This window comes from Prionailurus viverrinus, chromosome A1, assembly GCF_022837055.1.
Source record: "Prionailurus viverrinus isolate Anna chromosome A1, UM_Priviv_1.0, whole genome shotgun sequence".
Taxonomy (NCBI): Eukaryota; Metazoa; Chordata; class Mammalia; order Carnivora; family Felidae; genus Prionailurus; species Prionailurus viverrinus.
Genome location: NC_062561.1, coordinates 211,340,682 through 211,484,860, shown reverse-complemented (window position 1 = coordinate 211,484,860; position 144,179 = coordinate 211,340,682). Strand labels below are relative to the sequence as shown.

Sequence of the window (144,179 nt, the reverse complement as noted above, 5' to 3'; positions counted from 1 at the left end):
GGGACAGCAGGGGAAGGAAGGAGGCATGTGTAACAGATGGCTTTGGTACAAGAATCATACCCTTGGTCCACCTCTGATTTCACCTATAGCTGCAGAGGACAGTTCTGGAAGACTCAGACTTACCTTGAACTGGTGGTACCCCACCTCATGCCTACTGCATAGCCTTTCTGGATTTGAGTCCCTCTGCATTCTGCCCAGAGCTTCATAGGACAAGCCAGTGCAGTCTGTGAGAGCAGGAATTTGATGCCCCCAAGGGCAACCTTTAGCCAATTTGGCACAAGGTACAGCGGGCTGGGTGAATGTTCTAGACTCTCCATCTTCGGGCAGACAGTCTGACAAGCATTCTCTATGCTCCTCAGCGGAGCTGCTCCCAGCAGAATCAAGCACTGCCATCCACAGAAGCAACTGTGATGATACACATTTTTATTGGTTTTTCCTCCTTCCCTGTCTCACTATCCCCACCTCCCTCCATCCTGCTCCCTAAGCAAGAGGTATACTCAAGGATACAGAAAGTGCTGTGTCAGGCTCTGCCTTAGGGGGAACCCAAAATAACAGAGCCTACTTCAGGAATTCAATCCATCAACCAAGAGTTCTGTCACAGGCTTTACCAGCACCAAGTCCCAGAGGGGTAGAAAAAGGATGCCAGAACTGCCCTGAGAAGTGTGAGCCAAAGTCCAATACCAGGGGAATGGCAGAGGACTAAGAGATAGCAATGTGGAAACTAAGCTCTTGCTCTTAGCTCTTGCAGACAGAAGGTACCTGAGCTGGGCTGGATCAGTGAAGTGGATAGGACTATGACCTTACATGTGGCCAATGAAGGTGCTGCCCCCCGTGGACAGGGGACCCAAGTATTTGCTGAAAAAAGAAGACAGTCTCCTGCAGGCTAACATGACCTCAACTCTCAAGAACAAGACAGCTAGTGCAGGACAAGGGGGGCAGATCATGAGATAGTTAACAAGATGGAGCAAACCAGGTGTAAGACAGGACAGACCTGGCCATAAATGGTTGGTATAAGAGATAGCCAAGGATAAAGGAATGCAGAGCCAACAGGAAAGGGGCAAAGATGAAAAAGCAGAGAAAGCATCACGAGAAGATAACATAGACACTGGAAAATCCTCGTGTGCATCACTTTCTGGGTGACTTTTAACAACCAATTGAAATGTATCTCAGTCACTTTTGATTGCTCCCTCTTGGTAGAGCTCTGTTAAATAAACTTTCCCTATGAATGACAAGTTTGATTCCCACAAAGACAGGCTCCTACATTTAGCTCCCAACCCATATCTTTGCATGAGAGAAGAGGCTTGTCTCCCAGTCTGGCTGTGGTCTCCAGTGGCACACCCATGCCCCCAAAGGTGCTAAGCCCAACTTGGTCCCCAAACTCTAGGCTCTCTTCTCCCTCCAACTGAAGTCTGATAGCCTCCACCTGCATACCCATCCTGCTCTGGGTTGGACCACTTCTGGCCTTAGACAGAAAGATTTTAAAGAGATTTAGCTTAGCAAATTGCATTGTCCCACCTAAGCCCATAAGCAGACTCTTGTTTTTGTGGGGACTTGAAGCAGATGCAATCACAGGAGTTGTCTTTATGAAAAATAATACAAAATAATGAATTAAAAATTAGGTATAGGACCCGTGCAGGTGAAGATACCTGACACTTAGCCTTCATTAACTTCATGAGAAGTCTACCCCTAGTTTCAATTTCTATTTTCTTCACCCCCCTATAGCAAATCCTGTCTCTATATCCCATGTATACCTGCAATCCCACATTTCCATTGCTACTGCGTAGTTCAAACTGCATGAATTCCTCTCCCTGGTCCTCTGCCCACCAGTTTTGTTTTACATACAGACAATTATGTTTAAAACATAAATTTGGTATGTCACTCATTTAGTTAAAACCCTCCAAAGTTTTTCAATTGCTCTTAAAATGAGATCCAAATCTATTATGACAGCCAACAAGGTCCTATATGACTGGCCCTTACTTATCTCTCCAAACTCATTTTTACCATTCCCTTTCTTCCTTTTCTGGTTCCACTCCTTGGTCTCTTTTCTATTCCTCTTTTCTCATGCTGTTCCATCTATCTGCAATGCTATGACCCACAGCTGATAGTTTCTTGTCCCCCAGGTGTCAACTTCAATGATGTCTCTTATTTTAGTTTTCCATTGCTGCTGTAACAAACGACCACAAATGTAGTGGTTTAAACAATACAAATACAGTTCAAGTATTAAGGTATTAGAGTTCTGGAGGACAGAAGTCCAAAATGGATCTCACTGAGCTAAAATCAGGTGCTAGCAGGGCTGTATGCTTCTGGAGACTCCTTCCTCTGTCTTCAAAGACAGCAATGGTGAGCCAACTCCTTTTTGTATGGTACCACTCTGACCTCTTCTGCCTTCCTCTTTCCCTTTTAAGAACCTTTATGATTACAGGGGGTCCCTCTCCCCACCTCCCCACAGCCCCCTGACAATCTAGTCTCCCTATCTTAATGTCATCTGTAGTCTTAATCCCTCTTTGCCATTTAACATAATATATTCACAGGTTCTGCGTATTAGGACAGGGACATCTTGGAGAATCCTTATTCTGCTTATGACATGTCCTCAGGCTCTAAATCACCTGATGTAATGAAGCCAAAAATCTTCACCACCATTCTAGTCACTCTTGATTCTTTTTTTTTTTTTTTTTTTTCAACGTTTATTTATTTTTGGGACAGAGAGAGACAGAGCATGAACGGGGGAGGGGCAGAGAGAGAGGGAGACACAGAATCGGAAATAGGCTCCAGGCTCTGAGCCATCAGCCCAGAGCCTGACGCGGGGCTCGAACTCACGGACCGTGAGTCGTGACCTGGCTGAAGTCGGACGCTTAACCGACTGCGCCACCCAGGCGCCCCCCTTGATTCTCTTTAGATCACTGATCACTTTCTGAAATAATTGAATCCAATTTTTTGCTTGCCTCCTCTTAAGAGGTGAGCAGGGGTCTTTTCTGGTTCATGGCTGCCGTGTCAGAGAGCTTAGCTCAGCACATAAGAGGGACTCCATGAGTACAGAATGAATGAACAAATGAGAGAAAGAGATATGAGATTTGTCTTCAGTAATAATACAGTGATAATAGCTAGCAAATAAGCATTTCACATATACTTTCTTACATAATATTTGTAACCACTGTATGACTTAGGTTTTAGCATCAGAACTAGATCAGAAGCCAAACTCCTTGACTCACAAGTTGTGTAAACTTCAGCAAGGCACTTAACTTCCCTAAGCTTCAATTTCCTCATCAACAAAATAAATATAATAAAGCACTTACCTCATAATTTTTATGAAGATTAAATGAGATGCTTAAAGTGCTTGCCATAGTGCCTGACATAGCTAGCCATTTTTTATCATCATTCCCTTTTTGTAGTTGCAAGCCTAACTATTAAATGGTAGAGCTGGGGATCTCATTCTGATCTGTTATCCAAAGTCATTTCCGCTGCTGTTTGTCCACTCTGTCCTGCTGGACTCATAGTCCACAGTTTGACTCATAAAAGTGGGCAGAGTTTACCTTCATGGTGTTAGGGATGATTCAACTAAAATCTGAAATAGCGTCCTAGGTTTGGAATAGTTGGTGAAAAAACATCACATGCATAGGGACCCAAAAGAAAGATAAAGGGTCAGCAACCTTGCTGCAACAATCCCAAGAAGACAAATTCGAGAAGACAAATCTGAGACAAGTGTGGAAAGAGTCCTGGATATATCAATGTATAGGAGGAAGGATTTTATAGGAACACTATGACTTTACCCAAGTGTGGGAAGGAAGCTGAGAACGGCACTCTGAAACCCAGACTATACTGGTCCCATCAACCCACCATCTGGATTCACCATGCCCTAGAAGTCACACTGTACCCTCCAGACTGAACTTCCTCCCAGCATATGTGATTCAATCTGATACCTCAGTGTTTGTCTCATCCTAGGGGTCAGGGCCTTCCAGCCCTCCATTCTTGTACCAGAATCTGGACCACTGTTAATGACAACTCTAATACTATAACTATTCCTCGACTAATCTTTTAATTTCTTGGGTCATGGGGTCAGTGCACGGATAAGTACAGAAACAGGATTCTAAGACAGGCTATTTTGCCACTTACTGGTAGTGAAGTGTCTCCTATTGTCTCTTCTTTTTCTGAAAATTATTATCTCTCAGGAAAACATCGGACAACAACATAAAGGAGGGAAGGGTGGAGTTGTATAGGAGCAAAATTTCTACATGGTATTGAAGTTAAGGTCGTATCAACTGAAATAGACTGTTACAAATTTAGGATACTAAATGGTAATCATAAAGAAATGGAATCATAAAGAAAATATCTAAAAAAGATACACAAAAAGAAATGAGAAAAAAATCAAAGCAGTTCACTACAAAACACAAACTAAACAGAAAATAGATAGTAATGGAGGAAATGGAGGACAAAAAAAGGTGTTAAGATATAGAAAACAAGTAGCAAAATGGCAGAAGTAGATTCTTCCTTATCAGTAATCACATTAAATATAACTAAGTTAAACCCTGTAATCATAAGGCATAGATTGGACAAAATAACATGAGACAGCTATATGCTGCCTATAAGAGAGTCGTTTTAGATCCAAAGATACAAAGAGATTGAAAGAAAAAGGTGGAAACAAATATGCTGTGTAAACAGTACCCAAAAAAGATCTGGGGTGGCTATTCCAATATCAGACAAAACAGGCAAGTCAAAATTGCTATAAGAAACAAGGAAAGACATATATACCGATAAAAGAGTCAATCCAGCAAAAACATATAATAATTATAAACAGATGCACCAAACAACAGAAGCCCAAAATACATGAAGCAAACATCAACAGAATTAAAGGAAGAAATAGACAGTTCTACAATAATAGTTGGAAACTTCAATACACCACTTTCAAATATGTATAATACATCTAGACCAAATGTCACCAAAGAAATAAAAAACTTAACAGTGTAAGCCAACTAGACCTAACAAACAAAAACAGAAGATCACCCATTCTTTTTAGGTGCTCATGGAACATTCTCCAGGATAGAACACTATTAAGCCACAAAATAAGACTCAATACATTTTTAAAAGATTGAAATCATACAAACTATTATCTCTCTTACCACAATGGAATGAAGCTAGAAATAAATAATGGGAGGGAAACTAAAAACAATTTAAATATATGGAATTTAAGCAACGTATTCTCAACAACCAAAAGTCAAAGAAGAAATCACAAAAGAAATTTAAAAATATCTTGAGGTGAATGAAAACAAAAACAAAACAGTAAGACTTAGAGAATGCAGTAAAAGTAGTGTTCAGAAGGAAATTTTTACCATATATGCCTACATTAAAAAGAAGAAAAATCTCAAATTAGTAACCTAATTTTTATACCCTGAGGAGCTATAAAAATAAAAAATAAAAATAAAAAGCAAAAGAGCAAACCAAACTAAACCAAAAGCTACCAGAGAAAGGAAATAATAAAGTTTGCAGAAGAAATAAATGAAATAGAAACAGGAAAAACAACACACACACAAAAAATCAATGAAAGCAAAATTGGATTCTCTGAAAAGATCAACAAAATTGACAAACTGTTAGTTAGACTGGCCAATAAAAAGAGAGAAGACTCTCACTCTTCCCTTCGGAGCCCACAGCAACATAGATTAAAAGTAGTATCCAAGAATCAAAGTGCAGCTTGGAGGAAAACCACAAACTTGTCTCAGATAAGAGATGCTCTAGTTTGGATTTTCCCCAAAAACAGACTATGGAACAAGTAATTGTATACAGGTGGTTTAACTAGAAAATGATCCCAGGAAGCACAAGGGAGATGACTGGGAATTGAGAAAAGGGAAAGAAGAAGGCCCAATAAAGAAGTAATGGTATTGATCAGGTTACTGCTTTAGGCAATTGAAGCTTAAACATCTGGGACTTCCTGAGACATAGTGTTGAATGCACCTCAGAATTGTCCCACTGGAGGACAAGACTAGGGCATCAAGAGTATCAACTCCCCCCCCCCCCCCCCACAGTAGTAGGTGAACCCAGGTGGGTCAAGGGATACAGGGAATGCTATTAGCAGTATCTGCCAGTCACCATCCTTAGCAGTTCCCAGACCTGCTTGTGCCCCACCCTGATTCCACTCTTTTAATGATGCTTAGGGGTAAAAGCTGAAATCCCTGCTGCTGTAGCTAAGAGGGTTAATGGGGAAACCTGAAGTTCTTTTGGCTTCAGCTAGGCCCAAAGCAACTGGTTTTATTTCCTCCTTCCCCTTGCATCCATTCTAGTTTCATCTAACAGTCAGAACTTTTGCCATCCTAGCTTGTTTTCCTTGAGACAATGCAGACTTTGGTCTTTGAGATGTCTGAATCCCTGGTATCCTTGACCTTGTCAATCCTTTTTTTTTTTTTTTTCAACGTTTATTTATTTTTGGGACAGAGAGAGACAGAGCATGAACGGGGGAGGGGCAGAGAGAGAGGGAGACACAGAATCGGAAACAGGCTCCAGTCTCTGAGCCATCAGCCCAGAGCCTGACCGGGGGCTCGAACTCCCGGACTGAGAGATCGTGACCTGGCTGAAGTCGGACGCTTAACCAACTGCCCCACCCAGGCGCCCCGACCTTGTCAATCCTTAATTGATGAAACTGCCCTTCCTTCAGGCACAGAATTATCAGAGGTTCCCTGAAGGATCTACTGACTTTCAGACCATGCCCACTGTTACAACGAAAACATTAGATTCTCATGATTATCTTATCGATTACCACCACCAGCATGGTAACATTTTTTAGCCTGATGGTGTTTGACATGAGAGCAACAGTCATAACTTTAGATTCCGTGGAACCCTAATTGTGTCCCCTGGTAGAAGGATTACTTCCTTGAAGATCAGGACCTTTAATTCTGTAGACCCTAAAGTTGTAGGAATAGAAAATAAAAACTCCCTAGTTGGGACAGTGATGGTGAGAGTGAGGGGAGTCACTTCAACTTCCACCCCTTGGTTCCACCCTTGTATTTTAGCTACCAAAGACAAAGCACCATATGATAGCCTATTGGGGACAAAGTACCATGTAACATACTTTAACCTTTAAAGGTGTTATTCTCCAAGCTGGAACCTCATCTGTGTCTTTAAGAAGACATTCTAATTTTTTATCATGCCAGCAGCTTCTAGGTGATGCAGTATATGGTAGGACCAATGGATTCCGTGGTCATTGCCCACTGTCGCACCTCTTTATGGTAAAGTAAATGTCTTGGTCCCTTGATCCAAGGCAATATAGGCAGGATCCTATACTTTACTTATATAGTAAATCAGAAATTCTACCTTCAGTTAGTGGTGCTGGCCAAGATATTGTGGGCAGAGATGGCAAAACTGTGCCTGGAATACTTATCAATCTCAAGTAGAAAGAATTACTTTTCCTCTAGGGTGGAAGGGGTCCGATGTAAGCAACTTGCCACCAACTAGTTAGTTAGTGTCCTTGAAGGATAGTATCAGATCAAGTGCTCAACATTATTTTCTGTGCTAATGTGTTGGACACTGAGCAATGGCAATTACTAGATGAGCCTTAGTGAGAAAGAGCCCAACAACAGTTGGACCCATAGAGAATATCTATACTTGACACCCTTGCTAAATTCTTCATGGGCCCATTGTGTATGCAGTATGGTGGCAGAGGACAAACTCGCTGATCTCTAATGACTGAGTTATCATGTCCACTTGTTCAGTATATGTTTTTGTGGTTGATACTCCCTGAGGACCATTTATTCATTGACTCCCATACCCTATCAGTTAAGTTTCCCCTAGAAGTAGTATTCTACCCATACTTTTGGACTGTGCTTGTACACAATCAAGCCAACTCCCATGTTATCAAAGAAGGGCTCCAGGCAGTAAAGAGGAGATGTGTAGGTGCTTGAGAAGGGAAGAGGTCAGCATGCCAGGAACTGTCTGCAGCTGCTGGTAACTCAGATGAGAGGAGGGGACATGGGGTGGGGTATTAAAATTACTTCTATAAATGGAATATGTGTCAAGTCTCATGCTATATTATAGAAAACAGACATTTGGACAAAAGCTTTCCAGGCATAAGCAAGATTAAAAGAAACACAATAGAAACTATATAGAGATACAACAAAAAGAAGATAAAGAAATATACAAAAAGAGAAAGAAATGTGCAAAAAAACACAAATGAATTACTAAAAGTGGAATAGAGTTCAATAAACAGAAGCAGATTCTTTTAGAATGTATACTATAGAAGAATTTAATAAGAGTATTGCTTCAATAAAATAGGAGTGCAAAGACAAGATGATATAACAACATGGCATGGAAAAGGAGGCAGAATGATTAAAGCATACTAAAAATACTCAAAAAAACCCTCACCGTTTATATCAGATAAGTAACCTAGATCTAGCAAAGGATGAAATAGATATACCTGAATTTTAAATTAACAGTAGGAAGGAACACCTTAAGATAAAAAGAGTGAATATATAAGAAAAAGAAAAGAAATGAAATGGATTAAGACAATATGATAGAAAGGAAAAAGACAATTCAACCTAAAAATGTTTGTGTCCTTGAAGAAGAAAGAAACAATAGTAGGAAAAAAATGTGTTTGGAGATGTATAATCATATAAAATTTTCCTAAAATGAAGAACAGAATATGTAAACTTGAAAGAGCATACTACATACCAGGTAAAATTGATACTATATGACGTCATTACATATTCAGGAATAAACGTATCTCTGAAAGTGTATACCATATTTCATAATAAAATACGTAAATTAAAAAATAAATAAAGGAAGACTACCAGACAGGAACAAAATGTCACAATAAGGACAAAAATTCAGGATGACCTCAGACTTGTACCTAGAAAACTTAATTCCAGAAGACATTGGAATAATGTGCACCAAGTTCACAGATATACTCAGACAAAAAACACAGAAATTTTCAAACATGTAAAATCTTAGGCTTATTTAAAACATATCTTCCAAAAACCTACTTAATGATGAAATCTAGTCATGCAAGTAAGAGATCAAAACAGTTCAGAATTTAGGAATCTGAAATGGTAAAAGTAAATGTAAAAAAGATTAGTGATACACTCCAAATCTATTTAAAGTAGCTCTAAGCAATCAGATAAATACTTTTGTTTCAGAGAAAAACATAAATATTGATTGAACAATTAAACAAAAGTCAGTAAGGACAAAATGGAGCTGAAAACACTACAAACCAACTTGACCTAATATATATAGAAGGTTATATCCTATAATTTCAGAATATGTACTCTTTTCAGCCCATGTGGAATGTTTATGAAGAAAGACCATATACTAGGCTATAAAATAAAGCTCAATAAAATGAAATGTACTAAGATCATACAGAGTAATATCTGTGACCATAATGGACATAATTAGATACCATTAAAAGAAGATATATGAAAAATACCCAAATGTTTAGAATTAACAATACATTTCTAAACTCTTAGGTAAAAGAATAAATCACAAAAGAAATTGGAAAATATTTTTACTTCAATGAAAATGAAAAAAATAATACCACAAAATTTGTTGGTTGAAGCTAAAACAGTCTTACAAGATAATTTAAACAATATTAATTGTTTAAATAATTATTTTAAAAAAACTTCTAAAGTCAATGAGCAAAGCTTTAAGTAAAGCAAGGAAAAGAAGAAGAAATTAAATCCAAAGTAGAAGAAAAGGAATATTAAAGTTAAAAGCAGAAATTAGTGACATTACCAATAGAAAAATAACAGGGAAAAATCAATAAAAACAAAGTCTGATTCTTTGAAAGAGTAAAATTGATAACCCTGTGGCTAGAAACATTATAGCTATTAAAAAGCTAAGAAGGCAATATTACAAATAATTTGGATCCCATAAATTTGACAGATTAAATGAACAAATTCATTGAAATACACAAATTACTAAGACTTAGTCAAGAAAAAGTACAGGAATGCAAATTGGTATAGCCACTATGACAAATAGTATAGAGGTTCCTCAAAAAATTTAAAATAGAACTACCTTATGATCCAGCAATTTAATTTCTGGGTATTTATCTGAAGGAAATGAAAACACCAACTTGAAAAGATATCTGAACCTCCATGTTTATTGCAGCATCATTTACAATAGCCAAGCCATTGAAACAACCTAAGTGTCCAACAATAGATGAATAAAGGAAATGTGGCATATACATACACACATATACACAATGGAATATTATCTAGTAATCTAAAAAAAGGAAATCTTGTCCTTTGTGACTACATGGGTGTACCTTGAGGGCATTATGCTAAGTGAAATAAATCAGAAGAGAAAGACAAATGCCATATGATCTTTATATGTGGGATCTAAAAAAACAAAACAACTCATAGACACAGAGAATGATTGTTGGTTGCCAGAGGCAGAGGATAGGGGGGTGGACAAAATGGGTAAAGGTGGTCAAAAGCTACAAATTTCCAGCTATAAAATAAATAAGTCCTCAGGATGTGATGTACAGCATTACATAATAGTACTGTGTTGTATATTTGAAAGTTGCTGTATTGTATTATATATTTGAAAGAGTCAGTCTTAAAAATCTCATCACAAGAAAAAAAATTCATAAGTACGTGTGGTGATGGATATTAATGAGACTTACAGGGGGTGATTATTTCTCAAGATGTACAAATATCAAATCATCGTGTTGTACAATTGAAGCAAGTAAAACGTTATACCTCAGTTATATCTTGATATTAAATACAAAGATAGATATCATACAAGGTATCTTCTCTGACTACAATAGGATGAAGTCAGGCATAAATGAATAACAGAAGAAAAACTGGCAAGTTCACAAATTTGTGAAAATTAAAGAGCACTCTCTTAAACAGCCAATGGATCACAGAAGACTTCACAAGAGAAATTAGGAAGTGCTTAGAAATGAATGAAAACAAATACACAATACACCAAAATGTATGAGACACAGCAAGAGCACTGTTAAGGGGACTTGTATAGCTATAACTACTTACATTAAAAAACAAGAAAGATTTCAAATCAACAACCTAACTTTATAATTCAAGGAACTAGAAAAATAACAAATGTAGAGCAAAAGCTTCACAACATTGGATCTGACAATACCAAGGCACAGGTAACAGAAGAAAAAAATAAACACACTGGATTTCATGAAAATTTTTAAAATTTGTACCCTAAAAGATATCAACACAGTAAAAAGACAACCCACAGAATGGAAGAAAATGTTTGCAAATCAAATCTAATAAAGGTAATATCCAGAATAAATAGAGAACTTCTAAAACTTAACAACACAAAACAAGCATCTCAATTCAAAGACGGGCAAAGGAGTTGAATAGTTCTCCCAAGATGATATACAAATGGCTAATAAGCACATGATAGGATATTGGAGATCACTAATCATTAGGGAAAGGCAAATCAAAACTACACCGAGATATCACCTCACACCAATGGGTGGCTACTATCAAAAACCCTGAAAAATAAGTGTTGAGAAAGTTGTAGAGTAATTGGAACCATTTTGCACTATTGGTGTGATGTAAAATGGTACAGTGCTATGGAAAACAGGATAGAAGTTCCTCAAAAAATTAAAAATAGGGGCACCTGGGTGGCTCAGTCAGTTGAGCATCCAACTTCGGCTCAGGTCATGATCTCACAGCTTGTGAGTTCAAGCCCCACGTCGAGCTCTGTGCTGACAGCTCGGAGCCTGGAGCCTACTTCTAGATTCTGCATCTCCCCCTCTCTCTACCTCTCCCCTGCTCACACTCTGTGTCTCTCAATAATAAATAAACATTAAAAAATTTTTAAATAAAAAACAAATTAAAAGTAGTATTACTGTATGATCCAGCAATTCCACTTGTGGATATATACCGAAAGGAACTGAAAGCAAGATCATAAATAGATATTTGCATACCCATGTTCATAGCAGCATTATTCACAATAGCTAAAACGTGTTAGCAACCTGAATGGCCATCAAAAGATAAATAGATAAAAGGCAACCTACTGAATTGAAGAAGATATTCACAAATGACTTATCTAATAAAGGGTTAGTATTCAAAATATATGAAGAACTTATACAACTCAACACCCAAAAAAAAAATAATCCAATTAAAACCTGGGCAGAAGACATGAATAGACATTTCTCCAAAGAAGATACACAGATGGCCAACAGACACACGAAAAGATGCTCAACATCACTCATCATCAGGGAAATGCAAATCAAAACCACAATGAGATATCACCTTACACCTGTCAGAATGACTAGAATCAAAAAGACAAGAAACAACAAGTGCTGATGAGGATGTAGAGGAAAAGGAATCCTCATGCACTGTTGGTAGGAATGCACACTGGTGCAGCCACTGTGGAAAACAGTATGGAGGTTCCTCAAAAAGTTAAAAATAGGGGCGCCTGGGTGGCGCAGTCGGTTAAGCGTCCGACTTCAGCCAGGTCACGATCTCGCGGTCAGGGAGTTCGAGCCCCGCGTCAGGCTCTGGGCTGATGGCTCAGAGCCTGGAGCCTGTTTCCGATTCTGTGTCTCCCTCTCTCTCTGCCCCTCCCCCGTTCATGCTCTGTCTCTCTCTGTCCCAAAAATAAATAAACGTTGAAAAAAAAAATTTATAAAAAAAAAGTTAAAACTACCCTGCGATCCAGTAATCACACTGCTGGGCAATACAAAAACACTAATTCAAAGGGATACATGCACCTCTGTGTTTACTGCAGCATTATTTACAATAGCCAAATTATAGAAGCAGCCCAAGTGTCCATCAATAGATGAATGGATAAAGAAGATATCATCTATATACAATGGAATATTACTCAGCCATAAAAACAAATGAAATCTTGCCATTTGCAACAACATGGATGGAGCTAGACGGTATAATGCTAGGTGAAATGAGTCGTTCAGAGAAAGACAAATACCACATGATTTCCCTCATATGTGGAATTTAAGAAGCAAAACAAATGAACAAAGGAAAAAAAAGAAACGAACTAAAAAACAGACTCTCAACTATAGAGAACAAATAGATGGTTATCAGAAGGGAGGTGGTTGGGGAGATGGGTGAAATAGGTGAAGGGGATTAAGAATGCACTTGTCTTGATGAGCACCGAATAATGTACAGAATTGGTGAATGACTATGTTGTACACCTGAAACTAATATAACACTGGTTTTTAAAATTTTAATCTTTATTTTTATTTTTGAGAGAGATACAGAGTGTGAGTGGAGGATGAACAGAGAGAGAGGGAGACACAGAATCTGAAGCAGGCTCCAGGCTCTGAGCTGTCAGCACAAAGCCCAATGCAGGGCTTGAACTCACGAACTGTGAGATCATGACCTGAGCTGAAGTTGGGTGCTTAACCGGCTGAGCTCCACAGGCACCCAACAGTGTATGTTAACTCTACAAGAAAAGAAAGAAAGAAAGAAAGAAAGAAAGAAAGAAAGAAAGAAAGAAAGAAAGAAAGAGAAAAAAAGAAAGAGAGGAAGAAAGAGAGAAAGAAAGAAAGAAAGAGAAAGAGAAAGAGAGAGAGAAAGAGAGAGAGGAAGAAAGAGTTAAAGAATTCATCTTTCCTTTTTCATTCTTTTCACCTTTTTCTTCAAGCCCTTTTCCAATAACAACTTGGATGTAACTACTTCTAAATATTTCACATGACAGTGTTAGTGCTTGGCATGTATTTTCCTCCAGGTGTTAAATGAGTGGCATCCTGCAAGCTAGACAACCTGGTGCCTGCTTAGAATAAGCACAGACCAAAAGAAACCCATGTGTGCCCTCAAAAATTAAATTGTGGAATGAGGACACCTTTTTTATGGCTTGAGTCATGCAATTTTTTCTCCTTACCTAGAAATCTGAAGCAACTATTGTTCAATGTGGCATGAACATAAAAAAGTTTTTGGAAGAATTACAGCTTCTGTTGGCAAATACCTGAAACTCCATTATCTGATTAAAAGCTCCTCAGTTTCTTCCAGGTTTCACCTCTCTGTCTTTCTCTCCTGTGAAATCACTAGAAGTTTCTATTCCTTTATTTGTTGTGTCAAAATAAGAACTGTACTTTTTAGCATCTCTGTACCCTGAGTATAGATAGCTTCTTGTCATAGTTTTCTTCTCTCGACTTTTTCTTTTTCTTTTTTTAATGTTTATTCATTTTTAAGAGAGAATGAGAGAGAGAGCATGAGCAGAGAAGGGGCAGAGAGAGGGGGACAGATGATCTGAAGTGGGCCCTGCACTGACAGCAGAGAGCCCAACACATCGGGCTTGAACTCACAAACTGTGAAATCATGACCTGAACCGAAGTTGGACACTTAACCGAATGAGCCACCCAGGTGCTCCTCTTGACTTTTTCTTCTTTGTTTTTGATTGAAAGAAACTTCCAATATAGATGTGCATAAAGACTTTTTTTTTCATGTTAACTTTGAGAGAGAGAGAGAGAGAGAGCGTGCGCACAAGCAGGGGAGGGGCAGAGAGAGAGGAAGACACAGAATCAGAATCAGGCTCCAGGCTCTGAGCTGTCAGCACAGAGCATGATGTGGGGCTCGAACCCACGGATTGTGAGATCATGACCTGAGCCAAAGTCAGACACTCGACCGACTAAGCCACCCAGGTGCCCCAAAATGTTCATAAAGACTCTAACAAGGTACAAGATTCTCCTCCTCACAAGCCTGGGCCAACCTTTGGCCATTGAGGACCGTCTTCTATTTTGTGAGGTAGAAACAGAATAGGACACAATTCTTATTACTCTTGTCGAAGAAAAGTGGTGGAATTTCTACAGGATTCGAAGAAATAAAATGAACATGCCACAACATGCTAATACTTCAGTGGCTCAGCACCATTTGGAAATAAACTAGTTCACGTAAGTACACTTCCCAGATAACTGAACATCGCCACTTTCCGGTGCAATTATTACATTTTGGTAAAATGTAAAGATGATCTCCACGCTCGTGAAGGTTGTGGGGTGAGAGTCACCTTCAACCAGTAGCTTCATGCTCCACTGTTCCCTCCTTTCCTATTAGAGTCACCTCTCTCTAGCAGCACCCTACCTCCCTGTTCCAATTTGCTTCTATTTCTACTGTAGCATAGAAACCAGATGACCACACTTGTTGAATTGTGACCCCAAAAAAAGCCTAGTGAAATTCTGGGACATGTTCCTTAGTTGTCCCCCTGTTATTGCTTTATGAGGTCTAAGGCCTCTTAAAATCTTTTTATCCTGGGTAGGGCTGCATAGGCAAAACACATCAATGTTTCATTCATTCATTCAACAAACAATTGTCATATGCCTCCATGCTCCATTTACTATTCCAGCTACTGGACATACAGTAGCATACAGAGCAGACTCCAGTCCTTGGGTACATAGAGTTTAAAATCTAGTCAGGTAAAGGGATACCGTGAAGAGAGCTTCAAAAAACACTGTGAGACCATGGCACAGGGGAATTAATCCACCACACATAACTCAGAATTCAAATTTCAAAAAGAAAAAAACCCTACATTTCGAAAGGACAACTTTGCAGCCAGGAAACCATAATAGTCCTATTAGAGGCATGAGTCAGAGGCTCTTCAGGGAATGAGTTGTTTCTGGCAGCAGGGGCCTGTTCTGGAAGCAGGTCTGGTCCCATGCACAGCTTTGCTCTCTGGGGCCCTAACAAGAGACCTGCCCCCTGCCCCTCCCCCACCTTCCCAGCCTCCCCCTCAGCTGTTAGTCAAACACTCTGCACAAGCCATGGAGTTATGGGGTCAGGATGTGAATAGTTGAGACATTTGGATTTGTATCCACAGCTGGCAGGAGAAAGACGCTCTGACGGGTAGCTTCTCCTCCAAGGAGTTACGGGAGTCGACCAGGAGCCTTGCTTTCAAGAATAAATAAAATGGGGGAATATGGAGCCCCCTTGGAACAGTTTCAAATTTGAAGAGACATTTAAGAAAGAGAAATATGGGCATTTCCATGAGATACGTATTATGGTCGCTGGTAGAAACATCAAGTTCGCAATTTAGTTTAGGAAAATCTGAACCAGTACTTTTATTCTTCTTCCTCTACAGTTCCAAATTTTGTGCCAGCAAAGTGAAAAGCCCCATTCTCCCCACCCTGCACCTCCCCAAACCTCCCACTTTGTGTTTGTGAAAAGAATATAAGCAGTTGGCTGTCTTTAATGATTCTTGACAATAAACAGGGCAATGGGCTAGATTATTTAAAAATGAAAAAAAAAATCTGTAAAAACATTTAACTGGTGGTTTCTGATGTGTTCCAAAATGAGAGGCACTAAAAAGAAAGGCCTCTCTGCTTCCCATTCAAGCAGGAACTGGAGATATCAAGTCCCAAACAAGGGCCCCTGGAGCAGTAAGATGAGGTCACAACTGACCACATGAGTGGACTTTATCCAAGAAAACTCTTTGAAGGTATCCCTTCTGGTGACTGAATAGATTGTCCCCTGAGACTGAAGCAAACACAGATTAAAAAAAAACAAAAAACACTTGGGAAAAGCCATTGCACATGGCACAGGGCTGATAAATGCCTGCTGGTTTCAGCTACTGACTGCAGGCTTCGGGCTATTTTTCCTCAACTCAGTCCTATACTTATCCAAAACTCCAGAACCTTCCATTGTGAAGAAGAGTCTGATGGTGTCAAATGAGTTTGCTTATCAGGAAAATGATATGAAGGCTTCCCTCCACTTCATAAGAACCCAGGAATTGAAAATGTACATATAATCAGAGACTCCCAGCTCTCCATCCATCAGAATCATCTCCCCAAGAGGTCGTGTTCACTACCCAATGATAAAAAGCCTGCAGTGTCTCCCTACCCCTCACATCAGATATAAGTACTTTATAAAGAGCCTCACTGACATGAGACTTGTCCTGGACATAATACCCATGTTCACTGGAGGCCAATTTCACACACTCCTTCAGCGTGTATCTTGTTGACCTCCACAGACTATCTACTCTGCTGGGTGGACCTGCTCATCCTATTTCCACCTCAAGGTGAACTTGAGCCCTGTATTTTTCACACAGCCCTCTCTCCCAGAATTGGTAAACATTTGATTTCTACCCAGTTTTTCATAGATATCTTTACCGCAGGGAGCAAAGAACCTCTGAATCCCAAATCCCTTGGTGTTAACCAAGGTCATGGTGTCTGACCTAACGACCTGTAGAAAACTACTTGCCTGAAACCTTGCCCATGTTTCAAGGTAAAGAGAAGGGGAGAGTATTCTCCACCAAACTTTTCACTCATGGCCAATCTTCTCACCCCTCCTAGAACCTCTGGACATAAGAGATTATTTAAAAATCTAGATCACAGTGTCAGCAATCCAGCTGATTCTTCTACTAAAAGAGGTGGTGAGTCCCCTCCCTCACCTATCCCCCCAGCCTGCCTTTGAAAAGTTTCCACCGCATGGTGATAATATGGCCACCTTTCCACATGGATGTGCCTCTATGAGGGGCTCTACCCTAGGTAATACCTTTGACCCAACCTATATCCACCCCCATACACTGTTACACTTCCCAGGTTTTGCCCTTGTTCTTCCTGGTACTTAGAACTCCCTTGTCCTCCTTTCCAATCCTGTAGACATCTCTCCAGCCTTTTCAAACTTTGGCTCAAATATAACTTCTTTCTTCATTTTCCTTTTCCTGAACTCTTAGACAATATTAACTACTCTCTCTTCCCTTATTCCCAAGGTAGATGATTTTTTGCTCTACTTTAGAACTTAGCAGTTGTATATAGTCAACTGTTTATACATATGTCACTCTTAGCCCATGGAGGGGAAGGAATGCCTTATTTAATTGTTATACCCTCAGTTCCTAACCTTGTGCCAACCACATAGTAGATGTTCCATTAATATGTGAGATCAAATGCAAATGTCTAGAGGTTCTTTTTTTTTTTAACGTTTTATTTTTGAGAGACAGCACAAGCAGGGGAGGAGCAGAGAGAGAGAGGGAGACACAGAATCTGAAGCAGGCTCCAGGCTCTGAGCTGTCAGCACAGAACCCGATGCGGGGCTTGAACCCAGGAACCACAAGATCATGACCTGAGCTTAACCTACTGAGACACCCAGACACCCAGAAGCCCAGCCTAGAGCATTCTGCTGATTCGAATGCTGGCTAGTGACCCCTCCAATTTTCTCATATCAGCAAATTATTTCTTCTTATTGCAGCTCTGACCCTCACTTCTGGTTATTCTTCTTCTGCAGACCTACAGCAGGCCCACTTCTCCAGCTTTATTTTTGTGAACTCTCTGCACAAGCCAGGTGCTTGCCTGACACCTCTAAATCTCAGTTTCCTTATCTGATAAACCTACTTGTAGCGCTGTTGCATAGAGGAAAATAAAATGTATATGTAAAAAGTGTTTTGGGGGCTCCTGGGTGGCTCAATTGGCTAAGCATTCAACTTCAGCTCAAGTTATGATCTCAGGGTTTGTAGGTTTGAGCCCTGCATCAGGCTCTGATGCTGACAGCTTGGAGCTTACTTGGGATTCTGTGTCTCCCTCTCTCTCTCTGCTCCTCCCCTGCTTGCTCTCTGTCTCTCTCTCAAAAATAAATAAAAATCATTAAAAAAAAGTGTTTTGAACTGAGATATCGAACAATAATGCAAACAAAATATGGAATGCATATTTCACAGTAAAATATATTTCTAATAAAAAATAGTAATGATACAAAAATAACTCACAGAAGATTAATGCAAGGGAGCCAGGAATATATCTATGAGTGGCCAAAAAAAAAGAATCAAGAAAATTATAACAATACAAGTATGACTGAAAAAAATACACTGGACTGAAAAGTTACTGAGAATTACCAATTGTCAGAAGAAAAAACAAAAACCTTTCTCCTTTATTCGATGCTTAGAAATCTATTATTATCTCCCCATAAACATAATCCAATGTGTTCCCCATAATCCAATGTGTTCAAAACTAAACTAGAATCTCTAACCTAAACACCTCCCCCCACTGTCCCTCGCTGACTAACTTGTTTCTATTCTTATATTCCTTCTCTTGGCCAGTGCCACCACTATCCAGCAGTCTTTCAAGCCTGGGAGACCTCATCCTAACTCCTCCTGAGCCCTATTCCATCTGCCCACCCTCCATCCAAGCCAGTCCCAAGTCCTATGGAGTCCAAGTTCTAAAATAGCTTGTGTATTTCTCTCCTCTTATACAAATTCATTGCCCCCACTTTCAGGCCTTTACAATTTGTCACCTGTTCTTCTTCAGTTGTGTCTCATTAGATCTTCTGTCTACAGTTCATCCTCCGTAATGCCACTAGAGAGAGCTTTCAAAGACACGAACCTTACATGGCACTTACAAATATTCTGTGGCTCCTCATAATTCACACTAAAGATTGAATTCCTTAACGTGTCATTCAAATTCTTTTATGACTTAGCCCCTATTTGTCTTTCAAATTATATTTCTGTGCTCTCTTACATATCTTCTAATATAGAAAATCTTCTCAGACCTTCTCCAGGCAAGCTTCCTCCCAGACGCACCACAAGAGTGTGCACTCACCTTAATTAGAGCATCGGGCTCACACATTGTCATCTCGAATTAGGTACCTTCCCTGTCAGACTGTACACTCTTTGCTTGTCACCGAAAATTTTTACAAGAAGGTAGTGGAATTCTTCCATTGCCTCCTAATCCAGACAGGCAGTCCATGAGTGGAGTGTTAAAAAATAGAAGAGAACGGGGCGCCTGGGTGGCGCAGTCGGTTAAGCGTCCGACTTCAGCCAGGTCACGATCTCGCGGTCCGTGAGTTCGAGCCCCCAGTCAGGCTCTGGGCTGATGGCTCAGAGACTGGAGCCTGTTTCCGATTCTGTGTCTCCCTCTCTCTCTGCCCCTCGCCTGTTCATGCTCTGTCTCTCTCTGTCCCAAAAATAAATAAACGTTGAAAAAAAATTAAAGATAGAAGAGAACAAGAATGGGGGTGGAGGAATGAAGAAGAGGTTAGTCCTGACTTTGGAGGGAGAAAAGGAGAGAGCCTTGCAGCCGCTGTTAGTGGGTGAAGAATGTAAAATACCGTATCCAGCATAAGCTTGACAACATGACCCCGGCAAGGATCAAGGAGTTTAACCCTTGATATGAGTCATTATAAAACAATACAGACACCAAGTCTCCCTGCCAGGACTTTTGGGAAAGATGACTGACCAAATAAGCTTTTGCCTGATGGATATGGACTAATCCCACAACACAAATGTTTTCCTGTGAATTATGTCTTGACCACATGCCAACAGGTGATTGCATTTAATGAACTACAGAATTTTTCAGAGTTCTTAAAATGTTCTCATCACTGAAATCTCCAAGGGCAGATAAACATTTCAGAATCAACACAATGGCCCAAACAGAGTAAAAACAGATCACAAAAATAATACTTGGTAAATTAAACTAGTTAAATTTAGTTCTCTGTGTTCTTCTCTCCACACAAACATCTTCATCACTGGTCTCAATATCTAACCAAGCCCAAATTTATAGCAAAAAAATAGGACATTCTAAATTCTACTTCTTTGGGAAAAAGACTTACACAAATTAAATGAGGATTTTGTCCACTTAGTCAATGCATTCTCAACCAAACTTTCTGCCCTAAAAGTATCAGTATTTATAAAGAACATAACACAGATAGTTAGTTCTAGTGTTATCGTTGACTTTGTTGTCTGCAGTTTAGGATGTACCTCTTTGGATATATCTGTTTTGGTGACTTATATGTCCATTTTTCCTAATATGGGGTACAAAATAAAACTGTCTTTTTTTAATATTCAACTTAAATAACTGTGCATGCCACTCCTCTATTGTGAAAAAGTATGCATACCTCTTTAGGTTGTCTCACCTCCCATGCCAAGAGAAAAAACCCAAGGAATCTTACTCAGTCCACTCATTACCATCTTCATGATGGAAGAAAACTGAAAACCATGAAGAGTCCATCCACTGACAGGTGCCAGGATCTGCCACAGTTGGTGATGATGAAGTGCCTGTAGAAAGCAGGTGGTTTGATAGTGAGATACAATACTTGGTTATTCCTGCAAAAACAGTGGTAGGTCACGGTATCTGTGTTGGCCACCAATCCTCTGAAGAAAGAGACCTTGGTCCCCAATGCACAACTATGCCACTGGTCTGGCAAGAGTTTGTCAAAGGTAGAATATAGACAAATAGATGGATTAAGGTCTGCAGTACTCACTACACAACAAGGATACACTTAACTCATTACCTAGCTCATTCTGAACAATCATGCACAGCTGTTTCTCAGAGGTGCATCCACAGTTCCGGAAGAATGACATGTATATCAGCATTGCTCATCATGCATTTTGCAGACTTATGCCAATCTGTGAATATTTGTGGCTGAGCCACCATGAGACAAGGACATATTGGAGTATGCATTTAGAAACCTTGAGAGCAATTTGATGCAGCCATAACACTCAAGTACATAATTGTAGACTCAGTTCATTAGAGAGCAAATGGAGCGGTGCAGGAGCTGTTGATCCAGGTGAATTGCAAGTGGCATGAGCTACATTCTAGTGATGATTTAATAGGCTCAGGTTAACACATGAGATATTTTAAGGTTAAGTTTGCCAAGTGTAACCCAAATATTTATACAAGCCTTTTTAAATCTTTAAAACATTTTATTTTTATAATGTATTGTTCTATTTCAATTGTTAATGATATTTATATAACATATTTTTCCTTTATTGGGTGAATTAGGGAATAGTATTTGTATTCCTACTCCCATATCTAATATTGACAAGGTAGCTTGTGTTTTCTACAGATAGTTATGAAAAAAAAAATTTAAACAACCATTTAAAGGCCCTGGAGAGCAATCAAAAGCAGTAGAAACTGGATGGTAGTCAATCTCTGAGAGAGAACTGAATTCAATAAAATCTGTGTTTATATAGTTTTTGCCTGAGACTTCTCCCCAGTCCACACAAGCCTAAAGCAATCACAGCATAAGCAGAAAGTCCCAGTCTTACTGGTTTGAGGAATCAGAGTATGGAGTTTGAAGAAAGGTTTAATGAATTTAACAATGGGTCAATAGGGGCGCCTGGGTGGCGCAGTCGGTTAAGCGTCCGACTTCAGCCAGGTCACGATCTCGCGGTCCGTGAGTTCGAGCCCCGCGTCAGGCTCTGGGCTGATGGCTCAGAGCCTGGAGCCTGTTTCCGATTCTGTGTCTCCCTCTCTCTCTGCCCCTCCCCTGTTCATGCTCTGTCTCTCTCTGTCCCAAAAATAAATAAACGTTGAAAAAAAAAATTAAAAAAAAAAAAAAAAAAAAAAACAATGGGTCAATAGAAATTATCCAACATAAAAAGAGAAAAATAAATAAATAAAAGATTTAAAGAAGATGAACAAAACATCAGGGACCTAGAAGACAACGTCAGCCAGACTAATATACTTGTAATTAGAGCCCCCAGAAGAAAATAAAAGAATGATATAAAAGAAAAAAGACTGTTTGAAGAAATAATAGCCAAAGGTTTACCAAATTTTTTGAAAAACAGCATACAGATGCAAAAAGATTAGCAACTCCCCAAGGAAAAACACGGACACACTCAGGCACATCCTAATCAAACAACTGAAAAACCAAAGATAAAAAGAAAATCTTGAAAGCATTAAGATAAAAGAGACATATGACTAAAAGGAGAACAATGATATTGATAATTGTAGACTACTCATCAGAAACAAGAGGTAATAATATCAATCTTACACAAATTCGATAAAAAACTATGTCATCATCTAGCCACTGCAATACAGCCAGTAAAAGGGGAAAAAAGACAAAAGGATTCAAAAAGAAGAAGTAAAACTCTTCCCAATCACAGACATCACAAATGTTAAGTTGAAAGCTGTTAGGAAGCTACAAAACTATAAAACTTGTATGTGATTTTATCAAAATCACAGGATAAAAAGTCAATATTTAAAAATCTATTGTGTAGGATTTCTACTCTTAGCAGCAAACAATTGAAAAATAAAGTTTAAGAAAACTCAATTTACAATTGCATCAAAAAAGCATAAAATACTTAGGAATACATTTAGCAAGAATGTGCAAAACCGCTACACTCATAACCACAAAATACTCTGAGATAAAAATTAAAGACCTACATAAATGGAGAGATATGCTATGTTCATGGATGGGAAAACTCAATATTGTTAAAATGTCAGTTCTCTACAAATTGATCTACAGACTCACAGCAATCCCAATTACAATTCCTGCAGCTATTTTTAGAGACATTGACAAGATAATGCTAACTGTATATGGCAAATGAGAAAAAAAAAAAAAAACTAGTGTAACCAAACTAATCTTAAACAAAAAAAAGCACAAAGTTGGAGCACTTACACTGCCTTATTTTAAGACTTAAATATCAGCTACAATAATCAAGACAGTGTGATAATAGCATATAGACAAATTTCAGTGGGAAAAAGAGTCCAGAAATACACTTAAACAATTACTTGATTATCAACACGGACGCCAAAGCAATGCAATGAGGACAAAAGGAAAGCCTTTTCAACATATGTACTAAAACAACTAGATTCATGTATGAGGGAGAAATGGCACTCAACTCCTTCCTATTTTATCATCTGCAAAACTTAATTTGATATAGATCATAGACCTGACAATAAAAGTTAAAACTATAAAGCTTCTAGGAGAATCTAGGAGAGTATCTTCATGACCTTGTGTATGAAGTTCTAAAGCAGGTAAAACTAAATTCAGGTGGTTTTTAAAAATCAGAAAGGAAAAAAAATCACCTTTGAGTATGTGTATTACAGGAAGAACTGAAATGCTATGAAGGGGCAAGAAGAAACTCACTGGAGTGATAGAAATGCTCTTTATCTTGGTAAGGATTGTGTTTCACATGTATATCCATTTGAAAAATTCCATCACATTGTACACTTGAGATCCTACACTTCAGTGGACATATTTTTACCTAATAAAACTATAAATATATATTAAATTCTAGCTAGTCAGTTTGCTTTTCACAGTAGTATGGTTGAGCAATTGTGAAGCTACGTTCTGTATATTCCAGGCATGAACAAATGAGTACTTGTATATTATATAGAGAAGGGAGAAAATTAGAATGTATCCTGTGGTGTTGGGTTGAATTGGATATGAGCATAAATTCATGGCTCTATACCCGTACATACAGAGAGAGAGAGAGAAGTTCATATATGTACATGCTTGTGTATACGTGTGTGTGTGTGTGTGTGTGTGTGTGTGTATCAGCACTACCATTATAAGCATTGATTCACATGTAACAGGAAGCACAACTAGTTGTCAGATCTTGGTTTTAAATACCACTCTTTACTAAAAAGCCATGGATGTTTGGAGAAAAGGCTGATTCCAAACCTGAAGCAGTAAGGCTTCCTGTAATACCTCATGCTGAAAATTAAGGAAATGTTTGAAGAATAAGAGATCATCCCGAAAGAATAAGGAGCCATCTAGCTTGAAGGAATCCCATTGCTCCAATCTAGGACAATTAATAGAATCAACTGACACTAAATATAGCGGGTAAAAATTTGATTTGTATGACCTCCAATTACTTCTTAGAAAATATATCTATGCCTTCAGGGGAGACATCTGCTGGACACCAACTTATCCAAATGATCTAAGTCAGTATCACTAATATTGGGACAAACTGACACCATGTGCCTTCAGATGTGATGCACTGAGGACATATCACATTATCCCTGCCAAAAATGCATTGTCTGAAATTAATCATACCCAAACTGAGGGACAAAACAGCTAGCTTGTTCTTTTAAAAAATGTCAAGTTTAATTAAGTAGGGCAAAGAAAAACTGAGGAACTATTTCAGATTGAAGGGTACCAAAGAGACCTGACAACTGCTGCTATATGTGTTAACTACGTTGGGTCCTGGATGGGAAGAAAATAGCTACAAGGGACATTACTGAGATAAGAGGTGAACTTTGGATATGAACTATAGATTACAGTGTTATAGTAATGTTGAGTTTCCTGAATTCAATATCCTTACTTTCAGTAAAAACCACATGAAATGATTTTGTAGAAAAAGGGCAAGGGTGTCTTAAGCCCTCAAATGGTTCAGGAAAAAAAAAAAAAAGATTTTATGTACACACACTGATAAAGGAGAGAGAAAGAGAAAAGGGAAAATGTTAAAGTAAATGGAACAAAATGGAAACGTGAAGGAATGGACCTCCTTGTAATATTCTTGTAACTTTTCTGTAAGTTTGAAGTTATATCCAAATAAAAACTTAAGACAAATAACTAAAATTATATAACATTTTGGAATATTAAGTGACCAACAAACTGGTATTCTTTTATTGGAGAACTTACAAATTATTTTATTAAAATTTCTTCTCAGGGCACCTGGGTGACTCAGTTGGTTGAGTGTCTGACTTCAGCTCAGGTCATGGTCTTGGAGTTCGTGAGTTCAAGCCAGGTGTTGGGCTCTGTGCTGACAGCTTGGAGCCTGGAACCTGCTTCAGATTCTGTGTCTCCCTTTCTCCCTGCCCCTCCCCTGCTCGTGCTCTGTCTGTCTCTCTCCCTCTCAAAAATAAACATTAAAAAAAATTATTATCAAAAATAAAATTATTTCTTAAAAAGTTAACATTAATGTACCTGAGTATATTAGGATAAACTTTAAGTCTGAATGTAAATTATCTGAACATTAAAACTAATAAATGTGAAATAATTATCCTCAGTACACTTTCATGTCTTTAATAAATTTTTTAGCTTGATCTGTCTATAAGACCCTATCACTAGTATTTTTGTAAAGATTTTTTTATATGTAATTATTATTTTTAATTTTCTCATAAATTTGCCTTCAGTATTATTCATAGTCAAATTTTATGATTAATATATTTGAAATTCATGACAGCTTCAATTGACCCCTTTCTTCTGACCATATTTTTATCTAAGAGATCTAGATCAATCTCTGTACAGGTGCTGGGCACTCTCTAGGCAACTCTGAGCAAAGTCTGCTAAACAGAGCCTATTCTCAGATTTTAATTTTTGAACATCTGTTTTTTTCAAGTTTATTTATTTATTTTGAGAGAGACAGACGCAGAGCGAGTGGGGGAGGGGCAGAGAGAGAGGGAGAGAGAGAGAATCCCAAGCAGGCTCTGCACAGTCAGCACGGAGCCTGATGTGGAGCTCAGACTCATCAACCATGAGATCATGACCTGAGCCAAAACCAAGAGTCAGATGCTTAAGTGACTGAGCCACCCAGGTGCCCCGCAGATTTTAATTTTTAAATTAAGATCTGTTCATATTTCAACTTAAATATTTTTACAGGTACTTTTTTTTCCCCAGAGTATCTTCTTTAACAAATATTTTTTATAAGATAAAGTTCATTTTAAAAGGTGGTTTTTAATGATTTTTCTAAATAGTTCATCAAACATAGATTATACAGAATCACAGGTCCTCTCAGTTTCAATCCATTCCAGAATAGAATATAAACTTACCAAATTAAAAACCAAATCTTTATCAAAAGATTTTATTCTGCATGTGGAGCTCTTTCCCCATTGGAGTTTTCTTTAATTAATGTGTTTGCTTCTTCCCTTGCTTTTGTATGGATAAACATCAATATCTCCCTGTTTGCAAGCTTTGATTTTAATAATTACAGCTTGCTATAAACTTTAAGAACTAAAGATCTTGGTTTTTCCTTTATTGAATAATTTGATTAAATATTTCCAACTGATTTTGGATAGAATGCAATCAAAATTTAGAGAAATTCTTCCCCATGGTTGATACTTAAGTTGATTTTGCAAGTAATTTTTCAAAAAGCTCAAATATTCATAAGATTCAATTGATGATGCGTGACTAAGAGAAAATACACACTGCTATGGTGAAGTTCTTGCAGCTTTACTGCACATACACACAAAAATTGTAATCCATTACTTTGTGTATGTATATATTTGTAAAATGTAACCATTATCAGTTTCTATTTCAATTGGTAAAATATTAAAGTTGGTTTCAATGCAATTAGGATTTGTGCATGGACCAAAATCCATTCCAATTATATTTCTGCTCCCCAGATATCATAATTAGAACACAGTTTTTATCATGTTGATATGCTCTGCAAAAACATATATTCATTAATATCTCCACAGCAAAAAGAATTTAATCTTCAATGTTAACTTTTTTACTAAATTTATCACAGTATTCACCATTATATCAGATGTTTTGCCTTCAACAGAAAATCTTCTGGAAGCTTTACTTTGACTTCATGAGTTGTCAGGTGGAAAAAGAATTGAATCATTAATGGGAATTTAACTGGTCTGATTTCCTATTTTGAAGTATCTGATGACCCTGACAGAAAACTGAAATTATTTTAACTGGTTGCAAAATTCTTCTATTACTAATAGAGCAACACTTTAACATTGTCTTATAAATACACAAGAGATCTTGAAATTGAAAATGATTGAAATTAATTTAGAAGAACAGACATTTGATCTAAATGAAAAGTCACACTTCAAAGAGTGATGTGTAAACATACCTTTCCGCAACTGCACATGTTAAGTTGTTTTCTTTGGACACAATCCTCTTAAAATAACTTCTAACTTTGAAGTAGGTGCTGTTGCTTCTTCAGCAGATGTGTGTCTTTGCTTTTCATGTGTTTAATGATATCACTAAGCCACTGAGGTCAACAAACACTTTGTGCAAGTTTTATATTCATCATCAACAAACTTGAGAAATGAACATTCAGGACCTTATTTTTCCTTAAATATACTCTTTCAGGTTTGGGGGTTTTGTTCTGTTTTACTGTTGTTTTTGTTTTTAGCTTGTTTCTGCTGAAAGTATTTACTGCAAAATTTTTAAATAGAGTTATCAAGTAACAAATGGCAAAATCATGATAGCAAGAGAGTTTATACTACTTTCTGTATATCTGTCTGTGTCAGGACTGTTCAACCTTTACATCCAGCAAGATTTTGCATATCCCTAACTTGTAATTTCCTATGTTTCCCACTCATGGACAATTTCATGGCTGTGTGAATCTCGCTGGCCATGGCACACATCTGAAGACACCTGGCTGGTAGACCCTGGCCAGCAGAGGCAACAGCTTGTCAGAGAGTAAAAGGAGTTAGCTCACATGTGGAACTGTTTCCTTTTAACAGCTAGCCCCTCGCATGCTATTCTTGAAAAGGAGGGATTCATTACATCACATCTGGAAACAGTTGGGAAAGGAGATACAGGTTTTCATTAGTCCTCTGTCAGCTTTGGCCACATACTAAAGTAAAAACTCTGTCACTGCACTTACATCTTACATGTGACCATGGCAGAAGCTAAAAACACGAGTCAGGAGGAAAAGAAAAAGCTCAAGGTGGTGGCTGGGGAGGGGCAGGGCAGAGGGAAGCACAAGGTAGAGAATTCCTCTGTTAGTTTTCTGTGCTGCATAACAAATTTTCCTCATCCATAAAAGTGAAATGATAATAGATCTACTCATAACACTGTTGTAAGGTATAAAAGAGTTAATACATAAATAAGCCTGAGTCAAGGAAACTGTTTTATCAGAATTAGGTATTATTATAATAACCATCATTGCTTTCTAGAAAACAATACCACTATGGTTCCTTCAGCAATTCCTTGTTGTTGAAATCGTTAGAAACGTATTTTCCAGACCCTTCACTGACACAAATTCTTAGTGTTCTATTCGTCTGTTCCTCCCTGTTATGGTTGCGTTTCTGCAGATTGCTGCAACCACAGCAATTAGCTTTTATGGGCAGCCATGTTATATATTTGTTGGCTCATATTAAAATTAAATCTAAAAATGAAAAGAAAGAGGTGCACCTGGGTGGCTTAGTTGGTTAAGCATTCGACTCTCGATTTCAGCTCAGGTCATGATCTCATGGTTCGTGGGCCCGAGTCCCACATTGGGCTCTGCGCTGACAGTGTGGAGCCTGCTTGGGATTCTCTCTCTTTCTCTCTCTCTCTCTCTGTCTCTCCCTCTCTCCCTCTCTCTCTCCCTGCCTCTCCTCCACTCCCTCTCTCTTCCTGCCTCTCCTCCACTCCCTCTCTCTCAAAATAAACTAAAAAAAAAAAAAAAAGGAAAAAGAAAAAAAGAAAAAGAAAAAGAAAGAAAACCTAAGCATATATCACATGATCTGTTATTAAGCCATATTTTGTCCATTTCAAACTCAAACAGCTGGTTTTATGAAGGTACATTCAGAATTTTCCATCTATCCCTATTTTATCTACTCCTGTTAGTTTTAGTCCACAGCTCTATTTCTTTTGAATCTTTTTGATAATTTAAATTATTACCTTTGGATTCTTTGTCATTTAGAATATAGATTTGAATTCAAATGGTTCTAGGTTCTAGGTTTAAATACCAGCTGTACCCTTCATTAACTATGTGGACTTGAGCAATTTCAACCTTCTCATCTGTCAAATGGGAATAATAATAAATATTTTGTATCACAGGATCCTTGAGATAACTAAATGACATCATAGCTGGTATTCTCTCAACATTTTATTATAAAAATAAAATATTGCTATAAATATGATATTTATTATAACATATAACTTTAACATTAAATATTTTATAATTTATTATAAGAATAAGCTATTATTATGGAAAACGATTCACCAGGATAAGAATGATTTCTGTGATATCCCAATAGAGACCTCCTTACATGTAGGCATATGACTATTTAACAGCTGCAAATTGACATATCAACCTATTTTATTTTATTTTATTTTTATTTTATTTGTGAGAGAAAGGGTGCAAGTGAGTGAGAGGCAGAGAGAAAGAGAGAGAAAGAAGTGGGGCTCGAGCTCACCTGATGCAGGACTTGAACTCACAAACCATGACATCATGACCTGAGCCAAAGTAAGATGCTTAACCAACTGAGCCACACAGGCACCACGACTTATCAACCAATCTTAAAACCCTACCAATAAGAAATGAGATTGCTCTGTTAAGATAGTAAGCACAAATTTTGGTTGGCTTTTTATGCTCACATCTTTTTTTTTATTTAATTTTATTGATTGATTGATTGATTGATTGGGTGGGGGGTAGGGGAAGAAGAGAAGAGGAGAGAAAATCCCAAGCAGGCTTCATACTATCAGCAGGGAGCCTGATGGGGGGCTCAATTCCATGAACCATGAGATCATAACTTGAGCCAAAATCAAGTCAAACACAACTGACTGAGCCACCTGGGTGACCCACACCTTTATTTTTTGATGCATTATTTTTTGTGCCTGATTTCTCATTTTATTCTTCAATTCTTTGTGTCCAAATCAGTGCATCCACCCCAGAAAGTAAGTTACCAGGCGAAAAACATGTCTTCAGTTGAGCACCATAAATAAGCATAAAACGTAGCATAATGGATACATAGGGATTCAGGAACTTTTGATACGATGATTTTTCTGACAGCACTTAACATTGTCCGAATGCCTTCTAAGCACCAGGTATTTTATAATAATGATGGCCAACACTTCATAGTTCTTACCACGTGCCAAGCAGTCTCCTCAGTGCCTCACATGTGTAACCTGTCTAACCCTCTAACAGTCCACAGCTGATACTACTGTTATCCCATTTTACAAATGAGGAAACTGAGTCCCAGGAAGGTTAAGTTCTCGCCCAAATGGTAGAACTGGATTACAAATCCAGAGAGTGTAGCACCAGAGTCCATGTTTTTAACTGCTAGCTATGTTGTGATTGTGCTTGCATGAGAGATAGTGCATGCCTTACCCAGTGATCTAACCAGGCACCTTCACTACGCTGGACAGAGCATGCTGGGAGACAAGGGAGCAGGCATAGGAAACACATTCTGAGATAACACATCCCAAATCCGGCAAATGCTATTCTGTTAAAAAAAAAAAGCCGCCGATTTCTACTGCAGGCACAGAGCGGGCATTCCGTACATATGGAGATAACAGTCACCGCACTGCTTTGTGGATTCTCTCTCCTGTCCTGGTGCCTTGTGAAAGTGCCCTAGGATATCCTACATTTTCCCTTCTCTGAGCTCACTTCCATTCCCTTCTGGATTGCTTTCAGATCTCTCTACATCAAAATAAATCTCCCGCCTCTCTATCTCTCCCCCTCTCTGTCTGGGTGGACTTTGGGGGGGGGGGGGGAGGTGGGATGGAGGGGGGTTGGTGGAGAGGATCTCATTGGCCTTTGCCATTATGTCTGAATTCTGAAACAAAGCCCAGCACTTCTCAGGGCATTTCTCCTTCACTGCACAACCCCAAACACTCAACCCAGATGTCTGTTCACTATTGTCCTGGCAACCCCTGCTTGGTTTATCTTTCCCTTGCCCTGCCCCCCCCCCTTTTTTTTTAAGTCCTTTCATCGTAGCTTTCCCCTTTGGAACACAACAAGGAGGCACAGAGATGGAGGGGTGCTAACCACTATTGGTCACATTCCCCATAGTGCTAGATGACTAGCACTTCAGAAGAAGTCACCCCACCCCCAGACCCTACCCTGCCTAAGTACCCCTTCCCTACTGGCACTTTGGCCAAGTCGGACTGATGTGGTCAGCTGGCCCTGTCCTCCTTCCCCTTTGCTCCATTTCCCTCTCCTGTGAGAGCTTTCACCACTGCCACACAGCATTAGGCCCCGTGCCAGCAACTGCTCCTGGATGGTGCCCTTCTGCCGATGAGCACAACTCCCTGGTGAATGCCAAAATCTTCCTTAAAAAATCTACTGGATAAGTCCGTTCTTCAAGACTCTAGTTCATATCCTCCTTCCAGAACCACAGTAATGCTCTAACATGTGCCAAATGCCCTCATACTCACTACTTCATCAATATTCCTTCAGGGGAAAATACTATTCACACCTTTAAGATATGTAAACAAAGACTAAAAGATTGGTGACCAGAGGAAGGGAGAAAGGAGCATCTTCTTCAGTATCTGATACATACCCCAGCTCTAGGGGCATTATCTCCAGGTAAGTGTTCCTGGGTCTGTTTACTGATACAGCTATCAGGCAACCTATCCTAGATCCTGAAGCTACCTGTCCACTCTAACTCCAAAGCCAACATTGTTTTCAACAAGCCAGAAAGAACACCCCAGATCTCTCAGGAATAAAATTGCTCTGTCAATAACTTATTATTATTATTTCCATACTTAACTTTCCATACTGACCACTTCCATAGCCGCCTTTTCCCATCCCTATTTAGGAGGTAAAGACAATGTCTTGTTCATTTTTGTGGTCAACTTCCCTTCTCTCATCTTGGAATTTCTTGGCAATATTCGCTTTATGGAGATGTTTTAAGATAATAATCTCATATCAAGAGAGCTTTCACTGATACTCAGAATCAGGCTCATACATAAAAGAGATTGGAGACAGCTTGCCTGTTTTCCTGGGTGATTCACTCCTAATCTGACCCACACACTCAGCACCATTAAAAACATAACAGATATCTCCTCCTTCTGTCCTTCCATGGGATTCAGCAATAGCCTCTATTATAGAACTTGTCGTGGTGTGTCAATATAATTGTCCTATTTCCCTACTAGATTGGGAGTTCCTCGAAGACTGGAGACCATTCACCTCTGTGATGGATGAATGGTAGATGTGGGATAAATGCTTCTGGAAAACACGTATTAACCAAAGATTGCACGAACTAAATTCTCCACTTGAAGTAAGAAGTGGAGTCTGTTGATATTAGATATGAGGTTGTCAGAGTCTTAGATTGAAGGATGCTAGCATTTAAAGGAACTTTAGAAGTGGAGTCCAATTCCTCATTTTATCCAAGAGGAAGCCCAGGAAAATTGAGTGACTTTCCCAATGTCACATACTTGGCCAGTGAGCTGTGGACATAGACCTCAGGTCTTCCCAGTTCAGTGAGTCCCAACCCTCTGAGAATTTGAAACAAAAAGGAGGGAAGGCATAAATGTCCCAAAGGGTCTTCCTCTCTCCTTTAGCCCAAGCTCCTCTAGAAGCCAGCTCCAAGCTGCTTCTCTCCTTTCTCAGAGGCCTTATGTGAGGAGTCTGAGCTGAGATCGATGAAGGAAACTCTACCTCCACTAATGTTCCGTTCCTTTTCCCCATCTATTCCTTCCACTTCCAGGGATTTACCTTCACATGAAAGGGAGACAGGTTTATATTCAAGGGACTTTCATCACAAAATTACTTATAACGCAAAAATCTTACCAAGTATGAATGTCCAAAATAGGGCAACAGTTGAATAAGTCACGATACAGTTATACAATGACATAATACACACTCATTGAAAAGTCATACTTTGATGATATAATGAACTCATTCATGACGTGAAAAAGTATTAGCTAACAGCTAATGAGTGCTTACCATAAGTCAGGCACTAGCTAAGAGTGGGATGTATACTATCTTATTTAGTCCTGACAGCAATCTTGTGAAGGAGGTACTACTATTATCTCCATTTTACAGATGAGGATACTGAGGTTTACCGAGACTAAGTAACTATCCAAGCTAACACAACAAGTAAAAGCAGAGCTAAAATTTTTAGAAAAATGTTCATAATACTAGGCTTTAAAAATTGGACACACAACTTGATGCATTATATTATTCCAGCTATTCCAACTACCTATTTCATTAAAAGGAAATACCATCTAAGATAGTTTTCTAAGGATACTCAGTAATTTTTAGGTGTTCAACAATGAATAAATATTTCTCTTGTTTGTCTTGTTTATTTTATGACACAATAAAAGTTATTTTAAAGTAGTGCTCTTCAGAAAATAGCAACCACAACACCAGAATTTGGTGGGGGTAGGGGGTAAGAAAAGGAAAAGAGGGGATACCTTAGAAAAAGCGAAAGCCAGAGAGGCTGAGCCACCTTGGTGCCTGCACCCTGCTCCCACCTCCTCCAAGCCTGTTCCCCAAGCTCTAGCTCAGTTCTTGCCTTTATCAGGGAGAGTTTTCCAACTTAGGAAGGACCTAAAGGAGGGAGACAGGAGCTATTTGCCTCATGTTACCAACCTCCCGAACACCTACCTTAGTGAGTTCATAAAGAATTTCCCCAGAAGCGCTCTGAACGAGAAATGCTGAAGTCTCCTTATTCTAAGCTGCATTTTTAATCTGAGAGTAGGAACCCAGCACACATTTCAGATCTCTTAACTCCGTGAACTCATCCAGCCCCTGTACTCAGAATTTCACATGATTGCACAAGGGGTATTATGGAAGAGGCCAGCAAGGTCAGAGGTAGACACAAGAGTGCCTTGCTCATTTTCTTCTCTGAGAAATAGGCATGAAACAATTGTTTTTAGACCGTGGACAACTAGCATCAGAAAACTGTAACTCTTGGGGCACCTGGGTGGCTCACTCGGTTGAGTGTCCAACTTCAGCTCAGGTCATGATCTCACGGTAGCTAACCTTAAAGGTATAAGACCAAAGACGTTGAACCTATATTAAATGTATACATACAGGGATGCCTGGGTGGCTCAGTTGGTTGAGCATCTGACTTCAGCTCTGGTCATGACCTCATGGTTCGTGAGTTCGAGCCCTGAATAGGGCTCCGTGCTGACAGCTCAGAGACTGGAGCCTGCTTCGGAATCTGTGTCTCCCTCTCTCTCTCTGCCCCTCCCCTGCTCATGCTCTCTCTCTCAAAAAATAAATAATCATTAAAAAATAATAATAAACAAGAAAACTGTAACTCCCCAGAGAAGGGAAACAAATGAAATTATTCTGATAATGACCCCTATAACATTTTTCTCTGAAGGCATTTACCAGACTCCAGGCCATGAAAGCAGAAAGCAAGCAGAGCACAGTGGTCTCACTGAGTGGAAGAGATCTTCAATGAAGTTTACATAAGATAAGGTGGCTGAAATTTGCAGGGCAATGAAGACAGAACTGTGCAGAGATAGAGCTTTAGAAATCTATGTAGGGGTCTCTTTGAGTATTTGGCTGAATACCAACCTTGTGCATGCACAGGGTAATACTGCATGAGACCAATCAAAGAAAAACAGAAACTTTACTGAATACCTGAGTTTGTTTTTGTTTGTTTGTTTGTTTCTTTGTTTTTCCCCACTGAAGACCCAATAAAGGGCAGGGCATAGAATTAGGGCCAAACTAATCCTAGAAAAAAAAAAAAAAAAGTTACTCTATACTTGTCCCTAACAAAAGCTTAAAAACTAGCCTCAGAATGATGAAACTACTCTGTAAGTTAACTGCATGACAGAGCAAATCCATCCACTCTTCCAGTAAAGAAAGATAAAAAGATCCAGACACTTAAATGCACTATCCAGCATCCAGTTAAAAACACTAGGGGTGCCTGGGTGGCTCAGTAGGTTAAGCATCTGACTGCTGGTTTCAGCTGGGTGGCTCAAGTCATGATCTCACCATTCATGGGTTTGTGCCCCACATAGGGCTCCACACTGACAGCAGACAGCACAGCATGGAGTCTGTTTGGGATTCTCTCTCTCTCCCTCTCTCTCTGTCCTTCCACTGCTTGTGTGCACACACATGTGATCTCTCTCTCTCTCAAATTAAATAAATAAACTAAAAAAAACCCACTAAATATTTAAAGAAACAAGGAAATGTGACCCATAATTAGGAGAAAAATTACCCATAGAAATATACCCCCCAAAATGACAGAAATTATGGAATTCATGGATGATGGATTTAAAACAACTGCTTAAAATATCACAAATATGCTCAAGGATTTAGAGAAAAGCATGAACATAATGATTAGAGAAATGGAAGATATAAAAAAGAAACAAATGGAACTTCTACAGATGAAAACTACAATATCCAAAATGAAAAATTTACTGGAAGAGATCAGTAACTGATGAACACTACAGAAGAAAAGACCAGCAAACTTGAAAACAGAGCAATAGAAACTACCCAAACTAAAGCACAAGTTAAGAGGGGCTTAAAAATATTATTAGAGCATCAGGGATATGCAGCACAATATCAATAATAGTCTAATATATGTGTAACTTGAGTCCTGGAGAGAATATGGAAGAAATATTTAAAGACATAATGATCAAAATGTTGAAAAATATAAACTCACACAATTTTGATGAAAAATATTTTGATGAAATATATAAATTTTGATGAAATTATATTTTGATGAAATTATGATGAATTTTGATAAAAAATATAAACTCACACATCCCAGACACCCAACACATCCCAAAAGAATAAACAAAAAGAAAACCATGCCAAGGCACATCTAATAAAACTGCTAAAAATCAATGGAGAGAAAGATTATAGAAGCAGCAGCAGAAGAGGAAATCCCCATTATACACAAGGAAATAAAAATTATCACTTATTGGGGCGCCTGGGTGGCGCAGTCGGTTGAGCGTCTGACTTCAGCCAGGTCACGATCTCGCGGTCCGGGAGTTCGAGCCCCGCGTCGGGCTCTGGGCTGATGACTCAGAGCCTGGAGCCTGTTTCCGATTCTGTGTCTCCCTCTCTCTCTGCCCCTCCCCCGTTCATGCTCTGTCTCTCTCTGTCCCAAAAATAAACATTGAAAAAAAAAATTAAAAAAAAAAAATTATCACTTATTTCTCATCAAAAATTATCACTTATCTCTCATTTCACAGAACAAAATGGACCAACATTTTTGAAGGTTTAAAGAGGGTGGTGGGTGGGATGGGGGAACCAGTCTAGAATTCTATATTTTTTTAAAAAATCCTTCAGGGGTGCCTGGGTGGCTCAGTTGGTTAAGCGTCCGACTCCAGCTCAAGTCATGATCTCGCAGTTTGTGAGTTTGAGCCCTACTTCGGGCTCTGTGCTGACAGCTCAGAGCCTGGAGCCTGCTTCACATTCTGGGTCTCCCTCTCTCTCTGCCCCACCCCCACTCATACTCTGTCTGTCTCCCTCTCCCTCAAAAAAAACATTAAAAGAAATTTTTAAAAAAGATTTTTAAAAAATCCTTCAGAAATGAGGTTGAAATAAAGATACTTTCAGACAACAAAAACTGAGAGAATTCATTGCCATAAGCTATGTTTAAAAGTGCTTCAAGGTGAAAGACAATAATATATCGAAATTTAAACCTACATAAAATAATGACTAGTACCATAAATGTAAATATACAGATAACTATAAAAGACACTTATTTTTCATTTGTTAAAGTGTTTAAATGATTATTGACCTTTAATACAAACACACAAACAAAAAAGTACTGTGAGGATTATACCTTACTGAGAAGTAAAACCTATTACAATAATAGACCAAAGAAAGGAGTGGGGGGAAGGAAGTATATCGCCATAAAAATTTTAAATTACATGGGAAGTAGCATAAAATCAACTTTTTACCTCATCCTCTTACACTCTCTGATTGCATCAAATCCGAACGCACCTAATCTTCGTCCTCATCATGATTTCTAATCTCTATTCTTCATCTGTACTAGCATTATTTCCTTGTCTTCTCTCTCACTCAGCAGGACCCTGTGGCCACAACATAGAATCCAGATGCTACAGTACCGACAGTTGGACGTTATCCACTGCACAACCCACACCTTACAGATAAGGAGAATTCAGACCTCCAGCTTCTTTTCCTGGAACAGTGCTCCTACCTTGATCCTTCACTTCCATGATCAATGCCGTTCGCCTTGCCAATCCTCATACTATGCAAACATCGCCATTCAATTTCTCCAGCTTCATCTTTTTATACTCATTGCTGCAGCTGATTGCTTAAGAAACTAATTAAGAACATCAAGGGCCTCGATTGCCGTTTTCTGCACCCAGCCAACTTCAGCCAGGCTTTCAACACTGCTCCTCACTCCTTTGTCCATTTGTAGTTCCTCAGTAGAATTGATAACTTCAATCTCAGATGCTTACCTTTCAGTTTTCCTATATCTTCATTTGTCCTCTTTCTTCCTGTGGTAAACATTTGCATCATTTTTTATTTCCAATACTGGAACTGTCTGTATACCTTCCTATATTTGGGGAATTTCCCATTGTGTTAGCAGACTTCTAAAATAGCCTCCAAGATTCCTAGCCCCTGCTGTACACATACCTCCCAGTTATTCAGACACTAATACTGTGAACTCCTAGTTATTCGAATATTAATTTCAGATGTAATGAAGTCCCCAAATCAATTGACCTTAAAATGGGAGATTATCCAGGTGAGCCTGACCTAATTACACTAGCCCTTTAAATCTGGATCTAGAGATCAGAGACAGAATGTGAGAGAGATTTGAAGCCTAAGAGAGGGATTCAATGAGAGAGAAATTCTCCATTGCTGGCTTTGAAGATGGAGGGGGTTACATGGCAAGAAATGCAGTCTCATCTCTGAAAGTGACCCTTAGCTGACGGCCAGCAAGGAAACAGACCACAATATTATAACCACAAGGAGATGGATTTTTCCATGACCACATGAGTTTGAAGGAGGACCCTAAGCTCTAGATGAGAATGAAGTCTGACCAACACCTTGATTTGAGATTTACAAGACCCTAAGCAGAGCACCCAAGACTTCTTGCCTATAGAACTATGAGCTAACAAATGAGTGTTGTTTTAAGCCACTAAATTTGTGGTAATTTGTTAATGCATCAGGAAAAAAAAAAAACTGTTACACTCACCTTTTATGTTTGGGTAAAAGCAGAAAATAGTTCCTTGCAGGATGTAGGCATTTGGTTCAGGTATTGTCTCTGTTAAAAACAAGACAATAGGCCCAAAGTGGAATAGCTTATGCTAAGCCCCATGTCACCAAACTGAGACTTAACTTGATTACAGCTTGGGCTCTCCCAGAATGCAATTTAACTCAATCAGGAATCACCTGACCAGCACCAGTTAGGTAATCTGCCTGACAGAACCCTGCTGTTCCCTAAAGGAAAATAACTTTGCAATAACCAACCCGCTTTTTGCCTCAGGTAACTCCCTTGTTCCTGCTCCCTTCTGCCTATAAGAGTTTTTCATTTTGTACTGCTCCTTGAAGTTCCTTTCTATTTGATGGATTGGATGCTGCCCAATTCAAATCAATTTTTGCTCAACCTCTTAAAATTTTTAATATGCCTCAGTTTATCTTCTAACAGTTTTGGTATCAGAAGAGGGAACCGAGGAGACCCTAATGGTCCTCTGGAGCAGCAGAGCAACCAAACCTAGGTACCGGTGGAGCCCCTTGGGTTGGCTGCTTCCTCACTACCTCTGGAGGTGGGCTAGGTGGGAAACTGGCCGGAGTCAGACTGGATCCGACTTAGAAACTGGTCTGAGTCAAGCGGGGTCCAACTTAGGAACCAGAGCGGGTTTAGGGTGAGACCGGGTCTGACTTAGAAACCAGACTGGAGTAGCTTACACTAAGCCCCATGTCACCAAACTGAGAATTACAGTTTGAGCTCTCTGAGAAGTAGAATCTTAACTCAGTCAGGAATCACCTGATGAGCCACCAGGTAGGTAATCTGCCTGAAGGCACCCTGCTGAACCCTAAAGGAAAGTCACTTTGCAATAAACAACCCGCTTTTGTGCTTCATATAACTTCTTTCTTCCTGCTCCCTTCTGCCCTTAAAAGTCTTTCATTTTGTACAGCTCCTTGGAACTCCTTTCTATCTGCCAGATTGGATGTTGCCCATTCAAGCAGATTTTTGCAGAGTTTTAAGATAAACTCTTAAAATTATTAATATGCCTCAGTTTATCTTTTAACAGCTCTCAGATCCACTTGTGCCATACTCAGGAGCCAATAGCCCTATAAGAAGGGGATTGTAATGTCCTCACTCCCCCAGTAGTGTTAGTAACGGCCGCTGAAAATTGAGTTGCCCACATAGACATGGTGGCCATACAGGTGGCCAGCTAGTAACAAACAATAAAAGTCAATATTCCCTAGTCTTTATCATGAATAATCTGTGGTACTGAAACATGTTGATTTTTCTCTTCATTCACTTGTTCAACAAACTTTCACTGACCACACCACACACTACTTTTTCCTAAGCATTAGTGATACAGTGGTTTAAAAAATGGCAGGATTAAGGCCCTGTCCTCACAGAATGTGGTAGCTTAAAACATGTCCACAAATTTTTGCACATTCCTCCCATCAAGCCCTGAAATATGATTAGCCTTAGTAACTCACTTCTTTTTTAAAAAATTTTTTTAACATTTATTTATTTTTCAGAGAGCAAGACAGAGCACAAGTGAGGGAGGGACAGAGAGAGAGGGAGACACAGAATCCAAAGCAGGCTCTAGGCTCTGAGCTGTTAGCACAGAGCCTGATGTGGGGCTCGAAATCATGGACTGCGAGATCGTGACCTAAGCCGAAGTCAGCCGCCCAATCGACTGAGCCACCCAGGTGCCCCCTTAGTAACTCACTTCTAATGAACTGAATACAGTAGAAATGTTCTGAGTGACTCAGTGATAAACAGTAATACAGCTTCTCCTTGGCTTTCTCTAGGACATGTGTTCTTAGACCCCATTCACTGTGCTGTGAAGAAACCCAGGCCAATAGTCCCAGCTGAAGTCTCAGCTGATAGCCACTATCTAATACCAAACATGTGAGTGTTTGAGATGATTCCACCTCCTCCCCTTGTCTGGCTTCAACTGAATGAGAGATCCTGAGTGATAATCACCTAGCTAAGTCTAGTCAACCCTCAGACCCATGAAAGATAGTAATAAATGACCTTTTTTGCTTGTTTCATGCCACAAAGTTTGAGATGGTTTGTTATGCAGCTATAGATGAGTTTACAGTCTAGTGGAGGTGAGCAGACATTAAAGAATTATCCAAAAAAATAAAAAATAAATTTAAATATATGGGTACCATGTTCTCTCTCCTTCACTGGCTCACAAGACATTACCCTGTCCTAGCTTTTCTCTCCCCTCTTCCTGGCTTTCCTGTCCTTTTTTTTTTTTTTTTTTTAATGTTTATTTATTTATTTTTAGGAGGGGAGGGACAGAGAGGGGGAGAAAGAGAATCCCAAGCAGGCTCTGCACAGTCAGCACAAAGCCGGATGTGGGGCTCAAACTTATGAACCGTGAGATCATGACCTAAGCTGAAATCCAGAGTCAGACACTCAATTGACTGAGCCACCAAGGCACCCCTTCCCTGTCCTTTTTAATGGCATCACTGTCCTGACAAAAACAAAGGCTGAGAACTTGGGGTCATTCTTGACCCATTTTCTTCACACCCATATTCAGTGGGTTCCCATATCCTGTCAATTCTATTTCCAAAGGTGCCTCCCATCTGACTCTTTTAGCAATCTCACCACCACTTTAGCCCGGTTCAGGCCCTCAAAATCTTATCCCTGGTTTATTTAAATGACTTCTCCAATTGGTCATTCACCTCCTGCCTATTCATTGCTGTCACATACGTTCTTAAAGTACATTGCCTAATTTTCCCTCCCTTACTAAGGAAATCTGTACTATCTCTTCCCTGACTGGAAAAATACAGTACAAATGTCTCAGGCCCTTCATGAGCTACTGCTAACCTATGCTCTGGCCTTGCTTCCCACACAGCTCTGTTATTGCACACTACACCCCAGATAATCCAGACTTCTCAATATACTGTAAACAAATCCCCTCTTTGATGTCTCTGAGCTCTCTATCCCTCCATTGGAATGGTTTTTTTTCTTCTTCTTCTTCTTACCCCTGTGTCCAGGAGTCTACCTCCCATGATCTTCCAAGGCTCCTCCAGCAGTGACTGTCATGAGCCCTGTGAGTAGGTCATAATGATAGCTGTGGCTGGGATGGTTTGTGGCCCACCATCTCACACAACAGAAGTTATGAGTTTTAGCTAAACACATGGCCAGCTAGACACCACAGTTCCCACCCTTCTAATGCAGCTTGACACAATCACATGACTAAGTTCTGGCAAATGGAATGTAACAAAAAATAGTATGTGCCACTTCTGGGTTATACCTTTAAAAGCAATAAGCATACTCTCCTCTGACCTTCTCCTTCTCTTGCTGGCAGGGATGTGGTAAGAGCCAGAGCAACCATCTTGGTCTTGGAGATGAAGCTACATGTTGAAAGTGATAGAAATACCCTTACAGCCCTGCACCTCCCAGCTCTGGACAGAGAAATAACCTCTACCATGCTGTGCTACTGAATTTGGGGTGGGTTTTGTTTTCTGCATCGGCTTAATTGATGCCCTATAAGGCAGCTGATCTTTACACTGGAAGTTTGCTATGTGGCAGACTCTGTGCAGCACATGAGGAAACAAATGTTAGAGGTGAAGAACCTGAAGTTCAGAAAGGGTTTGCAACTTGCCCTAGGCCACACAGCTAGTAGGGAATGTTGACTTCATTCTGAAGACAGTTGACTTCAGAAACTGTACTTTCAATCACTACTTATCCCTTTGCTCTGATCCACATGCCTAAAGGCACAGACAGACCTCCCTGAGGTTTTCCAAGTGATCCCATAAACACTTAGAAACATGCTTTGTATGTAGTAGATACTCGATAAATGTTTGCTGGACGGATGATTGATAGGTGTTAGGAAAACAGGCTTTTTGAAGGTTCCTAACTAGTGTAAGAGGATTCAGTTAACTGTTTCTGGTTACCCAGCAGCCCAGCAGCCCTATTTTATACAGGGTGCTTAATACCACTTTCCTCCCTGAAGAATATCATATATTGCAGCACTATTGGCCCATGTCTTTATCCATCTACACAATCAGCTGAGAGCCTATATGAGCTTAGCAGGCAGTTGGGGGAAAGCATTCAGCTCATTGCAGTTATCTGTATTTATTTACACAGCTGTTCTCCCCCTTGTTCAAGCAGAAGACTCTGGCCCAGAAATCAGAGATGGAAATAAAATTAGGGGGCTTTTTGAAGACTGCTGTGTAGCATCCTGCGTCCTGGGTTCTCAGCAGGGATGTGGGGTCCAGTGACTTTCAAAGTCTTCCTTTGTGCTGGGTCAAGGGTACTAGTACAAAGTGAATAGTGCTGGGAGCTTCAGGCTGTGGGAGAGGTTATTATAAAGTACTGACATCCTGCTGTGAGGCCTGGATGTGTTCCCTTCTTTGGGGCTGTTATCTGGAGCCCTTCGATAGAAAAGGAGTAGAACAGAACGCCTGAACTGTCCTATGGTTGCCTCCCACCCTCCCCTGGGAAAACTTTGAGCAGTAAACACAAATCAAGAGGAAACTAAAGAATAGTTTTTTAAGGGTCTTCAAACAGCCAGTCTTTATTTTTTCAAGTGGGGGTATGGTACTAAAAGACAAAATTAGAGCCAACTTTCTTTCTAATTAAGTTCCATGGACCTCCCAAACTTCAACACAGATACTGTGATGAACATTAACAAGCTCTTAAGTGGAGTGTGCTTGAACTCAGTAGCACAAAGATAGAGAATGAGTTTTAAAATGAAAGAAAGAAAGAAAGAAAGAAAGAAAGAAAGAAAAGGAAAGAAAACCACACACACACACACACACACACACACACACACAAAGGCCATGAAAGATTTTTGTAATCATGACTTGCATTAGTTCTTTAGGAGGTTATGCAGTAAAGCTGAATTCTTTTTCAGCAGCACATTCAAAAATAAATTCACTCTTCTGATTCCAGTAATGACGTACATTTAAGATGATTCTTTCTCTTCCTATGGGCACCTACCATATTAACATAGCGATTTAAAAGTAAGCAGTATTTTGTTTCAGAACATATGTTTGGGAAGAAAGCCCCTGCTCTGGAATTCCACGGAATCATGTGTCTCAGGGTGGGGCACAAGAGTTGGAGGGCTAAGGGGGATCTACCACCTAGAAGAACATGTGGATTAGGAGGAGCTCAGTGATCCTTGAAGAGACATGTTCCATCCAAAAGGCAGGTCAGTTTTAGTGCAGCCAGATCTCATGGGGTTGTAGAACAGGTGTAGGGTAGATGAATGGCCCTGGATAATTCCAACTTCAAGTTCAGCAAACCAGAAGAGGTGCCAGTCTTCCTCTCCCAGTTTTAGGGTCCACAGCAATAATCCCATAGACACCATCAAGAATAAGAAAAACACTCTATGGAGAGTCACAACACAGCTGACATTGTCTCCTTCATGCGACTCTTACAGCCGTTTCTCTCTGGGCACAATGGCAACTCTTAAGAAAAAACTGATTGCACCAGTCACAGAAGAGGCAACTGTCCCAAACAATAAGATCACTATAGTGGGTGTTGGACAAGTTGGTATAGCATGTGCCATCAGCATTCTGGGAAAGTCTCTGGCTGATGAACTTGCCCTTGTGGATGTTTTGGAAAATAAACTCAAAGGAGAAAGGATGGATCTGCAACATGGGAGCTTATTTCTTCAGACACCTAAAATTGTGGCAGATAAAGATTACTCCATGACCGCCAATTCTAAGATTGTGGTGGTAACTGCAGGAGTCCGCCAGCAGGAGGGAGAGAGCCGGCTCAACCTGGAGCAGAGGAATGTTAACGTCTTCAAATTCATTATTTCTCAGATAGTCAAGTGCAGGCCTGATTGTATCAGAGCTGTGGTCTCCAACCCAGTAGATATTCTTACATATGTTACCTGGAAGCTAAATGGACTACCCAACCACCATGTGATTGGAAAGGATGTAATCTGGATTCTGCTAGATTTCTCTACCTTATGGCTGAAAAACTTGGCATTCATCCCAGCAGCTCCATGGATGGATTTTGGGAGAACATGGTGACTCAAGTGTGGCTGTGCAGAGTGGCGTGAATGGGGCAGGCATTTCTCTCCAGGAACTGAATCCAGACATGGCAACAGACAATGACAGTGAAAATTGGGGAAGGAAGTGCTTAAGATGGTGCCTACAAAGTCATCAAGCTAAAAAGGATATACCAGCTGGGCTATTGGATTAAGTGTGGCTGATCTCACTGAATCCATGTTGAAAAATCTATCCAGGATTCATCCAGTGTCAGCCATGGTGAAGGGAATGGATGGCACTGAGAAGAAAGTCTTCCTGAGCCTTTCACGCATCCTGAACGCTCGGGGATTAACCAGTGTTATCAAGCAGAAGCTGACAAATGATGAGGTTGCTCAGCTCAAGAAAAGTGCAAATACTTTGTGAGACATCCAGAAAGACCTAAAAGACCTGTGACTTCTGGCTTCTAAGCCATAGAAATTTAAAACTACAATGTGATTAACCATGAGCTTTTAGTTTTTCATCCATATACATGGATCACAGTTTGCTTTTATCCTCCTAAATATGTGAATCTGGGCTCACAGCATTGAAGCCATGCTTGGTTTAGTGGTTGCAATATGAGCCCTTGAACAAATAAAATTAACTATCCCCAAAAAAATTTAAAAAGAAAAGCACGATGGAGAGGGAACTATGCATGCAGGTTGGCATCACTTTGGGGTTAGTTAATTTGAGGTGAGTCAGACAGAGCCCAAACTGTGGGATAGCTGCCAAGAAAGATGCTATCTTGAAACAAGTACCCCTGGAAAAAGCTGAAGTTAGTGTTGAAATTGCTACTGGAAGCAATTGAAGTTTGAATTAAGGATTATTCATGAGAGTATATTAAAGATTATTTCTAAATCATTTCAATGAAGGAAAATACACCCAAAGCAATGGAGAAATTTATCTTTATAATTTCTCTCATATTTATGTTGGGGTGAGAGAATATTCCAAAATAATTAGTGTAGGGGATTTGTCGAAGGGAAGAAGGGCTTTGCCTATGGAATGAACTGAGGTAGAAGATAAAGATGTCTGTGTGACTTCTTAACATCTTATTATGCCTTTCATCTTAAAAAGTGGGATAATAATTTGCTCATACCAGCATCAAATTGTTAGAAAGGAAATCTTCAGTTTCCTTTTCTATGGAGGGGTAACTTTTAAGGTCTTGCTCCAACCCCTTAGTCACTCCTCCTTCTTGTCCTCTGACAAGTTTAAGAAGAATAAAATCAATCTTGGCTTCTTTCCTTCCTTTTTTTTTTTTTTTTTTTTTTTTTTTTTTGGTTTTTTTGGTTTTTTGCTTTTGCTTTTGTTTTTGTTTTTTTTTGTTTTTTTTTTGGGAAGTGAACAGACTACAGGACCATTGGTTCCAAAGTCTTACCGGGACAGCTCCCACCTTAAGAGGTTACCTCTGATTCGAGGGGGGCATATCTGTCTAATTCTAAGTTTCAGTTCACAAGCCTATTTGGAAGTATTCTTAGCTATCCAACTCAGCCTTGGTCTCTAATAAAAGTTATACTTTTATTTCCCATACGCCTAACTCTTTACATTTTTTCTCAATTTGTTCAAAACATGGACAGAGGGGGGAAAATGCTATATGTTGGTCTCCTCAGAAATCCCAACAAAATAATTAGATATTGGAATGTGTAAGCTAATTTTAAAGAATATATGGAAACAAGCATGCAAGAATAGCTGAGAAAATCATGAAAAACAAGAGCAGTGGGAAAAAAAGGTCTTTATATTATAAAGCTACAGTAGTTAAAACTGTGGTATTGGGGCGCCTGGGTGGCGCAGTCGGTTAAGCGTCCGACTTCAGCCAGGTCCCGATCTCGCGGTCCGTGAGTTCGAGCTCCGCGTCAGGCTCTGGGCTGATGGCTCGGAGCCTGGAGCCTGTTTCCGATTCTGTGTCTCCCTCTCTCTCTGCCCCTCCCCCGTTCATGCTCTGTCTCTCTCTGTCCCAAAAATAAATAAAAACGTTGAAAAAAAAAAAAAAAAAAGATAATAAATTGCCTTGCTTTAAAAAAAAAAAACAAACTGTGGTATTGACACATTGGATATGCAGACATATCAATGGAGCAGAGTAAAAAGGCAAAAAATATATGTGAAAATTTAATAGTTATAAAGACAGCATTTTAAATCAATGGAGAAAAGAAAGATTATTTAATAAATAGTGTTGGGGCAACCAAATGGAAAAAAAAATTAGGTTGAATCCTTACTTTATTGCAAGATAATTTCGGGTAGATTAAATATTTAAATTCAAAGAATGAAATCATAAAAATCCAAGAAGAAATCATTGCAGTTTTTTATAATCCTGCAGTGGGGAAAACTTTAAATTTTTTTTTTTATGTTTATTTATTTTTGACAGAGAGAGAGAGAGAGACAGAGACAGAGCATGAGCGGGGGAGGGGCAGAGAGAGGGGCAAACACGGAATCCAACGGAGACTCCAGGCTCCAAGGGGTCAGCACAGGGCCCAACGCGGGGCTCGAACTCGCAGACCTCGAGATCATGACCCCAGTGGAAGTGAGACGCTCAACCGACTGAGCCACCCAGGCACCCCGGGAAAACTTTTATAAGTACCACAAAAATCTCCCCTACATTATAAAAGGAAATATTGATCATTTCAATTTTATAAATATCAGAATTTATGTACAACAAAACCCATAATAGCCTTAATCAAAAGATAAATGACAAACTGGTCAAAATTTTAGACAGTTAAATCGCAGAAGAAAAGCCAAAATGTCCTAATATATGCATTCTATAAATCAGCGAGAAAAAACTAACAACTCAATAGATGAAGAGGAAAAGTAGAAATGGCTCTTAAAGATATGAGAAAATGCCCAGTATCATTAATCAGAAGAAACATGTAAATAACTCTACAATGACTTGTCATTATTTTACCTATTAAATTGCCGAAAATAAAAATCCACATAGAACAATACATGGAGGAACCAGCACAATCAATACATTATTACTGGGAGTGTAAATTGATAATCTTCTACTAAGAATAATGTGATCATATCAATTACCAATGTACATATGCTCTTATCCAGCAATTCCTCTTCTAGAATTGTATTCTTCCAATTGATTGCACATGCGTAAGGTGACACATATACAGTATTCACTGCAGCACTGTTTATAGTGGCAAAAGATTGAAAACCATCTAAATGTCCATTATCAAGAAACTCGTATAAATTATGATAGATCTCATTAGAATATAACCTCTGTGAGGGAAAGAATTTTTGTTTATTTTTTCACTATATATCAGAGCTTAGAAAAGTACTTCATGTTTTCAATAAATATTTGTTGAGTATATCCATACAATAGAATTCTAAGAAGCAAAAGAGAATGAAGAATTTTTTTTTTAAATATAGGTATAGAGGGCGCCTGAGTGGCTCAGTCCTTGATGTGTCTGACTCTTGATTTCAGCTCAGGTCATGATCTCATGGTTTATGAGTTCAAGCCCCACCTTGGGCACTGAACTGACAGCATGGAGGCTGCTTGGGATTCTCTCTCTCCCTCTATCTTTGCTCCTCCCACGTGTGAGCATGTGCTCCTTCTCTTACTCTGTCTCTCAAAATAAATAAATAAACGTTAACAGATATATAAAATAAATAAATACACATAGGTATGGAATTATGTCCAAAATATATTAGTAAGGCAAAAATAGGAATATGAAAAACAATGTGTATTATATACTATTTTGTGTGTGTGTGTACAATACATACATTTGCTTATATATGCATAAATACTTCTATTTTTGAATAGTAAATCTTTTCCTCACTTACCATATTTTCAGCAACTTTACTAAGGTATAATCGCTATTTAATAATAAACATACCGGACGGAGCGCCTGGCTGGCTCGGTTGGTAGAACATGCGGACTCTTGATCTCAGAGTTGTGAGTTCAAGCTCCACATTGGGGGTAGAGTTTACTTAAAAAATAAGTTAAATTAAAAAAATAATAAATATAGGTATAAATAAACATCTCTATAAGGATACAAAAGAAACCAAAGACATTGATTGCCTCTAGAGAGGGAGATGAGCACTTAAGGCTGGAATTAGGTATGAGTAATGAAACTTTTTATAATAAAACATTTTATGTCTTTAAATTTTCAACTATGTGAATGTGCTAACTACTCAAAAGATAAATAAATAAAATTGAAGATATTAAGAAATAAGAGTAGTTCACTATCTTGATTGTGGTGATGGTTTCATGGGTATACACATATGTCAAAATGTATCCAATTGTATATTTTTAATAAGTTTATTGTATATCAATTATATCTCAGTAAAGCTTCTAAAAAATGGTAAATGAGAAAGAGATTGACTGTTCAATAAATGGTTTTGAAACATTTAGCTATCATTGTAGGAGAACAAATTAAAAAGTTAGATCCTTATAGGGGCTCCTGGGTGGCTCAGTCAGTTAAGCGTCCGACTTTGGCTCAGGTCATTGATCTTGTGGTTTGTGAGTTTGAGCTTTGCACCAAGCCCTGCATCAAGCTCTGTGCTGACAGCTCAGAGCTTGGAACCTGCTTCAGATTCTCTGTCTCCCTCTGTCTCTCTGCCCTACCCCCGCTCACGCTCTCTTTCAAAAATGAATAAAAACGTCAAAATTTTTTTTGAAAAAGTTAGATCCTTGTATCTGTCAACCTTAAAAGTAAAACAGCCGGTTATTTTTACCAGCAAAATGGATTTATTTGGGCATAGCAGAGGAATTGCAATACAAGACTTATAGGCCATGGCAAACCATATGTGAGTCTAGAGGTCAAAAGAGAAGAAAGTTATGTTAGAGAGAAAAGGAGGACATTGGGAGAGGCTGCTTTGGATGAAAGTCCATTGGGAAAAAAGAGATAGTCCAGGTGGTGACAGTTTCTTGTTGGCTAAGTTGTAGTATTTTCTTATTGGCTGAACTTGTTACCAGGCAAGGAGAAATTTTTTCTCCCTCCTGCTGGAGCAGGAAAGTAGGCCTCTTCCTGTTGGGGTCTGCAATTGGCAACAAGTTGCAGGGCATGAGAGTTCCCTCCTCCAACCTCCCTACTCCATTTTCAGTGAGGTTTCCCTTTATTATTCAGTTTCACACATCACAACAGACATAAAAACGAATTCCAATTGGATTGAAGTGCTAGATGAAAAACAAAACAAAACCCTATAAAAATGTTGGAAGAAGGGGTGCCTGGGTGGCTCAGTCAGTTGAGCGAGCATTGGACTATTGATCTCAGCTCAGGTTCGAGCCCATGTTGGGCTCTGCATTGACAGTGCTGAGCTTGCTTGGGATTCTCTCTGCCTCTCTCTCTATCCTTTGCTTGCTCTCTCAGTCTCTTTCAAAATAAATAAATAATCTTTTAAGAAAATGTTGGAGAGTACAATACTTTTATAACTTTGGAGTGGGGAAAGTGTCTCCAAGAAATACTCAAAACCTAGAAAAACCTTGAAAAAGCCATGGAGACAGAAGTAACAATAGCAGACTTCACTACCTAAAGTGAAGGACTCTTGATTTCAGTTCAGGTCATGATCTCACAATTGTGAGATCGACCCCCCCCCCCCCCATCGGGCTCCATGCTCAGTGTGGAGCCCGCTTAAGATTCTGTCTCTCTCCTTCTCCCTCTGCCCCTCCCTCCCCCCCCCACATGCATTCTCTCCATATATATGACACAAAAATGAAAAATAAATAAAAATAAAATCTCAGATGAGAAAAGACACTGTGAACGAAGATACTGTCATTGGTCAAATCCCCAAAATAACCAGTAGCATATGATCACACCATCTTTAAGAGTTGTGTGGTGCTGAGAAGTGGGAAGTATATGCAAGGAATGCACCACACAGATCCAGACACCAGAGATTCTCCACTTTTCTGCACCATTGTCCCCTTTGGCGGTCTCATAAAGTCTCTTCTCAAAATAAAATTTAAAAAAACGTAAGTACACAAAATAAAAAGCAAAAAAATTACAAAGGGAGCCATTTATATTGAAATACAATTGCATGTATTTGTGCTTCATTACTAACAGTAAAACAGATATAGCATCAGGTCTAATAACTACACAATTTTGAAGTGAGGAGCATAGATGTCTGCAGCTTCTACATCATACCCTGCCAAAATCTTTGGTCGGTGGGCAACACTAATTAGCTGGAAACGTATAACAGCAAGCATAATTCCAAAATAGTCCTTTGGGAAAGCAACTTTAAAATTATTTGCATGACATAATTATTTCCAAAGGCAAGTGTCTATAATCCTGGAGAGATTTAGAGTTAAATTCAGAGACAATGGAAATCGAACCCATGGGACTCTATACTTGTGTTAAGTTTTAAAAGAACCTGTGACTATGTGATGGGTTAAGTACTTGTAATATTTAAGGTAATTTGGTATATTAGATAATACTTCTGCTTTCTCCTCCCTTACCTTACTGTCTCTCTTCCAATTCCTCCATATATTTTCCATTTCTAGACATTGGAGAGCCCACAGGAACAGTCCTTGATTATCTTTTCTCTAGCTACACTCACCCCCTCGTAGACAACATCCATTCCTTTACTGCTGAAATAGCTTCAGACCCTATCTAGATGTTGATAACACCAAATTTAATCTCAAACCAGGCCTTTCCCCTGAATTCCTTCTTTTTTATCTAATAGCCCATTCAACATCTCCATTTGATTATCTGAAGTTTTGATATCTTGCCCTGACCACACCCCACACAAATCTGTTCTGGATCATTCCCCCCAATCAGTACGTTACAACTACAGTCGTCCAATTTCTCAGTCCAAAAACCTTGGTGTCATCCTTTTTGAGCCAATAAATGCTTGTACAAATTTGGCTAACGATATGAGGGAGCATAATAGAGATTCATTTAGATATAACTCTAGCCTTTGTAATAGTGTTAGGTGTACTAGCATGTATAATGTTAAATAAAATAACCTCAACTATTTAATTTTTAGTTATTCCATTCCATTTCAGTTATGAATCTTCTTGTCTTCACGTACTCTCACGCACTCCCTGGGCGTGCTTATGCTGCACTGCAGCTCTTAATTCCATGTGTCTGACAAGTTCCAAATGGAATTCTAGCTTTCACTCTCTTGGATGCCATTGCCACCTAGACATCTCCATCTGGAGATCTGAGAGGATCCAAAACAGGACTCTTCATTCACTTACACCTAACCTGAACCTTAGGCTCTCCACTCCATTTCAATTAAACTTGATTTACCTGGTTGTTCAATCCTAAAACCTTACCTCCATCCTTCACTACTCTCTTTCTTTCATACCTTTGTCCAAATTATCATTAAATCCTGACAGTTTTTCTTTCAAAATACAACCCCAAAAGGGCCACTTCTCACCACGTCTCTGTTAGTGACCTTAATCTAAGCCACCATCATTTCTCACTGGACTATTCCAGTAGCTTTCTAACTAATCTCCATACAGCTAACCATTCTCCATGCAGCAACCAGTGTTAGCCTTTTAAAAGGCCATCACTCTTCTGCATGGGGCTAAGCCCTAAAATGCCTTCCTATCCACTCACAGTGAGGTCCAAAGCCCTTTCCAGAAGCAGCGAGCATTTATTTGTATAGGGTCTGTCTCCTCCCAACCAGAATGTAAAGCTCCATGAGAGTGAAAACCTTCTCTCTTTTTTTTCATGACTTTCCAGGGCTGGGCACAGAGCAGGGACTCAATATTTGTTGCATGAAGAGTGAACAAATGGGAGTGAAAATTGAGAGTGTGAAGCAGTGTAGAAAGGCAACACTAACAACTTTATATATTTTACTCTTTTGTGAAGAGAAGATATTTTTGAAGACTCAAGTCTTCAAAAATTTTAAAAGGAAAATATTTACTTATATGTGTCAACATTTACTTAAATGTGTCAAGGGCACCTTGGTGACTCAGTTGGTTAAGCCCTCAGTGCAGAGTCTGCTTAGAATTCTCTGTCTCTTTTCTATCTCTGCCCCTCCCCCTGCTCTCTTTCTCTCTCAAAACAAATAAGTAAACACTTTTTAAATATAAAGACTGAAGGGGAACTAGAATAAGGGAAAAATCTGTAGGGCCCATGCTGGTGGAGCTGAGGAATCCGAAAATGTTAAGTCAACATCAAGAGAAAGATCAGAAAAGAGCCTTCCTCTAGTCTACACTCCCTTTATAATGAGAATCAAAATCCCAGCTTTGGCCATAGCCTGTCTCATTCCTTTTGAAGATTATCTGTGCCCTTGTCCATTCTCTCATTTGTTCTTTTCCTCTTTCTCACCCTAACCACACAAATCACATCATGCAGTCAATGTGCATTTTTAAACCTCCAGGCAGCTCTCATCAACTCAAGACATGTCTATAGGAAGGATCTTCTTTCATAAAGCCCAATATCTCAAGAAGACCCAAGAAAACAGCTCTAAAAGGTCAGCAAGGAAGCAATGAATTGGGCAGGACACCTGGGTGGCTCAGTTGGTTAAGCCTCTGACTTCAGCTCAGGTCGTGATCTCACAGTGTGTGAATTTGAGCCCTGCATCAGGCTCTCAGCTCTCAGTGTGGAGCCTGGAGCCTGGAGCCTGCTTCAGATCCTCTGTCCCCCTCCCTCTCTGCCCCTCCCACTCATTCTCTCTCTCTCAAAAAAAAAAAAAAAAAAGCAGATTTCAAAGATCTGATGATGAAATTGCTATGTTAAAATTCTAATTACCAGGCATACCTTCTTTAAAAAAAAGAAGTTGGGGGGCGCCTGGGTGGCGCAGTCGGTTAAGCGTCCGACTTCAGCCAGGTCACGATCTCGCGGCCCGTGAGTTCGAGCCCCGCGTCAGGCTCTGGGTTGATGGCTCGGAGCCTGGAGCCTGTTTCCCATTCTGTGTCTCCCTCTCTCTGCCCCTCCCCCGTTCATGCTCTGTCTCTCTCTGTCCCAAAAATAAATAAACGTTGAAAAAAAAAAAAATTAAAAAAAAAAAAAAAAAAAAAAGAAGTTGGGAAAACCACATATTCCTGGTAGATAAAAGGAATGCCAGAGGGGTAGCTCCAGGATTCACAGGATTGCCTTCTGGAATAGGGCCAGTCCCAGGAGGAGTAAGATTTGCTAGTGCTGGACCATAGTGATGAGATTATAGTGAAAAGTACAAAGGGTAGTCAACCTAGGGTAAACACGCCTCCTTTCCTTAATCCCATCTCCACACACTCTAACCCATGAGACTAGGTTTAGACTGGGACCACATTTTAATCACTAAACTGTTCTAGAACAAGAGGCTTCATGGCTCCAATGTCCTGGAAGAATTTGAAAATGGAACGAAAATTCTGAGTCCTGTTGGATTTGGTGGAGGAAAGATGCAAGTATAAGCAGCACTAGAGGAGGGAGGACTCCACCTACTGCCATGTCAAGGCCATGAGGAGTGAGTTCTGTCTTAAACATCACATGGGAAAAACATAGCAGACACCTTAAAAGGGATTCCAACAGATTACCTAATAAAATCATTCATTTTCTCTACATCTGGTGAAAGTTGCTTTTTTTCTAATCTTTTTTTTTTTTTGAAGCTTATTTATTTTTGAGAGAGAGCACGCATGTGCACATGTGCGTGAGTGGGGGAGGGGCAGAAAGAGAGAATCCCAAGCAGGCTCCATGCTGTCAGTGCAGAGCCTGACTCAGGGCTCGAACTCACAAACCATGAGATCTTGACCTGAGCCAAAACCGAGAGTCAGATGCTTGAACCACCCAGGCACCCCTCTAATCTTTTCTGTCTGCCTTGTAAATGTTAGCAACTACTATTTCTTGGTGAATCTATTGTCACTGAGACAGACCTTCCTCTAATGGAATAGAAGAAAACCAAGATTTTAACAAGAATGTGGATTGGGGTGAGGGTGGAGGGTGAGAAGCCATTGTTTCTGGTGATGGAGATCCTGGAATATGGAAGAGTGTTGGCCACCAGGGAGTAACTCCCACAGGGTCTTGTTATGGTTGGGTATATTCTTTTTAGCTCATGAAGATTGCGTAGTTCTTGGAAGGTTTTAGGGACTGATTTTGTTGTTGGTGGTGTTACTGCTTGTTATGCCAGATTCTAGAAAGAAAAAAAAAAAAGACTAGGATTCTGCAAAGTGCATTAGTACAAAGTTACCTTTGATATTGAACATTGCACCTAAAGACTTTCTCAATCTAAGACATGCTCTGAGTGCATCGTCAAGAACACAAGGTATACACGTTGTTTCTACTTTCTTCCCACTTTTCTGCTTGTCCAAAACATGGTATACCATATCTCTTTGGTCTTTTCTCCATCCGTTAGCCATGCATGGAACACCCATCTAAGGTCCTTGCTCATGCCCCCCACACCACTCCATGTCTTTCACCTAGACACCTCCATTCCTCCATCTAGAATGACTCTCCTAAGATATTCTTAACTGTGGAAAAAAACTTCCTCATCTTTAGAGTTCCTTGTAAAATACTGTCTCTTCCATGAAACTCTTTTTCTCCACAACTGGAATTAATCTCTCTCATGTCTACAGAAATTTATTTTTAATCTTTTCAGGTTTTATTTTGTCATCTATTTCATTGTGCATTTATTTTCTCCACTGTGTTGTAACCTCCTTGAGGACTGCAGCCATTTTGCCCCTTTCTGTATATTCCACTTTCCCTCCAGCGCCTTTAAACATGGTGGGAATGGGGCGCCTGGGTGGCGCAGTCGGTTAAGTGTCCGACTTCAGCCAGGTCACGATCTCGCGGTCCGTGAGTTCAAGCCCCGCGTCAGGCTCTGGGCTGATGGCTCGGAGCCTGGAGCCTGTTTCCGATTCTGTGTCTCCCTCTCTCTCTGCCCCTCCCCCGTTCATGCTCTGTCTCTCTCTGTCCCAAAAATAAATAAACGTTGAAAAAAAAAAAAAAATTTAAACATGGTGGGAATTTGTAGAATTCTGAGGGCAGTATTTTCATTGGGAGTGTAAGTTCCAGCAACAAGAATTGTGTGGCCTTTAAGTGCCTAAACTTTGAATGCAAGTGGCCTGGGGTGGAATCCCAGTCCAACCACTTAACCAGCTTGTGACCTTGGCTGGTTGCTAATTCTCTCTGAACCTCGATTCCTTCATTTTTAAAGTGGGAATAATAACACTTAGTAACAATAGAGTGGTTGTGACAAGCAAATGAGGCAAATGTAAAGCATGTGGCACAGTGCCCAGCGCATAGAAAAGACTCAACTAATGGTAGCTGTTTTTATTAGTAGTAGTATTACCACTAGCATGAAACCTTTGTGCAGAAACCAATATTCTCATCTTATGTTAATCTATTTAAATTTTTTTTTAATGTTTATTTATTTTTGAGAGAGACAGAGCACGACAGGAGAGGGGCAGAGAGAGAGGGACACACAGAATCCGAAGCAGGCTCCAGGCTCTGAGCTGTCAGCACAGAGCCCGATGCAGGGCTCAAACTCACGAACTGTGAGATCATGACCTGAGCTGAAGTAGGACACCCAACTGACTGAGCCACCCAGGCGCCCCTGTTAATCTATTTAAATAAATTGGGAGGAAATGGGGAGGAGAGAGGAGATTTTGCCAGCCAGCCCTGCCAATTCCAAGGACTCCTCCATAAACAGCAAGGACTCCTCTATAAAAAAAAATCATTTTATAACAGTGCTGTCCAGTAGAAATACAATGTGAGTCCCATATGTAATTTAAAATGTTCTACTAGTCATATTAAAAGAAGCAAAAGAACAGATAAATTGATTTTAATATATTTTATTTAACCCAATACCTAAAATATTATTATAGCATAAATCAATATAAATATTTATTAATGAGAACTTTTAACATTTTTTGGATCAAGTTTTCTTTTTTTTTTTTTTTTCAACGTTTTTTTTATTTATTTTTGGGACAGAGAGAGACAGAGCATGAATGGGGGAGGGGCAGAGAGAGAGGGAGACACAGAATTGGAAACAGGCTCCAGGCTCTGAGCCATCAGCCCAGAGCCCGACGCGGGGCTCGAACTCACGGACCGCGAGATCGTGACCTGGCTGAAGTCGGACGCTTAACCGACTGCGCCACCCAGGCGCCCCAGGATCAAGTTTTCAAAGCTAAATGTGTACTTTACCCTTGCAGCACATCTCAGTTTGCACTAGCCTCATTCAAGTGCTCAATAGCTATATGTCTCTGGTGGCTACCATACTGGAAAACTCAGATTTATAACAATGGATTTTAAAACATTGGTCTTACTAGTGAGTCATATCACACAAGGCTTTCACTGAATGTAATTGGTATAACAGGACAATATGCTTTTCTGGAAATGCTTAGAGCTAAGAGTGAACACTGGGTTCTGGTCTTGACTTTGACATTCACCTGGTTGATTTGGGCAAACCATTCATTTTGCTGTCCTTTATTTCTCACATCTGTCCTGGGGCTTAGCTGGGTCACAAGGCCATAAAAAATGTGACCAGTGCCTCAGTCAGTTCAATCTCATCACCACCAAAACCCCTAGACCTAAGCCTGAGACCTGAAACACATACACCTACACATCTTACCTATGGTGGAATTTACTAGATCAAGTCAGCCTCTATAAAATTTATTAACTGAGGCATTACTAAAACTTGGGTTCTTAGAGCTTATTTATGCCTTTGGTCTTTTCCTCAGAGTTTAGGCCTGCTTATCAGAGTGTTATTCTTAGAATTTGAGTAACACCTGATTTAGTTGTTTACATATCTTGCCCTGGGAACCAACTCAGGGTCCAGATGCTGGCAGCGGGCACAAGGAAAGGGGAGGGAAAGCAAGAGGAAGGGCCAATCTAGTGGCTCTGGGAACCCCACATTAGGCTTATTCTTGATGTGCCACATTGCTGTTGGTTTCATGGTTGAGATTTTACTTGAACAAAGGGTTAAAAAAAAGTTTGAAACCCAGCTCTCCTCTTGCCTTTCATGTGGAGGGGAGGACTACAATATTTGCCCAAGGTTTCACAGCCCAACCCCAGTTTTAGTGTATTTTTCACCAATGCCATATTATCTCCCCTGGTTTCACCTGTTGATGTTAAGAGTTTTGGTTGGGTTTTTTTTTCTTCTTTTTTGGAAGAACTTAGTGGATTTATGCCATTCTCATAGAAACACCTTTTCACAGCTGAGGCCTGTTGACAGGAATGAACTGGTCACCCTGAGTTCATTTCACTTCAGCAGCTGTGATCTTGTGAAGGGAAGCAGCTGGGCAAAGAAGGAGGCTTGCCTTTGCCTCTTCTGTGACCCACAGGTGAATAGAAGTCACCAGGTGACAGCAGTTCCCTGCCCAGCCGAGAAAAATGGGATCCATGAGCATTCTGGTGGCTTTCCTCCCTAGTCTTTCTACTCAGAATCAATCCATAAACACAGCATTAGCAGAAGACAGATATTCACTCAGGCGCACAGCACCAATCTTGAATGTATGTTTTAAAGCATAAAATAACTTTATTCTGACCTTACCCCAGATTGCTAGAACAGCATCCAATGACCAAAAATGATTTCAGCAGCTAAGGTTGATTTGTGTTCAAGGCCCAGACAGTTTCCACCATTCACCCTGTTTTCTCAACTCAAAGCTGCATTTTCTCTTGCTTAAAAAATTTGCATATTTTCTCAGTGCCTGTTTCTGACTCACAATAAACAATGCCCAGACCTCCTGCCAAAAAAATGTCCAAATGCGAAATAGTTGCTATAATAGTCGTTTTTGTGATGGCAACTTTGAGCTGTGTGCTTTTAAATTATAATTACTTTTTTTTTCCTTACAAAAGATGTGTATCTGTCTTGATTGCTGTAATTATGATTCTATACCAGCAAACAGTTATAAAAGATTCATGTCATCACTGTGCTTCATAAAACCCGTGCCCTTCAATAAGCTTCCTTTGGCGACTGTTTATGTGTTTGTGTTTAATTTGTGGCAGAGAAATCTAATGAGAAGCCATTAATCATTGAGTGCATATAAAAATCTGTGTCTTTAAATAGGCAGAAGTGGATAAGGCAAGCCCATTATTGGCATGACATGATTTAGAATCACAGAATCTTAATAGGGAAAGCAACTTGAGAAAAATAATGTGGTCCAACCTCATCTTACAGATGACATTCAAAATTGCGAGGGGAGTAACATGTGGCTTAGTGATTGAAGACACAATGGGAACACGAATGGGGGACCAAATTCTAATCCTGAACCTGGCCCTAAAGAACAATGGCGCAAACCAACCTGACTTCCTCATGCATCCTTGTTTTCAAGGATGATGGATGGAATCCATGGTTTGCTGAGGTGCCTCAGGGGCCTACCTAAGGAGGAGAAAAGAAGGACAGGATAGACTATGACACCCACCTCCTACCCATTCAATTAGAGCAGTTCTACTTGAATCTGGTAATGATTTAAAAGGGAATTCATTGGCTTTGTTCCCCCGCTTTTTAAAGTTTAATGTTTACTGATGTCCTTTCTCCAAGTCTTAGGATTGGAGTGAATTGATGAAATCTCTTATCTGCGGCTTGCTGTGTCCCTTTTTTCATGCAGCAACTCTTCACTGAGCACCTTCTGTGCTGGTTACCGAGTATGCAGTGGTTATAAACACAGGCTCTGCACTCAAAGAGCCCACAGTCTGTTGCAGAAGAGAGTGGTGATCACTCTGGAGAGTTAAGCCCAGGGAGCCCTGGGAACAGATAGGAGGGGCAATCAACCTGTCAGAGATTGGAGGAGGAAGAGAGGGTAGGCCTTCCTTTTAATGTTCTTTACTTTCTTTTCTGTCTTTAATAAAAGCTACCAGGAACTTCTTTTAGAAAAAGATGAGAAACTAAAGATTTTTTTTTAATACTTTATCTATTTTTTAAAAAATAGGCTCCTTACCCATCATGGAGCTTAAACTCACAACCCCAAGATCAAGAGTTGCATGCTCTACCCACTGAGCCAGCTAGGCACCCCAAGAAACTAAAGTTCTCAGAAAATTGTTACAAACTCTTGTCACTCGCTGACTGTAACCCTAAGCAAACTGCATAATCCGTATGAAACTCCACGCCAATATCTGGATATACAAGACCAGTAATAATAGAATGTACCTCAAAGCATTGTCACAAAGATTAAATTAGATGATGTATGAAACAGCACTTATAAAACCATAAAGCACCATAAAAATGTTGACTGTTATTGTTGCTAGCACTTGGCTGAAGGCTTTAATTCCAATTAACCTACATGATCTTTCTCCACTAAACCAAGATTCTGGTCCTTCAGAGATTTGGCTCATGGTGAGCAACTGGGGAAAATGCCATTTCGCAATATGTCACAATTAATAGCAATAACACTTTTGAAATCTTCACTAAAAGCAGATCGTCTTGAGTTTTAGTACAAAGAAAATGTGTTCGATTTCTTTCAACCACCATTATATCCAACTCTTGGCTAACTTATGATCAAATGGTTGGCATAACTTCTCACTGTTTGTGGGTCTATTTAGAGGGTTCCTCGTGTTCTTCCTTCCTTTTATGTTGGGGTTCTCCAGACCTCTGCCCTTGCTCAAACCCCACCAAAGGTCAAAACATCAGAATACATTAAAGATAACTAAAACAAGTGAAGTGGGCAGGCCAGTGAAGGGGGAGTACATACCTCACCTGATGCAGGAGGTCTCACTCAATGCCAGCCTTCCCTTGAAGGACCTTGGTATCATGAGATCGTCTGTATTTTTCAATGGAATCTAATTTTTTTTTGATGTGGGTGTGAATTATCCCAGTTTGTAAATGCTCCACCTTTCCTCCACTTCCTAACTCAAGTCTTTTTCACTTAAAGGATTTGGAGCAACTCAAAATTTAAAATCACTCTTGTGCTTAAATCCTGTGCCTCCCTCTTGCCTAGGAATAGAGTTCAAGTTCTTTAATTTGACATCTTGGATCTTCTGGACATACAATGTCCAGACCACTAGCCAGGCACAGCTCCTTCAAGAAGCTCTCAGTCTCTTTGGGAGAACCTGGTAGAAACAGGCCCCAGCACAGAATTCCCAAAGCTGTCTGTGGGGTTCTCCTCTTGCCCACTGCATAAGGATTGCAGACATGTGTGTTGGTGGACTCCTTGAGGAAAGGGACTGGTGTTTGGAGCACAATACTTGCTCAAGATTTGCTGAATGAATGAATGAATATGATAAAGGTTAATTATAAGCCACCCCTAGAGTTGGGTTTTTCAGGCTTCATCTGGGTTTAAAATAAATCCAGTCAGGGGTGCCTGGGTGGCTCAGTCAGTTAATCACCTGACTCTTGATTTCGGCTCAGGTCATGATGTCACAGTTCGTGGGTTCAAGCCCCACATCAGGCTCCATGCTGACAGCACATAGCCTGCTCGGGATTCTCTCTCTCTCCCATTCTCTCTCTGCCCCTCCCATGTTCTTCCTCTGTCTCTGTCTCTCTCTCTCTCAAAAATAAATAAAATAAACTTTAAAAAATTTCTTTAAAAATAATATCCAAGTAACCACACTTCACACCAGTTTTTTTTGTTGTTTTGCTTTTTACATTCAAACCTAAGAAAGAAAAAATTCAAGACAAAACAAAAGACCAAATACCAGTTCTACCTCTACTGTTACTATATCTCTGGTATTTCTACCAGGGTTAAATCAGGTCCCATTCATTGTCTTAACATTCTATAATTTCCAAATTGTAGGAGAACTGACACTCCTTATGAGGATCCTTAAAACATAAGCTATTTGAATAAAGGATGATAAAATCTCTTATGAAACATGAAATTAGAAATAAAAGTGGAGGGGCGCCCGGGTGGGTCAGTTGGTTAAGCGGCCGACTTCGGCTCAGGTCGTGATCTCGCGGTTTGTGGGTTCGAGCCCCACGTCAGCTGGGGTTGACAGTTCAGAGACTGGAGTCTGCTTCACATTCTGTGTCTCCCTCTCTCTCTGCCCCTCCCCTGCTCACGCTCTGTCTCTCTCTGTCTTTCAATAATAAATAAACGTTAAAAAAAATAAAATAAATAAATAAAGGTGGAAAACATTTGATAAAGGTTAAAAGATTTTCTAATCCACTTCCTTTTCCAAATTCCAGAATATCCTTTCCTTGAGTGCTGAAATTTAACTGTTCTGTACTATGTTACAGCACTTACTTGTTAGTCATGATCCTTCATACATCAAACTAATGAATGGAAACAGTCCATTTAAGAATAAGTTAGATTTGGTGGTCGTTACGGTGACATTTTTCTCAAAAAAAAAAAAAAAATAATAATAATACATATAGCATACTTTGTTAATAGTATGTTCAAAGAGGATTCCTGGAAGATTTTTCAAAAGGAGTGGTGTTGCTACATGTGGTTTGTTTGTTTGTTTCTTTTTCACTCTGGAATACCAAAATTAATATGATTCCCTGGTTCTGTGTCTCCTATCCAGAGTAGCTTTAAACGAAATCTGGCTTATAGAGGTTTATTCATAACTTCTTGATCTTTCACTTATTGCATATTTCTATGAAGGAAAAAGCTGTTTTAACACTTAAGGGTCTTATTTATGAAATATGGGAAAAGGTAGAAATATGTGCCGAGGAGACCCAAGTTGCCCCAAGGGCATTATTGCTGCAGATTTCCCAAAGAGAAAGTGGGACTTAAAAGAAGCAATTCTCAATATTTCCCCCAGACTTAAAACCTTGTAATTCAGATGAACTCTGAAGTGAGACTCTTTGCATCTCATTTTCTCATTGGGTTTTATTACAGCCAACAAAACTTTCAGTGGTGAATTACTTCCTTCTCAGGGGTATACCAGACTCCCATCATGTCTGCACAAACTAAAATAATGAAATGGTTTATAACCAAGCCTTAGGGGGAAAAAAAAAACAAAAAGAAGAAGAAGAAGAAAAAAAAGAAGAAAAAAAAAGAAGAAGAAAAAAAAAGAAAGGGCAGTAGGGCCTTCTTATCTCTACGCTAACCTAAGTGTGGTTTTTCTAGTCCTTTTACTTGCCTATCGAAAAAAACAGAATTAAAAAATGGAAATGCCACTTGGCTTGAAACACCATTTAAAATCATTTAAAGATTTCTCCTTTAAGTTCCCTTAAAAGACAAGTCACTTCCGCAAGAAATATGGACAAATTAGTTTTAAACCCATGGCTCAGATAGGACTTAAGGTAGTAAATACATGCTTTCAAATGTGGTCATGGTGTTAAGAAATGATGTCTGTTCCACGCACCTAGTTCAGAAGTTCAGAAGCGCCAGCATGAAAACAAATACTTTTGTTTTAACACAGAAGGTTGAAAAGCATTTTGTTTCATACTTTTATGTTACGTTCTGCATTTATAAGAGCTATTTCATGTTTACTATGTATCAAGCATAGGACTGGTTCTTGCCCTCAAAGAACTTATAATTCAGTTGAGAAGCCAAAGCTTAACATGATTTTAAAAAGAAAGGATTAGCAGAAAACAGAGTGTAATTAAGTGTTAAACAATGTGGTACAGATGCTAAGTGACCTAGGAGATCAGAGGAAGAGAAAAATGGCTGTGGGCTGGGACTGTCAAGAGTATATATTTTCCATAAACTCTTAAAATTATGCCACGTTTAAAAGTTGTTATGATTGCTGCTCATTTGTAATTTTAAATCATTTGCATGATTCACCATTGCTTTCCAACCAGTAGCTGTTCGAAAGGGCTTAAAAGAAACAGTTGATGTTGGCAGGAGACGTATCTTTAGCAAATCTCCTGGATTTGCCAATGAGGGAAAAACATACCTTCCTGTTGGATAACAGACACAAGAACTAAGCAGATCTTGCATGGAGAATATGCGATTTAATGAGCAGGAATACAGAACTCTGGCTGCAATTTCTGGTATGCATTTTTGTCTCTATTAAACTTTTTTTCTTCATGCTAAACAACTTCTAAGTTTTGGAGCTGAGTTGAGCTTTTTCCTTGTTTAGATCTATTTTCACAATATATTTTTCTTTCTAAGAAAAGTGAACTAAAACTGCAATGAGAATTTTCTAATTCCTAAAAATAATGGCACTTGCAGGGACGGGGGTGGGGGGAGTGGGGGGAGTGGGGGCAGTGGGGGGGGGGGCAAGGAGGATGTTTAGCTTCCTTTAAAATTGAAGAATCAATATGCACAGGAACTTATCTTTTGAAATCACAAACCTTCAAGTGTGCATTTACACTCTTGGTCCTAAAATGCTTTTTACTTTATAGTTCAGAAAAGATCCTGGTCTCTGTGCGTTGCTTTTTCAGTCTTTGCAATGCAAAGTTGGAGCTAAATTAGATTTGTTATAACAGAATTTAAACTGCTAACATAGAGGCATGTCTCATCTTGTGTTTTGAGTAACTTTAGGCAACTTTAGAGAATAGTAGCAAGCACTTTTTCCCCTCCATACTTGTTGCGTTCTGGGTCTTCCCAAGAAATGTCAGTTATTTCCCCCAATTCTGAAAAGAGGGACTCTTTCATAACAGTGTACAACCAGGCAAAAGAGCACTCTCGTGTTTCCCTCAGGGGGAGGAAACCTGTAATAATGCGAGATAATTGAATTTCGTCTTAGAAGAGTCTTCTTTGAAACGTTCTAATCAAGACTTCCAGCTTTCTGAGTGTGTGTGAGCTTTATTTTGCAATTCTTCCTGGTCCCGGTTCTGCATTCCTAATGAAAGTGAACTGACAAAGCGTGAAAGTGGTCTAAGGAGCAAAACAGAGCCAGCAAGCATGCTTCTGGTGAGCCAAGATTAATCAGTATTCCAGAAACCTCGGGTTTGCGCCCTCCTTCCCTGTGGTGTTTTCATTTTTCCCCACTCCCCCTGTCCCGGGCGCAGACTCCTCCCCTTTTCTTAAGTTGCCCCGATAGTAACTTGCAGTTTCAGAGCGCATGCATGCCGGGCTCGTGGCGTTCGTTACTCTTCCGTACCTGCTGCGGAATTCACCTTGTCATTGCCTGGGGTACCTTCCACCCGTTACAAAATCCGAAAAGGTAAGTCGGACGTCCTGTCTTGCCGCCGGGCTTCCCCTCTCCATGCACGTCTCCGCCGATGGATTTTGTTTCGCGAGCAGAGGAGCAGCGAGAGTGAAAAGCTAGCCATTTTGGTAGATAAAGTCCACGTTAGTAATTTAATGTAATGAGCGCATGGTGTCCGCTTATGCCGTGTCCGCTCTTAACTCGGAGTTGAGTCATTCAGGGTGGACTGGGGGTAGGTTGTGGTTCGGGAGCTAGAAAAGAATCAAGGCTGAGCTGGTCTGTTTAAAAGTGACTGGAAAGGGAACCAGAGACTAGTTAAAAAAAAAAAAAAAAAAACTGGTCTCTCGTCTGTCCCCTTCCTCACTTCTCCCTAAACTTCTAATCTGCCGTGACGTCTTCAACAAGCCGTAGGTCTTATTATCACTGTCCCCAAGCTGCAATTTTATTTAAAAGTCAAAACTGTTAAGACGAGTCTCTTTTTCCACCCTTGGATTTGCCAAAAGCTCCGGAGGAGTCTTTTGCTTTCCAGTTACCTCCCCCGCGGACGCACACGCTGGCTGTTGGCGTTGCCATATACACACGTCCACAGGCACCACTGATTTTTACTTGGATTGATCTCGGGAAAGATTGTGGATTACAAACCTTATACAACCGGAGGAATCCCTTGATTTTTTTTTTCAAAAGAACCGATTTCCACCCGGGAGAGATTGACTTAGATATTTGAATAGCCTAGGAGCGCTTTAAAGAAACTAGAAACCACACGCTGTAATGTTTGGAATGAAAATTGGATTCGCCTCATCTGTTCTAGAAATTCTAAAATTTTGAAATACCCAGAAGTCGGTGATGGTTTCCTCAGGAGACTCCGATATGATTGCCACAAAGACAAATGCTACTTTGTACTTATACTTGTGATAAAAATGGAAATAAATGAATTACGATTACAGATAATGCATAGATAGGCTCAGAGAACTTTGCTTGTTTCAGAGAAAAAATTAAAAAGTTACCCTGCAAAATAGTCAAATACATTTCCCAAGTCCTGTGCATATGTTCTTTTCATTGCATTCTTTTCATGACCATATTTAATAGCTGATATTATCGTGGTTTTTTTTTTCCTTAATGAAGAAAATCTTTATCATTTAAAACAGAAAGCCCTGAGGATGAAATATCAATATCTTAATTCATTTCATTGACCTGGTTACGCCTTCACCGGGTACACAACATAAGCCAGCAAGTAATTATTGAGCGCTTCCTGTGCGTTCAATTCAATTAGACATTTATTGAGGGTGAACATTGTGCAAAAAGCACTTGGCTGGTTCTGGGGGAGACTGAGGGGGTGGGGGCTGCTTAGTCACACTCGGCTCCGATGAACCCTTTTACAGCCTCAATGGAATAGGAAGGGCAATTTTTTAAAAATAGAACACACATTTCTGCTGGTAGATTCTGAATTGATGCACATTTCTCACACGTGGTCCTGTAAAATATGCACCTCCCACCCAGCCTTGAAACCTGGCATTGCGGCTCTCTAGCTCTTGATTCCTACTGAGATTATGCAGCGTGCCAACAGCTTGCCCTGCTGTGGGGCAGCCCTGATTTCTCACCCCTGCAGGCTGTAACTCTTGTCTCTCCTTTCCTTGTTCTAGTTGTGTTCTCTAACACCAAAGAGGTCTGGCTTTCCGGGGGTGATTCCGAGACGTTGAAGTGCAAAGAAAAGACATTCCTACAGAAGTAAAATATGACTAAAACCAACGGAGAAGAGCCCAGGATGGGGGGCAGGATGGAGAGATTCCAGCGAGGAGTTCGTAAGCGCACACTCTTGGCCAAGAGGAAAGTGCAGAGCATCACAAAGGAGGATGTTAAAAGTTACCTTTTTCGGAATGCTTTTGTACTGCTCACTGTCACTGCAGTCATTGTGGGTAAGTCATTTGATAACAACCGAAAAAAAAAAAAAAAAAAAAAAGGATCTTGTTTCTCTGGGGCATCTGGCTCCCTGGGCGTATTATCAGATGGACTGATTGTAGGTATTCAAAATAATAGTCTAGGCTTTTTTCTCCCACTAAATGACAGTCTGTTGGCATGTTTGAAGCAATATACGGTAAACACACCAGAATCTGAAAGAAGCATCATTTTGGCATTATGCAAATCAATCGATTGTGTGGAGAAGAGAAACAAATCAAATGCTTTCCCATCTCATGGAAGCATGAAAGAGTGACAATTTAATCATTAGGCCTGAGCAGTTAAATAACAATAAAAACAAGCAAACATATGCTAGATTTGGCCCAAATGTAATCATACAATGTCGCTTTCACTTAAAGCTAATTTATGCAATTAGTACATGAGATACAGGTTCCTAATAGTAATTATATTCTAACCATTCTAATGGGTGCTGACTTGAAACTGGGTATCATGCCTAGAGGTAGAGACTTTTACGTGTTTGCATCTCCCATCCAGTGACTGGAAAAGGTAAATTGAGACAAATGTTAACACAGATCTTTTTCATTCATTTCTTGCCATAAATAACTATCCCTTCTCTGCAACGTTGCAGCCTCTTACAAACTTAGCATTGTTAACAGCAACCTGTACTAATAAAACATTGTTTTGTTTGATTTATTGGAATCTGAAATTATTGTTTATTATTTATGGGTGGCAGATAGCTGAAAAAACTACTTACTGGGAAATTTTGACTGAACAAATACAGAAATCTTTAGGCTGGTAAATATGCAAGCTAATGGCATGTTATAAAAAATTAAATTTCTACTAATCCGACCCAAAAGGGGGAGGGGGCATTAGTGTACAATTTTAATCTCTGTCTTGGAGTTTGCCAAGGTCTCTATCAAATATAAAGAGGTAACGACAAGAAAAACTAAGACAATTTTGTGGCATGTAAATATAACTGTATTCAAAAAGATAGGATTCTTACATTGCAAATAGGAATACGACAGAATAGTTTGTCGCAAGACTTTCAATATATTCCATCTCAATATCTTTTGCTCCTTTTAGAAATTGTTGGTCATCAATGACCGTTCAGTTCATTTTAGAGATGTTCAAAGAGAAAATGTCCTGATTGACTCAGGGACATAATGGCTTTCTTTAGTAGGTTCCCCGGTTTAAATACATTCCTGAAGGAAGTATTTCAGTGCTTTGTCGTTGTCTTGGAAGTTGATGTAACACTCGGCAAGCTCAATTCATTTTTTGCTTTGAATTACAGTCGTTGCCAAGCCAAACAATAGCTGCCAAATAATAATAATAGTGAACGCTGATGGAGTACTGTTACAGCTGCTTAAGTAGTGTTTTGCCTAGATTAGCTTACTTCATCCTCAAACAAGCCTATGAGTGAATGGGCAGGAATGATTAGTATGATCCTTATTTTAGAGATGAGAATACTGAGCATGGAGAGATCAAACAACTTGCCCAAAATCATGCAGATAGTAAACGCTAGAGCTCAAAGTCAGACTCAAGCTATCTAGGCCTGGGGCCATTCTCTTAAACACTTTGCCATCCTGCCTTTGTGCTCTGCAAACTAGTTGGCATCTTGTGAGAGATTCCAGGAAGAGAAATGCTGCTATGTCTTGGTAGAGGCCAATTAGCAAGCAGTGCTACATGCATTCACATAGCATTGTCATTTTACTATATGATTTACCCAGTCAGACCCACAGAAAACTTATAATTCTCCAACAAATGATTAAGCCACATCCCTGTCATGCATTTAACAAATACTCATTTATTCTACAATCCTGTACACATCATAATAGAGCTCAGTGATACTGGAGTATGTTTGGAAAAGATGCAGAAACATTTATTCAACATGGTGTTCCAAACACAAGAAGAGTTCAATTTCTAGAACAGAAATGTTTCAGTTAAAGAATAAAGGAATGGAAAGTAATAAAACCTGCACATGGAAAGCAGATTGATGGAGAAGCAAGTTCCTAACTGATTACAAAGACATGTCTCTAATAGAAGGAAGATAATGCCAGGACTTAATGGTCCATTTTCTCTATGAGTTCTGGGATCATTTCCTAGCCCAGCGAGGACTTTCCTAAGATTTGTGAGAATTGCAGTGAGTTGGCTGAGCTGGGGTAGATAACTTGGCAGGATGTCCTCATGGTTGGCTTTACTAATGGAAACTGAAGAGGTAGAAGTAATAAGAAGAAGGCACTAACAAAGAAACAAATAAAAAGAGCTCATTGACAGTCAGAGAGACCACTGAGTCTACACCAAAGACTTGGAATGGCCAATAGACCACTTGGTAGCAAACAGACTTAGGAGAGAAGGAAGAACCCTTCAGTTATCTCTTGGTGTGTCTTCCATTGAGGGCCCAATGAAAACAAAGGCTCCATTTAGCTTGTCACTGGGTACCATGTCTACATCAGCCCTAAAAGAATAATAAGAGCATGTCTGGACTTCAGCTCTCTAATTCATTTGCTGCAGCATTGGACAAAAAAATGGAAAGATGCTCGCAAGGAAGAAGAAAAGTTCTTTTCCCCAAAGAAGAGATGAGAAGAACCAAATTCTTAGGTTTTAATAATTTTTAATACCAAAAAAAAGCCCTATATATTGGGTAAATTTTTTATTCCATCTGTTTTCTTTTGTCTTTTTGGAAAAAAATAAATGTGCATTTAGTATGTTGAAGTGGAAACTAGAAAAGTATTACAGAGGAGGAGTAGATACATGTGAAACCATATAGTCAGATTAAAGTAGAGAATTGTAAATATTTCAGTATTAATTCCTCTACAAGCACAGGCCTAGAACCATGTGTGCAGTTTGATGTCAGGTCTAAGAAGTGACATTCCTAATGCCATTTCTAAGTGATGTCACAGTCCGAATATGCCGTGCTATGTCAAAGCCACGTAATGAAAGCAAATTAGCAACCTGAGAGAAGGCAATGCCAAGTGTTAAGTCTCTTTAAGGGGGTTCATTACTAAAGCATTAGATAAAGTGTCTCCCAGGGCTGTTGCAGACATCTAACAAAAACCACACTGAGAAGAGTGGTTACTATCTTTCTTCCTCCAGGAAGCACTTTCTCGTTTCAAACTGTGGTAAGTGGTATGAGAGTGACCTCAGACATCTTGCTGAAAGAAAGGGAAAGTCCTTTGTCATGTTTAAGTCATAGAATGCCCATCTTTCCACATCCAGGGAGCAAAAAGCACAATAAAAATGAAATCTCAGGCTAAAAATTTTTGAAGAAATGGGTCATAACATCAGCTACGAGGGGAAGGAAACTAAATAGAATTGCATAGAACTGGATGGTGGTTTTACCTGAGGGAGTTCACAAACAGCAACTAGCATCTTTCTCTACACACACACACACACACACACACACACATGCACGCACGCACCTTTTATGTTTGGGTTGTCCTCTATATGGGTTTGAGAAAAATTGGTGACTTTTCAGAAAAGAAAACATACTGGCTACATGTGTATAAAGCATTGCTCATCATTACCTTATAGTCTTTGGCAATGAATGTAAATGGCACTACAATTCAGCACAATTCGATACTATCTCTGAAAGATATACAAGAAACTGGTCATTGTGGCTGCTTCTGGGATGAGAGCTGGGTGTCTGGTAATGGGATGGAAGGACTATTACTTTCCTCTAAGTTTTTGTATGGTTTGAAGGCTTTTCACCACATTCGTATATTATCTATTATCTATTATCTGCTGAATAATTTTTTTTAAAGAAAGATTCAGTGCTATTCAGCAATTTAACACATACTAAATGCTGGGTATCTGGTCTGTGCTATGCAATAGAGAATCTTTGCCCTCGGGTAGTTCAGTAGAAGAGATAAAAATGGGATGACAAAGGAATAGACAAATTTCAGAGGTAGTAATAAGGAGGTTTTTGTTTTAGTGAGGTTTTTAATTATGTCAACATTTTTTACGTGAGATCATATTATCCATACTGTTGTATATAATATATGATCTTTGTGTTGATACTTTAGAGGTTGTACTTTTCTTGTTAACAACCTAGATGTACCATGTGGGAAAAAAGAATATGGCTTTTGATGAAGCATCGACTGGATTTATATGTGAACTGTATCATTTAATAGCTGTATGATCCTAGAGAAGGCGTTTAACTGCTCTGTGCCTCGGTTTCCTCATCTATCATTACACATATAATATGCATTGCAAACACTAACACTGTACCAAGCACTGTTGTACGTGCTGTTAATACATTGGCTTTATTTAATTCTCAGAACAAATAAGGCAGGGAGGTATTCTTATTCTTATTTCACAGATAAGGAAACAGCTCACCAACTGGGATGCAAATCCACTGTTCTGGCTGGAACTTTATACTCTTACCCACCACACTCTTCTGAGTGCTGGTCCCTGCCCTTGGGGCATGTCCATTCTTGTTTTATGACATCAGTTAGCTAAGGGTGTGCACTGACCCAACAACAAAAGCGATGGAAAGGACACATGGAATTGAGACCTCAGTCCCAGGGGCACCCTGCATCTTGACGATTGATTGATGGCACGTGAGCATTGACAGAAGAGCTGGACTGCAGCCTGTTGGGTTGGTCCAGTTGCTGACTCGGGTGACCGAGGGTGCCGGTGCTCCCAGTAAAGGTAGAATACAGGAAGAAGATTGAGGGAAAGTGGGAAGGATGATTTCAGTTTTTTGGACATGTTGATTTGGGGATGTAAACGTTACAACGGGAATACAGTGCAAGAGGCTCAGGGTACGTAGAGATTTTGAAGGTATTCTTTTGATGTCGAGACTGAACAAGGACAGTTCTGTCTTTGAAGGTTAAATGGATAATGATCCATGAATCGGGTTATCCTCCTGCATCAGCTACTCTGTAAGTGAGACCATTCTCAGAACACAGTTAACTCTTTATGAGTAAAGCGGTAACCTCCCAGCAAGGCCAGGTATTTTGTACCTTCCACAGGTACGCAGTATCTGGCCGAGTCAGCCAGTTCAGTCAGACAAGTTTACCGATGTGGTTAGCCATCCGCTGCTGCGCTCAAGTGATCGGTGATGGGACCAAACGAGCCAAGGGTTTGAATGGGTGGTGCGGGTGTAGAGCGGCACCCATGCACCCGTGCGGGCAGCCTCCCGGCTCACCAAAAGAAGGGAGTCTCCACACAGTTGAACAACAGGAACCCAAAGAATGGTGAATGATTCCCCGGCTGGGATTTATGGTTCCTTCCACCCTTCCTGGAAGTGAGAAGAGAGAGAGGGAGCTTCAGGAAGCTTCTAGAAAGGGTGGCTCCTGAGGCAGGCGCTCCCCGGGTGCCGAGCTCCTCTCAGAGACCCCTGGGGACAGAGGGCTGGGAGGGAAGTGTTAGGCCTAAGGAGCTCAGAAGCAGTGGATTCACAGTGCCATGCTCTGGAGAAGGGACACACGGATAGGGTGTAGGGACTGGTGATGTTCCTCTGCTTTGTCTTCTCCCCCAGGGAGCAGAAACACAGAAAAATTGTCAGGGGCAGCTATAACAACTACCTGACATGTGCTTACAGCTCACTTGGATCCCAGCCCTCAGTTTCATTCTCAAAAAGCATTCCAGGGAGCTGCCTCCTATCCTGGGGTTTAAGTCTGGCACAGTATAGGGGAGTGGATCAGAGCTATGGACTCTGGAGTCAGACACTTTGAGGTTTATGTCCCAGTTCTGGAACTGAGCCTCCGTTCCTTCATGTATAAAATAGAATAATTGTAACCCCTCTCTGCCAGGATTTATGTTCCAATTCTGCCGCTTACAACCATGTAACTTTTAATAATTTCCCTAAGGGCTTGGCAGGTAGAGAATCCACACAAACTGTAAACCCCTCATCTTTTGCCTGTGCCTTTGCTCAGGCACCAAGTGGAAATGCACACCCATTCGCTGATGCTTTCTGCTGCAGGACTGAGACCCAGGGAAGGGGGTGGGGGTGGGGGGACAGGGACTAGGAAGGGGGAGAAGATGGTCACCTGGTTTACGGGTAGGAGAAGCGGCTTCTATTTCCTTGGCTAGAGAAGAGAGCCAAGCAGAGTTGTAGGAAGAGATTTAGCAGTTGTAAAGGGCTTTGAGAGGCAGAGCTGAAAGCCTCAGAGTAAGTAATACTGTCATTATCTGTCCCTTACCCACCTGGCCTCCGAGCTGAAGCAGAAAGTAATCCCCTGGCACAGTCCTTATCATAATACCGACTGCTCGATGGAGGGAGTACCTGGCAGTAGATGTCTTTCTCAGGAAAGTAAACTTGCTGAGAAAATGTTCTCAGTCAATGTTTGAACCTTCTCGGTAGCGCACTTTGTTCATGCCACTTGGGACCAATCTGAGAGTCAGGCACCTCCCTGGTTTCTCCTTTTTTCCAGCATTTTGGTGTCTGCCACTCCTTAACTGCCACCCCTACCAGAGTTGGGCAGGCCAGATGAAGTCTTCTGGAAACCTGGGAGGAGTGTTGCTGGTTTCTAACAGAGTTGGTCAACGTCCTTCTGAAGTATGGGGCAGAGGGCTTGATTTGTTCTAAGATTGTCTCTGGATTTTTACTTTGCTGTCTTCTTCCTGTTCGTTCAGATAATGAGGAAACTGAGCAGGCAATTTCAAATTTGTTTCTCTTTCAAGTAGCTGATCAAATAAGCGGGTGTGCTCGGAACAATTACCTGCAGTAATAACACCTTCCACCGCGGCAGTGTTACGGTTTACAAAGCGCTTCCAGGGTGCTCTCTCTAGCACCGCAATCCAGGGCCAGTCCATCCTCCTTCTGAGTAGTGTCTGCACAGGTCTGTGATGCAGCTGAGAAAGCACAGAGAGTCTCAAAGTCCTGGTGACAGAGCCAGCTCTGCCATCCACTCACTCGCTTTGTGATTTAGGACAAATCGCTGGGCCTCGTATTTCCTCATCAGCAAATTACATTGGGACTAATGTCTGCTTCCAGCTCCACAGTTCTATCACTGAACATCTGATTTGCCCTTCTCTAAAGCAGAATGAAGGGAATAAGATACATCAGTGTTCCCTGTTCCCTTTCTACTCCTTGATGCCGTACAATGGCAGAGACCTTTTTCCTCTACTGTTGACCTCCCAACCCATCCTCGCCAGTCAGCCTTTCCCATCAACAAGCAGCTAAATTCTTGAGGACCCTGGAGTTCCTGAGCTCTGGGTGTGATAAACCCGTGTCGGAGCACACAAATGAGGCATGCCCTGCAGAAGCCACCTCTGCCCAGCACTCTTCTGACCGTCTCTCATAAATCAGAGGAGGAGAGCTGTGAGTCCCTGTCCTTGCTACAGAGACAGCAGAGCTATGAAGAGCCTGCGGTATCTGGAAAAGGCAACTGGAACGAAAGCACTGTCTTTTCCAAGTTGTACATTCCAGGTGTTAGAGTACTTGATATTTATTTATGGAACACTGGGGTGCTATCATTCATCAACTATTTGGTCTGGCAGCTAGGTGAGCTGTATCATTGCTACGAGATGAGGAAACACACAGAGCACTTCAGGGCACAGAGTTTAGCCATTGTGCTCACCAAGTATAAAAATTAAGCGTTTTAGGTCAAGCCTCAGTGCTGTCAATGTTGCCCAGAGCTTACTCCCTAACCCAAGAATATTTCCATCACTATGCCCCATCAAGAGAGGTCCTGGAGTGGTTTTGAAAACAAAAAGAGAAGAACAAAACCCCCAAGACTAGATAAAGGAAGATATTCCCTTTGAATTAAGACAAGCAGGGAAAAGGCACTCCTTTTTCACTCTGTGTATCATATCAAAGAGTCAAAGGTAAATTAAGGAGCAGCTAGTTAAAAGGCACACTTAAGTTTTGAATTTCAAGACTGAGTTTCTGTCTCCAGAAGGGACAACTCCATTCTTCTTGTACCCAAAGAGACTTCTCCAGTTCTCCAACAATGATTCCAGGCCATAAACTGCTTCTGCTTCCCAGAGAGAAAACAATGGGCTATTAGCGAAAGATTTTCTATTCAGAATCTTGTAAGATGAAGCTCATTTGTCCCTAATGAGAGTAGAAATGGACAATTGCTGCCCTTCACATACTGAAAAGAAGGCCCCTGCCTTTAGACACATTGCATCCCTTGAAATTTCATCTTTAAAGCAAGTAAGGCAAAGCCCCAGGGATACGTGTGCTTGCTGGCACCTTCAGCTTGTTGATGAATGTGAAGGTAAAGGCATCAAAAAGAAAACTGTGAGTCTTTTCACAGACTGCCTATGACCAAAGTTATCTTTTTGTTTATTTACTTTTGTCTCCTCGAATTTGCTTTTTTAAGGCAAATGACATAGTCATATAAAAAAGCCGAGATTCAGTGAACTTTGTAAATTCTGACACCGCGATGCTTCACACAGTATGTTGGATGATGAAAGAGTATGATGTGAAAGAGCTTTACACAGTATGATGGATGTTACCTTTGTCTGGTAGTTTCCAACGTGACTTTGCCGCTTTGGTGTACTTGTAACTCCAAGGGCTAATGCGTTGAAGCAGACATGATCCTATAATGGTGGAGTTCAAAGTTTTTTCAGATTCACTTCCTTGTCTCCAGGAAAAAAAGAACTGTTTGGTCAGAAAGTGATCCACTCACTAGAAATCTGAACGCAACTAGCAACTTTCCTCTCCGTGGCCCAAATGAAGTACACTCACTGTTAGAGCAAATTAAAGCAAGGTTGAGGAGAAACCAACCCAGACCCAAAGTGAATATTTAGAAACATCCAGGCTTCCAGCAGAAATGATGTAGTTTAGAATTCAGTCAAAAAATTTTTTTCAAGTCTTATTTTTATTTATTTAAGCAATCTGTACGCCCAACATGGGACTTGAACTCATGATTGCAAGTTCAAGAGTCGCATGCCCTTCCAACTGAGCCAGCCAGGTGCCCTGAATTCAGTCAGATTTAAAGATAAAAAATGTGAGCCAACTTTTTTTGCTTATTTATTTTGTTATTTTACTTATGAAATACACTTACATTGCCCAAAATAAAAAATTACAAAAGGATATAAATACCTTGCTATCAGTTTCTTGTGTGCCTTTAGAATTATGAGTATAAAAATAAATACATATCCCGGTTTTTTTTTTTTTTGGCTTTTGTATACAAATGCTGGCATAGATTATATAGCCTGCTTTATACCTTACTTTTTTGACTTTACAATATGCCTTGGACATCATTCCTTATTAGCACAAAAAGAACCTCCTCATTCTCTCTTGGGGGCGCACTCTATGCATGTACCCTCATTTATTGAAGCAATTCCCAATTGATGGCCACTTAGATTGTTTCTAACTTTTAGATATTTGTTAAATGGTATAAAGAATAATCCTGTACAAAAGTGATTTCCCCCAGGTATAGTGTATCTGTGGGGTATATGCCCAGAATTGAAATTGCATTCATGGTTTCTATTTACTCATAACAATATTTTATTTTTTACCAGAAAGGAAAGCAACGGGTGTTAATGATTTTAGTGGGATATTTTTCCAACGACCATGGGGTCGGACATTTAAAAGACCTGTAGGATTATTTGTAAGTTTAGTTAGCATTTCGCATAGCCTATGTCAGTGCGCTTTTAGGAAGAAAGCACCAGGCTTTTCAGAGCTCCTCAGGTTCTTCTGAGACAGTTGTCTGCCAGAGTTGTATGCCGTGTGGACTTGGGTCTGCGTTAGTTACCCAGAGCTGGTTCGTCTGGGCTCCGCTGGCCGAACAAGGCTGGAGCAGGTATTTGCACCTCCAGCAACAGGAAATACCAAAGGACAAAAGACTGAACGAAGCCAGGGCCCAACTCTCTGAAGGATGTGGGAACAGAGGGGTGGGGGAGGGTCGAAAGGTTGCCTCAAACCCAGTAGCTTCTCACCAGGAAATGCCTGCAAGTTTGGGGTGAAACGGAAGACCAAGACCAGCAGACCTCTTGGGCAGGTAAATTCACCATTATGCCCTTGCCCTTCTTGTTAAAAATAAACTAATGGGACTTTATGTCCACCAGCTTCAGCAGGTTTGCATGAGACGGACTCACGACTTCTCCAGCTTGGGCTACACGCTAGCCAAGTTCTAAAATAGAAACTTTTATTTGATCTTTAAGAATTATTTATTGTCTACCTGCCGCAATAACTGTAATGGCCAAGTTGACAAAGCATTTTTTGATGTATTAAAAAATGCTGTCATATGCATTATCCAGGACGTTAGAATTAGTTAGGAGAAACGAGATGAATTCATAGTAAAGCAGTTAAGATTTATAATGCTTTTGGTTTACATGGTTCTTGTAAAATCAGAACCTTTAGGCGAGAATATTAAAGGTCACGAGAATTTTATTTTTTTATTATTTTTTTAATGTTTGTTTTTGACAGAGAGAGAGAGAGAGAGAGAGAGACAGAGCACGAGTGGGGGAGGGGCAGAGAGAGAGGGAGACACAGAATCCGAAACAGGCTCCAGGCTGTGAGCTGTCAGCACAGAGCCCAACATGGGGCTTGAACTTACAGACTGCGAGATCTTGACCTGAGCCGAAGTCAGATGCTCAGCTGAATGAGCCACCCAGACACCCCAAGAGGATTTTAGATACCGCCTTTTCTGACCTATCCCTCCCGTTTTGTGACCAAAAAAAAAAAAAAAAAAAAAGAGGTCCAAAGAGATTATATGATTTGAAGATGTGGGCTGTGGAAATGGCCTAAGTTTCAAACCCCATTCTGCCAACATCAGTTACTGGTCATGTCGCCTGGAACAAGTGGCTTACTCTTTCTCGGGTTCAGTCTCCACATCTGTAAGATGGTGATAATTAAATCCTGTAGCTTTGATATGAAGATTAAATCTTTAAAGTCCCGACTGACATAATTTGCTGGCAGCGTCAGGCCCAGAACCTCATCCCAGATTCTCAGTCCATGAACTTTCTACCGCCTCACACCCACTGTCTTTTATATTCAAAAAAACAAGCCTTGTGAGAGAAACAGGAATCAGGAGCTATCGCTCCTAGTTTGTGAATCTAAAAACCTAAGCCATATGAGAAATCGTAGCTCCGTTGAGATCCAGTTCCATAGGTCACGACAGAGTAATCACGTTTGGAGGAGGGGATGTTCCTGAGGGTAGGCTTCTCTGCTCACAGAATGCGGTGGGGAGTGGCATTTGCTGCAAAGCACAGAGCGAAGCGATTCCTCCATTCAGAAATGTGTTCAACACGGTTCAACGCGAGCCAGGCCCAGCGCTGCTGGGCACTGGTCATCTGAAAGAGAATTAAGTCATGCTCTTTGTTTATTCATTCATCAATATACCGAGCACCTACTGTGTGCCAGGAACTGTTTCAGGGGCTTGATATATATCAGTGAACAAACATACAGCAGGAAAACCAATCTTGATCTCTCGGAACTTATATTCTAGGAGGCAGAGACAACAATGAACAACAAGCATAATAAGTTAGAAAATTATACTGTGTTTTGGAAGGTAATAAGAACTACTGAAACAAATTAAGGCAGCTGAGGGAAAAATTCAGGGTCGGTTCCAATAAGAAGATGACATTTGCACTAAGTCTGGAAGCAAACCTGGGAATCTCTGAGAAGAGCATTCCAGGCAGAAAGAAGAGCCAGCACCAGGGCCAGAAAGTGGGATCATGTCCGAGGTGGTGGAGTGACAGCAAGGAGGCAAATGTTCTTGTTCTGGCTAAAGATCTGCAGGCCACGCTTATTCTGGATGGGGGTTTGAATGTCCTCTGACTGGTTTGCAGTGTCAATGTTAGAAGAGCTAGTTAGCTCATCCTGGGTGGGCATTTGGTGGTATTCATATGGTGGCCTCAGAACATAAAGTCTTCCTCTAAAATCAGTGCCACTGTTACTTTTAGATACCCTTTTGTCATCTGAGCTCTTTGGGGGCATCATATCTTCTTCCGAAGAATTTAGTATTGTGAGTAGTAATTCTAGAAAGCTGTGGTCTGCCAATCTGTTCATGACAGTTTGGAAACAGGGTAGAAACTCGAGTAAAATTTTACTGTTTCAAACTGCAACATTTACCAAAAGTTAAATTGGGTGAATTGGTCCGAATTTTACTTCAACTTGTGCCACGTTTTTCTACTCTTAAATATTTTCTGGCTTAATATTTTCTGTAATTTTATCAGATTAAATATGGACCAAATTCTTTAAAATAGGTCATTAGCTTTTAATGTGCTGTGCATGTTTGGCCTTCAAAAGGAAGCCTGTGGTGGTGTTCTTTCTGAGGCTCTAGTGTGGACCTTGTGTCTTTAGAAAAGTGAAATGGTATTTAATCTTCCAAAGAAGTGTTTGTTGTATAGGCTCTCTAGGGGAAACAGTGAACCCCTGAAGAACTCACTTCTTGAGCTTTCTGTGTTAGAAGAAAGTATTTGAATAAAAATGCATCTTGGTTTATAGCATTCAACCAGCACTGTTAATTTTGATCACCTTAAACATTCCAGTTAAGATATTCCCTAGATTCCAGAAATCTTGTAAAATACCAAAACAGGAATGCTAGAAGACTCTTGACTGAGAATGAGCAATCTGAATTGAATTGTGACATCTGTGTTTTCTTTAATGTCACCAAGATGCAGATTGCAAAGTTTGCTTCAGCTGTAACAAACCCATTGGGAAGTTATTCTGATTTTTATGGTTATTTTTGCAGAGTAATCAATAATAAAGAATCTATTCTTTTGCATTAAAGGTCTGGAGGCCATAAAGGTTTTGATTAGCTCTGGGAACATCAATCAATGGGCTTCAAGTAAGGCAGAGCCCTCAGCTCTATAAAGGCAGTGAGTGGCTTTACCAAAGCGAAGAAAACCACCCCGCCCTGCTACCTCTAATTGGTCAGAAGGGCAGAGAGTAGAGGGCTCTGAGAAGTCTGTTCTTCAGGATGTGAGGATGGTTCAGGGAAGGCTTTTTATCGTTGCTGGGCTGTGTAATCAGAAACCTGAACAGCTTACCCAAAAAAGCAATCTTCACGTTCAGAGCATTTCCTCTGTATTTGACACTGAGAGCTGGCTGACCTTATTACACTGGCCTCACCTCTAATATTGCCCAGCAGAGCAAAAGCTGAAGAAAAATGTCTTCTGTTTATTTATTCAACAAATGAACTGCAAAAAGCTAGATGTTGACTTCGTTAAGCAAAATCAACAAAACCTTTGCCCAACTTAGGCTCTATCTCAGTTAAACTAACTCAAAATGGAATGAAAAGATAGGCAAAATATTGTGTACTAACTTAAGCTCTTTGAATTAGTACCATGACTGTTGAGAGGACGTGAGTACAGCATAGTAGGTAAGAGTCTGGGCTTGGAGCTGAACAGCCAGGGTATGAAGTCCACCTCAGCCATCCCCCTGACATTGGGGAAGCAGCTTGACTGCTCCCTGCATTGACCGTGGCCCCTACCTCTACTAGCTGTGAGGTTTCGGCAGTTTACCTACCCTCTCAATGACTCCAGTTCTTCATGAGAAGTGAAGTGTAGGCTCTATTAGTCCTGGCTTCCATGGTCCTGTGAGGCAGTGTGCTTGGAGGGCTTGGCATCTTGCATGTACCCAATGACTGCTGGCTGTTGTCATTAAGCGTGGGACCCTGAAGCATGTTTTCATTTAATGTCCTCTCCAGCTTTGTTACTGATGGTTTCCAAGGATTAAAATGTGTGCGGTGGGGCAAAAGAGGCAAGCTATTTTAATTAAAAGTTTTATATAAGTTTAGTTAAATCATTCCAAAGAAAGGGATTCAGTGTCACCATTTTACACAGTGACTTAGCACTATGGTAACCATATTGTAAAGGGACCTGTGAAGGGTTCCAACATGTACTGGGCACTTCTGGGACATTTCTAGCAGATCCGAGATTATTACTCAAGTGCTTCTAGAGTTTAGGGATTAGAGATGCTGAAGACCCGGGAGCCAGGGTCAGGCCTTGGCTACAAGGGTATGTCTGTGTTTGAGAGGCATTAAAGTGTAGTAGAAAGAGAACTGGGTTTTCTTTAGAATTCCCAAATCAATCACTTACTAACTCTGTAGACTTGAGCAAGTTCACTAGCTTTGAGCATCAGTGTATTCATTTTTGAAAATAGACATGAGCATATCTACCCTCATAAAGTTGTGATGAGGATCATGCCACCTTGAGCCCATTAAGGGTTCAATCAGTATTGCCCCTCCCAACATAACCTCTTCTTTCCTAGGAGTAGAAATGGCTCACTTGGTAAACCCCGAGATAGTAAACATACCAAAACATAGTCAGGGGCATCACTGACTCAAAGAGTATTTGCAGTGTGCTATCCCTCTAAACAACCCTTCTCTTCAAAGCTTTTGACCTGAAACTATCCCTTTTCACCATATAAATGGTGACTCCTGTGTGCTTTCCCCCTATAAAGAAGAACTTTTAGAAAATGTGGGTTCCGTATTAGAGAATGCAAAGAAACTGAGACATTCTAGAGGAGCTGATGCCAGAACTACACTTCCAAGCAAGATCAGCTTATTGACTTGAAAAGCCTTTTGAGACTTTGCCTCCTGGCTGTTTTTCTGCTGCTCTGTTAGGCATGTATCTCCCTGGTAGACTGGAGTTAAGAGATGTCATTCGCCCACTGCCCAGGACTCACTCACTGAGCTGGCTTACTGTCCCTCCTAGCACCTAGATGAAAATTGGTGGCACTGAGTAAATGTGGGATTTGATGGGGGAAAAGGGGAGGAGGTACATGGAACTCCCAAGGAGAGAGTGTCTGGATACAGCTGGTGTGGCTGTAAGAGAGAATATAGTCAGGTTGGCAAGAGTTAGACTTTGGGAAATGGGGTCTAACGCACATAGGTTTAGAAAGAATAATCCCTTCCTTCATCTACACTGGCTTGTGCCTACCTGTATCGTTGATAGAGCAGCTGCTCTACCGGTTTTTTCCTAAATGATAAATAATGTAAATTTCTTAAACAACTTAATAATTTAATTAATAAATAACTTTTGGACTAGCCAGGATCCTACCCATCTATGGAAATATTGTTGTTTTTGAGTCAATGCATTTCTAATAACAAACAGCCAACTTAGAAGTGAAACTTGTAAAACCAAGTCTGGTCTTGTCATTTGGGAGATGTCTAAAGTTCCTAATAGCTTGATATGGTCAAATTCCAGGTGACCAAAATGAGTATCTTGTGTTTATTGCACCCATTTTATGTTATAATTGAATGACAAATGTTTAAATGTGTTTTTAAAAAGATCAGAAAACAACCAATTCTGGTGACATTACATTTGATTGGAAGTAAAGTAAGATTTATAAATATTTATTTATTTACTTATTATAAGATGAAGCACTTATTTCAGTGTGATTTGGCCTTTATATGAACAGGCAGGAAAGCACCAGATATTACCAGAGCCTTTTATAATTCCTATGTGCTGGTGAGGATACTGTGCTGAATAATGCACACTAAAAATTGGAACTAAATGCCTTACCTCAAACCAAGTTCCAGGAAGATTAAAGGTTCAATATTTTCAAACAAAGCAAGCGACCAGTCAAAGAAGGAAAAAGGAATGAAATATTTATCAAATTTGGGAGGAGGGAAATTAAAGTTTATAACTCTCGAAAAAATTACCTAATAAAAAAGGTATGTGGACCATATTTTATAAAAATGCAAAATACCTGTATATTTTAGAGTATTAGAAAAATAGTTATAGCAAATATGTTACACATAGGCAAAGGATAATTATCTTTATTATGTAAAGAATTTATATCAGATACATACACACACAACACACACACATGCACACATAAATTCTTAAACTACTAGAATTTTTAAATGCTTGGAGAAAATACAATTAGGAGAAATGGTCAACGTCATTAGATATTAAGTAAATTGAAAGGAAATAAAAAATACATACTATATACTCATCACATTCACAAATGTTATTTGTTTTAATAGTTGTTATGATAATTCTCCCCATATAGATAATATTAACGCCTTCTCATCCACTAACAGAACATTAAACTGTTGGGCCAACCCAGTAGAAAAACAATTTGATAACATGAATCAAGGTAGTCATATTCTTTAATGCACTGGTTTCCTTTCTCTAAACTACACTAAAAAATATTTCTAGTTATAAAACAGCCTTCATATATTTATCATAGTGCTCTTCATAAAAGCAAAAAAATGCTAACCAACCTAACTGTTCAACAACAAAGGAAGTATTAAGTAAATTATGGTACAATCTTTAGATCTGGTATCATGAACCCTAAAAGTGATGCTTATGATAACTACATATGGAAAAGTATATTCTGTGTGATTTCCATATATTTAACTCTGTGTGAGAACATTCTGGAAAGAAACTCACAGAAGCACCAACAGCGCTTGTCTTTGCTCTGTTGGAGACGTAGGAAGTACGTGTGAAGGTCACAAATGTGAGCTCTGAGTCCGAATGCCTGGGTTTATTTTTTATTTTTTATTTTTTAATTTTTTTTAAGTTTATTTATTTTTGAAACAGAGAGAGACAGAGCATGACCGGGGGAGGGTCAGAGAGAGGGAGACACAGAGTCGGAAGCAGGCTCCAGGCTCTGAGCTGTCAGCACAGAGCCCGATGCGGGGCTCGAACTCACAGACGGCAAGATCGTGACCTGAGCTGAAGTCAGACGCTTAACCGACTGAGCCACCCAGGCGCCCCAATAATTCTTTTTTTTTTTTAATGTTTATTTATTCTTGAGACAGAGAGAGACAGAGCATGAACGGGGGAGGGGCAGAGAGAGAGGGAGACACAGAATTGGAAGCAGGCTCCAGGCTCTGAGCCATCAGCCCAGAGCCTGACGCGGGGCTCGAACTCACGGACCGCGAGATCGTGACCCGGGCTGAAGTCGGACGCTCAACCAACTGAGCCACCCAGGCGCCCCGGCGGAATGCCTGGGTTTAAATCCCAGCTCTGTCACTTGAGTAACTTTTTGACTTTGATACTGAGTGGCTATTGGAGTCCAGCAAGTTTGAAGTTCACCATAATTAGATTCCCCCATCAGTACACTGGTGGTAAAATAGTACCTACCTCCAGGGGTTTTTGTGAGGATTAAATATAATAACGCAAGTAAAGCACTGACAATGGCTGGCATGTGGTAAGAGCTCAGTAAGCATTAGCTATTTGCTATTTAAGTGAGAGACTCAACAGAGGCAGGCTTCTGCCTTTTCTTTTGCGTATCTTCCAAATCACCTTTTTCTGTCTTGAACATATTACTGTTACATTGGGAGAAAAGCGATAACTATTTTCCTAAAGGCCCTGAAAACTGGATCAGCCAGATTTTCTAGTCACATAGATTCAGACTCTTAATTGCAGTATCACAGTATATAATCAAAGAATGGATACTTCACAGTTGCTGAGACCCAAGAAATGAAATTGGGGTTGCTGTAATACTTGAAATGAACTTTGTGTCTCATTTCCTAAGAGAAGGAGCCCATTTCATAAGAAGTTAGGATGAGCCTGTTTCCTTAAAGGACTGCTTGCTTCCTTTGGAAAAACGTAGGTTCACCCAGTGTTCTCTCCCCCTACACCAACCTCCAGCTTCTAGATAACTCAGTATCTCTCTATAAGGCACATGTTTTAGTAACAGCAAGGCAAAAATTTAGAAAATATTTACAGTAATGGAATAAATAAATTTTCCTGGACAAGAAAAGTAAATTTGGGAGAGGCGGGGGGGAGTACATTGATTCAGTCGGTCTGTTGATTTCCAAACACCTCGAAAGCTACTGTGTGTAATTCAATTTACATATAAAGTTATTTTTAAAATATATTTTAAAGTCCCAGGAGCAGAAGGAAAATGAAGGGGAAAATTGCTTTCTTTTTCTCTTATTCCCCCCCCCCCCCCCCCCCCCCCCCCCCCCGCCATTAGTGTTCAGGGAAAATTTTTGGAGAAAGGTCTCTGCTCATTTTGGAGTCTTCTCTTGCCGGCAAGTAACAAGTCTGTACAATACAGTTGCCAAGGCAATATCGAGACCATGTAGACAGAAAGCATGGTGTACAGACAGGGAGGTGATGGAAATGGATTAACAATGTGAACAAGAGGAATTTTTTTAATTGGAAAAAAATAAAATCATACTGCCCTTTAATAAGTGCTTGTGCTAGCCGTCCTAATATCCGTTGTTACAAAGGAAATTCATTATAATAAGGGTTTTTTTTCTACATTGCCTTGTTCATGGATACATGATTTGTCTCCCAGTTATGCCCCTATCTTTGTAACTCTGTACCGAGCCACGTCAAACTTGGTTCTACTGCATTTAAGTTAGACAAAGACATTTTTCATTTGCTAAAGCCAGAGACGTTTTTTCTCTAAGTCTTACTCGAAGCCCTGGATTCAGCCAGACCCTGGCCTACGGAAGAGACAGGCACACCCCTTGCTCCTAAAGCAGCACCAATATTTGCTGCTTAAATAAATGTACTCTCGTCAGACAGGAGTGACCACCAGCCAAATACTTCTTCATTTTCCTAGGACTGTTACTTCAGTTTTTAAAAGGGCTCAAATTTTCTCCATCTTTTCTTTCCCCCTTCAGGTACAATCCTGGGATTTACCCTCCGACCATACAAAATGAGCTACCGAGAAGTCAAGTACTTCTCTTTCCCTGGGGAACTTCTGATGAGGATGTTACAGATGCTGGTGTTACCACTTATAATCTCCAGTCTCGTCACAGGTACCATATGCAGTGTTGTTTTTTTGTTTGTTTGTTTGTCTGTTGTTTTTTTTTTTTTTAAGTGTGCTTATTGCAAAAGATCACTTAGAAAAGCAAATGCTTTAGGTTTCTGCTGGATGCATGCTCTGTTCTAGAAAAAAAAAAAAAGTCCCTTCAAAAATGATGGAAAGGAGGCTTTAGTAATGCATGAATGATTATAACTCTCGTATTTTACCAATCACAAGAGGAAACGGATTTAAACAACCACGTAATCTAGTCTGCCTCACTACAAAAGAGGCACCCTGCTAAACCCTACACAACCAGCCTTCTCTGACCACAGCGATATAGTTGACAACAGCGTACAACAGGTCTGTTTTCTCACCCTCTTATCCCACCCAGATAACATCTGGTTGGACAGCCTATTAGCTATTGATGCAAGAATGCTTGTTCTCAGAGCCACCAGGACTTGAGCGGGAGCCTTCTTGGAAGCCTCATCAAGAGGTAATACCCACAACGCACTCACCAATTCTGCTGCCACCAACACTTTATCTTTTCCTGGTGAACCCGCATGATTTCATTTCCTTCTCCAGTTGTCCCCCACCCCCGTTACCTATGAGGCTGGTGGGAGAATGGGGAGGGGGCAGGGGATTTCCCCATCTGGATATTTTTGTCAGCTGACACTTGGATTCTCAAGGAGTGGAAGCTTTGCAGGGTAGGATCTATTTTCTGTGACAGTAAGATAACAATCGACTCCTCCATGGGAAATGCTTCAAGAGTCATTTGTACACGTGACTGGCGAATACAAATGGAGCCAAAAAGAAAAAAAAAAAAAAAGGTTACTATACATTCCTTCCTGCCCACTCTTCTCTTTCCCCACATCACACCTCTGACATGAAGAAAGAATGTCCATAGACACTGTCCAGCAGGATGGTTTCTAGGTTTGTAGCTAAAGCCCAGAACTCAGGTATTACTGACCCTGTTCTCTTCTCCACCCGTGGCTCACTGTCCCTCCATGGGTACATCTCTCCACCTCTATGTGAGCTGGCTCCAAGCATCTTTCCCCTCCCAGGGAGTCCTCAAGGATATTTATAATCTCTTCTCAAGATCTCTGTGTAGTAAGAATTTCATAGCACGACTCAAAAGTCATAGGGCAAGATTCTGACTGCTGCATGCCTGCGAGGGCTGGCCTAACTTGGACAGAAACTATATCAGCTCTTCCCCCAATGCCTTGCGGATCTCTACTGGCTTCCACTTGTTCAGGTCTTTAAACAAGTGATTGCATGTACAGGAGACTCCCATTGGAGGGTGAACTGCCCATAAAGCAATCATGTAGGCAGGATGATTGGGATGCTTGTTTCTGAAACAACCTGGTCCGTTGCTGACCAGGGGGTAATCCTAGCAGTCCCAATTCTTATCACCAAAGCTAGATTCATGCTGACAGGACCTTACATTCTCATTTTATTATCCACGTGTTGACATTTTTCTGCGAAGCAAGTTCTTGCAGTAGCTCTTAGAGGACAGAACTCACATGTGCCATTTTATTCAGTGGGCAAGTGTCCCTCTTCACCATCCCTACTGGCCAGTGTCTGACTTGAGTCCCTACAGTCTTCATGGATGCAAACTTGAGGGGTTCTGGATTCCTTTATACTGTCTTTCAGTATAGTATCTAAGTCCCAGTATCTAAATATTGGGACCAGTATTTAGAGGTTTCTGCTTTCTGATATTTGTGTTGAAAACCCACATGTTACCCTTCCAAAAGGAAAGCCCTCATTTGGCACAATTAGAGAAAATATTATTTCCCCTTAATAGCGATCTTGCTCGACAATTACCTCCAAGTGGAATTTCCTGATATTTCTAATACTTAGTATGTCAGCTTCATTGAAGGAATACAAGCTTTCACTGAATAATTGTGCAGGAAAAAAAACCATGATGCAGTCTCTTTACATGGTTAAAAAGAAATTTGTGGGAAAACCTTGGAAAAACTAGCAACATTTATAATATTGAAAGGAATTATAAGCTGCAAGCAACCAATATAAAATAAACTTTTAAAATGTAACCTACTTGTACGTTGGCGATGCTGCCGCTTGGGACCAATAAGAGAGTCTCAGCCCTTTTTCAGGACTATGTTAAGGCAAGGGATATATGGGCACTGGGTGGCTCAGTTGTTTGCGCATCCGAGTTTCGATATCGGTTCAGGTCATCATCCCAGGGTCTTGGGATCAAGCCACAGTGAGTGTGGAGACTGCTTGAGATTCTCTCCCCGCCCCCCCCCACCTCATCCTTCTCCCCAATGTGTGTACTCTCTCTCTCTCTCTCTCAAAAAAGAGAAAAAAAGGAGGGGGGGATATAATTTAGTTTGCCAAAGATCTTTGTAAGGTATTAATCTCAAAGATTAATTTCCAAGCTACATAATATTTTGGATACTTATGATCAATTAAAATGAACGATTGATTCAATAAGACTTTCCTTTAGGGTTTTAAATATGGTGATTCCAAACCAAAAAGGGAGCAGGGGGTATGACCCATTGGGAATGAGGAGGAGGAGCCTCTAAAAATTACATACATCCCTGGAGGACCCCTGTGTGTGTTGGGAGAAGCTCCTGGAGAATGTGTTGTCTAGAGAGGAAACAGAGTCAGGTCCATTATTTTAGAATGGAAAGCCATACTCAAATGCCTCCTGTGGCCAAGCAGGTGACGATTATATATGAAGCTGCCCTTTCAGGGTACTTTTTATTTTCTTTCTATGATAGAAATATCTTGTGTGTGTGACAGGGGAAGTAACAGGGACAAGTGTGATGACGAGTGGAAAGTGATCCAGCTGCACAACCGGATAGACAATGGGAGGCAAGGAGACTGTGGTGACCTGAAAAGTATCCGCTTCAGCCGATTGTTGCTCTGTGTCAACAAGGGCCAAATCTTCTGATTTTTTTAAGAGGGTCCAGAAATCTAAAAAAACTTAAGAACCTCCTAATTTTTCCATGTTGGTACAATTCACAGAACAACACACTGCAAGCCAAACAAAGCTCCTCTGCAGGCCAAGTCCAACTCTTGGGCTACCAATATAAGAACTCAGGTGTGAATGTCGGTGTCATTCATTGTAAGAAATGCACTGCTGAGCTGGGGCACCCATGGAGCTCTCACTGGGTTTCCCTTACGGCCTTATTCAAGTGTTGACAGTTCACACCAGAGCTCGAGTCAGTGTGCTGTCACAAAACACCACATTTATTGACACTTAAACAAATAGCTATTGGAAAACCTGTCCTCTCCATCTTCTGTGTCACAGTTGTGCTGATCTTTCCTGCACCCGATAGCAACACCAGAATAAGAACTCGGGGGTGATGCTCCCACAGAAAGTATTTCCCAACGGGAAAATGTTTGATGGACTTAATGTTTTTAAGTCAACAAGTCCCAGGGTCTTGACAGACAGAGATAGAAATGCATGAAGCCCTTACTACATGTGTTGGATTAGGTATTCTGTTTTAGAAGACTCTGTGCACTTTATTGTGCTAAAGTCACATTTAAACTCAGAAATCTAGGGGTGGCTGGGTGGCTCAGTCAGTGAAGTGTCTGACTTCGGCTCAGGTCATGATCTCACAGCTTGTGAGTTTGAACCCCACATTGGGCTCTGTGCTGACAGCCTGCTTCAGATTCTGTGTCTCCCTCTCTCTCTCTGCCCCTCCCTCCCTCCCTCTCTCTCTCTCTCTCTCCCCCTCAGAAATAAATAAACATCAAAAAAAATTAAATTCCAAAATCTAAGTTAGGTTTTCGTATTTGAAACATTTGTGTTTGTGAATTGTGACTCTAAAGCTCCCATAAGCCGTGTTCTCCTTTCCCAAATTCGAAATTCCAATCGTTCCAAATATCCTTGGTGTGTATTAGCAATTCCAGAAGCTGCCAGAGAGAAGCTGGGAGCGAGCCTAATGGCTAGATTTGTACTCAAGTACCTGTGTTTTTGAAGAGGAAGAGTAAGTCTGTGCCAACACACCACACAATAAAATGGGGGCTTGGCACCAATTTCTATTGATTTGGTCAGCAGAGGCAGCCAACTAGATATTTCATGCCAGAAATATGAGTTGCTTTGGCTGCCTTAGCCTGATTAAATTCACTAGATAATAATTAAACTCCATTTCAGGTTGTACCTTGTAGACATAACTATCAGAAACCTAGTGCTTTCTTCTTTTCTCATCTCTTCTTTTCCTCCTCAATCACTTACCTCGGAGGGAATCTTTTGTGTCTCCAGTTTTCTGGAAGCCGGGAGCACCACTTGACAAACGATCTCTGTGAGTTGGGTAAGAGTGTAAGTAAAGGGGAGTGGTAGGGGAATGTCAACAGCAGTAGCAGCAGGGTCTGGGGCCTGTGGTAGGACACCCTGGATTTGAGATTATAAAACAGGTGAAGTTTATCTTTTCACACTCATTCGTCCATTAACAGCTATTTTTTGAGTTCTTGCTATGTCAGACACTGAGCCAGGCACAAGAGATACATGAATACAAAGATATCGTCCCCAAGAGGATGTATGTTGGGTGGAGAGGGAGAGCTTCCCTGCATCTCTTAAATCACACAATATACGTAAGCAAATCCTAATTCCAACTGTGAGGGGGTAAGGCTGGTCCTCTGTTAGGTGACCTCTTGTTAGGTGGCCACAGGCTGCACTCTGAGCCACCAGTTTGCTGCAGCTGATACAATGCCTGACCCAAACCCAGCCCGTATTAGCAGAGGGTTGGCTCCAGGTCACTGTCCCTACGTAGTCACGTGACATCTGGAGCACTGGGTGCAATTCTGGGAGTGGAATAACAAGAGAGGGCAGCTGGGGCAACGAGAAAGACATTTGACTGATTTTAGGAACATGATTCCAAATCTGATATTTCAAGTCATGGCATCTCCATCCCAAAGTTACATGGGTACCACTCCTATTCTCATTTACTTAGAATGTTCTTGAAATCCACATGCGTACTTTTCTTCCAATGTTTCTAATCATTACAGAAAGTGGAAACCTGTTACTAGTCTAGTGAAGGAGATAATAAATTACAATGTAATAAAGTTCTGGATTGCTTCTGTGCCTGCCAAAGGTCTTGGGAACCTGAGATCTGTGCTCTCATTGTTTAAAAAGGTGTGTGTTTTGGAGGGGGGGGGCGGGTGTTAATGAGGTGTTAAAACGCATTTTAGCACCACAATAACACTTGTCTTTCCTGTAACACAAAGACTAAGAGAATTGAAAGAATGACTTTCTCACTATGTGATTTAATATTAATTAAGGAGGGGTTTCTATCCCACCAGAACAAATAAACACCACTGTATTTACCCCACTTTGGAAAACACTGCTCTGGTCCGTCTAGCCTCACAGTATCTCCTCCAATTTATTGTCTACCTTCTGCCTAGACATTCCCAAGGACGGGGTGCCTGGGTAGCTCAGTTGGGTAAGCATCCAACTTCGGCTCAGGTCATGATCTCACAGTTTGTGAGTTTGAGCCCCGTGTTGGACTCTGTGCTGACAGCTCAGAGCCGGAAGCCTGCTTTGGATTCTGTGTCTCCTTCTTTCTCTGCCCCCTCCTGACTTGTGCTGTGTCTCTCAAAAATAAATACACGTAAAAAAAATTTTTTTTAACTTTCCCAAGGACAAAAGATCTTTGGAACCCATTTGTCCTTGGAAAACTAACAATTCTTTTTTGTATGCAAAATCAAACTTTTTTTTTTTTTTTGAGAAAGAGAGAGAGTGCGAGCAGGGAGAGGGGCAGAGGGAGACAGAGAGAGGGAGAATGAGAATCCGAAGCAGACTCCATGCTCAACATGGAGCCTGACGCAGACTCAATCGCATGACCTGACCCCAAATCAAGAGTTAAGAATTGGACATTCAACGGACTGAGCTACCCAGTCACCACCCCCCCCCCAAACAAGTAGTTTTAAATCCAGAAAAAACAAAACATCACCTGCCTGCCTGTAATTCCTCATCTGTGTGATAAGCTCTGTGACATAACTCTGTCACATATTCCTTAGGCAGCATCCTTCCAAATCTGTTGACCAATGTACTTGGTGGAACATGGGACTTAACTATAGTTAAGGCCAAGAAGCTGCCATCACCAGCAAAGGACTCTTTTGCCTGAGAGAATAAAAGAACGATAAATGTACCTCAAAGTATATCCTTTTGGTTTCAGACAAATGGCAGGTACAATAAGAATAACCTAAAGTTTTATCATTTCTTTGAACATGAGAGGGCTAAAACTGAGCTAGACAATGCCTAATCAGTTACTTGGGCATATGAAGGATTTGTCAAGGGCTTGCAAAAATGAAAGCCAAAATCACTTAAGAAAAATTCAACATTTTGGGGCGCCTGGGTGGCTCAGTCGGTTAAGCGGCCAACTTCGGCCCAGGTCATGATCTCGCGGTCCTTGAGTTCGAGCCCCGCGTCGGGCTCTGTGCTGACAGCTCAGAGCCTGGAGCCTGTTTCAGATTCTGTGTCTCCCTCCCTCTGGCCCTCCCCCGTTCATGCTTTGTCTCTCTCTGTCTCAAAAATAAATAAACATTAAAAAAAAAATTGTTTTTAAAAAGAAAATTTCAACATTTTAAACTATTGATTGTCATGGCTCTGGGTATAGATGACACCTGTTTGAAATACCCCAGGCATTAATGTATGAGAAAAGGGACTGTAAATGTCTCCCTTTTTCCCCACACGTACATTTTGTAGAAGAAACAAAAGTGTCTGTCTTGGGTGGGGAGGAGGTTCTTGGGGCCTCCCTTTCATTCTCTGTAAAATGAAGGTGATAACAGTACCTATGTCATGGATACCTATGTTGTGAGCATTTATGCCTGGCACATAGCATGTGCTCAATTAGTGGAAGCTTTTGGCAGTAATAGCATCAGTGAGAGCTGTCCTGGTGGTCTGCTTTGTATAAATCAAAATTCTAGGGCAAGAAGAGACAGTTTCAGTTCAGAGGCAGGTAACTAAGCCTCCAGATTGCACATGCCTCATCTGTGATCCTTGCAGCCATCACTTTCCTCTTAAAGGTAAATTGAAGAGGGGCACGTGGGTGGCTCAGTCAGTTAGGCGTCTGACTTCCGGCTCAGGTTATGATCTCACCTCTTTTGAGTTCAAACCCTGCATCGGGCTCTGTGCTGACAGCTCAGAGCCTAGAGCCTGCTTCGGATTCTGTGTCTCCCTCTCTCTCTGATCCTCCCCCACTCACACTCTGTCTCTCTCTCCCAAAAATAAACATTAAAAAAATATTTAAAATAAATAAATAAATAAATAAAGATAAATGGAAGAAACCATGAAGTTAATCGAGGAACAACATGGGAGCCAGAGAGAATTCCTTCCTCACCGCTGGAGGGGATTACTTTCTGCCCTGCAGCATGGGATGTGATTACCTTATCACAGCTGCATAATTCTAAATATTTTCCTTGGTTATACAACTCTCCATCCCAGTCTTTCCTGAGACACTGGGGCCCAGTGTGTGACACCCTGGAATCCACAGGGCAGCGAATCCCACACGCAGGAAGCAGACTTTTCCTGCAAACTAGACCTTTAGACAAACTGAGTCTCTGTCTCAACACGTGAGAAGTCTTTGTGGTGGCCTTGAAACAAGCCAGCCAGAAAGAAGCATCAGCCCAGCTCATCTGAAGCCAATAGGCTGGTCCTGCTTTATTTTCTGTCTAGAGCTGCTTAGAAACATTGGAAAGTAGGCAAGTAATGTCCATCTAGAAAAGAAAGTGGTAGAATATAATGGGAAGACCCATCCATGGGGTAGAGATCACCTGGCCTTTTTTTTTTTTTTTTTTTTTTTTTTTGCACCATATTGAAAGGAAATCTGAGTAATTATTTTTAAAACCTTATTTTATTTATTTATTTATTTATTTATTTATTATTTTTTTTCAATGTTTATTTATTTTTGGGACAGAGAGAGACAGAGCATGAACTGGGGAGGGGCAGAGAGAGAGGGAGACACAGAATCGGAAACAGGCTCCAGGCTCTGAGCCATCAGCCCAGAGCCTGACGCGGGGCTCGAACTCACGGACCGCCAAGATCGTGAACTGGCTGAAGTCGGACACTTAACCGACTGCGCCACCCAGGCGCCCCTAAAAACTTATTTTAAAAAATGTTAGTGGATTTGGGATTTTGTTGAGATGTAGACCAAATCATTTAAGTCTGGCTACCTCAGAAAAAGTCTACCTTTCTATTACAGACAGCTTCATCCAGTAAGCATTTGTAGAGGCTTTTTATGTGCCAGCCACTTTTCTAGGACCTAAAGATACCAAAATGAAGACGACAAGGCCCCTGACTTCAAGAAGTTCAAAGTCTGGTTGGGAGATAGACTTGTGACTGCAATATGAGGAGGCAGTGGTGACCCAGGCAGGATGAGCCCAAAGTATGCAGGGAGCAATGGGAGCATCCCTGTTCCAGACTCTCGGGTGTTCCAGAAACGAGTGCTCCCTAGCAGGAAACCAGTGCTCCCTGGCAGGAAACAACTGTCAGGCGGAGAGAAGGAGCATTTGTTAATTGTTGCTCCTCATTGTTTTCCTCACACCTGACTCTTGCACCATTAAATGCAGTAAGAGCCAGGGGTGGGGCCCTGTGGGTTTCCCAGTAAAAAATCACCCCCTGGGAATGTGGCCTCACAGATGGGAAGTCTGAGAGAAGAGTCTCCTGACAAGGTTTTGACCACAAAAACTTTCCCTTTCAGAGGGGAGCCATTCAGCTTACAGGGAGGCGAGCCAGGAGACCTGAAGCTGTCCTAGCTGGAAGGCAGGCAGAGGGGACACCATACAGCCTGGCACCCAGGGCGGGAATCCCCCCTCCACACCTCCAGAAGGTGGCTGTCAGCTGCCACCTGAACATTCCACTCTCAGATGGTCCAAACTGTTGAGCTAAAATCTGTCTCCTGTGAGGTCTGCCCACTAGTCCTGATTGTGCCACATGGAACAATGAAGGATGAGAGTTCTTCCAGTCAAAGGACCCCTAAACACAGGCCAAGTGTCCCAATTCTTCACCACTCTGGTTGCCCTCCCTTGGACCCCACCCACTCCCAGACTTGAACTCAGTGCTCCACATGTCATATGACTGGGTAGGGACAGGGACATGGACCTAACCCTCTGATCATACTGGCTGGGTTTTGTTCAGCTGTTGTATCAAACCATTGGCCCAGAAGAGTTCAGCCTGTGATCACCTAACCCCTCAGAAATGAATGCCTGTGAAAATATGTTTGTGGTAAAAATGGAACAGTTCTTGAGCTGAAAGATCAGAGGCCACAGGCTCAAGGCTCTGTGTCAGATGCAACTTTCCAGAAGGCTTGGGTCTGCATGAGGTGGGAGCTCTTATCTATAAATTGCAGCATTTTCAACTTAACCTGTGGTTTTGATCAGTTCTGTGTTGTCGGAAATTTTTGAAAATCTCTTAAAAAAAATTAAAAAGAAGGAAATTTTAAAAGCTTCCTTTAAAATTGAACCATTCTCTAAGAAAAATAAGATTTTTCCCCCTTATATTACCAATCTAATGATTTCCTCAAGCCACTGTAGAACTATAGATCTGTGGGAGGCGTTGGGAATAGATGTTTTTCTTCTGTTCATGCAATCAATAATGGCTTCCAAGAGAGTAAGTTACCAGATAAATGCTGACTGGAGATTTATGGTCAAGGACTGGAAGTCGTGGGTGGGGGCTGGGGGCAGGGGTGTGTCCACAGCGACATGCCATCTTATGCACCTCTCACTTCTGCAGTTCACATTCTGAGAGTCTGTACTGTCCCATCCAGGTTAATTACACTACACGGGACGTAGTCCCCTGGCCATCACCCACCCCTACCCTCCCCGCAAATTCTTCAATCAATTGGTCTGAAATGGGGCTTGAGAATTGATGTTTCTCTATAGTGCTCCAGGTGATTTTACTGGGCACCCAGGGTTGAGGACCACCGCTTTACAGTTTTTCTAGAATCGTTCTTTGCAGGTATGACCACTGAGGCTATACCTTATTAGTTCAGATACCATCTTCCAGGAAGCTCTTTCTGGTTTTTCCCTCACCCCTACTAATACATGCTCCCAAAGACATAGGTTCATTATTTATTCCATATGATTTAGTTAAACTCATTTAAATAAAATGAATGCTTACCATTTGTATGAGCAAAACAATATAGAAATATACAGAGCAAAACATGAAAGTACTCCCAAACACAAAGACACTCAGTCTATTGATTCTCATTTGAATAGACTTCTACTAGGAGAACCGCATACCCTGAAAATGTTTGGGTACCTGTGTTCCATTATGAAAGACTTGTCTGTGTCCCAGAAAGCCAAGTAAAAAGATGCTGGAATGTCTATCAACAGACACACACACACACACACACACACACACACACACACACACACACAGAATTTCTACAGCCAGACAAGACTTTCTGTGACAATGTCATGGATTGTATGTCTCCAGGGCACGCTAAGTATCCTGTCATCTCTCTGTTCAGTGTTTAGAGAGCATCTCCTGATAAGCAGAAAGAAGATTTTGTGATGGGATTACTCTCTGCTGGAGGATTGATCTGCCGGAATTATCTAGCCAATTTTGTTTCTGGCTGGAATCTAGTTTTATGACTTTTCCAGAATTTGTTTTTACGTTTTAAAACCTTTTTAAAACTTTTTAGCTGCCTCATGGAGAAAATGTTTGCAATAGTCTCAGATCCCCAGGTTGGAAGGCAGCACACAACCATGATCACACTTGTCTTACTAACCCATCAATATCTACAATATCTGTGTAACACTGTTTTCAAATGTTTGTATCCAGGACTTCCTCATGTGGGGAAAGAGGTTTTGCTATCTGTGTGTGTATGTATGTATGTATTTTAAACAATTGCTTGAGTTTCTACCCAAGTTTTCTTCAGAGGAAAGAAAATTCCCCTAAATTACTAAGGGGGTTTCCTTTCACAGGGTACTGCAGAAAAGGTGGCCAGTGTCTGAGTTCTTTGATTCTAGAGATGAGTAAACAAATCAGAAGGAGCTGTTGGCTAATGTCTTAGGAAGAATTCTATAGGAAGAGCAAGATAGGTCTCCTAGATCCAGCCTGCTAAGACAGCATCCATATTACCAGAACTTGTCAGTACTTTCCAGAAAAAATATCTGTATATATACACACACAATCTTGTTTCATGTGTAATATCCCTGGATCCCCTCCCCGATCTACACTCTGTCCCACTACTGGATTATTTTGAAGCACATGCCAGAAATTTCATTACATTTCTGAAAGCAAAGAAGACATAAGACAGGTATAATATTTTAAGATGATACATGTTTTATGTTTCTTTAACGTCCTATGCCATCCCTCAACACACACACATATACCCCAAGAGCTGTCAATCACTTGAAGACAGTTTTGCCAACCAAGCTCTTTACTTTCCTTCCATTCGTGGTACAGACTTCTCTACCGGTGTTTTACGTGAATTACCAAAACCCTTCTGCAGCCAGAGCATGACACGTCTTTAGTAGGGGATGATGCAGTAGATGCTTATGCTATGAAATTTGGGGGCACAATTTTTCCTTAGAGCACAATATGAACACAATATGTATACGTGCACACATAGCGTTGTATGTTTGTTCTTTTTTCCAAAGTCCTTCTAACTCAAAAAAGTACTGTAGTCTTACAGTGCCTCAGCTGTTGGTAACTCTTTTAATTCACAACTTTTCCAGAATTTGTTTTTCTACTAGATTATTTGTAAGTAAGCTGTAATGTGAATGCAGTGTTCTTAAAGGTGTTTGTGCTAAGAGGTGAAGTTTCATTATTTTAAAGCCATTTACCTAAAAGTATGTCACAAAAGTTTCCCAAATTATAATATAGGGATACATAACAAGAAAAAAATCCTTAATATCAGCGTACACACTAAATATTTAAGAAAAAATGGAAACATTAGTAGCTTCCATCCTGGACTCTTGCCATGTTTTTTTGTTTGTTTTAGAATCAACTTCAGGAGTCTTCTCTTGAGACATATGTTTAATGACATATCTGCAAGCATTCCTTTTTGGCATGGACTCTGAACATAGTTTTAGAGCCAGGCAATGTAGTGGTTCTTAATCACATTTAGAAATAACAAAACGAAAATTCATAATGCTTTTATGGGCACGTGAAAAATGTTTACATATTAAATTCTATATGATATAGGAACACATTTACTATGAGATAGTGTGACTCTTATGCAGTATAAGGGCAAAACTGTATGGGGCGCCTGGGTGGCTCAGTTGGTTAAGGGTCTGACTCTTGGTTTCAGCTCAGGTCATGAACTCACGGTTCAAGCCCCACGTTGGGCTCTGTGCTGGCAGTGCGGAGCCTGCTTGGGATTGTCTCTTTCCCTCTCTCTCTGCCCCTCTCCCACTTGTGCTATCTCTGTCACTCTCAAAATAAATAAACTTAAAAAAATTATTTTTAATAAAAAATAAAAATAAAAAACTAACAACATATTTCCATGTACAGTATAAGCTGCTAAACCTAAGCATGATTGGCAATTTTAAATCCTCTAATACCATATAGATATAATAGTTTATGGTTTTCAAGCCCTTTTATCTGCTAGCATTCAGATCAGTAGAAGTTAAGAAAGGCTTAAGAAAACTTTTTGGCGGAAAATCTTAAAACAGAGAGAATTCAATCTATGGACTTTAACCTGTTCATTGCTTTTCCCTTTGAATTGAGCACCCAGCAGCATTTGATTTTAGGAGAAAACATTCGGGTTTAGCTTACAACACAGGTATCCAATGGGAACATGGCTTGAAGTCTCTATATAATTTCCTATCAAATAAACATCTGAACAGTAATTTAACAACTACCAAGGGAGGTTAGGTGCCTGAGAAGTGCTGCATATACACGTAGGCACACTTTGCTTATGTGAACGACGGTTACATCACAACGTGTTATCAGACTTACACCTGCTAGAGACTCTTGCTGCAAAACATTACCACCCACCACAAACCTTCTCCTTGTTCCTTGGAATGAGAGGAGCTAGGGGCATCTGGCTGGCTAAGTTGGAGGAGCATGTAACTCTTGATGTGGGGGTCGTGAGTCTGAGCCCCATGTTGGGTGTAGAGATTACATACATACATGCGTACTTAAATACATAAAATGATAGAAGCCATTTTATGAAGGGGGTTCTTTTATTTCTACGAAGCCCCTAAAATTACATATTGGTATTGGTAGATTTATGCTTATCTTATTTCAAAGTGACACTTACTGGTTTGTTTTTTTTTTAAGATTTTATTTTTAAGTAATCTCTACACCCAACATGGGGCTTGAACTCATGACTCCCAAGATCAGGAGTCGTGTGCTCTTCTGACTGAACCAGCCTAGTGCCCCTTTTAAGATGGCGCTATTTTTTTTTTAATAGTTTTATTGAGATGCAGTTCATATGCATGCACTTTGTGTGTGTAATTCAATGGCTTTTAGTGTATTCAGAGTTGTGCATCTATCACCATAATCCATTTTAGAACATTTCATCACCCCAAAAAGAAACCCCACACTCCTTAGCCATCATCCCCTAATTATCCCATTTCCCCAGCCCTAGGAAACACCAATCTATTTTCTTTCTCTACAGATCTGTGTATTCAAGACATTTCGTTTACATGGAATTTTACAGTATATGGTCCTCTGTGACTGGCTTCTTTCACTTAGTATATCTTCAAAGTTCGTCCATGTTGTCACGTGTATTAGTATTTCATTCCCTTTTATGGCCACATAATATCCCATTATATGGACATACCACAGTGTCTTTATCCATTTATTAGTTGGTGGACATTTGAGTTGTTCACTTTTTTTTTTTTTTTTTTTTTTTTTTTGCTATAATGAATAATGTTGCTAACGACATTTATGGGCATATGTTTTTATTTCTCTTGGGTATATACCTTGAAGCAGAATTGCTAAATCATATGGTAACTCTGCTTGATCTTTTGAAACACTGTCAGACTGTTTTCTGTAGTAGTTGCACTGTTTCACATCCCCGCCAACAGTATATGAGAGTTCTAATTACTCACATTCTTGTCAGCATTTGCTATTCCTTGGGTTGAGGGGGTGGGATTTTTTGGGTTTTTTTGTCTTTGGGGTTTTTTTGTTGTTGTTTTTTGCTTTTACCTGTAAAGATTCATATCTTAGCTAAAACTTCTGAAGTCATAAGATATGTAGTCTGGGCATTATAATTATGCATTTTCATTTCAAAAAGAGAAAAATTCAAATATTAAGTCTTTGGCTATGTTCAAATATTATTGAAATCCCTTAAAATGTATGTAGACTAATCAGTTATAACTTTTGGCTACATTAAAATACAATGTGTTAATTTCTTGAGTTATAGTGAATAAAAATAAAGTTAATTTTTAAAATGTCAGGTGACACAACAATGTGAATATACTTAACACGACTGAACTATACATTTTCAAAGAGTTAAGATGGTAAATTCTATATGATTTTTAACACAATTTAAATTTTTTCTTAAATCAGGTGTAACCTCTTAATGTCAATTCTTTTGGAAGACACACTCTAAACGGTTGTTTGCTCCTTGTTCTAACCTACCATGGCTAGAGTTTTAACACAAAGCTTTGAACAGACTGCTTGGGTCAGAGAACTTTCTCCCCATGCCTAATTTTCACTTTTGGAGATATGGAGTATAGATACTTGGGTGAGCAGAATGTAAGTTCTCCAAGGCAGTGATCAGATAATCTCTCTAAATCGACACATTCCTCAGCCGCCCCAGTGGTTGTGCTGAAGACGTGGTTGGGGGTGAGGTTGAGGAAGACACAGACTGAAGCAAGAGAACCTCTGGATGACAGAGTCGAGTCCCAACCCCCCCACACCCCTCTCCTCACCGACTCAAGGAGTGCGGACGCCAAGACGGGGGTGCTGACACAACCCCCTAGTGTCAGTGGCCTGGTACATCTTGATTTACAGAATGGCCTCCTGCCCCGGTGGTGAGAATTCTGTTCAGATCTTTTACAATACTATTGAATTACATATTTCTTATCATTCTTTTGACTGTGAGCTATAATTCCAGGTGAATTGTTTTCCATTCAGAAGGTAAATGTTTGCTCTCCTGAGGTGTCTGCACTTGGGGGATGCAACAAGAGTCCCTGTAATTGTGTTTTGGGGGCACCACCCTTTGTCAAGCACTAGTGAGATCTCAAATCCAAATCTTAACTCTGCATCTTTGAAGAATTACTTCTCCTGCCTCTTGACCTGGAAGAGCCAGAATGAAGTTTGCAACTGGCCATTCTCAATCACTTGGAGGATTGTTTCATTCAGCTTCCACCTAATTTCTTGAATTCCCAGCAGTGAGTTTTACTTCTGCTTGATGAGCTGATTTGTCATGATCCTGATTATTGCTAACTTTTATGCCTGAATAGGGTTACAGCCCAAGCAACTTCTAGTGTTGATGTTGACATCCTTTTACAGATGTAGACATAATGTATGAGTTAGTTGTAAGTCATTCCTTTGTGTTTCATTAAAGAAACCCCCTGAAGACTCTTTGGTGTAAGTTAAATTTAAGCCACTGAACACTTTTTACAAAAGAATAAAACGATATTATTCAAGGAAAACGAAAGATGGTTGGGTCTTTTGAAGTTACCAGCAAGAAGGGCAACATGGGTGCTGCTGCTGGACACAGGGTGGATTTTTGGTCTGACCAAAGGAACTCTGGAATTGTAAAGAACACCGATAGAGTATTACATGAACTATCCTTGATAACAAGGGCTGGGTTTTTTTCACTAACAATTGGTTTCCTCTGTTTATTTTGCTGTTTCAGATTATCCTTTCTGTGTTGAAACCCACACAAGGGGCATAAGATTAAAACCCTCGAAAAATAAACAAAATATCCCAAGCTTTTTGGAAATCTAAATGTTAGACATTGTTCAGTAATGTCTGCCCCTGTGGTTGGACAAAACCACACTCTGGTATGTGTGTTGGCTTTATTCTCCTGCCCTGTGATTTGCTTTTGGCGGCTCAGAGCCAGAGTGGCCTCTCCAAATGCAAGCTTCATGAAGGCAGACAGTGTGCCTCCACTTTGATTAAGCTGCGTAGTCAGCCTCCTCTGTAGGTGTCCCCGGCCCCACTCCCCCACACAGTGCTGTGGAGCAGTTGTCCACGTTGACAATGACAATCTAACCTGCCTACTGGGAAAGCGGAATTGGATATTAGAAGGAAAACAATTTGTGGCATCATATTTGTGGTCTCTTTAAGGAGAAAATTCCACCGAGTGGTTCCTAAGTCTTTGAAAACTTTCTACCTCAAATTTTTTTATTTCAAGAAATAGAAATTACTCACTTTACTCATGAATACTGCTCAAAAAAGGAATTTTTGAGGGAAAAAAAGATCTCTTGAAACTCTGCAGGTCCAAGTAATTCCTGCAAGGGGGAGTACAAATAGTGTCCGCGAGGGAAGCAGAGGCAAAGGCAAAAATTTTAAAGAACCACAGATCACCCCGTGTTCATTGTGCTATTGGGATAAAAGACTTAGGGATAGAACTGGTCCCATGGGGTGTTTCTCACTGAAATCATCTCTGTCCACAGCCCAAAAATGCATCTATTCTGATAAACTATACATCCCAGATGACATCATGTTATAAAATACGTATTTGTCAAGAATTGTGATGGAATTAGACTCTGCCCACATCATACTCACACAAGAGATGCAAAGAAAGCTGCATGATTCTGCATGGCTAAGGTTTAACTTTCATTTGTTTTCTTTAATTAGCCTATTGGAAAAATGTAGTTCTTCCGTGGTAGTTTCAAGTAAGAATCTAATTTGATCATTTTCCTCTTAAAATATTTTATGAATCCTGTGAGTACTCAGCAAACACTCACTGTTAACCAATTTCCATTTTCAGCCACATGCCAGTCATAATACAACTTTTTAAGGGGACTTGAATGAAATAATTTAATTAATTTTAATGCCCAAAAGGCAAAATTAGCTGCCATGAATTTCTCTGGAGCGAAGCATACTCAATCCTTCCAAATAAATGTTTTCATTTTTGACATTCAACCAAGACATACTCAAATTCAAACGTATCTTTTGTTAAGTAAACATTTTCTTTGGCATTCAGAATTCCAAACTTTGCTCAGCAAAGAGAGAGAGAGATGAGAGAGAGAGGAACAGAGATCAAATCCATTAAGGCAAATGTAATCAATTTTACTTTGGTACAGTATTCCTGCCAATCTACCCATTGGTCCACTTACACTGAAGAGTATATAAAAGTTAAGGTAAAATCAGTGCTTCTTTCATGGAAAGAGATTTTTGGTCAGCACCAGAAAAAGGCAGATTGTGGTCCAATTTTGACCAAAAGGCGATTTTCTTAACCAACATCCAGACTCCAATTATCCATTTTATTTTATTTTTACAACTGAAATCCGTTTTTGAGAAAAGGCAGCAGTCATAACCATTATTATGTGGTACAAGAGAGTGGTTTCTTTTATCACAATGTGTCACAGTAACTTCATGGCTTTTTTTGTTTCTTGTTTTTAATTTATGCCAGCCTTTATGTGGAGAAGGCTAAAATGGGCTCTGAGAGCTATGGGTTTATGGTGAGCATTTAGAATCCTGCTATTTGAATTGTCTATTATTTTCTATAGCGTTATAAAATTAGGATTAATGTATGATATTAATGATGATGATTATATAATATAATATAATAATATTATATATAATATATAATAATATTATATATTATATATAATATAATGATGATTATATAATAATGATGATATAATAATGATTAGGATTAATGTATGCATTTCTGTGTGATCGCTTAGAATTTTCTTTCAATTAAGGCATTAATCAACTTCAGACTTACCATTTGGTTTGTATTTATCCTTTTTTATTTTGAGGATCAAACACATAGATGTGTAGGAAATAGTATTGTATTCCTCTAAATACCTTTCCATCATTAAGTTTCTAAAAATTAATGCACTGTCTCCATGTTGAAATTTTAAAAGATCTGTATATTTGATCATTTTATATACAGACGAGACTAGCCACTCTGAGCAACAAATTTAAGTTTCAAAAATTTAATTTAGAAACTTTTCAAGGAATTTTGAGTTTTGTGTCAATAAGAGATTTTTACTGATGACTAATATAATTTGGAACACAGTTCTTAAATTAATTTGAGCCTGCAAAATCTACCATTTTTGCTCCCCATAATTAATCAGATCTTAGAACAACCTCCCAATGTATTCTGTACTGTATCTCATACTGTCTCCCCCTCTGTGCAATCTGAGTGTTTGGCTTTTACAGTGTTTGGTTCCCCTGAGAAAGTATTCATGGTTTCTATGGGTTTGTTCACAATCATGGCATTCTTGGAGGATAAACCCTTTGGCCTTCTTGTGACACTGAGCTACTGATACCAGCCTCCCACATGTACAGATAGCTGAAATCCACATTCAAAAAGTGCGACCTCATCAGGAAAGGGGCTTGAAAAGAACTTCTTTAAGCATGAGCAGGCCCACTGTGTTACTGGTCTTTACAGACGAGTATTCTCTCTCTTCTTCCTTTCAACCACATACATTGTCGAAAGACGCAATGTCGAAAGTGCAGGATTTGATCTCTCATGACTCCAGCTGCATAAATGACCTGTGGTTCAAGGGTTACTAAGATTTCAACAGAAGGAAAAAATATGAAAACAAAAAACCATTCAAAAGAAACACCGCAAATATACACTTTTACATACATATAATGAACAGCCCTAATTGTACAGTTCAGTTATTATAGTCTTTATGTGTGTTTAATTATAAAAGTCACCAAGTCAATCCTAGCTGAATGAACTTATCTAATGAGCTCATGGGTAAAAGAGTCTCTGTATTTTTTATCTCTATCAGGAAATAATGGACAATTGGCTTAAATTCCTATTTTAAGGATTCTCGAAGAAAAAAACAATCCTATCTTCTGTTGATTCCTAAGATCGAGACTGAAAAGTGTCACAAAGAACAGGGCTCTAGCCTATCTGTAGTTCATTATTTGTTTAAAAAAAAATGTATATGTATATATATATATATATATATATATATATATATATATATTCCTCCTATCTTCTTCAGGAACTTCATTCCAGTAGATTTGTTCTAAAACAATTTCCGACTGTTGAAAGATCAAGGTAGAGTTCACTTGGAAAAAATATCCTAAAGGAAAGTCCAGATGAATGGTTCTCAAAATCTGTCCAGTTCCAACCTACTTGAGGGATAAAACTCGCTCTTCTTAGTGATTAATAGTAGCTAATATATTTGTTTGTTTTGTTGTGTCTGTTTTTGGTATGGGGGGAGCAGAAGGAGCTATGTAAACTTGTGTAGTTTAAAAGGGCCCTAAAGATTTTTCTGATACCCTGATATTCACTTTCTCCTCTTCCCGACCCTTGAGAAAGATGTGCCTTCCCAATTGAGAATAACTGTGCATTTTTCAAAACTAGTGAATTATAAAATGCTCCATCATGGATTACTGTAGTGCATTTAAAATTTACTTCAAAACCTTTAGGGTTATTGATTTCACTTTCAGTTTCTTTTCAGGAATAAACTACTGGGTAAACTGAAAGTCAAGTCTAGGAATGTCAGCCTACCTCACTGTTTTTATATGGGGCATGCAAGTCTTAGTGCAGAGACAGGTGGGGAAATAAGATTAAATGTTAAATGAACTTGTTCACTTTTTCTACCTTGACCTCTAGCTCTGGGATGAGAACGAAAGGCATTTCTCCTTGATACAGGATAGGGACTTTCTTTTTTTTTTTTTTTTTTTAATTTTTTTTTTTCAACGTTTATTTATTTTTGGGACAGAGACAGAGCATGAACGGGGGAGGGGCAGAGAGAGAGGGAGACACAGAATCGGAAACAGGCTCCAGGCTCTGAGCCATCAGCCCAGAGCCTGACGCGGGGCTCGAACTCACACACCGCGAGATCGTGACCTGGCTGAAGTCGGACGCTTAACCGACTGCGCCACCCAGGTGCCCCCAGGATAGGGACTTTCTATAGTGTGAGGGAAAGTAGTTTCCGGTAGAATCACTTATGTCTAAATAGAGAATTCTTTTCCCAAAACATAATAATGCCCATTATCATTTGTTTAGAAATTAACAATAATCTCTTAATAATATTATCTAGTCCATTTTCAAATAGCCCCATTTCTTTTCTCCCTTTCTTTTTCCAGCTTATTAATTTGAATCAAGCCACGTCTTATGTTGGAAATGTTTTGTATCCTTTAGATTTGTTTTTTATGTTTATTTGTTTTTGAGAGAGAGAGAGTGCGTGTGCATGCACATGTGCATGAGTGGGGTAGGGACAGAGAGAGGGAGACAGAGGATCCAAAGTGGGCTCTGTGCTGACAGTAGAGAGCCTGATACAGGGCTCGAACCCAGGAGCCCAGAGATCATGACCTGAGCTGAAGTTGGACATTTAACTGACTGAGCCACCCAGGCTCCCCTGTTTTGTATCTTTTAAATCTCTTGATCTGTAGTTTCTCTCTCTCTCTCTTCACCTCTCTCTCTCTCACTCTCTCCCACTCTTTTCTTTTGCAGTTTGTTTGTTGAAGAGACTAGATTGTTTGTCATGTAACATTAGCTTTCCACATCTGAATTTTGCTGATCATATCTGTCTAGTGTTTTTGACTTCTTTCTCTGTCTCTCAGACCATGATTTTAGGTCAAGAGATTCACAAACAGGTACAAGCACTAGAAGTCTATAACACAATAGAGGCCTTGAAGAGCCTTAGTGACCATAGCTCTTAGGAGCTGGTAGAACTCAGTTGGCCAGAGAATATTGAGTTAGGCAGGGCTACCCTCTGAGAATGCGATTCTTTCATTTGTTTCAAAGTGGGCATGAGATGGGGCTCAGCCACCTGGGTGGCTCAGGTCATGACCTCACAGTTTGAGTTCAAGCCCCTCATGGGGCTCTGTGCTGACTGCGCAGAGACTGCTTGGGATCTCTCTCTCTCTGCCTCCCTCTGCCCCTCCCCCGCCTGCACACAAACGTGTGCATGTGCTCTCTCTCCTCTCTCTCTCTCAAAACTAAATAAATAAAACTTTAAAAAAAAATGGGCATAGGCTACAGAATGAGTTACCAGGTATGTGCATAACTAGAATTGTATACAAAATAAACTTAAAGGCCCAGTAAAAACCTCATAATTCTAAGTTCTCCTCTCTGCCTAGAAAGGACCCACAGGTCCCTTCCAAGTTACTAAGATTTTAAAACGGCTGGTTCATTATTATGAAGATGGTGAGTTCATGTAGAATAAATTTATTCCTGGGGGAAGAATGTAAATATTGGAGAGGGAATTCAGCAATTTTCTATTTAGAAAGAAAGAGAAGGAAAACTATTATAAAGGGGTTTTGCTGTTGTTGTTTTATCAAAGTGAAATGTAGAAACCAGAAGCTACGGCAGAAACTTAGTCTCCTCCTCTGGTTCCTCCCCATCCCCAGGCTTGTGGATTCTACCTCCTTAACTCTGACTTCCGCCTCTGGCCTCCGCCCCCGCCCTAGCCTAGACAAAACCGGCTCAGTCCTAATCTACAGTATCAATTCCCCTGCTCTGTCCCCCTGCCTGCTTTTTTGCATGAAGACTATAGGGTCTAACTAAAGAGTTGAGTAACTCTGAGCTTACCCCTCACATTGCTTTTGGAATAAAGGTCAGTTGTGCGTATGTCTTCTATGGCTTCTGCCTATCCCTTTCCATCTCATTTCTCACCTCCCGTGTCGAATCTTCTCCAGCCTCTTCACCCTCCTTACCCTCAGGACTTACCTGGGATGTCACTTCCTCCAGAAACCTTTCCTACCCTTGCAGTGTGACCAGCTGGCCCCACTGTCATTCCCCACTTCCTCCAGCCAACTGTAAGTTTTATGGAAGCAAGGAATCATTTTGTTTGGTCCTCATCCGCCGGGAGGCTGGCAACAATCATTTTCGGAGATCCCAGAGTTTTTTCAGTTGTGTTAGAAAGTGTCATGAAAGTCTCCGTTTTCATGTGAAAAAAGGGTTATGCACTGTATGTTTTTTGGAAATGTCAACATAGAAGGGAAGAAGGGTCAAAATTCCCAGGTGACCTAGCTGTTCCGGAAACTCATTACGCTGCTTTCTTGAGTAGTGTCAGAACAGAAAAGCCAACATTTGGACTCTTGACAGAGAAATATTACACCACCCAACTGCCAATTTATGAATTTGGCTTTCTTTTCTTTCTTTCTTTCTTTCTTTCTTTCTTTCTTTCTTTCTTTCTTTCCTTTTCTTTCTTTCCTTTTCTTTCTTTCTTTCTTTCTTTCTTCCTCTCCTTCTTTCTCTTTCTTTCTTTCTTTCTTCCTCTCTTTCTTTCTCTTTCTTTCTTTCTTTCTTCCTCTCTTTCTTTCTCTTTCTTTCTTTCTTTCTTTCTTTCTTTCTTTCTTTCTGAAAAGGCAGAGTTCTTTGCCATGCTATTCCTGGAAAGATTCACTGATTCTATCTTTCAGTTAACATTTGGTGGAGAGCCTGCTAACGCCATGGCATGTGGTTCTGCCCTAGGACACGAGAGCGTGTGCCGGCTGAGACAGTGAACATTACATGAGACTTTTCTGGTTGCCAGCTAGTTCGCTCCCCTGATAGGCATTTCCGGATGTGAGGAAAGATTTATTTTGGCACCTCCAGCCCCCACTGGTATGCACGCACATACACACACACACACACACACACACACACACACACACACGCTGCATATTCCCTCTCTCTCCTCTATCTTGGAAGTTGGGAAATAGAGTTTACACTACAGCAGGATAGTTGGCTCTTGGTAACTTTCAAGGGGAGAAAGGGCACTTTCCTCCCCTGGAACTGAGTACAACAGCTTAAAAATAGAACAATGTGTGTTTGGTGTTTTCTTTTCATCCTCTGCATCAATAACAGGTGTACAGTTACAGACACAAAGAGCTAGATTCACGTCTTCTGCACGCCTCCGGAGAATTCCCAGAGTTACCCAGGGAGTAAAACTGGGCCTAAAACGTTCAGTAAAAAGAAAGTAACCCAATATAGCTGTGTGTTACTAACACTGCTGCATCACATGGTTTTTTAATTCTCCTCCCATAGTGAGTCTACGAGTAGATGCACAGTGGAAGAAAATGTCACCAAAAACGATTCTTAGGAACCAGCAAACGAAGTTAAAACCTCTAAAAGCTGGATTAGGGAAACTGACAAAGCTACTGTAAATTGCAGGCTTTGAAATGGATAGGGAGAGGGTACTGAAAATTGAGCAAAGGTTCAGCTCCATAAACCAAATGTGACAAGTCAGGCTGATGTCCTCGTTGGCTTTTTAGTGCATTTAGTACCTTTTGTAAGATGTACTTCTCAAATTGTTTTACCACCTCTTAGAAGCATTGACCTCACATGTGCTTTGTGAGCGAGTGCGTCATCCGTTCTGCGGCATGTCTGTGGTCAGCAGTGGTGTTATTTAATGAAGAAGGTCACACATAAATTTACGGCACGAACGTGGCATCCCTTGCAAGCACACTTCTTGGCAGCTTCTTGGCAATTCTTTCACGTTCCCTCCCTGAGGGAATGGCTCATAATAGATTTGAACAGATGCTAGGTGTTTGGCAGCCTTGTGAGGGGTACTCGTTTTCAAAATTCGGGTTATTTCGTGTCTCATAATTAGAATTTCAACAGCCTTTATGCCTTCGATGTGTTCCAGTGTTCACATAAATACCTAACCTCTGACTCCACACTTACCCCTTGCGAGTTCTCCTAACCCATTCATTTGTTCTGACAACATCACTACTAAATCCTTGGCTCTTAGAGTCCAAACCGGTAAACATGCACGGGCAGATTTGATTTGGCAGTAAAATTGCTCCTTCTCCCTAAATGTGCTTTTCAAGTTGTCCCCGACAGCAAAATTAAGTGTTGCCAGAACTCTGGCTTATAGGTTATTACTATTTCCCAAATCCTTTTTCTCCAGGGTCCCTCTCTTCTTGTGCCTCACACCCATCCCTTCTTTCCCAGCCCCCAGTCTGAGGCTCACCCAACACTGCCCTGCCTGCCCCGTGAGCACTGAGAGCAAGCACGAGGTTGTATTTCCCTCTGTAGTTCTGTGCCTGGCATTTACTAAGTGTTCAATAAATTTATCTCAAGTTGGCCAAGCATGGTTAGCTAAGAGAAAGGAAAATGTTCATTATTTTCTTTTTAATCTGCTTTGATGTCAGCCTCCAGCTCTGAGGGGGTCCTTACGGCCCTGCCGGGGCTGCTAGGGAGCACACAGAAAATTGTTTGCGCGTATAGAAAATCCACAATGAGCTGGAAAAGCCGGTGAAAATGTTCTCATGCCTCAAAACACTCAGGGGTAGGGGAAGGGGGGTGTTTGTGTTTCTTCCATTCCGACTCCCCAACTCCCCGTGGATGGTTCTCCCATGCATCTCATGTCTTTGCAGAGTTTATCTCCCTACTTGAAACATTTTACACCTCTACACATTGGAGAGTTACTCCGCAAGTATTCATGAGGCATTTACGTGTGCTGTGGCCTCTGTAAGACCATCGATACACAGGGGCACAGACTGCACCGTGTCTTTTATTTCCCTTGTCAAGCCTTGTACAGTTCTGTGCTTTCACTGCGTACACATTAAATAGTGCTGACAGCCTCTGCCATATGTTTTCATGCTTCATTCCCTCCCTCGTCCGCACGGCATTTGTGCTCCCGAGTCATGCACAGCCGCTATTGTCGAATTGAGGTTGTTGATTCATTCAGTGTTGAGCTCCCTCGGTCAGCCGTGCTAGGTGCCAGCGAAGGCAGTCGCAGAGCTGTTACACGCAGACCCCGGGCTCTGGATCTCCTTCTCTGCCAGGCCGAAATGTTTACGCTGAGAAGTTGAAGAGGGGCCAGCTGAGTAGGGCAGAGCGTCTGATCAGAGAAGAGGAGCCTCGCTCTGCCTTTATGTATTTGTGGTGATCCCTGTGTGGTTCTCAAGAACACAAACCTTGGGGCTACCCGACTCGTTTCTATACCAGTCACGGTACTAACTCGCTGTGGGGAAGTTGCTTTGGCGCTCACGGCTCGTCTGTGGCGTGGAAATCGTAGTAGTGATAGTAATAGAAATATTTGCTATCTGTGCCACCCAGGGGACCCCAGGAGAGCTCGGCTCAGATGGTGGCTGTGAGCATGCTTTATGTGAATTGTAGGCACTAGGGTCCTGTTACTGAGCGCCACCCCTCAGATTCGGCTTCACTACTATCAACATCAACTTCGAAGGCCCTTTTGGCTTCCTTGCTGGGGAGTGTCAGGTGCAAAGCCCTTCCTTGCTTGTGCTTATAGGGTCTGCCCAGAGAGGATCGTTTCCTCAGTGTTGGCCCAGGTCACCTGAGACATCCTCATCCACGACACCTTGGCTTTGTCACTAAACGGTAACCAGTTTCGGAGCTCCTGTCACATGTGACCTCACCTCTTTTCAGCTGACTGGCTGCTTCCTACATCAAACGCTTCTCTGCGTTTCTGAATGAGAAAACTGCCTGTGGGTGAGCCTGAGTAAGCAATTGAAATCCCTCTATTTTCTATGTTAAAATAAAAAACCCACTTGCCAAGAAAGGTCATGACCTTCCAAGATGGGGAAAATGTGACGTGTTGTAAACGGAGTTTCAAGTTGGTGTGCTGTATGGCAAAGCTTTAAGCCGTGTCGAATTAACAGAAGGCCTGGTGAAACTGTCATTCTGTGCTGGCCTCACCACTAACCAGTAATGGCATTTTGTACCTCACATGTATAAATCTTGGTTTCTTGGCCTCACTCACCAAACCTGGAGGTCCTCAGCTATGACTTAAGCCCCAGTTTTAGGCATTTAATTTTGGCTTTTTGATAACAGACTTGGTTTCCAAGGTTGTTTGCAGATCCCCTGTGGGATTACATTCTCTACAATCAAGTTTCCATAGCATTAAGATGTGTGTAAATTAGAGGCAATGCTACATGGTTTACTTAGCCTGGGACAGAGCCGGGCACATGGTAACTCCTCAATAATTAGCTAAATAATGTGTGGTTTACACGCTAAGCTGAAAATGTCTGAGAACATTGGCATCATCTTTCAAATTGTGTTTACTCTCACCTTAAAGTGATAAAATGATTGTCTGCATTGCAGATTTATTCTTTGATTCATCAGTGACAATTTTTATTATACCTGCCATAATAATGACTAGCAGTTATTGATTATGAAAGACACAGCAGGCATTGAACACACATATTTGTTATCCCTCCTGCAAGGTCGTTACTACTATCTCCACTGTATGGACGAGGAAACTTCCCAAGGTTCCCCTGCTAGCAAGTAGCTGAACCTGTGTTCAAACTCAGATCCATTTGTCACGAAAGCCCCCTCTCTGTAGTGCCATGTGGCCCCTATTGCAGCGTGGCCTCTACATTTGTACTGGACCAATTTATAATGCTAAAGTGTTTCTGTTGCCTTAATTTCACTGCTTACGATATAGTCTTTTCTTTACATGAACTGAACATTTTCCACAATTTTCCCATTCTTGTGCATTTAATTCTTTATGTCATATATGGTTGAACATTTGATTATTTGGTGAGAATATGACTTATTTACTCAAAAGAAGATCTCCTTGGGCTTAGGAACTACTGTTTATACATCTGCATCCCAGGACCCATTGCAGTGATGAGCTCCCGTTATAGTAGATGTTACATAAATAACTTCTTGATTCGTGGATGGAGTACAGTTGCTTATTCTCACCTACTGAATTTGCAGACTATGTCATTCATCATTCATTCACCAAATATCTATCGAGTATCGACTCTGGTAGCCACAGGGCATATAGCAATAAATGTGGGCCATTGTGTATATTCATAATTGAAAGATGATAACCTGGAAAATCACAAGCTGATATGTTATCATGGAAGAAGTAAAAACAAAGATGAATTAAAGGCACTCAGATAAGGAACCTTTCGATGGTCAGTAGAGCACATCCAGAATTTTTTTCCCGATGAGCTATCCAATAAACTTTCCTGAAGCTTAAAATAATTATTATATCTTTCTCATATGAACAACTCATGTTTGTATTAATTCTTGGTGTGTTTGTATCTCTCCCCAAATAATATTACATTCCCATTTAGTAGAGAAAGATATTTATCAGTGTATACCTTTCTAGATTGATACCACTGACCCTTTCAGGAAAAGAGAGTTATTTCCTAAAGCTACGAAGTCAGGCTTACTGGATTCCCAGAAAACAGTTTGTAATAGTTGCATGTTCTACAAGGAATATATTGTGAAATTACTCTCTTCCTATAATAACGTTTAGTGTGGAATTCCTGTCACAATTTGTTTGGGTTGTTCTCAAATTTTTTGAATCTCTAGTACTACTTTTGACAATAAAATAGGACCTAGTAAGACAGTGAAATCAGTTTGAAACTGGCTGAACATTTACACCTAAAGAGTGTTTAGGACCCCATATCAAGCTGGAAAAACCTAGTGAAGTGCAATGTTGTACTTTTTAAAAGCCCTCTCCTGTTCACATTTTTATCAACAACTTAAAGACCTAGAAGGCACCTACACTGGGTTTTCAGATGACATAAGCCCCAGAAGAATGGCTTCTACCACATATGCCTAAGATCATGGTTCAAAATGACTTCAATTGGCTGCAGGGCTGGATGGAAACCAACAAAATGAAGTTGAGCAGGGGATAAATGTATATTTCTGCTTTCAGATTCAAAAGGCAATTGTGCAATTACAGGATGGGGAGAGACTGAGCTTGGCACCAGTTCATGTGACTAAAAGCTTAATATGAACCAACAGTAGGATGTGGTGGCGAAAAAAGAATGAATATAGTCGTGTTTACTCAGTTATAATTATTAATAGTTCACTGTACTCTGCGCTGGTCACACTGCATCAGGAGTAATTTGTTAATTCTGAGCACATTCAGGAGTGACTTTGACAAAGCAAAGTAGCTATTAAGAGGGTGCTGAATCCATTCCAAGACATATTTATTGGGCTCCTGTTTTGGGCAGGCACTGTGCTAACCAATGTGGGGAATAAAGGTATGGAGAGACATTGCCAGTCTCTAGCCTCAAGGAGTTGAACATTTAAATGGAGAGCGTAGGGGTGCCTGGGTGGCTCAGTTGGTCCAACTCTTGATCTCAGTCCAGGTCTTGATCTCAGTGTCATGAGTTCAAGGCCCCATGCATGACTGTAAAACAAAATCAACTATGAAACTCAAGGCTCAGCTAAGGAACACTGAGAATTCTAAGTTGCCTGGAAGAATGGGGTAGGCCTGGGCAGGCAACAAAGCTGGGCCAAGAAGGTTTGAACCAGAGCATGAGGGCATTGACTGGTAAGCAGTGAGAGGGATTACAGGTTGGCAATCATCTGGAAATAATGGTACATGAGGATCCGTTGGAGAAATGATGAGGATTTAGTCTGGAGAAAAAGCCCAATGTCCCTCTGATAAATGTGAACCAGACTTGCTCTGTATTCCTCCAGAAGGAAAATTTATCTCAAGAGAAAAGGGTTATAAGGAACCAGATTTTGCTTCTTCCTAACCACCATTTTTTAAAATTCAAACCTACCCAATAGAGAAGAGCTAGCCAAGGAGATGGTGAGCGCCATCATGGATAGACGCAGAGAAAGTTCCATAACTGATACTCTAAAGGGAATGGGCGGGGGGGGGGGGGGGGGGGGGGCGCAACTTCACCAAGAGACATAAGAGTTCTAGGAATTTCCTAAGGTCTTTGCAGTGTGAAATTATCCATGGTTGAGTGTTCCTCCTTTCTCCTTTGATTTAAAATGTACAATGGTATATCGACTTCTGAATAAAGCCTGCATGTTAGGACTCCCCAGTTCAATGAGATCTCAGACTAATTCTAGTGAAGGCTGCTCAGTGCTTGGACAGTAGCCATTCATCACCATTGCTTGACTTTTCAACATGTGCATGATCCTTTTTTGTTGTGATGTAGAGCCTCCATTCAAATATGAATTTAACAGATTTTTGCCAGAGTTCCCCATTTAGGTGAATCAAATGCAAGTCAACAATTGATACAAATCCAGTGCAAAGACTTTATCTCACAAAGAATCTCCAGGGCTGTCAATGTAGGGATTAAACAGAGAGTTCTGGAGGCAAGGAAACTTGAGTTCACATGCCAGCAATGCCACTTTTACTAACTGTGTGATCCTGAGCAAGAGATTTAACCTCCCTGTGTCCTAATCTGTAAATGGGGTTGACCATTATTATGACCATTATTAACCCTGCGGGTTTGGGAGGATTTAATGAGATAAAGCACTTAGCAGGTGCCTAGCAGGATGGGGTCTGATTTTACTGATGGAGTTCTCACATTTTATAGTCATGTTCCAAGGAACCCTTCAGAGTTAAAAATATTTTTATAAAACAAAAACATATGCGTCATCATCATCGTGGCTAACTTATATGTGTCAGATATCTTTCTAAGGCATCGTACATCAAACTCATTTATTCCTTGGAATGACCCTGGGAAGTAAATACCATTATTATCCTTCATTTACTAAGACACTGAGAGGTTACATATCTTGACCAGTCACAAGTGATGGAGCCAGGATTCAAAGCAAACAAACGCCGGAGTTTATTACAACCATTTCCTTCTAATATGTACCAACAGATTTCCCCGTTTTCCTCCCAATTCCATTCCAAATCATTCTGCTGGATAATTTATGCATTTTACTTGTTCAGGGCTGTTTCACAAAAATATATTTTAAAATTTTACATCTACTAAAATGCATGAGGACCCTATCAATCATGTCTTTGGCCAGAGTATTGAGAAGGTCTTTCATAAAAGTTGAATAAATGCATGAATAAGTGAAATTTTTTTAATTGTAGAAGCAATGACTATAGCCACTTTTAAAAGAAGCAAGATGGGGCGCATGGGTGGCTCAGTCAGTTAAGCATCCAACTCTTGACCTCAGCTCAGGTCTTGGTCTCTCAGGCATGATCACCATGGTCCTGGTGGTAAGATCAAGTTATCCTTACTATACCCTTACTATCCTTACTATAACTTCACTGCCTTGCTACCTCTTTCCATTATTTGCGATGGGGCCATGGTAGCTATTTGAATCATTCATTTGAAATCATTCATTTGAATTCAGCTTTTTTTTTAAGTTTATTTATTTATTTTGAGAGGGAGGGAGAGAGAGGGGCAGTGGGAGAGAGAGAGAGAGAGAGAGAGAGAATACCAAACAGTCTCCACACTGTCCAAGCAGAGCCCAACATGGGGCTTGAAATCACGAACCATGAGATCATGACCTGAGCCGAAATCAGGAGTTGGGTGCTTAACCAATTGAGCCACCCAGACTTCCCATATTGAATTCAGTTTTTCACTTTGCTTTCGCTTACCTTATTTAAAAATATTTTATCTCATCCCCCTTTTTAACAATGTTGCCAGTTCACTCTCCCCTCTCTCTGTGTTTTTTGTTCGTTTGTTTTTGTTTTTGTGTTTTGTTTTTTGCCATCTAATGTTACCAGATTTTACTCAATGACCCATCCAGTAGTTGTTTTTTCCAAACACTGGCAACTGCATTGTTACCCACCCTATCCTCATTTTCCAAGTTAAAGAATAATTTTTACAATCCAATCCATGCAACATCAGTGTCAAATCAACCACACACCATCTCCACTCCCTGTCTCTGCACCCTCCTGGATATCCCTGAAGTCTATTCAGGATAAGTGGAGTTAGACGGAAGGGGCTGCCCCTAATTTTCTTTGGAGAACATGTGGGAATTTCTAAATACCTCTTTAAAAAACATCAAAATATGAAACTGAGAAGCACACAGAAACTATGTACAAAGGTTGCAAAACTAAGGTAGAATATGCAGAAATAACTCCCTTTTGTAGAAGGGAAAAGCTGCAAAAGTCCTGCACCACTGCTGGTGGAATATATCAGGGATAATTCAGTTCCATTGTCGCCCTTGGCCCTGGGGGCAAAAATGCAGCTTTTCCTGTTTCAAGGAGAGACTGTTCTCTTACTATACTTAAGGCAGATGTAAGGGAAGCCAACCCATTCTAGAGTTTGCCACAGTCTTTTTCACTGGGTGAAGTGATACTGCTTTATTGTTTAGGTCAGGTAGCCGGGAGCATAATCTCCCCCTCCTTGGGTGCGACTATTCCTTTATAGATTAGATAAGAACAACTGATGAAGTTTTAAATGCTGAGAAAATTAATCAGAACTGAAAAGGGGTGTGTTGGCCACTGCCCAAGAAATATGCTGACTGAGATAAAGCACCTACTGAACTTTTTCTCCATCCCATGCTTCTCTGTTTGGTGGTCTCCCTTCTCGTCTTTCTCTCTTCTCTCCTTCTGTCATTCTCTCCACCCCTTGTCTCCATAATTTTCTCTTCCTTCTCTGTTCAACCCCAGCTCTGTCCCCAAAGACTTAACTGTCACATTCTTTTAACTGGCCAGAACATGGACTGAAATTTTTGAAAATTTATTCTTGTATATAGTATATAAGGTCCTACATCCTAGATTTAATTTCGAGAATAGCTAAAGTGAACACATTTTATTCTTAATTATTTCTTTTTTTATATATAAGAAATGTATCTTTTTAGATAGAATATGTTCATTTCAGTTTCAATAAAGAAACTTAACCTCGGTCCATTTCCAAGTTCTCAGAGTGGTGATGATTCCAGAATCTTTTGATGGCAAGGAATGGGATGGATGTCGAGTTGCAACTGTGGGTATGGCTCCTTTGGCCCCAGGAATCTCTGCTGCTTCCCAACCTCATTTCAGCGGGTGGAGACACACTCCTGCCTCAACTGTTCTGGGAAGCTGGGCCAGGTCAAACTGGTTTTTAATGTCCATATGTTGCTTTCAATTTCCATGCGGCTTTCAATTCCTTTTCTTCTGTGAGGGACAGGCCTTCCGTGGGAAGAAAGGGAACCCCTTGAGTCTGACATGTTCTGCAGTCAGCTTGAGATGCCTTTTGATTAACTTTGAACGAGTCTGGCCCAGTTGTGGAATTTAGTCCCACTCAGCATTCTGCCAGCAGGGAAACATGCTGTCTTGACCATCATCTTCCGAAGAAAGTCACATGGGACACAGGACATAAAGGTCTTTTCCACAGCCAGTAATTCAAAGTAAAGAGGCTGCTTTGGAAATTGCAAGCTACTCATCTAGTGATTGGTTGTAAATCATGATTCTTTTGGGGAAAAGGCAGAAGGGGCTGGAGCTCTGGCCCTCAAAGAACTTCCTGTCATTAAGCTGAAGTAATTTGCTGCTCTCCACACACTCTTTCTACTGTGAGGGAAGTCACCTACTTTCCCTGGTCACATAAGTGGTCCTGGTGGGTGCTGTTGATGGCTGACTGCATGTTGGCACATCTTTGTACATGATAGAGGTTTCTTTTCAAAGCCAAGCTTCACAGGTATAACCAGGAGTTGGTCTGATCAGCCCCTTGTCTCCATGGCCCAACCCACGCTTTTTCTTTTAGCTGCTATTTTTTGTGGTCCTGGGTTTCTAAATCTTGGCGAGAAGACAATCATTCCTTTGTGCTCGGCTGTTACAATGAGGTAACCAAAGAAAGGGTCTTGGTCTGAGGCTGTCAGCTGTTACTAATCACTACTCCCCAGCTCATCATGGGTCCTGCTCGCCTCTCCCTCTTGCTCTGCTTAGCACACATAAAGAAGATGAATTACTCCCTGGTTCCTCTTCAGAAAAGCATATTGTGCAGCACATTCCAATATTGTGAGCAAAGGATGGGCTAATGTGAAGGGTAAATGGGTATCTAAATCACCTCTCAGTGGGTCTTGTGCCGGCAGCTTGTGGGCCTATGAGAAGTGAATCTCAGAGCTGGCTCTTCAGAGGTTTTCTTGAAACCTTGCTGAGAGAGAGAGGAAGTCCCCATGGCAGGTTCCCCGGCAGACCGTGTCACTGGAATGATCACAGGGCTGTGCTAGGCTGTAATGAGAGTCTGGTGGATGGTTAAGACTAGTGTAGAGAAGAGCAACCTTGACCACTCAGAGGACCTCACCAGCTGGTAATCCAGGAGAAGTATTCCCAACCAGAGGTCAAGCAGGCCTTGATATTGGAGGTAGCAGCAGTGAAAGCTGGGTCTCAATTTCCCCTCACTGCTTCCCCGTATGAAAGTTCATTTTCAGAGGATGACTATAGCCAGAGGAAAGGGATGGCTGCTTAGTCCTAGAAGACTGGGGATAAAAGTTGATTTGTGTGACTTTTTCTTCCACTAAATAATATTGTCTGTTCCTTTGAGTTTACTCTTTACCCATCTTTCAGAATAGAACGTTTCCCTTTTGCCTTTCCACACTTCATTTTACTAGTAAACTGTAGAACTCGAAGAAAGACTTTCGTTGACAGTTTTAAGGGTCGAATTAAAAATCAATTTGCCTGACAAATTATATGCCATCACAAGCAATAAATTTGCAAAGAAGCTTCCTTGTCATTCTCATGCAATACAACCTCATAAAATGAAGTGGTATTATAAGTGAACGAAATATGAAGTTTTGTGATATTATGAACAGCTACATGGGAAGGAAACTTCGGCCAAGGTGGAAACCCCTGGGAAGATACTTGTGATTTACTTGACTGTGAATTTCACAAAATTGTTCTCAGCTGCTTATAGAGGTGGTTTGACTCTTCTTCACTAAGAATCACCGATGAAAGTAAATGCCTCTTTGCTCAAAGTTGCATGAAGCTAAATCTCTTCTCAAAAATGTCCCCTTCTTAACAACGTCTGCAGAATTTCTGTTCATTTCAACTGACCATATGTTAGAGATCAGCACCCTCGTCTCCTTCGTCTCCACTAGCAAGATGACATACATTTTTGGGTGCTGTGGGCAGCCCAAGGTCATAGGAAGTGAAGATGACAACGACGGAGTCCTGACTCCTTTTTTAAACGTCTACTATTAACTGAATGGGGGCATCTACCAATGTTTGGAAGCTACTTTTTTTTTTTTTTTACTAGAACCTACAAATAAAATACAAATCTATTCCTATTTGGGTGCCCCCTTCAAAAAAACAGGAAGAAAAGATACAAATGTATTTTATATTGGGACCTGGCCACACACACACACACGGCTGAAAAAAGATCCACAAAATAATACTTAGCTTTATCACAGGCGACACCTTTAATATTTTCTATTCTGTCTTCTTTCACTATTGGAAAAAAATACGAGTCATAACCCACTGAATTGATTTCATGATCTGCATCATTAGCACTTGTCAGACCCCATCTCTCTCTTCCGTTCCCTTTTCTATGTTTATGTTTTCACTTTATTCACTCGTTGTTCTGTTAACATGTGGACAGATAGGACTTCAGCAGTTACTTATCTAGGCTCCTCTGCAAGACTGCATCATGTTAGTAAAAGATGGAAAATTATATAGGAGTGGGAGAGGAAGGGAAAGAGGAGGGGTGCTCCTGGTAGTGAATAGTAGAGGTGTGCCAGCCTTCCACCTTCCTGACCATCCCAGGGACACCTTGCTGTGAATGACCCCCCAGTTCTGGAAATGAAGCTCCCAGGTAACACTCAGCCACTCTTTCCCCACCAGATCTGTCTCTCCCTCTTCAAGATAGAATGAACCTCACTATTTTGGATTAGTTGGGGGAAGAGAAACTAAAATTGATGAATCAGAATTACAGAGTATTTTAAACAAAAAGCAACTTTAGTACTTGTAAGTCACAGTAACCTAACCTAAATGTTAAAAAAAAAAAAAAAAATGTGTGTGGCCGCTACCCAGCATAACAACACTAACAGTGATAAGAATGATTGTTCGAGTATTTATGGGATACCTTCCGGTGCAGGCACTGTTCTAGGCACTGAGGCTACATCAGTGAATAAAACAGATGGTTCTGCCTTCTTGGTACGAAAATTCTTGTAGAGAAAGACACATAATGATCATAACTAGCATTTATCAAGAAGCTGCTTTGTCTGGATTCTTTATATAAGTTTTCCCTAAGCTTGCAAATTTTACAAATATTATTAGCTTCTTGCCTAGATGAAATAGAGACTTAGAGAGAGCAAATAATACTTAGGGAATAGATTGCTTATTACTTATAAGCTTAATTAATAATAGCAGCTAACATTTGTTGAGTCCTTACTATGTGCCAGGCACTATGCTAAGTGCTTTCAATATGGAAGTCCCTTTAATGCCAATGAAAATCCAGTAAGGGAGCTTTCGTTATTCCCATACTACAGTTGAGGAAACTGAGGCTTCCAGAGGCTTCCAGAGGCTTCCAGAGGTCACATGCTACCAGAGCCAGAAGTGAAATCCAGGTCTTCTCACGTGGAAGCCTAAACTCTTAATCACTGAGCTATAATCTTTTTAAAAAAAGAATATGTTTCCAAAATACCTGAGGTTGGCCTTAAGCAGTTTGAACTATTGAATTACTGGTTGCGATTCAAAATTGTGATACAATCATTACCAACCTTTTCTAACCTTTTATTGGAAAAAAAAAAAAAAAAGACTTTTTAAAGATTCTTTTAAAGATTCTTTGTCCCAGAACCTGTAGAATCGTAGAACTTTACTTTTAACTTTTTACTTTTTAAAGATTCTTTAAAGATTCTTTTAAAGATTCTTTTGTCCCAGAGCCTAAAGAATCGTAGAACTTTACTTTTTTTTCAACAAACTAGTCTGTAAAGGGGCCAGAAGGAAATACTTTAGGGAAGAAAAATTTAACATAGTTTTAGATTTAAAATGATTTACTTTATCCTTACTCCCTGCCCCCGCCAACCTCCTCCCTGCCTTTCCTCTGAGCTTTTGGACCCTTTTGCTCACTCTCCTTTCAGAGGGTTCCAGCGTGCCCCTGCTCCAGCAGTGGGTGGCTGCTTTATGACACAAGAGATCATTTTTCAATCTATAAATATGAAGTATATTGTGCTCTTAGAATTTAACTTTCTTATTAACAATTCATCACCTTTAGTCTAATGACTATGGTACATGCTGGAGCTCATCCTTGGTTTCCTTGTTGTAAGTGTGCCCATTTTGAAATTCTAGGAGGATGGAGAACAGGCGGCTTTCATTAGATGAGTATTTGAGAAGCCCACTGTGGAGAAGGAGTGCATCTAAAATAAAATAAAAACTGAAACAGACAATATTCCTGAATCAGCACTTACCATCCCCCAGCCTCTTCCGTTCTTTCTGGGCCTGATCCAGCAGCCCTGGAAGAACAATGAAACACCATGAGAATGAGTAGTAAGACAATTCATCACAGAAGTCTTCTGCCTTAAATTTCAGTTTTTAAAAGCAGAGACAGGAGTTATTGGGGGCAGTATAAAAAGACACATGAATGGATAAGACACAGATTTTTAGCAGATGGGAGAATAAAATCCATGCAAATAATAGAGCCTTGAGAATTGACATTATTTATATGTTATCCTTTATACTTGGCTTTATACATACTTCATTTATCCAAGAAGTCATACCAAATAATATACCAAAAGAAATCTAATTTACAACATAGACGTATAGAGTTCCACATACATATTTATGAAATACTCCCTCCCTCCTCCATCCCCCAAAACCATGAATTTGGTGCATGTTTGTTAATGTTAACTGATTACCAAAAGACTGTCTTTATAAACAAAGAGGTAAATGCGTATTTACCTATTTGCTAAGAAACTCTTTTCTTCCTTCCTCTCTGTTCACAGTGACTGCTGCCTAAAATACTCAGGTATCTAAAGCAAAGTCTTAATCTTCTACATTCTAAAAAACATCTTATTTGATCTCTTTTATTTTTTCAAGTGTTCATTTATTTATTTTGAGAGAGAGCTTGAGCAGGAGGAGGGGCAGAGAGAGAGAGAGGTGAGAGAGAATCCCAAGCAGGCCCTGAGCCATCAGTGCAGAGTGCAGTGCGGGGCTCAAACTCACGAACTGAACCGTGATATCACAACCAGAGCTGAAATCAAGAGGAGGACCCTCAACTGAGTGAGCCACCCAGGAGCCCCTCGTTTGATCCCTTTTAGATGCTTACCTCATTGGTGAACATGTAATAGGCAGAAATGATCAATGGATTGCTATCTTGATAGCTGATTCTTGATGGGTCGGTTTTTAGAAAGGAAAAAAGGATTCACATACCCACAGCCAGCAAGTATCCATGACCCTTTACATTCCATTAGAACATGCTCTTGGCTGCTTTTCTAGGAATGGTGAGAAATGTGTACTAATTGATTAATTCTCTAGCTAGTCCTTCCGTGACCAGCGTCACCCACTTCCTCTTAAGGTAGGGAATGCCGAGTAACGTGCCAGAGTGTCTCCACAGTTACCTACCTCCACAGAATTTTCCTCCAGCCAGTTGGCTCATCTCAACATTGAACCCAGATGCAAGAGAGTTAGAGAAAGCTAGCATGGATAACAAGCAAACGAAATGTGGGTGACTCCTCGCTTGTCCATAAGAAGAGAGGTATAGTGGAAAGAGTGATCCCTTGGGAGTGTGGGTTCGAATTCTGCCACTGCCATTTACTAGCTATGCAACACTGGACAAGTTACTTAACTTCTCTGACCTCCTGTATCTTTACCTTCGGAATGATATCAACGACATCTACAACATAGAGTTGACATGAAATTTGATGAATATCTGCCATTGATTGGAGGTGGGGTTTTGTGGTAAGTTAGTGAACTAGCACCAAAGTTAATTCAAAATATATAAAGCATATAAACATAACAAACACGTCTTTATCATAAGAAGACAAGTCATGGTGCTTGTAGCAATTGTACGATATAGTATTTCTTGGATTTCAAGAAGGTCTCAATTCTGATGGCAGAATTGCCATTCATAATAAAGATGTAAAGATGTCTTGAGTGGGTCTGGTTTAGCTAAACCCAGCTCTAATGAAGAAAAAGAGACCAGTTGAGATCATTATCTTTACTACTTGCTCAGGAATGTGTTTCTCAAATGTATGTTTAGACAAACGCATAGTTGTTGTAACACAGTCCCATCAGTACCTACATACCCGAGTGACCTCCTGTCTCCCTTGCCCTGGTGCCTTTTACTTCCACATATTTTGAAGTGACAAGGTTCAGTTAAAACTTTCCCTTTCCAGACATGTAGGGCACTTCCTGCCAGAGTTTCCTTTTCTACAAAGTGATTTAGTACTTTACCCTTGCCCCCAGATGATCTGACATGTGTGTATAGTCTCTGATGTAGAGCTTTGTCTCAGATTTCAGGAGGCTGGGGGACAGAGATGGTCACAGAGTTTGGGTAAGGGAGAGAAAGAGTGACACTGCCCATATTGGGTTTTGTCTTCCAGAGCTCGTCCTCCATTTTCCTGGTTCCACCAGTATCGGGGCTATTCCCTGCGTGTGGCACACTGTCCACATCCGTCCTGCTTTTGCCCTCCTGACGGTGTGTGGCCTTGTCCCCAGTCCCCTTTAGTTTTACAAGCCTGTCTCAGGGGAAGGGGAATGGTCAGGGCTGGTGGGTGGTGAGGAGGAGATGGAGGACCAGGGGCAGAGGTGGGAAGGCCAAGCCCCCTTTTGGGAAAGGACCTACCTGGAGAATCAGCTAATGAAGACACTCCCGTCACCCCAACACATACATAACCCTCTTTCCTTGGCTGAAATAATAGCAGCTGTTGCTTTATCCTCTTTCAAAGGAAAAGGGCCAATATACAGAGATGGGTGAGGCCTCTCATTTGACTGTGGATTCTCCTTCTGGGCTCACTGCTAAAAAAATGCCTTGGTGGTTGTCTTCAGCTATTTCAGAATTTAAAAGTATGGAGAAAATACTTTTATATTGGTTTTCATTTTTAAATTTAAAAAAAATCCTATAAATAATACTCATTTCTTTGAGTTGATAGCCTTGTAGCTGTGGATTCCGGGATAACTTCAACCCCTACCCCATGGTGGGAGGGAGGGAGATTTAAGCCCCCTCCTTTGTTTGCCACTTTGGTTTCCAGTGCTCTGCCTTGACCACTTAGCACTCTCTCTGAATAGCTATAGGTCGGGAATAGTGGGCAGGAACGTCAGAGAAGCGTTGGCGTGAGAACGGAACAGGACTACAGAATAGAAGGCAAGAGGGAAAGAAAGCATCTCAGAGGAAGAAAATACTGCTGCCTGGTACCCCCTAGCAGAGATATCCGGCCTATTGTGCCCACACCACTTGCTGCAGAAGAATTTCAGGCTTCAGTGGTGACAAGCTCAGGCTATAATGGGCAAGAGAGCAGGCCCCTTCTGAGAGAAATTATTTCAGGCACAGGAAGCCAAAATATTTGAGATGTGATTCAGACCTGAGGATGAAAATGGTGGGACTGGACACTTTGAGAACAGATTGGCCCATTTTGAAGGTTGGTGAAAGTGTTGAAGTGGCATCATCCCAATAAATGGATACTCAGCCCTGGGTTTCTTGAAATGCATGGGGAGGAGAAGTTAAATTCATGCATTAAAGCCAAAGTTGGCCTTGTTGTTTGTGGGAGCTGCAAGTGGTTTTCTCAGAGGCAGAAAGTACAGGAAGATTATTTACACTCCCACTCCATTTTATTTGTTGTTAACTAAGACCTGAGACAGTCACTTAAGTGTTTTAAATCTGTGTTACAGGTTGTTGTTAAAAATAAGAATGTATCATAAGCATAATAATAAGTGTTTATTATGAACGACAGGGTTCAAATACAAATGAAATTATAAATTGAAAGCTCTGGCCTCAATTCCCACATCAGCTCATTACCATTCTATCATGTTTTTTTGGGCAAACCCAGCCAGTTATCTGGCAACTGTGGATACTATTTTTTCCAATACTTTACCTTACTCTAAATATGTTGGTATGAACAGGGTCACTACCTAAAGATTGAACCACTATTAGAATCTGATACTGATCATTGGGATACAGTATAACCTTTTAATACAATTTATAAAAACACAATTTTAAATAGTAAAGAAAATAGTCCCAATTCATTATAATTGGATTGTACTATAATTGGATTGTAGAGTTTTAGTGCGATTCAGGAGGGGAAAGAAAGAAGAAAAGTGGGGAAATAGCTAATGAAACAGAAGAGCTCATATTATTATAATCTAATCTTCTGAGGGGTTTGTATCATTTCCAATTTTTTTCCATCCAAGAGGCATTAAGATGTGTTCCATTTGCTAGAGTAATAAGGGAAATCTTGAAAGTCACGCCTCCTTTTTTACCTAGGATAACACCTCGTCTGAGGTAGACTTTGAAGAATGTCCTGAAAATAAGGGGGTGAAGATGTTTAACATGAGATGAGGTACTCCATGCCCAGGGGATGAGGTGGAAACATGAGAAGAACCCTACCAAAATAAAAAAAAAATTTTTTTTTTTTTTGTAATTTTGATGAGATGAAATGAAATGAAACCACAGAGAAACTGTTTGAGAACTTTGGCTTTATTACATAATGTCTAATTTAAATGCAAGTTGAAGCTAAGTTAGTAGGTGATCAGGATAATGGCTTCAATTTTGCATAAAGACATCAAAAAAGAGCTCCCAAGTACTTATATAAAATAATAATTCTTGGAAGAATATTTAGTGCCAGTTAATCCTTGCGAGACACCACAGTGAGTTGAAATATGCTCAAGTTATCCTGCCAGAAAATTGTTCTAAGTAACTCTTCATCTACAGATACACACACGCTACTCGCTATGTACACTCATAGCCTCCCCATCCAGTAATAACATAGGAGACAATTTAAGGTCCTTTTCATATTATTAGAGAGCCATGTGAAATCAACTCTTGAGGCAAGAAAAGGGTGATCAGGTGTTTGCTGACACAGCTGATGACTAGCTATTCTATGGCGCTTTTTTTTTCACCTTTTATGATGCCTTGACTAAAAATGATGCCAAGTTCTCATAACTTATGTAAAATCCCATTGCCGGGTGGAATGAGGGCAGGGGGGTATAGAAGGAAATACTGTTCCCGTTACCCTCCACTGGAGAATTCCTTGGACTGACTTCCTGAAAATCTCCTTCTGTTTGCCTTCACCAGGAATGGCGGCCCTAGATAGTAAGGCGTCAGGGAAGATGGGAATGCGAGCTGTAGTCTATTACATGACTACCACCATCATTGCCGTGGTGATTGGCATAATCATTGTCATCATCATCCACCCCGGGAAAGGCACAAAGGAAAATATGCACAGAGAAGGCAAAATTGTACAAGTGACAGCTGCGGATGCCTTCCTGGACCTGATCAGGTACGTCCTTGCAAGCTCATCCTTTGGGTATGTTTTGACCACCCAACCCCTCATTTGGGGGAGCTAATCAAACCACAAAACAGGTGTCTAACTGAACCAGCCTTGCTGGGCTTTGCAATGAAGGTCACATCTTTACTTCTTTCTAATAGAAATTAAAGTAAATTTCTGTTTTCTGATCTAATGGGAAAGAGGTGAGAAGAACAGAGAGAGGATATAGATTTTGAGTGCCCTGTTTTGAGGATTCACTGATCACTGATCACTGTGTTCTCTGATCCCTCGGTTCTCCTTTCAGCTGTGCCACTTACCTTGGAATATTAATAAGCCTTACCCTACTTTTTTCCAGTTTTGCTGTTTAAGGTTAGCTTGTGTTCAAGTATAGCCTGTGGATTGGACTCTTCTAATTTAGAATTTGTCATCTGTATCATCATCCATTATACACAACAATTTCTGTCCAGAAGGGACTTTAATTAAAGATCATCTGGTCATACTTGTTCTAAGGTTTTCCTTTTATACCATTTATGAAGAAAGGATTTGGCAGAGCAGCAAGAAAAGATTAAAGGGTGGCTTCTTTGGCATTGTTTTGTATATAAACCATACACCGATTGCAAATGAGTCTTATCTGATTCTTGAAAGGGACTTGATGGCAGAGTCATCTCACACAGAACTGTGAAGTAAACCAAGGTTTGATCCTGACACCTTCCTGTTTGTTCTCTCTACACACCTTCGCTTGCATCAGTCAGATCCTGGCTGGAAGCATATTGCATATTCAAAAGGATCCCTGAGAGGGCTTTGCAAAGGTACAGACAGGGTTAAGGGAGCCTACAAGGGGTGGTAAGGCACCAGGGGACTGAAGGCAATAGGAAGGTGTTTTGTTGCCACCCCAGCTCTGAGGGGCAAAGGGAGGAATTCAGGAAGAGCTGTGGTCTTGGGAAAAGGCCCTGTGACAAGAATAATAGCTCTAATTTAGAGGGAGAGCACTGCTGCCCAACCTGTCAAAGAGAGAGCTGAAGAATGTGCATATCCACTTCCATGTCCCACTACCCTGTCATCTGTCGGCACATCCCACTGTACAAACCCAAAAGGAAGCCGGAAGGCAAGAGAGCCCACGTGCTACAACCCAAGGGGCCAGGCTCCCAGAGTACAGAGCAGGATGGAGAGTGGGTCTAGAGAGACAAATGGAAGATACCCCAGCACAGGCCTCTATATTTCCCACCTGCTTGGCATTCCTCCACCATGTAGCCTTCCCAACCTATCCTCCCCAAACCTGGCCCTTTCCTCCCTACTATACAACTTTCTTACAAAGTGACTGGTTTACCAATCCTAGATGCCTACCCCAAAGGGTCGCCCGTTGATCATCTGAAAGAAAGTCTTCCTAGGGACTTGATTTCACATGCCATCTCAAGGGATGGCTCTGTGGCAGGTAGATTTAGCAGAGATTTGAGCAACAAAGGCTCTCTTCAGCAGCACTTCTGAATTTCTACCATGAATGACTTTGTACCATCTGTTTGTAAGAACAACCCAGCCCCATAGATCCTCTTCTTAAAAGCCCTTTCTAGGAGTTAATTACAATTATCTGAAGGTAAGAAGCCATCCTATATAACATTATTTTATACCAAGTTGTTACCTGATAGCTATGATTTTATTTAGTTCAGAAAATTAATTAAGGCTTTTCACCATTTTTTCATGAACTTTACCATTAGGTAGGTTAGGAGTATTTTATTATATTCTCTTTCTGTATAATTTCTACTCCTTGTTTAAAGAATTGGGATCTTGTCATCTCAATTCTGGTTGATCCATCTGAATGCTGTGTGTTTCTGCCTCTCCTTGCCCGCCCCACTGGTAGGCAGGTGTATGACTAACCTATCCCCACCCAGTCACTTGGCTTGGGCATTTTTCCTGAAATCTCCCGAACCCACATTTCTATCAAGATTTATAAAAACAGACTCACAGAGCATAGATAGGAAGGAAAAGCAAATAGGATGGTCTAGGCAGTAAGAAGAAAGGGACTAGAGTTTTTAACCTTAAAATATGACTTTGATAGCACACAACTGCTGGGATCTCGGGCTCTGCAACTGCCTGGGCCATGTCTCCTCCCACAGTCTTCAACCTTGGAGTCCGAATGATAGTTTAATCCAGTCTCCTCTTCAACAGATAAATCAACTAAAACCTGAATAGGTGCAGTGACTTGGCCAAGGTCACACAGCTGGTTAGAGACTCTCCGGCTAGATTGTTGTCCCTTGAACTCTACCATGAACTCAAACACTGCTCTGAGAAAGTGACAAACTTTGCCACATGTACCACAAGTTTAAGTTTTGTGGGCCGTCTCCCTGTTGGTTACCAAGGAGCCTCAGAAGCTCCAGTAATTCAAAGTAAATATCCCATCCCCCAGAGGGCCTTTGGAAGGACTCTGTAGAGAACAAAATTCAGCAGTCTGACCATGGCATATGATTCAGAACATTCAGTCCCTGGACACATGGCACAAAACCAAAATGGCCACTATTCAATAATACCTCAGTTTACCAGAACATGTGTAGCCAAAGCTGTTTCCATTCTCACTTTGGTTCTTCCTGGGAGCGGGATTTGAAGATACAATGATGAAGTGAAAAATCCCATTGTCTGACAAAAGGACAGAGGAGTTGAATTTGAGATTTCCCTGGAAAATATGAACTACATGGGCCCCACTTAGGGATGACCATATGTCCCATTACAAGACATAAAATTCACCAACACCTTTCTTTTTTTCCCATATGCTACTTAGTTCAAAACAATCTTTACCTTAGACACAATGAAAAAGTGTTTAAGAAACAAACTTATTATTTGAGAACTTTTTCAAGTGACCATTATTTTCTTTGCAGGAATATGTTCCCTCCAAATCTGGTGGAAGCCTGCTTTAAACAGGTAAACACTCTATAGCCACTAATTCGCTTTTGAAATTCCTCTTTGGCATACCAAACAGAGTGGGACCTCCTTATCCATTTTGTTTTATTTTTTTTCCATTTCTCTGCAGTAAGAAACACTCTTTTGCCAACCAGATGGAAAGCACTAGGGTTTTCTGGGGGATTTGTAGGGTGTGGGGAGGTCTTACCCTTTACCTTACTAAAGGCTTATTAGTTACCAGGTACTAAATGTGTCGCATACGAATAGCTCATCGAGTCTCTGTTAATTGTTAAAAAGGCCAATCAGGAGACTCCCTCCCTCTTCTTGTCCCCACATTCCACACACAAAAGCCCACCAAGCAAACAAATTCTAGTAGAAGACACATTTACAATTTGCTTTAAACATTAGAGAGATTATTCAAGTTTCTGGGTTTAATGTAAAAAGTGAATGGGTGTGTTTTTTTAAAGTCTCCTAAGAGCCTTATGGATTCTATGTGCCAAGCACTAATGTTATATTCAGTCCTCACATGAATATGATGGGTATCATTGTCTTCATTTCATTGATGAGGAAACTCGTCTATGATAATTCAGAATGGTCTAATAGGCACAAGATCTTACAAGTAATAAATGGTAGATCCAGAATCCAAACCTACTGTGCTGACTCCAAATTCTATCCTCTTTCTGCTCCTACATTCTGCTTCCTGGAAAGGTTTGAGACACCTCCCTGGAGGCTATAGTGAGGTCCAGTTCCTTTTCCTTTTCGCCCATATCCAAACAGTTCTTGGCTGTCTGTGTTGTGGATACAAATATACTTTGCTGCTAGGGATTAAAGTTCATTCTAACTTCACCTGAATAAAAAAAGCTTTGTGGCCCAAAACATTAAAAGGAAAACACTTAGACATTCTGGGATAAATAATAGTTCCAAAACATTTCTCCAGATGGTGTTACTTGACCCTAGTTGTAATTCCCTAACCCTATCTGTAAAACAAACAAAATAAAACCCCAGCCTTGTGGAGGACTAAATTTTACACATACAAGTCACCCTTTGTCCCCCCACTTTTTAAAATTTTTGTTGACTATTTTTAATAGGTAATGTGTGCACACGCTGCAAGATTCAAACAGAATCCTTTCTTTAAAAAAAAGTTTAAGAAGCCCAAATCGAACTTTCTTTATTCAAAACCAACAATAACCATAAATAATAAACCCCTTTCAATCCAACAAGCCAACCCCAGCACCATGGGGCTGACTATTCCAGTTAGTCAGCTGGCACTGGACAACATCAAAAATGCTGATTTCTAGCAGCACCAGGAAAAGTGCAGACTTAAGCAGATTTATTGTATTTGGTTTGGGATTGCATTTACAGGATTTTGAAAGGGAAGCAAAAGTATCTTCCCAGATCTATTTGTCTTAGGCCAGAATGCAAACGAGGTTGCTATTTCTGTAGGCTACAAACTGGGTCTAAGGGGAAAGACTTGGAGGCTTAGGAAAGGCTAACCAGGATTGGAAATCTACCCTAGACAATCCATAAAATGCATAGGCATCCTGATGAAATAGAGATTTGAGAGTTGACAGGAATAGGACACCAAAAAGGGCCAGTTTGTTACTTAGAATTACAAGCAGTATCACTGGTTGTTCAGAGATGTGTCCCCAGTATTGACAGCTGGCCATCCTTGTTTGAGAATAGTGGTTTCCTATTGGACAAAAAAGTCTCCCATTCACTCTTGGTAGAGAAATGGCCCAGCACTTCATGTACAGCTGTGAGAACCAGTCAACATCCTTACATTATTACTCTCCCTGATCCTTGACTACCATCAACACAAAGGCCAGGAATTCTGCTCTCATTAAAATCATAGATGGATGGGCTTAATTGTTTTATATGGTCACAATCATATGTTCACATCTTCTGTCTGGGGCATCTATGCAGAAGCTATTGGGAAAACACCAGATCTTGAATACGAAGAGAAGTTCCTTTATTGACCTGAGAGTTAGGTTGTCATCCTCAGCTATTAATGAAACATCTATTCTTAAGAATAATATTATCAGAAGTGCCTAGAAGACCTTTGTTGGGGAATTTTTAAATTGTTTTAAATTTTGTTAAGTTTTTAAGTTAATTCCAGTTTAGTTAACATACAGTGTTTATTAGTTTCAGGTATACAATATAGTGATTCAACAATTCTATACATTATTCAATGCTCATCATGATAAATTCTCTCTTTAATTCCCATCACCTATTTAATCCATCCTCCCACCTACCTCCCCTCTGGTAACCACCAGTTTCTTCTCCATAGTTAAGAGTCTGTCTCTTGGTTTCTCTCTCTCTCTCTCTTTTCCCTTTGTTCATTTATTTTGTTTCTTAAATTCCACATATGAATAAAATAATATGGTATTTGTCTTTCTCTGACTGAGTTATGTCACCTAGCATTATACCCTCTAGCTCCATCCATGTTGTTGCAAATAGCAAGATTTCATTCTTTTTATGGTTGAGTAATACTCCATTGTATATATGTACCCCACATCTTCTTTATCCATTCATCAGTAAACAGTCACATGGGCTGCTTTTATAATTTGGCTATTGTAAATAATGCTGCTATAAACATTGGGGTGCACATGGGATTTAAAATTTTTACTATTCAATGAAATCCCCAGCTAAGTCTAGTCCCTAAAGGGTTTTTTTATTGAGCACCATTAACCAATAGTAGTGTAGTACTTTAAAATTTACAAGATGTTCTCATATATTCTGCTCAATTTGATCATCACAACAACCCTGTGAGGTAGAACCACCACAGTTCTTTCTGTTTCACAGCTGCAGAACATGAGCTGAAGGATGTTCAGTGATTTGTCCATGATCCCATAGCATGATCCTATAGACAGTAAAGGGACTATTGTGAATGTTTGGATTTATAGTTCTTAAAAGCCCATTATAGTCATTTTATTAGGGTTTCAAAAAAAAAAAAAAACAACCCTACTTCAATGTCTTCAGCCAGATACCTCTTTCCTGTTAAGATGCTTTATAGTTGAGTGCGTGTGTGTCTGTCTGTGCTGAGGAACTGGTAGGGGTTCGTCACAGATTAGATGGATAGATGATAGATACCTTCTATAACACTATTCTCTGAATGCAAGGTATTGTATATGATTATAGAAAATTTGGACAACAGAAAAGTTAAAAACAGAAAACAAAAATCACCTTTAATCCCTGTTGTGCCTTTTCTTTTAAAGTTTAAAACCAACTATGAGAAGAGAAGCTTTAAAGTGCCCATCCAGTCCAATGAAACACTTGTGAGCGCCGTGATAAACAATGTGTCGGAGGCCATGGAGACTCTTACAAGGATCACAGAGGAGCTGGTCCCAGTTCCAGGGTCTGTGAATGGCGTCAATGCCCTTGGACTAGTTGTCTTCTCCATGTGCTTTGGATTTGTGATTGGAAACATGAAAGAGCAGGGGCAAGCCCTGAGAGAGTTCTTTGATTCTCTTAACGAAGCCATCATGAGATTGGTAGCAGTGATAATGTGGTACGTATTTCCATTGGCTACATATGCTGTATCCAGATGCTTATTACCATCAACATGTGTTCTGTACTGAGGAAGATGCCACCAGGCAGGATAGCCAATTGCAACAATTCCACGTGGGTAAACACAAGAAAATCAATGATTTTCTGGGCCTGTAGTGGCCTTGAACCTGTCTGCAAGCCTCTCTTAATAAGTTTGCTTCCTTGTTTTTGAAAGGTGTCTACTTCTTCACTCCGGTGCTGATGGGATCCCATTCCTCATTCCTTCATTTTATATCTATTTAGTCTATATCTATTCAATATATGTTCATTAAGTGTCTACTATATGCCAAGCATATAATGCCAGGTACTCTGGACATAGCAATGAAGAAAACAGACGAGGATGTCCTAGAGCTTATATTCTTTTAAGGGACATAGAAAATAAACACACAAATCCACCATGTGCTTTAGTAACAAATACTGTGAAAAAATAAATAAAACAGCAGATTTTCTTTTGTGTGATCTGATACGATAAAAGGCAACTGGGGAAGAAGCATAAAATTTGCCTTGGGTGGTTTGGATGATGCACAAAAGCCTCTAAGGAGGTGACTTTGTTGCTAAGATCTGACTGACTAGGAGAAGCTAGCCATTCAAAGTGCCAGGGGAAGAGCATTCCCAGTGGAGGGAAAAGCAAACATAGAGGCCCCTTGACCTTCAGAAAAAGTGAGATTGCCTCTCCTCCGTTTCAGCCCTAAGAAAGAGACATCAAATGGCAATTTGGTGGACCGCCTGAAGGACCCATGGGAAGCATTATAGAATGCCAATCCACAGTTTATAACAAAACTTCCTTCAAATAAAGTTGAGAGTAGGGTACAAATGAAAACACTAAATCTGCAAAGCAACATTGACCTTGGAAAGTAAATTCTCGCCAGCTGGGAGAGAACCGTTTGATTGGTTTAGGCCTCATGTAGGGGTTACTTTCCCTTTGGCCTTTATTTTTAATCCAGACTCCTTCTTGGCACTGGAGGGACGGAGGCATCCATTTCTAAGAAAAGCCCTCGCCAACATGATTAAAAATATCCTTTGTCTTTATTGCCTCCAAATCCCAGAGAAATCCATTTTTCAGGAGCTTGTATGAGGTGGATGTGAACTTGGGCACGAAGACTGATCAGAATGTGGTCTCCACAGGAGCCCTTGATTGAAATCCTGGGGCCCCTCCTTTGAAATCCTGGCAGAGCTGAAAGTGGACATTTATCTTCATATTATGAAAATGCCTCCACCTTTCACCTCTTTTATGAAAGAAGCCCATTCAAGGCTGCTGAATGAACCTCACATGTAGCTTTTCTAGCTGTACATTTGCCTGCACATTCAGCCTTGAGTTATTACATTTCTGAAAACAGGTACTCTTATAATTTCCTGGCCTGTGTTTTTAAAGGACGTTTAAAAGAAGCATTGTATTTTTCAACTTGAAATAAGACCTCCACAGTTCCCAGCAGACCCTTCTCCTTCAGGGTGATTGGCCCCTCTGTTTTTGGTAACGTGAGTTTGGGTGTAGTTCACTGCATACAAGGGGAGTTGAAAGCAGGGCAGAGGGATCTTGATGCAACAGGGGTTGCTATACATACAAGTTGTTTTGTGTCTCATTTGTTCATTCTTGCCAGGCTACAGGGGAAGATCACAAATGTCAGTAGCAGTGGGTGGGTGACAATTACTTAACTAGAACATCTGTAACCTGATCGTGGCGGTACCTGCATACACATTGTTAATTTGAATAGCTTTGGATTGATTATATGGTTGCCTTCGATCTGTGGGAAATGGTACTAGTTTTCCATTGTCACTATAACATGAAATTTACTCAGTAAATTTATTTAAAAGCTGATTTGAAGACTAATACTGAGTGATAGTGTAAGTGGTATGTAATATGGGGAAAAAGTAACAAAAACGGACTTTGATTAAGAGAGATGACTGCAAATCTAAAACACTGAAGTGGCATTGTGTGTGTCTTGCTTTAAGTTGGAATGCAGGCTCTGATGTGGGAAACCCTCCCAAAGTCTGGATATTGGTTCAGTGGATTCTGGCTGTGCAGGGTACTTAGAAAGAGAACAAAAGGCAGGGGGAGTTGGGTGGCATCTGAGGACCGCAAAAGTGACTCAGATGAGGTGAAAGGAGAATGATCTAGAAAAAGAGGTGAAAAAAAAAAAAAACCAAAATAAATAAATAAATAAAAAACCCACAAAACCTCTGTACCTGTCTTTTATCATAGGCTAAGGAGAAAAAAAAAATTGTGGCCTAGCGAAATTCTGAGAGGAAAGCCTGATTATGCGCTATTTATAGTTAAATTTATATTTAAAAAAGAAAAGAAAAGGGGCGCCTGGGTGGCTCAGTCATTTGAGCATCCGATTTCAGCTCAGGTCCTGATCTCCTGGTCCATGAGTTGGAGCCCCACATCCAGCTCCGTGCTGACAGCTCAGAGCCTGGAGCCTGCTTTTGATTCTGTGTCTCCCTCTCTCTCTCTCTGCCCCTCCCCCACTCATGCCATGTCTCCCCCCCCTTCTCTCTCTCTCTCTCTCTCTCTCTCAAAAATAAATAAATTTTAAAGAAAAGAAGTTCACAGTTTCTGCAAGTTCTAATAGTCTCCTGGGCACAAAAAGTGTGGAAATAACCCTCACGTTTTCTTGTCACGTGGTAGTTTCTTTGGAATAGCTCATTGGAGATCAGGCTTCCGACTGTGCGTATGTTGCTTCTACATAGGTACGCCCCTCTGGGCATCCTCTTCCTGATTGCAGGGAAAATTGTTGAGATGGAAGACATGGGAGTGATTGGGGGGCAGCTTGCCATGTACACAGTGACGGTCATCGTCGGCCTGCTCATTCACGCGGTCATTGTCCTGCCCCTCCTCTACTTCTTGGTAACTCGGAAAAACCCTTGGGTTTTTATTGGAGGGTTGCTGCAGGCACTCATCACAGCTCTAGGAACCTCGTCCAGGTATGTATGGATATATGTGTGGCTTATTCCTATCAAGAAATGTAGCTCAAACTTAACTTTAATCCAGAACCCTGGGAGGTAGGCGGGGGGCAGGGGGTGCGGTTCTGGGTTTTACACTTCCAGGCATATGAATTGGCCTTTTCACTCAGGTGCTAATCAGACCTAGTTGGGATTGAGGGAATGGTTGGCTCTCCTTTGGGGAGACAAACGTATCAGCTATTCCCTTCCTGCCCACTGTCATCTCTCTCTTCCAGTTGACCTTTGCCTGAGGGAAAGATGGCAGAGTCACTCGGCACAGGCCATGAGGATAGGGGATAATCACAAGTGATGCCTCACAGAAGAACCCAGGAGCAGGAGAGCTGCAAATAACCCAGTGAGGGGACCCACACTGTTGCTAACCCTAATCCCCTATTTATACAAGTGCTGACTTAGTTCCCTTTAAATTAGGACATGGGAGAGGAAGGAACTCTGTCCAGAGTACCAAACACAGGGTCATGGTCTAAACCATCTGGACGATCAGCTGACACACCTTTTTTTTTTTTTTTTTTTTTTTTTTAACCATTCTCAGTTCTGCTACCCTACCCATCACCTTCAAGTGCTTGGAAGAGAACAATGGTGTGGACAAACGAGTCACCAGATTTGTGCTCCCAGTGGGGGCAACCATTAACATGGATGGGACTGCACTCTATGAGGCTTTGGCTGCCATTTTCATCGCTCAAGTTAACAACTTTGAGCTGAACTTTGGACAGATTATTACAATCAGGTATGAGGAAAGTTCTACACAACATTTGCTTAAGAATGACTTTACGTGATGAGACAGTGATCGGGGATTGGATAAAGAAACTTATTGGAAAGCAGATCATACATAAACCAGAGGTTGGGGTTTGTGGCAATAGCTTTACTTTTGATATTTAGATATTTTTATTAGTTTTTTTAAATTACAGATGTACACATTTATTAATAATGAAATTCTAATAATATAGAAATGTAGATAGTAAGAAGTGTAACTTACCTGCCACTATCACCCCCCCATCTTTCCATAGGTGACCACTGTTAATGTTTGGGGTACAAAAACCATTTCTAGTGCCTAGACACACACACACACACACACACACACTTTTTTTGTAATTAATGGAATCATACCATGCATACTGCTTGCCACTGGATTGATTTATTTATCAATGTACCATCGATAAAACATCTAACTCTTTTAAAATCTACAGAATATGGGGTGCCTGGTTGGCTCCGTGGGTTAAGTGGCCGACTTCAGGTCAGGTCATGATCTCACGGTCCGTGAGTTCAAGCCCCACGTCGGGCTCTGTGCTGACAGCTCAGAACCTGGATCCTGCTTTGGATTCTGTGTCTACCTCTCTCTCTGCCCCTCCCCTCCTCATGCTCAGTCTCATTCTATCTCTCTCTCTCTCTCCCAAAAATAAACCAAAACATTAAAAAAAAATTTTTAATAAAAAAAAATAAAAAAAATAAAAATAAAATCTACAGAATACATAGTATGGATATTTCTTTTTTAAAAATGTTAGATTAGGGGTGCCTGGGTGGCGCAGTCGGTTAAGCGTCCGACTTCAGCCAGGTCACGATCTCGCGGTCCGTGAGTTCGAACCCCGCGTCGGGCTCTGGGCTGATGGCTCGGAGCCTGGAGCCTGTTTCCGATTCTGTGTCTCCCTCTCTCTCTGCCCCTCGCCTGTTCATGCTCTGTCTCTCTCTGTCCCAAAAATAAATAAACGTTGAAAAAAAAAATGTTAGATTATACTTCAGTTTTAAATAGCATTAAAATGCATTAGCTTTTACTGACAGTATTAAAAAAATACACTTGAAAAACTGGATTAACATTTTCTCTTGGGTTAATTTTTAGGCACTATAAAATAGAGGAGAGGCCACATGGACAAATAGATTGAGAATTTTATTTCCGTGGACTATTTTTTAACTATTACATTTGAGGTATCTGGTGAAAGGTAATTTTCCTTTCCACACCTTCCCCTAATTTTTTAGTTTCCTTCTCCAGAGGCAACCACTGTGGCTTGCTAATTTCTTTTATATTCTTCTGGCACTAGCCCATGCATATCCACGTGCATATGTGATTGTAACCCCCCATTTTTACTCATTGACAGTTATGCACAACAGACCAATAAGTGACTGCAAGAGAGACTCAAATCCAGATCAGACCCTCCTCTTCAGTGTGTGTGTGTGTGTGTATGTGTGTGTGTATGCGTGTGTGTGTGAATTATTATCAGCAATTTATTTTGGATATCAAAATAGTTTTTGCACTTTTCATTATAAAAACTATCTTACAAATGGGAAAGTTGAAATAAAATGATGACAGACATCTACCCAAATCCAACAATTAACATTTTACCATTTTTTGCCTCTTTCTCTGCCTTCATTAAATTTCACATATACAGAGTCCAACATAGGTCTCCTGAGAATAAGAGTCATTTTCTACATAACCACAGTAGTAGGAATCTTTAAAATACTTCCAGAATACCCACTCTGTACCCAAATTTCCCCAGTTGCCCCAAAAATATCTTGTGTAGCTTTTTCCCCTAGACCACAATATAATCCATATCTATGGCTTGCATTTGGTTTTTATGTCATTTTAGTCTGTTTTCAATCTCTCAATTCCCCCACCTTTTGTGTGTGTGCACACATATGTCTATTTGGAAATAAGTTATGTTAGACTCCATATATATGTTTTGAGTTACTGGAAAATAATAATAGCCGTAGGATGCGTGATGATTAAAAAATGAGGCCGATCATGGCCAGAAGTGAGTGGCCTGGGGGTTCTGGGAGGCCTGAGCACAGTCTGACCACACTGGGACTGGGAGTCAGTATCTTAGGTCACCATAACCTATTCTTGGGCATACTCTGGTATACTGGTTGAAAATCCCTGAGTTATAAACAAAGGTTCAGTTGCATGTGACAGAGTAAAAAAATAATAATAACAATAAGAGTGACTTCAAGACAGAACTGCATTTTTTCCTCATGTGGAACAGCTCTGTTCCACAAAGCCCTCAAGGCTGGTAGGTGTTTTACAGTGTAAGGGACTGGGGTGTCGTTTCCATCGTCTCTGGGGTGTCACCCTCATCCAAATGGTCCAGGATGGCTTATCATCACCTCCAAATCTTAGTCACTGGGAAGAGGAGGAGGGCATAGAGTGCAAGGTACTTGGTCACTTTCATCCATATTTCATTGGCCAGAACTTAAGCTCCAAGGGAGGCTGGGAAACGTAGTCTTCATTCTGAACAGCCATTTACCAACTAAATACTCTAGTACCACAGAAGAGGGACAATATGAGGGAACCATATAGTCTCCTCCACAGACGTACTGCTTCATTAATTCCACTTTATATCTAGGTAATACTTTACTATTTATAAAACATTTTCCACAGTGTCACATCAGCCTGAATCAAATAGGTATTTAACAGAGTCCTAGACAGGTTGTATGACTTACAAATCAGGTCTACACTGCCTCCATAAAAAATATTTATAGTCATACAGAACTTTGTTCATAAATCATTTGCTTTTGCATTAATAACTTTGATTTGTTTTTCTGACCACATTAACCTTACAAGTTCAGTAACTTTACAATCCTCTACTTGGACAGAATTATTGGAAACAAATTGTTATTGTAACTATGCAGTCTTTTAGACCTTGGAAAATATTTTCAGGTATGTGCAAAAGTACATAACTACCTATTTCTTCATTTAAAAATGGCTGTAGTTGGGGCACCTGGGTGGCTCAGTCGGTTAAGCGTCCGACTTCGGCTCAGGTCATGATCTCACCGTCTGTGAGTTCAAGCCCCGCGTCGGGCTCTGTGCTGACAGCTTGGAGCCTGGAGCCTGCTTGGGATTCTGTGACTCCCTCTCTCTCTGACCCTCCCCGTTCATGCTCTGTCTCTCTCTGTCTCAAAAATAAATAAACGTTAAAAATAAAATAAAATTTTTTAAAAAAGAACCTCTTCATAAATACTGGTTAACGTTATTGTTAGCTCCGTGGGTTTTTTACACTCTCATCTAAAGGTTTCTAAAGCATGTCCTCTTCTGTTAACTTGGCAAGTCAGACATCGCCCAGGGCCTATCATTTGGGGAGATGTGTACAAATGTTTTACGTTTGGGGAATTCTTTTAACAGCATCACAGCCACAGCCGCCAGTATCGGGGCAGCTGGGATTCCTCAGGCGGGCCTGGTCACTATGGTCATCGTGCTGACATCCGTGGGCCTGCCCACCGACGACATCACGCTCATCATCGCCGTGGACTGGTTTCTGTGAGTATGCTCCGACTGCCTCCCGGCTTGCTGTCGCAGGGACCCCCTCTGTCTTCCTAAGGAACCTGGCAGCTGGGCACTCCCGCCAAAAGGGCTCCAAGAGCAGGGGCAGCTTGGTGTGTAATTGCATTGTCCTCACCGCCTGGTCCCTGCCCTTATCTGGAGGCCAAGTCCCAGACACCAAGCGCTCTCGCTCCCTTATCAGCCCAGGGGGCACATCTGGCAACTACACTTCTCACTCCATAAAGCCATCCGGCGATTGGGAAACCGGCTGTCTGAAAGCCGACATAAATCAGCAAGGCATTTTCTGAATTGCACAACACGTCCCCGTGGTGGTGAGAACAGAACTACAGGCCCCACACACTGGCTCAGGCCCTTTTCCTTGTGCTTCCCATTCCAATGGCGTAATGCAGCACAGATGTGCGCATCCGAACCCAGCGGGGAGAGGGGCAGCCGTGCAGTGGGAGAACTAGTGAAGCAGAAATGACTTTTGGCTCTGGGGAAAAGGCACCCCCCATCCCCTCAGACCCTAATTTGGGGGACCCAGCCCTCTCTCATGTTCCCCTCACCCTTCCAGCTGACATTATCTGCCTCTTTTCTCTCATAAATTCCCTTTCCATTGCAAAAACATCTTTTCACAGGCTGCCCAAAGCCAATGCCTAGAAGGACACAGTAGATGCTGGAGTCAACTGTATGTTGTCTTCACTAGAAGGGTCACGAGGAGCTGACGGGTGTGCTCAAGGCACAATAGGTGGCAGCAGGGTAGGCAGTTGAGAGCATGAGTCCCACAGTCACTTGGATCTGTTTGCATCCCAGCCCGGTGTGACATTGGGCAGCCTCACCAGCCACCCCAGTTTCCACCTCTATAAAATGGAGATGATAATGCCATCCACCACCCCCTGGGGCTGCGAGGATTAACTGCAATGATGCACGGAAAGCATTCAGCCTACTGTTGGGCCCACGGTTGGCACTCAACTCCTTGAGGACTTTTATAGTGTAAAACTGTGATTCTCAAAGCTTTTAGCCTCAGGACCCCTTTATACTTAAAAACTACTGAGGATCCCAAAAGTTTTTATCTATATGGATTCTATCAATATTTATCATATTAGGAAAACAGACAGTTTTTTAATTTTTTTATGCTTTTATTTTTGAGAGAGAGACAGAGTGCGAGCGGAGGAGGCACGGAAAGAGAGGGAGACATAGAATCCAAAGCAGCCTCCAGGCCCTGAGCTGTCCGCACAGAGCCTGACTCGGGGCTTGAAGTCATAGACCATGAGATCATGACCTGAGCTGAAGTTGGATGCTTAACTGACTGAGCCCCCCAGGCGCCCCGAAAACAGACATTTTTAAGTGCTAAATTCATTTAAAGGTTATAATAAATTCATTACATCTTAACGTAGTATTTTTGCAAAAAAATGTCATTTACCAAACTAAAAATTTTGGGAAAATAATGATGCCCTTTTATTTTATTTTTGGAAATCTCCTTAGTGTCTGGCTTAATGCAAGACAGCTGGGGTCTCCTAACTGCTTCTGCATTGAATCTGTTGTGGTATCTTTTGTGTTATGTTGTAGTCTTTACAAAACCCCACGAGGCTTTCATGAAAAATGAGAACAAAAAAGGGCAAATAACATCTAGCATTATGACGAAAATAGTTTTGGGGCATCTGGGTGGCTCAGTTGGCTAAGCATCTGGGTAGGCTCAGGTCATGATTTCATGGTGGGTGAGTTCGAGCCCCAAATCGGACTCACTGCTGTCAGCGCAGAGCCTGTTTTCGGATCCTCTGTCCCCCTCTCTCTCTCTGCCCCTCCCTGTTCGTGCTCTCCCCTCTGTCTCTCTCAAAAATAAATTAACATTAAAAAATAAAATAAAATAGTTTTGACCACAGGCACCCCCAGGGGTCTCTGGATCACACTTTGAGAACCGCGGATTTAAAGGAAGGTGAATTGTAGGAAAGAGAGGCAACGAGAAATTTTAAATAAAAGGAGAAAGGGAAGGGTCATTACCCACTGTTAGGACTGGAACTAGTAACTGAAGATTGGTAATCTATATATCCTTATAACTTTTAGTAACTATTATAAATATTATGTGTATTATGTGATGCTGCAATTGGTGGATACACCAAGCAGAATTTTAAAAAGATGCCTCTAAAGACTTAGCAGCCGGTTCACAGTATGAGCTGAGATCACATGATGTTCACAGGAGCCCCGTTTTTCCTCCCCCACACCCACACCCCCAGGGACCGCCTACGCACCACCACCAACGTGCTGGGAGATTCTCTTGGAGCCGGCATTGTGGAGCACTTGTCAAGACACGAACTGAAGAACCGAGACGTAGAAATGGGTAACTCGGTCATCGAAGAGAATGAAATGAAGAAACCCTATCAGCTGATTGCCCAGGAAAGCGAAAGTGAGAAACCCATGGACAGTGAAACCAAGATGTAGACTAACACACAAATGTTTTCTTGAGCAGCAGGTGTTTGCAAACCATTGTGAAATGTTTCCATCTCGTTACAACTCATTCTGTCCAGTAAGCCCCTTACCTCCCTTGTCCTGCATAATACACTGATAGGATTGGGAAGTATTCATCCAAAAACAAGGGAGGATTTTGCGAGTCGGATCAGATCTTACAAGTTTATGTGGCACACAAAACTGTAAATGTGGTTCTTTTATAAGGTAGAGAGTCAAACAAATAGTAGGCTAAAACATGCTTTTAAACCTTTGTACAACCTACAAAGTTTAAAAATCCTTCAGAATACAATTCAGTTTTAGTATCAAAACAAAACAACTTGATAAACCACAATCGGTTATCAAATGGGACAGTAGAAGGGTTTGTTCCCTTTCTCTGCCGATTTGTGTTTTGATTTTATTAATAGCAAGACAATATGAATACTCACCTAGTGCACCTGTGAGGAAGCACAGAAAAGTGAAATTTCCATGTGGCCATGGGCACGTTACATCTCCTCTCTAGGCCTCAGTGTTCTCATCCGTAAAATCAAATGAGTTCCCCCAGATGCCTTTATGGTCTCTTCTAGCCCAAACATCCTGTGACATCACGAAGAGCCTCCCCTCTATTTTCCCTTGGAACATCCTGTCCCAAGCAGGTATGATTCCATGGACCATGGGACTTTCAGAAAGGACGTTTACTAGGAATGAACATTTCTAAGTAGGGGACGGATGGCTGTGCGGTTTAACCAGGTCCTGTGGCCAGAATATCAGTCATGCAAGTCATCAGGCTGGAGGCCATTTCGGGAGCGGAATTATTCACGAAACTCTGCTCAGTCCTTCCCAGTACGGGAAATAGGCCCTTCTTTCCTATTCTTCCCAAACCGAAGGGACTTCTCTGGGCAGGATGTCTCCCACCACTCCTCAACTGACTATGGACTTTTAGGAAGTAAAATGTAAGACTAGCAACCAGCAGGCATGCTCATAGTCTTACTACGGAACACTAAAGAGCCAGGTAGGAAAGAACGGAGCATGGTTGACGTTACACAGGCGATTTTGAGACACCAAGATTTATAGATGATCTTTAAGGAAGAATTTAAAAGGAGAGGTTCTTTTTTTTTTTTTTAACCTGAAACACTTTGTCTCCTCAGTTCAAAATCATCCCCCAAGGAGGTCCGCATATGAAAATATGAGGTCACTTCTTATATATAAAGAAGTCAAATGAATGAGCTCTCTCTCTAATAGAGGTCCGTGAGCTGGGTGGGTGGTCTCTTATTTGAAAAAAGTTTTTGCCTATAATCAGAAGTTCTTAGAATAAGAGAAACAAGATATTTCTTTGTGTAAGAATTCCACATACCAAGTCATTCAAACCCTTCGGCCGGAGTGGGGTTTGGTTTTATTTTGTTTGTGTCCCTGAGAGAAATGGTAGAAGATGAATCAGTATAAAGACACGGTCAATGGGGTTCCAAGAAAAAAACAGCAGGGGCATTAGTTTCAGGCGAGGCAGCTCCCAGGTTTAGAGGAGATTAATTTTTTACCCCCTAAGGAGTATTCATTCAGTCAAAGACACGAAGTGGGAACTGTCAGACAATACCAGCTGTGTTTGAGTCTCTGACCGAAAATGGTGAAGAATGGGTTTAATTATGCTAACAGACTGGATATCTAGACATACACCCTCTGATATACAGTTAGAGACATTTTTTCTAGAGATCGTGAGCATCACGTGTGTACAAAAGTTAACGTTAGGCTGTGGTGGAATAACCATTTAATGCCGAGGCCTTATTTGGGAGATACACTCTGAAAGTTAATGTACGTGGCTGTCGTCTCACGACACCAGTAGAGCAAAAATTAATCATGTCAAATTAATTCTGTTACGCCGTGTGATCTTTTTTTTTAATACTAACCATTTCTTATGGAAAGTAAATCCTCTAGGACGATCCTCTCGCCAGCCCATCACAGGCTCTGCATATAACATGCACCCCATGTGGACTGAGAAACATTACTTTGTAGATGCATTTTCAATAAAGAAAAAAAAATAGTTTTACATTATAATTTTGTATGTTGTTGTTATTCCCATAAAGTTCCCATTCATGGAAGTATTGCAGTAAGCTCAGGGCAATGCCGGGGAAGGGATCCCCTCCAGATCTCTGTAGGTTTTTACTAGGCAAAAGCTTGGGAGGACCAGCTGGGGGAGCCAGTCACAAGAAAATGAGGAAGGACGCCTGCTCTCCCGCCCAAGTCCTAGAACTAGGCTTGGTGAGGGAAGCACTTTGCAGTAACAGCCCGCCCTTACTTGTCCACATAAATTTCTCAGAGAAATTGAATCATTTCCACGTGGGGATTAGAAAAGTGTAATGCCACCGTTGATTCTCCCCAAAAAGTAATTTCCTGCCTGGCCTTCAAATTAGGTAGATTTATCTATGTGATTACTGCTGCCATTTGTGAAAAGAGCTGAATAAGATCTCAAGGGATGTTTCAGAAGCAGCCCCCGTGCTAGTAAACCCTTCTTTTCATAAAGAACAACTTGTGGACTACTGCATTTTCCCCCT

The 144,179-nt window shown here is 40.6% G+C and overlaps 1 protein-coding gene and 1 pseudogene across 2 annotated transcripts; both read left to right on the top strand.

The window, feature by feature from the left end:
- Positions 1-43,693: 43,693 nt before the first annotated feature.
- Positions 43,694-44,814, top strand: LOC125168449 (L-lactate dehydrogenase B chain-like; annotated as a pseudogene).
- Positions 44,815-64,001: 19,187 nt separating this feature from the next.
- Positions 64,002-143,584, top strand: SLC1A3 (solute carrier family 1 member 3). Of its 2 annotated transcripts, XM_047860111.1 has the most exons (10): positions 64,002-64,100; positions 65,726-65,998; positions 84,440-84,577; positions 125,360-125,564; positions 128,420-128,462; positions 131,657-131,949; positions 134,676-134,909; positions 135,478-135,672; positions 139,054-139,188; positions 141,426-143,584. In XM_047860111.1, exons 2-10 carry the CDS (start codon positions 65,818-65,820, stop codon positions 141,628-141,630), a joined length of 1,629 nt encoding a protein of 542 aa, XP_047716067.1. In that variant the 5' UTR covers positions 64,002-64,100; positions 65,726-65,817; the 3' UTR covers positions 141,631-143,584. The 2 variants fall into 2 exon arrangements, with proteins under 2 accessions (XP_047716067.1, XP_047716074.1); XM_047860118.1 differs by lacking the exons at positions 64,002-64,100; positions 65,726-65,998; positions 84,440-84,577 and adding an exon at positions 84,981-85,057.
- Positions 143,585-144,179: the final 595 nt, after the last annotated feature.

Excerpts from the sequence above, each read along its gene's own strand:
- SLC1A3 (XM_047860111.1), top strand. The coding sequence starts at position 65,818 with ATGACTAAAACCAACGGAGAAGAGCCCAGGATGGGGGGCAGGATGGAG. Across the intron at positions 125,565-128,419 it reads GCCTTCCTGGACCTGATCAG|GAATATGTTCCCTCCAAATC; the intron begins GTACGTCCTTGC and ends TTTTCTTTGCAG. Across the intron at positions 139,189-141,425 it reads ATCGCCGTGGACTGGTTTCT|GGACCGCCTACGCACCACCA; the intron begins GTGAGTATGCTC and ends CCACACCCCCAG.